Here is a 144,179-nt window from a genome sequence, read left to right on the forward strand (position 1 = left end):
TGATATATACTCACTCATATGGATTTAGACATGGAGCAAAGGATTACCAGTGTACATTCCACACCTCCATAGAAACTAGGAAACAAGGAGGACCCTAAGAGAGGCATACATGGTCCCCTGAAAAGGGGGAAAGGGACAAGATATCCTGAGCAAATTGGGAGCACAGGGGGAGGGGAGAGGGAGCTAGGATAATGAGAAGGGGAGAAGAGGAGGGGTGAGGAGGACATGAGGGAGCAGAAAGTTTGAGTAAGGGGAATAATACAGGTGACCAAGATAATACATACCATAATGGAGGGAGCCATTATAAATTTAAAGACAAATCAGGCATTAGGGAAATGCCCAGAGATCTAAAAGGATGACACCTCCCAACAATCTAAGCAACAGTGGAGAGGCTAACTTAAAGACCCTTCCCTGATAAAGAGATTGATGGCTGACTAATATGCCATCCTAGAGCCTTTACCCAGCAGCTGATGGGAGTAGAAGCAGACACCAGCTGATGGGAGTAGAAGCAGATATACACTGAAGTGAACTGGAATCCAGTTGCAGAGAGGGAGGAGTGATGAGCCAAGTGGTCAAGACCATGCTAGTGAAACCCACAGAAACTGCTGGCCGGAACAAGGGGAGCTCATGGTCCCCACACTGATAGCTGGGAATAAAACATAGGACTTATCTGCAACCGATGAATATGGGTGTCAGTGAAGAGGATTCTCAAATCTACGTGGCCTCTTGAAGTAGATCAGTACTTATCGGTAGCAAAGGAATTGACTTTCCACATAGAGGGATACTCCTTCAACCTAGATAGACAGAGAAGGGCCTAGGCCAAAGGATATGACAGATTCTTAATATCCCCAATGGACAGCCTCACCCTCCCTAGGGACCAGAAAGCCTATGGGATAGGTAGGGTGTTAGTAGCAGACAGGCAAGGAGGGGAGGGAGAACTGGGATTAAATGTAAAAACAATCTTGTTTCTAATTTAAATAAAAATGGGAAACAACAAATAAGTAGTGATTAATTAGGCATATATCAGTCACAATTTAATATATTGCTGGCCAATACTCTGTGTTCCTCTTGAGGCATTTACCATGCCAACACAGAATATGTAATGATTGTGGAGAGTAAGCTTCATTAAAGTTTTCTGCAATGAGACAACTCTACGAAATACCAGTTTAGGTTAATTTAAGAAAACCCAGATTCCTGGGTTTTGGAAATTAACAACATACCAAAGACTAGGAAGTCTTTAATTTCTTTCTTTATTTCTTCATTGACTCAGGAATGGTGCAATTGTGCATTGTTCAATTTCCATTAGTTGGTAGGTTTCCTGCAATTTGTATTGTTTTTGGAATCTAACTTTAAAACATGATGGTCTGATAAGACACAGGGGGGTTTTCCAATTTTTTGTACCTGTTGAGGTTTGCTATGTTGCTGAATATGTGTTTGATTTTAAGGAAGGTTCCATCTGATGGTGAAAAGAAGGTATATTCTTTTTTGTTTGCATGGAATGTTTTATAGATGCCAGGTAATCCCAACTGGGTCATAACTTCTGTAAGTTCCATTATCTTTGTTAACTTTCTGTCTGGTGGTCCCGTCCAGTGGTGAGAGTGGGGTCTAGTAGTCTCCCACTATAACTGTGAGGTCTACTTTGTAATTTGTGTTTTAATAATGTTTCTTCTACAAACATTGGTGCCATTGTATATCGTGGATGTTTAAAATTGAAACATCTTCCTGAACATCAAACTAAATGTAGAGAAACCAAAGGTACTCCTCTAAAATCAGGAACAAGAAAAGGCCTTCCACTTTCTCCATATCTCTTCAATATTGTCCTTGCAGTTCTAGCTAGAGCAATAACACAACAAAAGGGATCAAGGGGATACAAATTGCAATGAAGAAGTCACACTTTCACTGTTTGCTGATATATATATATATATATATATATATATATATATATATATATATATTGGTTTACATAAGTGACCCAAAAACTCTACCAGGGAAATCCTGCAACTGGTAAAAACATTCAGCAAACTGGGAGGATACAAGATTAACTAAAAAAAAAATCAGTAGCCCTACTACATATGGATGATAAATGTGCTGAGAAAGAAATCAGAGAAACATCACCCTTTACAATTGCCACAAACAACATAAAATACCTTGGGGATAATGCAAACCACAAAAGTGAAAGACGTGTTTCATAAGAATTTTGAGTCTTTAAAGAAAGAAATTAAATTAAACCAGAAAATGAAAGGTTCTCCCATGTTCTTAGATAGGTAGGATCAACATAGTAAAAATGGCAATGTTGCCAAAAGCAATGTGAAGATTCTATGCACTCCCCATCAAAATACTGGCACAATTCTTCACAGACCTTGAAAAAATAATTCTCAACTTTGTATGGAAAAACAAAATAGTCCCAGAATAGTCCAAACAACCCTATACCATAAAAAAGGCATCACCATTCCTGATTTTAAGCTCTATTATAGACCTATAGTCCTGAAAACAGCTTGGTATTGGCACAAAGATAGACAGGTAGACCCATCGTATTGAATCGACAACCCTGGTATTAACCCACACACCTACGTACATCTGATTTTTGATAAACAAACTAAAGCTATACAATGAAATAAAGAAAGCATCTTCATCAAATGGTGCTGGCATAACTGGATGCTGGCATATAGAAGACTGCAGATAGATCCATGTCTATCACCAAGTACAAAACTTAAGTCGAAATGGATCAAAGACTTCAACATAAATCTAGACACACTGAACTTATTAGAAGAGAAACAAGGAAATACCCTTGAAGGAATTTGTACAGGAGATTGCTTCCTGAACATTACACCAGTAGCATACACATTGAGATCAACAATTAGTAAATGGGACCTCCTGAAACTGAGAAGCTTCTGTAAGGCAAATGACACATTCAACAAGACAAAATGACAGCCCACAGATTGGGAAAAGATATTCACCAACCCCACATCAGACATTGAGCTGATCTCCAAAATTTACAAAGAACTCAAGAAGCTATTCTCCAAAACACCAAATAGTCCAATTAAAAAGTGGGGTACAGAACTAAATAGACAATTCTCAATAGAAGAATCTATATTGGCTGAAAGACACATAAGAAAGTGTTCAACGTCCTTAGCTACAAGGGCAATGCAAATCAAGATAACTCTGAAATACAATCTTACACCTGTCAGAATGACTAAAATCAAAAACACCAATGACAGTTTATGCTGGAGAGGATGTGGAGAAAGGGGAACACTCCCACTGCTGGTGGGAGTGCCAACTCATATAGCCACTTTGGAAATCGCTATGGGGATTCCTTAGAAAAATGGGAATCAGTCTACCACAAGATCCAACAATTCCACTCTTAGGCATATACCCAAAAGAAGCACATTAGTACAACAAGGACATCTGTTCAATGATATTCATGCAGCATTATTTTTAACAGCCAGAACATGGAAGCCACTTAGATGCCCCTCAACTGAAGAATGGATAGAGAATATGTGGTACATTTACACAATGGAGTACTCCTCAGCAGGGAAAAAAATGAAATCTTAAAATTTGCAGACAAATGGATAAAACTAGAAGAAACCATTCTGAGTGAGTTAATCTAGTCACAAAAAGCAAAACATGCCTTTATCCAGCGGCTGGTGGAAGTAGAAGAAGACATCCATAGCTAAACCTTGAACTGAACTGGAATCCAATTGTGAAGACTGAGGACTAATGAGCAAAGTGGTCCAGACAAGGCTGGTGAAGCTCACAGAAACAGATGGCCTGAGCAAGGAAGGGCCCTGGGTCCCCAGACTGATAGCTGGGAAACCAACATGGGACTGATCCAGACCCCCTGAATGTGGGTTTCATGGAGGAGACCTTGGAAGTCTATTGGGCCCCTTGTAGTGGATCATTACTTGTCCCTGCTATTGTGATGGACTTTGGGAACCCCTCCCACATGTAGGGATACTCCCTGAGCCTGGACACAGGCGGGGTGGTCCCAGACCCTGTCCTGGGGGATGTTTCAGATTCTGAGGACCCCCTACGGGGCCTCTCCCTCCATGGGTATGGGATATGTGTGGTGTTAATTGGCTGGGATGAGGGGAAGGAGAGGGACCTGGAATTGACATGTAGAATAATCTTCTTTCTAATTAATTTTAAAAAAGAAAAAATAAGAAAAAAATATACTAAAGAATTCATGACTATAGCAGAAATCTCCCAGTTTATTGAGATAAATTTTATTAACTATCACCTCCATCATATCCAGGGTTTATGAACTCTTTCAGGGGATGTATTATGTAAAGAACTAGAATTGGTTGTGTCATAGTTTAAGATTTGATATATATTTATCACTTCTCCATACATTTAAAAAATAAAGTCCTGGACTTTACCTGAAACAGTGGCAATAAAACTTAGTGGGTTAAATACATTTATAATAAACTATTTTTACCATTTTCTATGAAGAATACCAAGGTGATGTTTTGGAAAAAGAAAGGTGAAATCTCACTTTCTAATTTGTTCTTTCATTAGTTCTTAGAAAAATATGTTATTAAAGATGTGATTGACATTTTTCTAATAAATCTACTAAGATGTTTTATAGCCTGTGGTAGCTACAAAGGGACCGGGGGACAATTTCAACCTTAAGAGCTTATTTTAATTCATATAAATAAACATCAGGTATGCAGAGATGAATCCCAAATTAGTTTAATATTATTCCGCTTGTGTTCTCTTAAATCAAAATACAAAAGAGCACAGATATGCTTCTTAAATTTTAAGTGCAATGTTATATGTACAATGTGTTTTGTTTAAGGTAGTGTACAATGTGTAGCTAAAGTTCAGATTAGTGATTGGTGTATGTTCCACAGAAAAAGCAAATGCAGATTGTAGTAAAATACTTAGTTTCTGTCTAATGAGGTAAATGAGGCACTGGGGTTGAGTGCCAGTGTATTTATTTTCCCTGTGTTCTCTGTATTACTCTAGCCAGTCCCTCACCTTAATCATTCTGCTTTTGTTAAAAAGAAGAAACATGAAAATTCTTGGCATCACCTATCTACCCTCTACTGATCAATAATACACATGGAAATCCAAATGAGTGCAGTATCTGTCAGATTCTTGGCTTTAGTTACTAGTGAGCCAAAGTCCACAGGGAACAATTGTCAGATTATCCTTTGATTGGTATCCTGACCCCTCAGATGTCAACCTGGGGACAAGAGTGTCAGGGATAGGGAATGGGGACAAGAGATGCAGAAAGAAGGACCATAAGACAGGATTCTGATCAAGTGGCAAACTTTATTTTTCTCAGGCTAGCTTATATAGTCAGTAGAGCTTGATATGGGGAGGGGTAGAATGGTTTGCTTGTGCTCCAGGTATTGAACTGAGGTTCTAAGGAACTGCTATTTAAAGATTAATATATAACTATGTGGCTGGCCAAGCATGGCCTAAGATCTCATGCCAATCACTGAGACTTTTGGCTCCCAAGAATTTGGTACATATGCCAACTAAGCTGCTGGATAAATTCTTAACAAGTCAATAATAAATTGTGATAAAATAATCAACACATTTCTTAGTTGAAAATACTATTTGAAGTCTGTGTATAGAAAGGGATGCCATTCAATAAATTTTTTCATTGTTTTATTTTAAATAGAAACAAGATTGTTTTGCATGTCAATCCCAGTTCCCTCTTCCCCCTTTCTCCCCTGCTCCTCACCAACACCCTACCTATCCCATATCATTTCTGCTTTCTAGGGAGGGTGAGGCCTTCCAAGGCAGATCTTCAGAGTCTGTCATATCCTTTGGGATAGTGCCTACACTGCTCCCCATGTTTCTAGGCTGAGGGAGTACCTCTCTATGTGGAATGTGCTCCCAAAGTCCATTCCTATGCTATGGATAAGTACTGATCTACTACAATGATATTTAAAAATTCATTACAGTCTTTTAATTATTAATTTATATGTGAAACAATGGAAGTGAATTTGAGAGAACTATTAAGACTAATTTTCTGACAAACAGTAATAATGTCTTATTTTATTATTTTACAAGCCAGACTTGTGTGAGAATCTTTCACAGGCTGATCAGTTAGTTTCTTGTGTTTTTTTTTTATTTTCCAAAAAATTTGGGAATACTTAAGCCTAATGGGTTTCCTCTACATTTCTGCATTCCGTGTCTTTTCTGGTATTTTCTTAGCTTCCTAACCTCAAAAGTCAGTTCAGCATCCCTGATATCAACCTTTTGATAATCCATTTACATAAATAAATACCAAGCATATATCAGTATATCCCACACTAACATCTCTGATTATACCCTTGAAATCAAATGCATGTATCTAACTACACTTGCACACTTAATTGTTACATCAAATCAAAGGTCATAAAACACATTTCTAGTCTCTAACATAACACCCATTATGCACTCATACTATTTACCATCTCTCCTAGATGGTAACTCTATTCTTCCCACTTAAAACTTTTCAGCCAGTGCCACATTGTATATTTCCAAAATACTTCTGGTGCAATTTTATTACCTCTTTAGTTAGGCTTAAGGTTCAGTCTCATCTCTAATTATCACCATACCTTTCTGATTGCAGTAGCCACTTACAATAACCCCTGCCTTTGTTCTTGCCTCCTGCTTGTCCCATTTTCTCTTTTAAGCATGGCAGTAAGAATATTACTTTAAAATATTTTTATTCGTTTTAATTTTACTTTTTTATGTTCATTTTCCCTCCTCCTGAATGCTCCCACATTTCCCTCCACTATAATATATATGTATTTTATTTGTAGTTTTGCATTTGAGGGTTTTACCTCCATGGATGTATATGTGCTATCAACATACAGTGTCCTCAAACATCAGAAAATGGTGGTGAATGCCCTGAAGTTGTAGTTGAGGGGGATTGTGAACAGACATCTCTTATTCCACATGAATATTTCTTTTGAAGTATATCTCTGCTCTTATAACTTCTCAGGTTCCAGAAGTTTGCCATCAAATTTAGTGTCAAATGCCATAATGGCTTTTGGTTCTAAAATTCTGTTCTCTGTTATATTGACATAATTTCTTCCTGTCATAAATATGTATCAAAATATTTGCCTATCCATTCATATCAATCTGTCTACCTAATACATATATTTGTCTATCTCTAGACACAACGCTTTTTCAAGTTGTTCCTCAAACTCATCAACCATGCACTATCCAACACTTATTAGGACATAGCTAATTCCCTTTCTTACTGCGCATCTTTGTTCAAAGGTCCCCTTAGACCTACTTCCCTAAGTATTGTATTTCCATTTGTTTGCAGCTGCAGCTCCAATCCAGAACTATTTTTCCCAGAAATTTGCTTTATCTTCAATCATAGCACTTGTTATCAATTACTATAAGACTAGACATGCTTATTTATTTTATGAATTGTCTATATGCTCAATAAAAGCAAATGCTTAGCACCTATTTTTATAAACAACTACAACACTAGCAATTAGAATCAGGCCAAGCACACAGTGGTCACTCACTATCCTTATTTGACCTTCTATTTATATACCTTCTCCATGTTAAATTAGAAAGAAAAATAAATGAGTATCTTAAGACAGCATACCAGAATGTCATCTGGAGATGTCCTGTTTTGAAGCTCATCAGAGCTTGTTTTATTTTGAAATCTCTTGAGTTTCGGCCTCCACTGATTAAAGTTAATAAGAACTAAAAAGTGCTAACAGTTAATGTATGACATTATTCATTTATGCATCATCTCTTTTGCTTTTTTTTACTGCTAAAAGGGAGTAAAAACACATGAATAAAATGAACATGGTGAGATTACATTTTTTTCGCATAGTGGCCAATATCTAGGTCAAGGCCTAGTAAAGGCAATAAATGTGTCTTCTACTCTGGGATTGTACATATTTTAAATTTTTTACATGCAATGAATTAAGAAAGCCAAACAAAATTCCATTATTTCCCAGTTAAGAATAACTTTATTTTTAAAATCTCAAAGATATTGTTTTAAACAAAGTCAACACCTATCCTTCCTTCACTCATTTTTTAAAAAGCCCATTTCAAGTATAAGTAAAGTCCCCCTAAATGAGAATGTAATCATTAATTCAAGTAATTTTAAGATCATTGGGTTAATTTGGTAAATAGAGACTTTTTAAATGAGAAATATGATAGAAAAATTCTGCATCCTCTCACGTTCACACTCTAGATAACATGGAACCAGGCTCTAAGTAGCAGCTATACTCCCATGTCTGCTTTCTCTCATTTGCATCTCCTTTGAGCTTTGAGGCAATATTGTTATGCATCACTCTACATCTCAGAGAACAATGTGTCACAGCCATGATGATGATCCCATAAGATTAGCAACAGCTGAAAAATTCCTGTCAACTAATGATGTTTTAGCTGAAAATGCCTTATTGCCATTTTTGTGGTGAGCAGATATAAACAAACTTTAGCTGTTTTGTTGTATAAAAGCATAACACAATTATATATACCATATAATATTTAAAAATATTAATACTGATACCAATAACACAGTTACTTTGTCTATGCATTTGATATATTAATATTGTATGTGCATTTAATATACATATATGTATATGCATACCCACATATATATGTTATATATACTTGGTGTATACATTTACTATATATATATACATATATACATATATATGTATATAGGCATACACAAATGTACATGCAAGAGTATACTACTTCTATTTACAGAAAGTTTACTGTAAAATATTGGTATGATTAATGTGAATCCCATAGGTTTGTGAAAATACTCAGCCACAAATTTTCAAGCCATAACCCACAACCCTTATTGTTAAATGATTGGGTACTTCACATGCAATTTTCTAGGCTGACATCTCTTAACCTACAATTATCCAGCACTGATGTCTTTGTGACACAGTCAAACTTTCAAACATGTTCCCTTGCTCAAGCTTCTACAATTATTAGTGGTACCAGTATTCACCAAGTTATTTGAGCCATAAATTTTTAGTTTCTTTTCAGGCATATTTTTATCACATATTCATCCTTCAATAATATATACACACTATATATAAAATATAATGATAACATAATCCAAATAGCTTCCATAATATTCTCTCTGCTTCTGCTCTCCAAATCATGAACTAATTTCTCAACACAATATCCCCCAAATTCCTTCAGACTACATATTTTGAATTTTATTGATTAAACCAAAGACTCTCAGATTAAAGTGCAATTGTCTTCCCTGGGCTCTTCCTTAGCCTCACCTTTTCCAAGCTCTGAGGTCTCACCTCCAGCGCAGCCCCTCTTGGGCCACATTCCTGGAGCACCACTGGTATTTTCCACCTGCTGCTCCAAGTACAAGCCCATTGTTCTGAAGTGGTCTCACAGTGATACAGGTGAGAATCTGTTCTCAACACTCACTTTAATTACTGACTTCTTTGATGAAGATGGTCTAATCCCTCCATCAAATCAGTTTGAGCAAACGTCATTCCCTTCCTTATTATATGTCTGTGACCTTTCTTTTGTAGAGCATTTACTATAGAAAAATTGCCACTATGTATATTTTCCTCCACCAAGTTTTAGACTGAAATATGACAGTCTTTTTTAAATTTCAAAATCCAGGAATGTGTTTCTCAAGGGTCTGAAATTTATCACAGTTTCAATGGAAAGAGAGGAGCCTGCCATTGATAAGATGTTATTAATAAGCATACATGACCCACTCACTTGTCCACCTATACTCTCAGTCTTCTCAGAAAGTTCTAGTGGATCTCCATTCTACTAAATATTTTCAAGCTTTTTATTTAAGGAAAACTGAGTTTGGTGTCATTCCCTTCTTTTTATTGTCTTGGTCCTACAACCACAGTCAGACAATATCTTTGGCCTTTTAATTCAGTCTGGTGAAATTTTTCTTTGTAACCATCTCATGGGGTGTATGCTGGCAACCTCATGCGATTTACATATCTTTGTAGAACTAGTTACTACCCAACATGTCAGCCTGTCTTTTGGCAGTTTCTGCAACAAAGCATGAGCTCCCTGGGCACCATGATCCATCTTTGTACTTCATCACCACTTTACCATAAGCATACAGAACTACACTCTGTATATAGTAAGCTCACAATAATTGGGTGCTCCTGGGATAGAGGGAGGGATTGGACACAATTTCAAAAACAAGTTCATGTAGGATACAAAATAGTTTAAATTCAGTTATTTTCAGTTATGCTTGCTCCAAATACTCATGAAGTTCCTGAAATTGTAAGACCCTTGCCAGCATTTGGAATTTCCTTTATATATCATAATTCTATAAAGATCTCTTGCTTTCAGCAAGACGCAGTTAAATTTCCTACTCCCCGGGGGGTGCTTCATTTAAAGCATTGAGACCAAAGCCATGAGGGGACATCTTCTCTGTGTGTATAGCCCCCTCAGTACATTTGTGAGGGGATTCACACAGACATTCACTCATGCTCTTTCCCCTTGCCCCTAGCTCCCTTGATTTCCAGGTATAATAGCCAAAGTGAATCCATTTTTCAGACAACAATTTATGGCTTGATTCTAGGAGGCTGCAGAAAAGAAAATCCATCCTGTTATTCACAGAATATCACACTATAGTAACAAGAGTATAACTTAGCAAAGGGTAAAGTGAAGGTCGTTTGGCAACTTCTGTCCTACTGGTGAAAACATAGCAACAGTGAAGTAACCATGTAAAATAAGAGTTATGACAGGAATCAAAGCTGGACCATGTCCAAGGATGGATGGGATGAAAGTGATACCTGAAAGATAAGTAGTGGGAAGTCAGGAAGGCAAGAACAGGCCACAGGAAGAAATTATGGATCAGTGAGTAGAGAAAGAGGTGGGAAAATCTGAGAAGATCTAGTTCTGGCTAGAGATGGGAAAGTGGTTGGTGAAAGATATGAGTAGGGAGATAACTAGAGAAAATATACAAGATGCATTGTAAACTAATGGAAAGAAGTTTGTGGCTTTGAAGACAGAAATATCACTGAGCATTATAAATAATTCTATCTTTCAGAAGGAGATTCAGGCTGCAGTGTAAACAGCATGTTAGAAGGTATCAAAACTTAAGCTGGAAACATTTTTTTCTTATTATTTTAGATAAGGTCTCACCAAGCTTCTCAGGCTGACTTCAATTCTAAGATCCTGCCAGTTTAACTTTTCAAGAAACTGGGAGTAGAGAAAGATCATTTTCAGGACATTTATATTTTTGTAATTCAAGGAAGATATATTGATGTCATAAGTGACATCTTCTTAAACTGTGGATTGTGATCTCATATCTGGGAAACTGACTGTGTCTGTTAAAATACTGGGCTAATAACAGTTTTGGTGTACAAAACAAACAGTAATTAATTCAAAGTCAAATTGTGGTGTCAACTGCCTTTGCTATTATTATGATCTTATTAAGACTACCATATTATTTCATGAGTACACTCTCCCTGATATGCTCATTATACACTACCTAGCAGGTGTCATAGTTGTTTAATATAAATGATATTTTCACCTCTTCTTCTGGAATTTTCCCTGAATGTTGAGTATAGAAGTTGTATTGTAGATGTATGAACTGGAGCTGGGCATCCCACTATCCCTTATCAGCTGCATTGTGGTCAGTTGTGGATCTGTATAAAAGTATCAATTGGGTTGCAAAAGGAAACTTCTCTGATAAAGGGTGAGAGTCACACTTATTTGCATATGTAAGAATAACTATTTTGGAGCCGGGCATTAGTGGCACACACCTTTAATCCCAGCACTTGGGAAGCAGAGGCAGGTGAATCTCTGTGAGTTCAAGACCAGCCTGGTCTACAAGAGCTAGTTCCAGGACAGTCTCCAAAGCCAAAGAGAAACCCTGTCTCGAAAAACCAAAAAAAAAAAAAAAGATTAACTATTTTGCTACAGTCAGAAATTATATTAGATCAGGAAAATAGCATTAGCAAGTTCTCCTCTAGGATTCCAATCTCTCCAGTAGTAATTGGCTAGGTATATAGTACCAGTCATGAATTTCCTCACATTGAATGGGCCTTAATTCCAATTAGACAGAACTTGTTTATTCCCAGTATAAAGGTGCAACTATTGTACCATGGGGGCACCTTGGCAACCTGATCTTGGTTATGTTCATAGGCTTCATAGCTGGCAGAGAGGCAACACTACTTAACATACTGATGTGGATAGGAACATTCTACAAGTCCCAACTCTAGATGAAGAGCTATAAGTGTAAAATGGCTACTGAAAAAAAAGGAGATTCTTTTTTTCCATGGAGCAGCTCTCGCATAGTTTCCCCAACCCCAAGTGGTTAGTCCTGAGTATCTCAATATAGGAGTATCATATATTTCCAAGTGTAATTATCCATGTAGTCTCTCTTTGGATATTATTGTGTTAGAATGTTTGATTATAATAGTTGCTGTTTAAATTGTCATGTTGAGTTTCATTTAAAAAATCATTAAACAAGTTTTGATTGAGAGTAGGAAACATACATAAGGATGTATATGCCATTTTCACTATACATTTATACAAAGAAGCATTCTCAGCATTGATGATCAAAGTCAAAGCACTGCACAACTATAAAGAAATGCCTTATCAGATACTCAGCTTAGACTCAGTTTAGATTAAAAACAAGGACATTCTACTTAGTAGTATATGAATTTTCTCTTGTGTTTAAATAACAGTAAGCAATATATGTGTGCAAAAGAAAGTAATATATATATCTTCATGAATTAGTAGTATGATTATATATCTATTGCATAACTTATAATAAACTAGTTTTTAATGGTAAGACCTAAAGATTGGGGGGAGGTGAGAGAACATCAGATAGGGAGAAATCACAATTGGTTTTCAGGTTAACATTAGTCTCAATTCATGGAGATGAATAATATTGGGAAAAGAAGTTTTTTTTTTTTTTTTAGAATACTCAATTCACCTATTTAGTTCATGACAGTTAATCATGACCCATGTTTTCATGACCAACAACCAATAGACAAAGACTTATAAATTTCAAGGATATAAAAGCTTACAAAGTAGTCTATTGAGGCTCAGCTCAACCTGCCAATTACTTTTTATATACCACCTCTCATTCATCTATTATTGATATTGCAGAAAGAGCTGCAGTGTTGATGCTGAAAATAGTGGGCAAGATCCTCTTGTTTGTAACAAATCTCTCAGGCACACACAGTCACCCTTTGAAATTGAACCTACATAAGTGGACGCAGACCTGCTGCCTTGTCAGCCTATCAGTAGCATAGATTTCAAGATGCAACTCATGATTGCATTTCACACTTGGTATTTTTTCTTCTCCTTCACTTTCTCTGATGATATGGATCTTAAAAATACTGTGGATGGAGAAAAAGGAAATAAGCTCCCATGGAGAAAAGACTAAAAGGTGTCAGCTCTTTTCCCTCAAACAAGAGAACACAGCAGGGAATTATTCTTTTTCTATATCCTGTAGCTTGCCAGGCAACTACATTATATTTGATGGATACATTTTGGACTCATTATTTCCTCTTTGGAACACTGAACATTTTACTCATTTTGAAGGACTTACAATGGGCAAAGGTTAGAAAAGAGGGAGAGTATTAGTAGCTGAATGCTCCATTTAGAGCACAGGCAGGTCAGAGGGGCTATAGGCAGAGGGACCATCATGCTGAGTCTGCCACTAAGGGATATTTGACAAAACTCACCTATCCAACTATCAAAAGTTATCTATCAAATGAGACACATTTACACTGAAGTCATGATAATTTTTAAACAAAAATGCATATTGTTTATCTGCATAAAACAAAAAATGGCAAATGGAAACAAAAGTCACTTAACTGTGGAAAACGGAAGCCCTAAGCTGATAAAATTCAACTCTAATACCAATAATGAAAATGCATGGGGCATCAAAACACACACACACACACACACACACACACACACACACACACACACACACTGCATACATGCTGGGATTGGATTTTGGAAGTTCATTATAAAGATGTATAGAGGATAGAAAAAAACTAGTAATATATTTTTTCTCTGGAATTGAATACGTATTTCTGAGCTCTTTAAACTACATCAGTGGAAATATAGCTTGTTTTGTTCCTGATGAGTGGATGTACTGGGAATCTAAAGAAAATAGAACCATGTTAATTTCAGTGGTAAAACAGATCAAAAGTTCTGGACCAGCAGAATGATCAGTAAGTAAAGCTGCCTGAAGACAAACCTGGAAAAGTAAGTTCAATCCATAGGGCTCACAAGAGACACAGTAAGAACTGAATTCTAGAAGCTGTCCTCTGACCTCCTATGTGCACTGTGGCACACAGTGCATGTGCACACCACACACACACACACACACACACACACACACACACACACACACACACACACACCACTCCAAATAAATAGGTAAATAATAAATTAGAAGAGATAATTATCCTAATAGCATAAACTTTACTCATTCCATTTTAGTTTACAATAGTTACATTTACTGTTTGAGTTCAAGCAAAAATATGTTATCAAAAAAAAAAAAAAACCAAAACAACAACAACAAAAAAACTGCTTAGTCAAAGCTTGCCCATCTCCCCACACTGTTAGCCACTTCCAGGCCATCTGTGTGTTTTGAAGTATGCAACACCAACAGGCTCCTAGCTGCTAGCACTCAGGTCTCAGACCACTTTCAGCTTCCTGACATAAATTTTATTTGTGGTCTGAGCATTTCTCAGGTCCCTGTTTTGGCCCCCCTTATGGCCATTCTCCCCTCTCAATTGTCAATCATTTTCTTTGATAACTTTTTAACTTGCAAGAAACATAAAATACTGAATGACCATTATCACACTATGAACAATAGAGTAGACCAGTGAGTAGAAGATTGGCTGTCATCTTGTCATTCCATACATGCGTATATATGTTTACTGCATACGCATGTACAAAGCATGCTATGTAAATAATGGCAAACTTCATGGGAATGCATTATGTATAAATGCAAATGACAAATTAAGTTTTGCAGACAATCTAACATCACATGTATTTAGATATACAGCGTTATGCTTTCCTCCTTTACCCTCACCTCTACATCCTTACATTTCCTGCTTTTTAGACTCATGCCATTTAAATATGCATTTACATGCATATTTTGTTACAAAAATAGATTGTCAGGAATGGACAGATGGCTTAGCTTGTCAGAGCACTTGTTGTTGCAGAGAACCTGGGTTCAATTTCCATAAATATAGTTCCAGAGGATCTGATGCCCTCTTCTGACTTCTTGGACATCATGTGGTTCCCTTACATACATGCTAGCAAAATATTCATACACATAAGATAAAATAAATAAATCTGAGAAATTTGATTATGAAAAAACAGATCTAAAATTAAATAAAAGCATATATATTTTTAATCTTAATTTATACAATGACCTACAAGAACACCAAAAATAATGGAAAGTAGTTTAACTTGAAATGGCTCATTTCAAAAATCCTGAAAAATATATCTACTATTCATCATTGAAAGTTGTTTTTTTATGTAATTTCCAAACTCTAATTCTCATTTCACCACTCATAGTCATGTCCAACATGAGCCTGGCCTGTAGATTCACCTTAACTATTGATGATCTCTTCAGTTGTCATGCAAAATTAAAGAAATGTATTAATCAGGATTATCTATAGGAACATAATTAACAGAAAAAATATGTATTGTTAACATATATATGCAAACATATTTATTAGATTGGTTTATGTGAATGGCTATGGAAACTAGATATTTCAAAAAAAGCTAGAGAGCCAAGAAATCCATGACATATATAACTCCAGATTCTGGAAGTCTAAGAATAAGAGCTACATATTATGTGATGATAGTCTGAGGCTGAAGTTTGAATTCACATGGAGAATTTCTTGTGGCACTACAGAATACAGAATTTTGTTTCATTCATCTCCTACATACTTCTCAATTAAACCAATATGACAAATCAAAATTAACTGTCACATACATAGAATCACTGAAGACTTCAAACATTATCAATTTCTCTCCTTAAAATTTCTAATTTGTGACATACTCCATTTACACATGGGATGTGTGCACTTGACTACCCACATAAGTCATTTCCAGATTGTGGAAGAAAAAATAAAGATTTCTAAATTCTGTGTGGGTAAGGGAGTTCATATCTGTCATTCTAGAATTCAGGAAGCTTAGTAAGGGGGTATGTATAATAAATAGCCAGACCCATATGAGTCACATAGTAAGACTCTGTCTCAAAAATTCAAATAAGCAATCTTCTGGACATATTGATATCATTGTATTCATGAACTCATTATAGCTATGGTTATCTGTACTTGATTAAGCCAACAAGGTTAGTCAACATGAATGGTAGAGAGAAATATTGAGGTTCAAGCGTCAAGTTGAAGATGAGATAAGCAAAGCAACCAAGCCAGTAGATCTTACCTCTACCCAATTGAATTGGCTGACTCTGTTTCCCAAGCTCTCACCAAGCCTTAGACTCCTGGCTCTGTTCAGTGTGGCTGGAGACTAAATCTCAGAATGCCTATATATCCTCAATGTGGCTGGAGAATGAATGCCAGCTCCGAGACCCTGTTCTTGTCTTAAATAATTCTCATGAGTCCTGTGATTAAAGGCATAATCTCTGTTACTCTTTTAGACTGATTCAATCTTGTGTGGCCCTGGGTGGTCTTGAACTGAGAGAGATCCATGTGTCTTTGTCTCCTGAGTCCTGGGATTGAAGTTGTGTACCAACACCACCTAGCCCTAAGGTGGCTGGGATTAAAGGTATGTATCACCACTGCCTGATCTCTAAAACTTGTAGCTGGCTTAGCATCCTGAACCCTCAGACAAGCTTTATTAAATAATAAATAATATGTCAATAGAGAAACATGCTGGAAAGTCCTGGAGGCCATGAATGGGGAACTGAGGAAACATATGACGGGGAGACATTATTTGCATATGTGAAATGATCAAAATAAATAAAAGATATTTTGAAATCTGAATAAAGAAATATCAGTCTGAAAACTAATTCTGTCACATATGGTGTAAGATGAAGACTTTGACTTATTGAGCTTCTTAAGGATACAGTAATTCATCCAGTTTTCTAGATGAGAAACTTTAAAGTAGGTATAGAAAGATAGGTCTAAATTTTCATTCTAGCTTCTACTTCTAGGTCATCTAAGATTGTGTGTCATAACTGAAAATTCACCTTTTATGATTTCCTGAGGTACACAATGCATACAAGTTTTGCAAATATGTAATAATCTCTATTTTTAACACTATTATTTCTCTATATATTTAGAATGAATTCCCACAAATCCAGATTCCCATTTTATTGCTAAATTTTAACACATGAAACAATACATAATACTTAAAAACAGAAAATTGGAAACAATAATATGCAAGCAAAGAGCCAGTAAGACAAAAAATTTCCCAATCAAAGCAATATGAAAAAAATAGCCTACAAAATGCCATTGAGTTCACTTTATGTTCGTCATCTACTGCTTGGTATGGGCCATATTCTTCATTATTGTTAATACACCCAATAAAACTCCATTAGAGAAAAGTAATATTTTTGACATCCAAGGGGATGTCAATTGGAGCTATTTTCCTCTTTAATGGATGGTGCTCATGTGCAATTCCCTGTCAATGTTGGACACCTATCTGGCTTGAACTTATGTATGCCTGTGCATGCTGTCATAGTCTATATGAGTTCATATGTGCAATAGTCCTGCTATGTCTAGAAGACACTGTTTCCTTGGAGTTATCTTTCTGGCCCTTTTTCAACATGGTTTCTTAAGCCATGAGGGGAGTGGTTTGATGAAGACATCCTATTAGGACTGAGCATTTTAGAATCTCTCATTCTCTGCATATTTTGCAGTTTTGGAGTCCATGTAACTTCTCATCTACTGCAAGATGAATCTTCTCTGATGATGGCTGAGCAGAATGTCATTCAGAGTCATTTTATTAATATTTGATTTGTTTATTTACTTATTATTACTAAAATCTTTAGTATTTGATTTCTCCCTATGCCTATTACCTATCAAATCCCAGGTTCTTTGACTACCCAAGAAGTATTATGGGATAATCTTCTTTTATACTATGAAGAAGTGTCTCTACCCAGGAACCATCTTATTGATTTCATAAAAGAGCTAACTGGCTGGTAGCTATGCAGGAGCTTTAGGCAAGACAGCAAAACACATGGGAGGCTGAGAAGAAAATGGGGCTCAGTCTTGGAAACCAAGAACAGGAGCAGAAAGAAGCAGGATTAATCTGCTGGGTTGAAAGAGGGTACAGCTAAACAACTGTCATAGTTGTGTGGCTTAGTCTCTTTGTAAGACTCCTAACAATGAGACCAGGACCTGTTCCTGGCACTTAGCTGGCTTTTGGGAACCTGTTCCCCATGCTGGGTTACCTTGCTCAGCCTTGATGCAAGGGGAAGAGCTAGGTCCTGCCTCAACTTGATGTGGCATTCTTTGGATAAGCCCAAGGAATACCTGTCTTGTTCTGAATGGAGACAGAAGAAAAGTGGAAGGGGAAAGGGGTAAATGGGAAATGGAATGGACGTGGGAGGGATAGATGACTGTGAAGAGAGGAAGGAAGGGAAACTGGCCAATATGGATTTGATGTAGGAATCTGAGGAAACAATCCAAAATTCAGAAAGGCACACTTCTATTAATAGTTGGGTGAGGGGCTTGTAGAAATCAAGGAACTAGAACAAATAAATCCCAGTTAATACTAGCTGAAATGCCTTTCCTACTAAAGATGGGTTGGTGATGAAAGGTGGTGATTAATTTCTTATACCCATTTTTTGCCCTCAGCTTCCTGATATGATTTTATAAAAATAATTGTTGATGAATAGGTATACACCTAATGATTTAAAGTAGAAATGACTGATTGTTTTCATATATTAAAGTTTAGATATGTGATTATTTTATGATTTTTATAAGAATCCAGTTGCAGGAGGAGTGATGAGCAAAGGGGTCAAGACCAGGCTGGTGAAAAACCATAGAAAGAGCTGACCTGAATAAGTGGGTGTTCTTGGTCCCCAAATTGATCACTGGGAAACCAGCATGGAATTGATCCAGACCCCATGAATGTGGGTGTCAGTAAAGAGGCCTGGGAAATTTATAAGGCCTCTTGTAGTAAATCATTACTTATCCATAGCATAGGAATGGACTTTGGGAGCCCATTTCACATTGAGGGATACTCCCTCAGCCTAGACACATAAGGGAGGCCCTAGGCCCTATCCCAGAGATATGACAGACCCTGAAGCCCCCCCATGGAAGGCCTTAACATCCCTGGGGAGCAGAAATGGTATGGGATAGGTAGGGTGTTTGTGGGGATCAGGGTAGGAGGGAAATGAGAGGGAACTGGGATTGGCATGTAAAACAATCTCATTTCTAATTTCAATAAAAATGGAGAAAAATACTTGAATTTGTTAATAAAAATTATGACTGTTTCCTTAAATTTTCTGTCTGGGCTTCATGTAGGTAGATTTCATTTGAGAAAAATTTTATAGTACAGTGGTTGCTGGTAGATATCCTATCATGGCCATTATTGTTTTTTTTTTTTTTTCAATTTTATCTGGGCATGTGAACTTGTTCCTTTGGTTGTGCATCTGATGTGATAATGGGCCATAGCTGAATGACTTGTGATATGGCAAAGAAAGCTGGTAGTTGATCTATTTAACTGGCAATGATATCTCCTAAAACTATAGATCTGGAGTTAGCCCTGTGGGTTTGCAGATGTTGGCATATTAGGGAAAGGGAGAGGAAGAGAAAAAGTGACTAAGAAGATGTCTCACAGACAGGACTGCAGGCCTCAGGTAAAGTGTCTAATTCTTAAGGCTATGTCTTCTGTCATTCAATTTTCTGAGATTACTTCTTTCAAAATTCCTACAGTCTTCAGGAATACAATGCTAAATTTTTAGATATATTGCCCCCATCTGGTACTTTAAGCATAAACTAGATCATGCTATTTATTGCAAACTTCTGATTTCTCATAGGCAACTTTATATTTTTTATCATTTTATAAAAATGATTCATATTATTTAGAATCTTGAGTGTTTCAATATAAAATGTCACAGTATCTAGCTAGAGTCACACCCTGAAAATTTTCAATTACAACCTGTGCTGACTCTTAGAAATTGTTCTACTAATAGTTTCCTGAGTTTTCACCTTTTTTATGACTTTGGGAAATTGAAGATCTCTACAGAGAGAATGTTTGTTACTTTTCTGAGGCTCATTCTGGCTGCTTCCTGAAAATGTCATGTATCTTGCATAGGATTTGAATCTGGCTGCTTGTGAAATTCTATGACTGAAGGGAAGCTACCCAGTGTCAACCACTAGAACTAATCCATCACATACAGTTGTCATTGCACAAAGAATGTCAATTATCTCTCACAAAGTAACTTAGATGGCAAAATCGATCCATGAAGGTGCAGCAAATTATCTTCTAAATATAGCATGTAAAGCTAGAGTCAGTGGCATTCTCAAAAGTTCTTGCCCTGAAGAAAAACCAAATGACAGGTCTGTCAGACAGCACATCAGATACAAAGATTTGAGGATCTAAAGGCCAGTAGTACAGGGACAGGCAAATCCCAATGTATCTCATCCATAAGAATCCAAGTACAACACAGAGAAGAACATGTAGGTCACACACTACATAATGAAATAGTACATTGTGATGAGCAACCTAGAAATGATCATTGTCCTCATGGATCTTAAACACCACTAAAACAATAAAACCAATTATTAAACAACAATAAATATTTTCATGGAATTAATTTCCCCTTTTTATCACTGTTACTATACACTAGTTCTATTTGTTTAAGATGCCCAATAAACTATAGTTATGATAAAAGCATATGCTCTGAGGAACTATGATCACACTGGAGCATGTTGTAGTTATTTTGCAATGGCAAATATCAAAATCAAGGAGTAACACAATTGAATAAAACCTTTCTTTGAGCAAAGAGGACCAAAAGGTTTCATTAATGGTTTAGAACTAAATGCAAACTTGTGTTTAATTCTGTTAAAGGCATAATGATCTCGGCAGGAGCTTTGATAATTCAAAGTGAGATCCAAAGAGATGCATTGTGGGTTATCAAATTGTTTAAATTAGATATTCAATGAACATGTACAGTCCTAATCCTGAAAATTATATTCCAAACATATTTTATTCTTTTACTGTAACAGAATAATTCAGCTTGAATTAATTAAATTTATTTTGTAGTTTTATGTTACTAATCTTACAATGCCTTTCAAGAAATCAGCCAATTCATTCCTAAGAAGTGAATAGCATTGTTGAACAATGTGTGCACATAACCAGGCTTTAAGATTAACAAAATAAGAAATACTGAATTGTTATTAAACATGTTAACAATGTTAAATTCTTACTAACAAAACACATTTTCTTTTGTAATCTCCCTATATATCAACAAAAGAAATGAGAAATTTATTTCTGTTGAGGCAAGGAATTAGATAACTTTTGATTGGCTCCTCTATACTAATGATTCAAAAGTCACTCAAAAATCTATGACATTGTCAAACTATGTGACATACAAGGTTGTATGTTGACAGACAAGTAGTCCTTGAATGTCTCCAGAAATGACTGTCTATGTCACTTCTACAAAACAGCAAGTGAACTGCACCTGAGAAAGCAATATATCCAGATATATTTATCTTATAGGCTTAATGCTTAAGACCTAAGTTTAATGAATAAATAGAATCTTATAGTTTCCAAATGACAATTTAGGAAATCGATATGCAAACCTTTGACTCTGCTACTAAGCTCTCCTTATGAAAAATTTTAAAAGTGCCTCCATGAAATTTTCTTACCCATTATACTCTTTTAGAGAGAAGCACAGAATTACAGAAGTTACATGTTTGACCTTGGTATTTTGAACACTGCCAAGAGCAATATTCTCTTAAATTTTCTCCTCCTAATTAGTACAAGCTGTCTCTTGCTTTTTATCTCTCCACATTTAAGTGGAAATATGAGGCAAAAAAGACAAATTGTTCTTTGCTCCTTTGCTAACTGCCACCAAGACAAATGATACTCCTGTAGGTTATGGGAGCACTTCAAGGAGCTAAAAGCCCTTTATTACGTTCTACTAGTGCCATGTGTAATAAAGGAATGAAGAATGAGCAGCATAGCACATCACTTAGATAATGAGCCACCTACTGAACTTGAAACATTGTATGTTCCTTAGACAATCATTCCAGGTTCACTCCTTTATTCAGATACATTTGGAGAACAAAGAGATAAAAAATATGTGAAGGTAAGCAACTGTGGCTATTGCTGGATGTGTACTTTTATACACAGTTGATAAAGGCAGACACCTAAAAATAGATCTAAGAATGAAAAAAGATAGTGATATTCTTCAATAAATGTTTAGTACATTTAGTATTTTGTTCATACTACATAGGTATCTATTATTAAAATTGATATTTATGAATGCTCATGAATGTAAGCACACAAATATAGGCAAAATTTAATAGGTGATAAAGATTATGTAGAACACAACTGGAGGTACTGATTAAGGAATACTATTATTTTAACAATAATTTTTTCTTTTAACAAATAGTCTACATTATAATAAATTGTGGACTGTTATGTATTCTTGGAGGTAATAATATGGATGCTTCTACTTGACTATGAAAATAGTTTGTATATAGTTAAATTTTAAAAAGAAAATTCCCCACAGTTCAATTGCCCAGTGTGTGTGTGTGTGTGTGTGTGTGTGTGTGTGTGTGTGTGTGTGTGTGATTTTCATTACCAGTGTAAAAAACATTTTGACTTAAACAAGCAGTAAATAGATTTTTGATAGAAATTTTTTCTTTAGGATACTAAATTTGAGTACAACAGTATTGAATCCCACACTCATTTTTTGTGAATTTTATCATAATATTCAAACCTAAGCTAGAAAAACAAGGATGGGAAGGACAGTAATAGTAATTCAATTTTTCACTATGATAGCAACAAGAGACCATACTATGTCTAAAGGAAAACAAAGCATAACCTGCAGATGAAAGAATCTGCCAGATGAACATCATATTATAAGAGTATCAATGCATGTTAGGTACAGGAAAAGGAACCATATTTTCATCTTGGTCGTAAAGTCAGAGTTACTATGAAACACTCCATTGTCTTTAGATACATGTAGACAGTTACTTTGTTATAAGAAATTGCTTTTGTCCAATGCTTTCTCTGTTTCTCACCAGATAGAAAACAATTTCTCTGACTAACTCACAGAGAAGAGAAAAACACAGATATTTGAGAAATAAGACAATACAAAACATTATGTAGGAGAGTGAGAAACATTGTCAAAGAACTATGCAAGCTTAATAGAAACAAGTTGCAACATGGACTATACTTACATATTCAGAAACAAATGAAATATTGGTGTACAGTTTTCAGCACACATGTGTATGTGTAAAGCAAGCTGAGAGTAGAATAAGTTTGAATTGGGGGTTTCCTGACATAGAAGATTCAGTGACAGGAACCAAAGAAATTGAAAGAAAGATAAACTGCAGAATATAAACTCAAAGTGTTCTATGAAAAAAAATGTTTTTCAGGCATTACAAAATCACACACTGACTCTGACCTCATCTACAATACTTGCATAATGTCAAGCCAACCGAAATTCCAGGATGGATGAAGGAAGAGCACACAAAGTCCTACCCTAGTAGAGGAGCCATTGAAAATCAATGGCTGCTGGGGAAGGGTGAGTCTTTCTGCTTCTTATAAGGCTGGTGATAGGCAACCCATGCTCCACCAGAAAGCCCAGCATCCATGCAGATTCATGCAGCATTAAATGGACTCAGTGGATTTTAAAACTGTATATAAAAAGTTGTAAAGGAAAAGTGGTGTGGCAGTTACTGGAAGAGTTAGAGAAGTAGGGGTGATCAAAATGTATTTTATGCATGTCTGAAATTATTAAACTAAACTTTTAACACGAATCAATGTGCACAAATGAGGGTGGGAGCTTCTAAGACAGCTACACAAGCATAATAATTTACCATGAAAGCCTTATAACCAAAGTTTATTCCCTGAAACTCATGGTGGAATGAGAAAACCCCAAAGTTGTCCATTTGCTCCTTCATTCCCATATAATATACACAGAGATACTTAAAACAGGGTGAATTGATTCTATGATCCATTTATTTAATATTTAAATATGATAGAATGATCTTATGATCTACTATAAAGAAAGAATAAAAGGACATGTGTCAGGTAGAAAAGGGGAACTACAGAGATGAGCATTTAAGTGGAGATAGTAGAGGGTGATCTATGATCAGCAAGCATAAAGTAAGGTTTCTCAATAAGAAAAACAATGAAAATTCAGGTCCAAGACAAAAAAAATAAGGAATATGAATATTAAAATCTAGCTGTGGCTAAAATAGTATGTCAATAAATGAGAAAATCAGGTACTTGGTGAAAGGTTCAGGCATTATGCTGGCCTGCCCCGTTACCTGGCAGAACAGGCAATACCATGGCCAGCTCAGGGATCCATAGAACTAAGTCTGCATGCGGGTGCAGAGGACCACTTTAAAAGACAGATCTCAGCTCATTTATGCTCTCTCTACACTCTCTACTCTTCTCCTCTTCTCTGTTTGCTTCTCTTTCTCTCCTCTCTCTCTCTATGGTGACCAGGCAGGACAGTCAGCCAATTACCCCTGTTCCTCTTCTCTCTCAGTCTCTCTACTCACCCAGGCCTATAATAAACTTGTTAATATGTCTAATATGTCTCATCCTGTGTCTCATCTTGCGTCCCTTCTTTTTTTATTTCTAATTTAAACAAAAGAATAACATTGGTGCCCAACTCTGTTTGGGCTCTCTCCATAACCTCTCTCACAGCTTTTTGGCAAGATAGGCTTTTTCTGTAACCTCTCCTGCCAGAGGCATGGGAAATTTGATGGATCCAAAAACCTGAACTCATAACCCACTTCCAACTCGGTTTTTCCTGGCACTTCCTCCTGGCCTCAGCAGCCTGAGATGCTGGAACTGTGTACAATTCAACTTGCTGCTTTTCCAACTAAGCATTTTTTTTTTTTATAAAATACATCAGAATTTTATTGCTTGGAGAATACAGCATTTGAAATCACAAGAACATCAAAATGAAAAGTCACTAGGCTTCAAACACAGAATACATTACCAGATGCAGTAAAATTTCACTCCAACTAAGCATCTTTGAAACCCACTCATCTACTTGTTTGCTACAATCCAGTAAGACATCCCTTGAATTTCCCCAAGGGTCAGGTTTGGGATCCCACTCCAGGAGCAGTGCTTTTTTGCTTTTTCAGTTCAGACCACTGGGTCCTTTTCCACTTAGGGACAGTTGTGTCCCCTTCAGGGCCAGGCACCTGGTAACTTCCATGGGCCAACAGGCATCCAGAGAGGAGCTTTTTGCTAGTTTTCCCATTTGCCTCACCTATGGGAAATGCATATAGGAACCTTTCTGGTTGCAGCCAACAGGTGGGTAAACAGAAAAAAAAAATCGGCTATGGTTGCCACCATCTTGGCCATGTGACCTACCTGTAGGCACACCAACTCCAACTGCCTGTGCCAGCAAACCTGGCCACCGGACTTTTGATTTCTGTCAGATTCTTCTTTGCTTCTTATTTTTTTATCTATGCTTTCTTCTTTCACTGGCTCCGTTGCTCATGGCTTGTTTACAGAAAGCTGTGTCTTTCCAGGGCCCTCTGTTTAAGTCTTCTCTGTCCCTTTAAATCTCCTGCCTGTTTGCTACAATGTACAGATCGGAGATTACATTCTAGTTCCCCTTTTACTCTTATCCAGGCCTTCTTGTCTCTGTACATGTAATTTAAATTTAACTTTATACTTACCTAACACTATATGCAACTTAAACTGTTCTAAGTCTCATATTTCTAAATTTCTATGTATCTTTAAATGATGGTAAACATTTAAAGTCATAAAGGTCTAATTTAACTATATTTAAAATATAAGCTAAGTCTATACAACTTAAATTTAACTCATGTATCTTTAAATGATGATCAAAGTTTAAAATCATAAAGGTCTATTTCAAATTAATTAAATATTTATACCACTCAGTTTATCCTGTAAGCCATTAACAAGGGTACAGATTTTTTTCTTACAAAAGGTGATTTTTCTCTAACTAAAGGCAAATTTTTGACTGCTGAGATACTAAACAGACAGACAGCCCTCAAATGCTCAGAGATCTAGAGAATATGGCATTTAAAATGTTTTGTTAAAAAGCTTTTTATAACAGAGAGACAGGCCAGCTGCTGGCCCCACCCCATTTCCTCCAAGAAGACTGATGGTCACTGAAGAAACTTCATCTCAAGTCAGTGACAACGCTAGTGACTGAGTAACCCTGGCCTTCACCTCAACTGCTACAAAGTACTCCAGACTGTGGACAAGAGGACAATGGACTCGACTTTCCCAGCATTGCTTGGACCAATGGTAGGGAGCCTTCCTGTGGTCCATAATCCACAGGTCACATGCTATCAGCAGGATGTCCTACAGCATGCTACTATGGATGGAGGATCTTGGTGGTGGCTGTCCATGTAGCCTGCTGGCAAGTCTCTGTAATTCTTTAATCATTAATTCAGGTAATATCTTATCCTTCTCAAGAACTCTGATGCTTTTGATGACTGGTAGTCTTGCCAGCTTAAAGCAAAACAGATTTCAGGAACAGGTATTTTAGGGTTTACCTATGTGGAGACAGGAAAGTGTAAGGCATATGAAGGTCTGGGAATGTAGTTACAAAGGTCTGATGATGGAAAGGTCTAAGATGGTAGATAAATGAAAGTTATGAAGGTTTGAGAATGAAAGGTATGAAGGTCTGAAAATGGAAGTTCTGAGATGGCAATGTAAGGTTTATGAATTAAACTTATGAAGGTCTGAGGATAAAGAGGCTTAAGTGATGATAAAGTGAGTTGAGACATTAAAAAGAATGAAATATGTTCCTGATTTCTCTATTTCTCATGCTACTGTTCAGAGTAAAGTTCTACAATACCACTATATGATCCTAACTACAAGGTCAAGATTAAGATGCTTTTCATTGTCCTAAAAGATATCTGTCAATTTTAAAATGTTAATGCTTTCAGCCAGATTGCTACTAACAAAATATACTGATAATATGTCTAACACTTATATTTCCACAAACTCTAAGGATTCTTGTAAGTTCCAGGGAGCTGAATTTGACCCAAATAAACAGGTCAGATTCACTCCATTTATGCAATCTTTCCCTGGTCCCAAGACTCCCTTCCCTCATGTTGAGACTCCTCAGGAACCCCTCCCTCATTTTACAATCTTCCCTTCAAGTGTCAGGACCTAAGAAAAAATATTTTCCAAACTTAACCTTGTCTTCTGCTCTGCCAACATCTTGCCAGGTCTAATAGGCACCAGGGAGTTCCATACAGCCTGGACTGCAATGAAACAACCAGCTACCCCATGACGTGGAACACCTCAACCTTCTCAGGTCCCTCAAAGATGGTCAATGCCCCCCATGTCAGCAGAAAGCAATCTTGAGATTGCTTATTCCTTATTCTGCCATGTCCAACACCCCACCTTTTTAAAATAATAAGTAAAGGTTGGATTGAAAGATTCAGGCATTATGCTGGCCTGCCCCTGTTACCTGGTGGAACAATCTTTACCCTGGTCACCCCAGATTTCCATAGGAACTAAGTCTGCACACAGGTGCAGAGGACTCATTTAAAAGACAGATCCCTACCCATTTATACTCGCTCTATACTCTCTACCCTTCTCCTCTTCTCTGCTTGCTTCTGCTTCTCTCCTGTTTCTTTCTATGGTGACCAGCCATGGCAGTCAGCCTTTACCCCTCTTCCTCTTCTATCTTAATTTCTCTACTCTGCTGGGCCTATAATAAACTGATTAATATTTCTAATAACTCTCATCTTGGGTCTCACCCTACACCTCTTCTTCTTTATTTCTAATTTAAACAAAAGAATAACACTTGGGAGTTTAGTAGATGACTGAAATAAGCTGTAATTCAGAATAACTCATCTATAAACTTTGGAAGAATTAAAATCTTCACAGTAGTAAGTAAATTCTGGAAGAGGCATGAATTATCAGAAAAGACAGCTGTCCTAATTACAAAGTGTGAGAGACATAAAAGAGAAAGGGTTTCATTCTTTGAGAGGACATTTGGAAATTTTCTTCAAGAGAGCCATGTTTTAATTAGGAAGGCAAGATAAGAGGAATGCTCTGCATAAGGCCTAGACAATCAGAGGGCATTGTAACTTATTTCACAATAATCACCCATGTCTGCTCACATTGAATATCTAATATGGCTTATAGACATGCATAGTGGAGTTAATATTGACCATGTCTATGGTAGTAATAGTGTCTGTATTGTTTTGTGAGGAAGAAACACTGAGATTGTACAGGTAGTTCACTATGTCACCTCTGGGGTCACATTAGTGACATGTTAATGTCTCTGAAGAACATCAAGAGAATATGGAGATCTTTTAAATGTTCCACATCTGTCTTTTCATTGTGATGGTGAGAAAATGATCATTACTTATAGAAGCTCCTGTACCTCTATTAGAACTTTATGGAGATGGTTCCCCCTCTGAAAATGTAAATATCTAATAGCAGCTAATATGAACCTCTAGAGCATTCATTCTCAAAACTAGTTACTTTCATAACAACTCTTTTCCAGGATGATTGGGAGATAGCTTAGTGCATAAATTTTGGACCCCCAACACCCATCAAAATTCTGAGCATGACAGTGATCATTTTTAATATAAGCAATGGCAATGGGGGGCTTCCTGAAGTTCATTGGGCCATCAACAAAAGCTAAATCAATGAGCTTCAATGGATTCATTAAGGAATTTTGTCTAAAAAAATTAGTCCTCCTCACCCCTCCTCTTCTCCCCTTCTCATTCTCCTAGATCTCTCCCCCCTCCTCCCATGCTCCCAATTTGCTTAGGCGATCTTGTAGCCTTCATCCAGTAGCTGGTGAAGTTGAAGCAGACACCCACAATTAATCAGTGAACTGAACTGGAAAACAGTTGCAGAGATGGATATGTGATGAGCAAAGGGTCCATACCAGGCTGGTGAAACCCACAAAAATAGCTGACCTGAACAACAGGGAGCTCTTGTTCCACAGACTGATAGCTGGGATTCCAGCATGGGACTGATCCAGACCCTAGGAATGTGGGTTTCAGTGAGAAGACCTCGGAAATCTACAGGACCTCCTGTAGTAGATCAGTACTTATGCCTAGCATAGGTGTGGACTCTGGGAGCCCATTCCACATAAAGGGATACTCCCTGAGCTAAGACACATGGGGGTGGGCCTAGGTCTTATTCCAATAGACTCTGATGAACCCCTATGAAAGACTTCACCCTCCCTGGAGAGCAGAAAGGATATGTGATAGGTAGGGTATTAGTTGGGAGGGAGGGTGAAAGGGGTGGAGGGGAGAGAGAGGGAACTTGGATTGAAAGGTAAAACAATCTTGTTTCTAATTCAAATAAAAAACCTGCAAAAAAATTTAGTCAACCATAGATAAAAGACTCCCTGACATGCTATCCAAATACATATGTACGTATACAAATACACAAAAATAAGAACACATGCATAGATATAGACACTCACACTAAGATAAGCAATAAAGAAAATATTTTCCACTGATGTCTTTCCTTCTGCCACTTATTGTAAGTACAGTAACAACTCACTGAACTAAAGGAAATAGGAAACTCAGACCTTGGAAATAAGTTTAGAATCAATAAAAGAAAGAAGAGAAAAGAACCTAAGCAATATGTTAAGGCCAAAATAAAATAAATGAACCAAGAAGCTAATAGAAATGAGAAATGAGAGGAATAAGCAATGCTAAGTCAGCAGCACCTAAGATGGGTATCCCAGCTTCTTCTGGAAAGCAAGCAGAAAGTTAAAAATAAGCATTTCTAAGTGTTTTGGAACTCCTGACATAGATACTTTAAATAGTGCTCCCTGTTCCTTCTGGGATACTGAAAAGGCTACTGCTTTTTTATGATCATAGTTGCTTGATTTGAATCTTTGGGATTCAATAACCAAGCTAGAAAACTGCAAGCAGCCAAAGACTCAGGAATGCTGCTTTATGACCGCTCCATTCATAACCTCAAAAAGCAAGGCATGTGGCTTTATGATTAGCCTGCACTGGCTTTGTTTTTTTCCCTTTTGTTTAGAATGACCAGCACCCACTAAAACCACTCTTCAGCTCAAAAATTCTGACAATTATGTAACCCCAACACACACATCTAATCTGTTTCTTCTCCCATGCAGATTTTTTTTTTAATTTTTTGGTTCAAATTAGGAACAAACTTGCTTCACATGTCAATCATCCCTTCTCCCTCTCCCTCTCCTTCCCCCAACCCTCCCCTCCAGTCCCCACCTGCCCCAACCCCATCGCCCTCCACTCCCCAGGCAGGGTAGGGAACTCACTCGATGGGGCTCACCAAAGTCCAACATGTGATCCTTGGCCGAGCCTAGGCCCTCCCCTATGTTCCCAGGCTGAGAGAGCATCCTTTCACGTGGGATGGGCTCTCAGAGTCCCTTCTTGCACCAGGGAAAAATACTGATCCACTACCAGGGGCCCCATAGAGTACAGAGGCCTCCTCATTAACATCCATGTTCAGGGGTCTAGATCAGTTCCATGCTGGCCTGACAGACAGCAGTCTAGGGTCGATGTGCTCCCCCTTGTTCAGGCCGGCTGTTTCTGTGGGTTTCACCATCCTGGTACTGACCACTTTGATCTTCATTCCTCCCTCTCTGCAACTGGGTGCCAGAGTTCAGTTCAGTGTATCCCATGCAGATTCCTAGAGCCAAATGTATAAATTCTAGTTTTATCAGAAAGATAGAAGGCCCAAGTTATCTTGAAGTGGGTCTCCTAGATGTGTTGATTTCAGTAACTATGAATTTAATGTACACTAAAATTTCAATGATCAAACTTATTCTGCAAATTCAACTGAAAGCATGGAATCAAATGTCCTCATCAATCCTTCTATGATCTCATTAATTGGGTAACTTGAAGTTAACTTGATTTATTGTATGCCATAGATTATTCCAACCAGAAAATGTCAAGTGCTCACTAATCACAGATGGACAGCAAGTCTTGGACAGGACTCATGGAAAGATGGTGATTATTCCATACCTTTAACTTTGTCAGCCCTATGTAGAATGCATGCAGTACTATTCCAGGCCAAACATTCAAGTCTGTGTCAATTTTCTATTTTCTGTGGAAAAGTTCAGTTATAGCAATTTACAAAAAGATCCATTTGCAATATGATGGATCATTGTGCACTGCTATCAACATTTCAGTTTCTCTACTCTCTAGTTTACCTATCCACTAAAACATCTCAATACATTAGAAGTTTTATTGTGGTTCTCCACCCTTGCTGTTCACTTCATTTAAATATTAAACAACCAAACAAATGAAGGAAGCACTCGAAACAGTTAAAGGCATGAAAGCTGAAATAGAAACAATAAAGAAAACACAGAATGAGGTGATATTGGAAGTAGAAAGGCTGGATAAAGGATCAGGAACTAAAGATGTGAGTATAACCAATAAAATTCAACAGATGGAAGAGAGAATCTTAGTTGTTGAAGACTCTCTAGAGGATATACAGTCATCAACCAATGAAAATCTCAAGTCAAACAAATCCCTAACACAGAATATCCAGGAAACATGGGACACCATGAAAATGCCAAACCTAAGAAAAATAGGTGTAGAAGAAGGTGAAGAAATACAGCTCAAAGGTACAGAAAACATATTCAACAAAATCGTTGAAGAAAACTTCCCCAAACTACAGAAGGATATGCCTATGAAAGTACAAGAAGCTTACAGACCACCAAACAGACTGGACCACAAAAAGAAGTCCCCTCAAAACATAATAATCAAAACACCACACCTTCAGAATAAGGAGAACATATTAAGAGCAGTAAAGGAAAAATATCAAGTAACATATAAAGTCAGACCTATCAGAATCACACCTGACTTCTAAATGGAAAATTTAAAAGCCAGAAGGTCCTGGATAGATATCCTACAAACACTAAGGGAGCCTGGATGCCAACCCAGACAACTGCACTCAGAAAAACTTTCAATCACTATAGATGGAGACAGCAAGGTATTCCATGACAAAACCAGACTTAAACAACACATATCCACAAATCCAGCACTACAGAAAGCTCTAGAAGGAAAATTCCAACCCAACAAATATAACTACATTCACAAAAACATAGGCAATAGATAATCCAACTTTACCAAACATGAAAAGAAACAGGAGGGTGAAATATACACACAATGACACCACCAACAATAAATCCACAACAAACAAGAACAAAACAATCAATGGACATTAATATCCCTCAATGTCAATGGTCTTAACCTGCCCATAAAAAGATACAGGCAAACAGAATGGATACGAAGACAGAATCCATCCTTCTGCTGCATACAAGAAACACACCTGAACTTCAAAGACAAGCACTACCTCAGAATAAAGGGTTGGGAAAAGATTTTCCAATCAAATGGGCCCAAGAAACAAGGTGGTATAGCAATCCTAATATCTAACAAATTAGACTTCAAACTAAAATTAATCAAAAGAGATGAAGAAGGGCATTTCATGCTCATCACAGGAAAAGTCCATCAAGATGTAGTGTCAATCCTGAAGATCTATGCCCCAAATACGAAGGCACCCACATTCATAAAAGAAACATTACTAAAGCTCAAACCAACACACATAAAACCACACACACTTATAGTAGGAGACTTCAACACCCTGATTTCACCGGTAGACAGGACCACCAGACAGTTTAGCAAACATCTATAGCACATTCCATCCGAACTCAAAAGAATATACCTTCTTCTCAGTGCCACATGGAACCTTCTCTAAAATTGACCACATAGTTGGCAACAAAGCAAACCTTCACAGATACAAAAGAATTGAAATAACCTCCTGTATCTTATCAGATCACCATGCTTTAAAGCTAGAATTCCACAGCAATACAAATTGCAGAAAACCTAAAAAACTCTTGGAAATTGAATAATGAGGAATTGCACCATTCCTAGTGTAAGGAAGAAATAAAAAAAAAATGAAAGACTTCCTAGAATTCAATGAGAATGAAGACTCAACATACCCAAACCTATGGGACACTTTGAACACAATGCTAAGAGGAAAGTTCATAGCACTAAGTGCAGACATGAAGAAACTTTAGAATAGCCACACTAGAGAATTAGCAGAACATCTAAAAGCTCTAGAACAAAAAGAAGAAAATTCCCCCAGGAGGAGTAAACACCAGGAAATAATCAAATTGAGACCTGAAATCAATAATATAAATGAGAGAAAACAATGCAAAGAATCAATGAAACAAAGAGTCGCTTCTTTTTGAGAGTCAACAAGATAGACAAACCTTTACCCAAACTAACCAAAAGGCAGAGAGAGACAGAGAGAGAGAGAAAGAGAGAGAGAGAGAGAGAGAGAGAGAGAGCATGCTAGTTAACATAATCAGAAATGAAAAGGGGGACATAACAAACGACATTGAGGAAATCCAGAGAATCACCAGATCATACTTTGAAAATCTCTACTCCACAAAATTCAAAAATCTAAAGAAAATGGACAATTTTCTGGATAAATATCACTTTCCAAAATTAAATCAAGAACAGATAATCAATTTAAACAGACCTATAACCCTTAATGGAATAGAAGCAGTCATCAAAAGTCTCCCAATCAAAAAAAAAAGGGCAGGGCCAGATGGTTTCAATGCAGAATTCTACCATAAATTGAAAGAACAGCTATTAACAGTACTCCTCAAATTGTTGCACACAATAGCAGCAGAAGGGACATTGAAAAGCTCTTTCTATGAGGCTACAATTACCTTGGTACCCAAGCCACACAAACACACAATGGAAAAAAAGAATTACAAGCCAATATCCCTCATGAACATGGATGCAAAAATATTCAACAAAATACTGGCAAATTGAATCAAAAAACACATCAGAAAAATCATCCACCATGATCAAGTGGCTTTATCCCAGGAATGCAGGGATGATTCAACATTCGAAAATCCATCAATGTAATCCACCATATTAAAAAAAAATGAAAAAGAAAAACCACATGATCATCGCGCTAGATGCTAAAAAAGCCTTTGACAAAATCTAACGTCCCTTCATGATAAAGGTATTGGAGAGATCAGGAATATCAGGAACATACCTAAACATGGTAAAAGCAATATATAGCAAACTAACAACCAACATCAAACTAAATGGAGAGAAAGTCAAGGCGATTCCTCTAAAATCAGGAAAAAGACAAGGCTGTCCATTCTCTCCATATCTCTTCAATATTGTACTTGAAGTGCTATCTAGAGCAATAAGACAAGAAAAGGAGATCCAGAGGATACAAATTGTAAAGGAAGAAGTCAAACTTTCACTATTTGCAGATAATATGATAGTTTACATACATGATCCAAAATACTCTACCAGGGAACTACTACAGCTGATAAACACCTTCAGCAAAGTGGCAGGATACAAGATTAACTCAAAAATTCAGTAGCCCTACTATATACAAATGTCCAAGGCCCTGAGAAAGAAGTGAGAGAAACATCACCCTATACAATAGCAACTAATAACATAAAATTTCTTGGGTTGACACTAACCAAAAACAAGAAAGACCTGTATAGTAAGAACTTTGAGTCTTTAAAGAAAGAAATTAAAGAAGATACCAGAAAATGGAAAGATCTCCCATGCTCTTGGATAGGTAGGATCAACATAGTAAAAATGGCAATCTTGCCAAAAGCAATCTACAGATTCAATGCGATTCCCATCAAAATCACAACACAATTCTTCACAGACATTGAAAGGACAATACTCAACTTCATATGGAAAAACAAAAAACCTAGAATACCCAAAAAATGCTGTACAATAAACGAACTTCAAGAGGCAGCATCATCCCTGACTTCAAGCTCTATTATAGAGTTGTAGTCTCTAAAACAGTTTAGAATTAGCAAAAAATAGACAGGTTGACCAATGGAATCAAATTGAAAACCCTCATAGTAAGCCACACCTATGAACACCTAATTTTTGATAAAGAAGCTAAAGTTATACAATGAAAAAAATAAAGCATCTTCAACAAATGGTGTTGGCATAATTGGATTTGGACATGTAGAAGATTGCAGATATATCCATATCTATCACGATGCACAAAACTTAAATCCCAATGGATCAAAGACCTCAACATAAATTCAAACACACTGAACCTCCAAGAAGAGAAGGTAGGTGGTACTGTTGAACAAATTGGTACAGGAGACCGCTTTCTGAACATAAAACCAATAGCACAAATATTGAGATTGACAATTAATAAATGGGACCTCCTGAAATTGTGAAGTTTCTGTAAGGGAAAGAACACACTCACAAGACAAAAACCCCACTTGAGAAAGTGCTCAACATCCATAGTCATCAGGGAAATGCAACTCAAAACCACTCTGAGATACCATGTTAATCCTGTCAGAATGGCTAAAATCAATAACACCAATGACAGTCTATGCAGAAAAGGATGTGGAGAAAGAGGAACACTCCTCCATTGCTGGTGGGAGTGCAAACTTGTACAACCACTTTGGAAATCAGTATGGCAGTTTCTCTGGAAAATGGGAATCAGTCTACCTCAAGATCCAGCAATTCCTCTCTTGGGCATATACCCAAAGAATGCACATTCATACAATAAGGACAGATGTTCATGTATGTTCATAGCAGCATTATTTGTAATAGCCAGAACCTGGAAGCAACCTAGATGCCCCTCAACTGAAGAATGGATAGAGAAAATGTGGTACATTTATACAATGGAGCACTACTCAGCAGAAAAAAAAATAATGGAATCTTGAAATTTGCAGGCAAATGGAAGGATCTAGAAGAAACCATCCTCAGTGAGGTAACCCAGTCACAAAAAAATACATACTCACTCATATATGATTTTTAATCATAGAGCAAAGGATTACCAGTCTACAATCCAAAATGCCAGAGGAGCTAGGAAACAAGGAGGACCCAAAGAGAAGATTGGTTAGTCCCTCGAAGAAGGGGAGAGGGACAAGTACCTCTGAACAAATTGGAAGCCCCTGGGGGTGGAGAGGAAATATGTGGGAAAGGAAGAAGGGGAGGGGGAGAAAAAAAGATGACTGAGAGGGGAGGAATAGAGGAGGGCAAGAAAGGAAATGCCTTGATAGAGGAGACAGTACAGTTATGGAGAGAGGTCTGGAACAGGGAAAATATTAGGGAATCCAGAGGGATGATCCCAAGGAAGAATCCAAGCAGTGGTGGAGAAAATGCCATTGATGCCCTCCCCCTATAATGAGATTGGTGTCTACCTTGGTTACCATTCCTAGAGTCTTCATCCAGCAGTTGTTCAAAGCAGAAACAGGTACCCACAGCTAAGCCATAAACCTTACCCCTGGAAACCAATTGTGGAGAGGGATGAGCATAGAAGCCAAGATGGTACTGCTGAAACCCACAGAAACATTTGAGCTATCCTAGTGAGAACATGGAGACCCTAGTCATAAAGCTGCAGAAACAGCATTTGACTAAACCAAGCCCTCTGAATGTGGGTGACAGCTAGGAGGCCAAGACAATCTATAGGATCACTAACAGTGGAGCCAGTCTTTAAGCCTAGATCACAAATGGACTTTGGGAGCCCACTCCCTATGAGGCAGTCCAGATACAGCAAGAATGGCCATGCCCTCCCCCAAATGATATGACAGACTTTGAAGGTCCCTGTTGGAGGGCCTCACTATCCCTGGGGAGGAGTTGGGGGATGGATTGAGGAGTTAGTAGGGAACATGGGAGGATGGGAGGGGAAGAGAATGGGTTGATGGATATGTAATTATGATTAGTAATTAAAGAATTTAAATAAAAGAAATAACTTTTAGAAAGAAAGAAAAAAGATCTCCCATGCTCTTGACAGGTAGGATCAATGTAGTACAAAATGGCAAGCTACCCAAAAGAAATCTAGAGATTCAATGCAATTCCCATCAAAATCACAGCACTATACTTCAAGACTTGAAAGAACAATATTCAACATCATACCCCAAAACAAAAGACATAGGATTGTCAAAACAACCCTGTATAATAAAGGAAAATCTGGAGGCATCACCAACCCTGACTTCAAGCTCTATTATAGAGTTATACTCCTGAAAATGGCTTGGTATTGGCACAAAAATAGACAGGTAGACCAATGAATTTGAACTGAAAACTTTCATATGTACCCCACAACAACGAACACTTGATTTTTGACAACAAAAAGCTAAATTATACTATGGAAAAAATAAAGTTTGGGGTAGACACACACTGACAAGGAGGAGCACCCTGAATCTGGAAACACCCCACTCTTCCATCTCTTTCCACCAAACAATCCACAAGGAGTGAGGAGACTACCAGGAGAGGCAAGACCATCCAGAGTTGTGGACATTGAATTCCTGGTGCCCACACACCACTGGGTCACAAGAGGAGATAGAGAGACCCCCACCTGCACCAACTAGAAGAAGATTTGGGAAAAAGACAGAATAAGATTTCATTCAACAACAGAAAGACCAATATGATACCACCAGAATCTAGAGAATCCACTCCAGCAAGATCAGAAAAGACCAACACAGAGCATGAAGATGAGATGGACCTCAAAAATTATCTCAGCAAGATGATAGAGACCTTCAAAGAGGAAACAAGAAAATCCCTTAAAGAAATAGAAGAAAAAGCAAACAAAAAATACACGAAATGGAGGAAAAGACAAACCAAAAAATTCAAGAAATAAATCTCATAAAGAATCTAAAGAAACCCAAGAAAAAACATCCAAACAAGTGAAGGAAGTTCTTGAAACAGTTTAAAGCATGAAAGCTGAAATAGACACAATGAAGAAAACACAGAATGAGGTGATGCTGGAAATGGAAAGGCTGGATAAATGACCAGGAACTAAAGATGTGAGTATAACCAATAGAATTCAAGAGATGGAAGAGAGAATCTCAGCTATTGAAGACTCGCTAGAGAATATACATTCATCAACAAAAGAAAACATCAAGTCCAACAAATCCCTAACACAAAATGTCCAGGAATTATGGAACACCTTAAAACACCAAACCTAAGAATAATAGGTGTAGAAGAAGGTGAAGAAACACTGCTCAAAGGTACAGAAAACATATTCAACAAAATCATAGAAGAAAACTTCCCCAACCTACGGAAGGATATGACTATGAAAGTACAAGAAGATTACAGGACACCAGACTAGACCACAAAAAGAAGTCCCCCCAACACATAATAATGAAAACACCAAACCTATAGAATAAAGAGAAAATATTAAGAGCAGCAAAGGGAAAAGGCCAAGTAACATATAAAGGCAAACCAATCAGAATGACACCCGACTTCTCAATGGAAACTCTGAAAGTCAGAAGGTCTTGGATAGATACCCTACAAGCACTAAGGGAGCATGGATGTCAACCCAGACTACTGTACCCAGCAAAACTTTCAATCACTCTAGATGGAGAAAACAAGATATTCCATGACAAAAACAGATTTAAACAATACATATCCACAAATCCAGCACTATAGAAGGTTCTGGAAGGAAAACAACAACCCCATGAACATAACTACACTCACAAAAACACTGGCAATAGATAATCTAATTTTACCAAACACAAAAAGAAACAGGAGGGCAAAATCCACATGCAATGATACCACCAACAATAAATCCAAAACAAAGAGGAACCAATGAACAATGGACATTAATATCCCTAAATGTCAATGGTCTTAACTTACCCATAAAAAGGTATAGGCTAACAGAATGGATACGAAGACAGAATGCATCCTTCTGCTGTTTACAAGAAACACACCTCAACTTCAAAGACAGGCATTATCTCAGAGTAAAAGGATGGGAAAAAATTTTCCAATCAAATGGAAACAAGAAACAAGCTGGTGTAGCAATCCTAATATCTAACAAATTAGACTTTAAACTAAAAGCAATCAAAAGAGATGAAGAAGGGCATTTCATACTCATCACAGGATAAGTCCATCAAGATGAAATCTCAATCCTGAACATCTATGCCCCAAATATGAACACACACACATTTGTAAAAGAAACATTACTAAAGCTCAAACCACACATAAAACCACACACACGTATAGTAGGAGACTTCAACACCCACCTTACACCACTACACAGGACCACCAGACAGAAAGTTAACAAAGAACAAAGGGCCTGAAAGAAGTTATGACCCAACTGGGTTTAACAGATATCTATAGAACATTCCATCCAAACACAAAAGAATATACCTTCTTCTCAGCACCACATGGAACCTTCTCAAAATTGACCAAATAGTTGACTGCAAAGCAAACCTCCACAGTCACAAAAGAATTCAAATAACCCCCTGTATCTTATCAGATCACCATGCATTAAAGCTAGAATTCAATAGCAATACGAATGGCATAAAACCTACATACTCTTGGAAAATGAATAACACCCAATTGCACCATTCCTGGGTTGAGGAAGAAATAAAAAATGAAATTAAAGACTTCCTAGAATTTAATGAGAATGTAGACACAACATACCCAAACTTATAGGACACTCTGAAAGCAGTGCTAAGAGGGAAGTTCATAGCACTAAGTGCCCACATGAAGAAACTAGAGAAAAGTCACATTAGAGAATTGATAGAACAACTGAAAGCTTTAGAGCAAAAAGAAGCAAACACACCAAGGAGGAGTAGATGCCAGGAAATAATCAACTTGAGAGCCGAAATCAACAAAGTAGAAACTAGGAAAACATTACAAAGAATCAATGAAACAAAGAGTTGGTTCTTTGAGAAGATCAATAAGACAGACAAACCTCTAGCCAAACTAACCAAAAGACAGAGAGAGAACATGCTAATTAACAAAATCAGAAATGAAAAGGGGGATATAACAACGGACACTGAGGAAATCCAGAGAATCTTCAGGTCATACTTTGAAAACCTGTACTCCACAAAATTGGAAAATCTAAAGGAAATGGACAGCTTTCTGCATAAATATCACTTACCAAAATTAAATCAAGATCAGATAAACAGTTTAAATCGACCTATAACCCCTAATGAAATAGAGCAGTCATCAAAAGCCTCCCAACCAAGAAAAGCCCAAGGCCAGATGGCTTCACTGCAGAATTCTACCAGAAATTCAAACAAGAGCTAATACCACTACTCCTCAAACTGTTCCGCACAATAGAAGCAGATGGGATATTGCCAAACTCTTTCTACAAGGCTACAATCACTTTGATACCCAAGCCACACAAAGATATGACTAAGAAAGAGAACTACAGACCGATATCCCTCATGAACATCAATGCTAAAATACTCAATAAAATGTTGGCAAACGGAATCCAAGAACATATCAGAAAAATCATCCACCAGGATTAAGTAGGCTTCATCCCAGGGATGCAAGGATGATTCAACATATGAAAATCCATCAATGTAATCTACCATATAAACAAACTGAAAAAAGCAAAACCACATGATCATCTCACTAGATGCTGAAAAAGCCTTTGACAAAATCCAACATCCCTTCATGATAAAGATCTTGGAGAGAACAGAAATAACAGGAAAATATCTAAACATGATAAATGCAATATACACCAATAGCCAACATCAAACTAAATGGAGAGAAACTTAAAGCATTTCCTCTAAAATTAGGAACAAGACAAGGCTGTCCACTCTCTCCATACCTCTTCAATATTGTACTTGAAGTTCTGGCTATAACAATTAAACAAGAAAAGGGGATCAATGGGCTACAATTGGAAAGGATGAAATCAAACTTTCACTATTTGCAGACGACATGATAGTCTACATTAGTGACCCGAAAAACTCTACTAGGGAACTCCTACAGCTGATAAACACTTTCAGCAAGGTAGTAGGATACAAAATTAACTAAAAAAAATCAGTAGCCCTACTATATACAGATGATAAATCCAATGAGAAAGATATCAGGGAAACATCACCTTTCAAAATATCCACAAGCAACATAAAATATCTGGGGGTAACACTAACCAAAAAAGTGAATGACCTGTACAATAAGAACTTTGAGACTTTAAGAAAGAAATTAAAGAAGATACCAGAAAGTGGAAAGATGTCCCATGCTCTTGGATAGGTCGAATTAACATAGTAAAATTGGCAATCCTGCCAAAAGCAATCTACAGATTCAATGCAATCCCCATGAAAATCCCAAAACAGTTTTTCACAGACATTGAAAGAACAATACTCAACTTTATATGGAAAAATAAAAAACCCAGGATAGCCAAAACAATTCTTTACAATAAAGGATCTTCTGGAGGCATCACCATCCCAGACTTCAAGCTCTACTATAGAGCCATAATTCTGAAAACAGCTTGGTATTGGCACAAAAATAGACAGATAGACCAATGAAATCGAGTTGAAAACCCTGATATTGACCCACATACCTACGAATACCTTATTTTTGACAAAGGTGCTAAATCTATTCAATGGAAAAAAGATAGCATCTTCAACAAACAGAGCTGGCACAATTGGATTCAGACATGCAGAGAATTGCAGATAGATCCATACCTGTCACCATGCACAAATCTTAAGTGTAAATGGATCAAAGATCTCACCATAAATCCAGCCACACTGAATCTTGTAGAAGATGAAGTGTGAATAACCCTTGAACAAATTGGCACAAGAGACCACTTCCTGAACATTACGCCATTAGCATAGACATTGAGGTTTGCAATTAATGAAAGGGATCTCCTGAAACTGAGAAACTTCTGCAAGGCAAAGGAAACAGTAAGTAGGACAAAACGACAACCCACAGAATGGGAACAGATCACCGATTCCACATCTGACAGAGGACTGATTTCCAAAATATATAAGGAGCTCAAGAAGCTAGCCACCAAAACAACAAACAATGAAATTAAAAAGTGGGGTGCAGAACTAAATAGAGAATTCTCAACAGAGGAATCTGAAATGGTTGAAAGACACTTAAGAAAGTGCTGAAAATCATTGGCCATCAGAGAAATGCAACTCAAAACAACTCTGAGATACCACTTCACACCTGTCAGAATGATTAAAATCAAAAATACCAATGACAATCTATGCTCTAGAGGATGTGGAGAAAAAGGAACATTCCTCCATTGTTGGTGGGGGTGCAAACTTGTAATACCACTCTGGAAATCAGTATGGCAGTTGCTCAGAAAAATGGGAATCAGTCTACCTCAAGATCCAGCCATTTCTCTCTTGCGTATATACCCAAATAGTGCATGTTTATACAACAAGGACATACGTTCAACCATGTTCATAAAAGCATTGTTTGTAATAGCAAGAACCTGGAAGCAACCTAGATGCCCCTCAACTGAAGAATGGATTGAGAAAATGTGGTACATTTATACAATGGAGTACTACTCAGCAGAAAAAAGCAATGGAATCTTGAAATTTGCAGGCAAATGGATGGAACTAGAAGAAGCCATCCTGAGTGAGGTAACCCGGTCACAAAAAGACAAACATGGTATGTACTCACTCATACATGAATTTTAGAAATAGAGAAAAGGATTATCAGCCTATGATCCTCTTCACCAAAGAAACTAGGAAACATGAAGGACTCTAAAGGATAAATGGTTCCCAGGAATGGAAGTGGCATGAACTGCTGAACTAATTGGGAGCATGAAGGTAGGGGGGGAGGGAGCTGTTACAATAAGAGCATGAGAAGAGGAGTAGAGGAAATGGAGGGGAGAAATATTGAGTAGGGTGAAGAATAGAGGAGAGAGATCAGGATGAAAGATACAATATTAGAGGGAGCCACTATAGGTCTGAGAAGAGATTTGAAACCAGGGAGATCTCCAGAGACCTACAAGGATGTCACGATCTGACAATCCAGGCAATGGTAGAGAGGATAACCTAAAATCCATTCCCCTAAAATGAGATTGATGACTTCTCTTTATGCCATCCTAGTGCCCTCATCTAGTGGCTGATGGAATCAGAGACAGACATCCACAGATACACACTGAGCTGAAATCTGGAATTTAGTTGAAGAGAGGGAGGAATGAAGAGTGAAGGGGTCTGTACCAGGTTGGAGAAACCCACAGGAACAGTTGGCCTGAACAAGGGGAGCACATTGACCCCAGATGCTGTCTGGGAGGCCAATACAAGACTGATCTAGTTCCCTGAAAATGGATGTCAATAAGGAGGCCTCTGCACTCCAGGGAGCCTCTGGTGGTGGATTAGTATTTTTCCCTGGTGCAAGAAGGGACTTTGAGAGCCCATCCCACATGAAGGGTTACACTCTGGCCCTGGACACATGGGGAAGGGCACAGGACCAGCACAGGAAGATTTGGTTGACTTTGCAGAGCCCCCGTTGAGGGCCCTACCCTGCCTGAGGAGTGGTGGGTGGACGGAGTGTGGGATAGGCTGGGGGTGGGGGAGGAGGGATGGGGGTGAGGGGAGGGAGAGGGAGAAGGGACTTACATGTGAAACAAGCTTGTTCCCTAACTAGAACTAATAAATAATTTTAAAAATAAAAGAACTTCATGAATACACAGTCACTTAGCAAAAAAAAGAAAAAGAAAAAGAAAAAGAAAAAGAAAAAGAAAAGAAAAGAAAGAAAAGCATTGCTAATGATATCAAGATTTTAACCTTGCAGTTCACTCCTATTCTCATCACCAGTATCACCAACAGCAGTAACCAACTTTGTCATCCCAATGGCAACATCTATATATCAGCCTTGATTTATTTTTTCTGGTGGACAGCACAGTTGATTATTGTTAACATAAATATCATTTTCTGAAATCTATTAAAAATGCCACTTAGTTGAAAATCCATACAATAAAAGAAAAAGCAGCTGGAGTGTAAACAGTAAAGTCAGCACAGGATTCCCCCACTTTACAAGTTTTCCCTGAGTTCAGTAAGTTTCATTCTCTGTGCATAGTTGCCCACCTTAGAAGCTTAGGAGATAGTCAAGATTTAACCCTGCTATGTAGCTTCATCCCCCATGCGTCTATGGTAACTCTATGAACAAGCATCATTCTCAGGACTCTTCTCCAAATCTCCCCCATTAAAAGTACTTTTACTAAACTCTCACTATCTAAGCTGCATGAAACTTCCTGATTAACACTTTTCTAATCCTGCACAGAGAACCAAGGGCTGTACAAGTCCTGATGGCAGATGATACATGTACAGCAAGAATGTACTAACTAATATTGTGATCACAAGTATTCAACCCAATGTAATTTCTCCTTTTATATTCACATTAGCTTTCCTCTTTGTCTCCATTTCATAAGGTCATGAGAAATATGTGCCCCTCTTTCCACACTAGTTTACTCATTCTTAAAAGAGAGCTAATGTAGATTGGCACAACTGCTCCCTAACAGAACCAATTATGTTTCCTCTACCATAGCAGAATTCCTGGCACCTTGGAAAGGAAGTGAGCACAAAGTGGAAGAGAGCTGTATCATCCTTGAGCCCATTAGGGAACCAGTTTTCTTTCCATCCTGCTGCTAGATCAGCTAATGGCTAATACCTCTCTCAATCACAGGACAGAGGCAGAAAGGAAAGGCATGCTCCAGTGGCAAGTGATTGCAGCAGGCATTTCTACAGTGTACAGTCATACACCCAGTATGACAGGGCTTGGCTTTTTTGTCAGAGAATATTCAGTAAGTTTAAAGAGTTGATGAAGGCTATGGTCTGTAAGTCTCATAACTGGAATACATTGTGATGTATTCCAGGGAATCAGCTGCTAAAATATGTAAAGTAAAATATGGAAAGATAAGCAAAATTGGATTTTAAATGAAAGGTAATGAAAATGGGGTATACATATATTGGTTCCTATCTATCTAAGAATAGTACAGTGTTTTTATAAAGATAATTAAATATCAATTATATTACTGTCTATATAGGGAGCTGTAGTGGTTAATTTTATCAGTCAACTGAAGTGGTTTTAGGATGATATAAAAATAAGTAGACCTAGAATAAAGCACATTTTCTTGCATGATGTCAGTGGACTACATCAATTAGTTGAATATTTGAGAGCAAGGAAAGAGATATCTTGATAGAGGGAGTCATTATGGGAAGCCTGACACTAGGGAAATTCCCAGGGATCCACAAAAATGACCCAAGCCAAGACTCTAAGCAATAGTGGAGAGGGCCCGAACTGGCCTTCCCCTGTAATCAGATTGATGGCTACCTGAATTGTCATCATAGAACCTTCATCCAGTAACTGAAGGAAGTAGATGCAGAAATCCACAGCTAAGCACTGGGCCAAGCTCCCAGAGTCCAGTTGAAGAGAGCAAGGAAAGATAATATGAGCAAAGGGGTCAAAATCTTGATGGAGAGTCCCACAGAAACAGCTGTCCGAAGCTAATAGGAGCTCAATGACTCTTGACTGACAGCTTGGGAACCTGCATAGGACTTAACTAGGCCCTCTGAATGTAGGTAATAGTTGTAAGCCTTGGGCAATTTATGGTACCACTGGCAGTGGGAACAGGATTTATTCCTAGTGCATGAACTGGATTTTGGAGCCCTTTCCCTATGAAGGGATACCTTGCTCAGCATAGATGCAGCAGGGAGGGCCTCAGTCCTGGATCAATGTGATGGGATAGATTTTGTTGACTCCACATGAGAGCTCTCATGCTCTCTGAGGAGTGGATGGTGGTTGGGTGAGGGAAAGGTGGAAAGAGCAGAAGGAGAAGAGGGGGAACTGGGATTGGTATGTAAAATAAAAAATATTGTTTTTAAAAATAAAAAGGTTTGAATATAACAAACTCTTAGTAAACCATCTTTTGGTTTCATCTGAGCATTGGCCCACCATGATCTACAGCCTTCTCACTCACCATGATAAATATTCCTCTTTCCAGACTATTTGAATGTGCCAATCACTTGTGACAAAAAATTCCTTGATACCTATGTGTAAATTGGTTCTATGTCAGCTGCTAACTCTAATAGAGCATGTATATATGTAATATACCACACACTTCTGATTAAGTTTAATAAAATGCATATAATGTGTGTGTACATTTACACATCATAAGAAAACTTTTCTGCATGCACCATGTTGTTGAACATTGTTATCCATGTGGACTTTTCCCCATGTGGCCACTCTCCTTGTGAGCCCCTTATAAGCATGCAAGAAATACTCTTGAAAGACAATGCTTCCTTCCTGAGTAGAGTCTGCTAGAGATGCATCTATGCTTCTATTCTTGTCAGTATGCACTGCACTTCTGCTCTTGTCTTAATGCTTATTATCTACCTTTAGAAATGTCTCAATTTAGGTCAAGATTGCATCCTAGATGTAAACACAGACATAATACAGACACTTGGATTTTTCTTATATATCTGGATTTTTAAACTACTTGTAGGTTTTCAATATTGATATATTCTAGAATTTTTAAATTTTTAGTACAGTTCTATGACACTTGCTGTCATCAAATCAGTGTGGCTGTCACCATCCCAATATTCTCTGACGTTGAATATGCTTCCTTGGGATAGTTATAAATTATAGTGTGTTCTTTAGAAGCATTCACTTTCAAGGAAACAGAAAGGAGAACCAATGTTTGCTGTCAACATCCACTGAACAATGCACTTTAGTATTTTTAATAGTCAGTCTGGGCTCATAACAAAGAGGAGGTGGCTTAGACAATATGAACCTATTTTATCACATTTCGGGAAAGTACTAGCTGAAGACCAAGGAGTCATTTTCTTTGGGCACTTCTGGGGCATGCTTCTTTATCTAATAGATGACCATTGTACTGTAGGGCATGAACCTGAGTGGAGTTGCTGACTATGAAGCATGTTCACTGTGTACCAATTACCAATTTGTAACTTCAAGCACTTAAGCAAGTCAGGTGAGGTTGACCTCCCACAGAAAATGTTAAGGGTAGCCACTTTATCACTCAGATAGGCATCAAGAGATGAAATGCCTGGAATGCATGGCAAGCTCATCTCTCAATGCTCAGGAAAGCTGACTGTGGCAAGGGAATCCTAGTCAGCACATATTCTTTCCAGTGCAGCCAAGGGACAGCAGCATGGACTAATCAGGTCTTTTATATACCTGGTATCATATGATGACCCAGAAACACTGAAAGCCAGCCTTTCTAGGAGGGCTGAAAATAAACCTAGGTTATTCCAGATAGCTCCTGCTTGTCAGAAGATGAGGCACTTCAGGTACTCTCCCAAGTTAATACTGAGATATATGAGCATGAAAAACAAGAGTGATCTGAATCAGTCAGACCTACCCTATGCTAGCTCTAGGGAGCTATACCATCTGCTTACACAGCACTTACACAGTGTTTCTACAGAATGTCCTAGAGGGAAGTTTTAGTCCCACCATCACTGAATAGGAGGGTTGACTTTTTCACTTTTTCACATTCTGTTTTTGGTGATTTGAATGAAAGTAGCCACAATAGGCTGATAGGGGATGGCACTATAAGGAGCTATGTTGGAGAAAGTATGTCACTGAGGGTGGGCTCTGAGGTTTCAGAAGTTCAATCCAGGCCCAGTGGTTCTCTATCTTCAAATTGCCTGTGAATGTAGATGTGTGAGTGTGAGCTATCTCCCCAGCCCCATGTTGGTCTGCATGCCACCATGCTTCCCACCATGATGATAATGGACTAAACTGCTGAACTTAAGCCAGCCCCAAATAAATGTTTTATTTTATAAGAGTTGTAGTGGCCATGGTGTCTCTTCACAGTGATAGACTACTATCTAGGACACTATCCTTCTTAAACTACCAATTTCTTATTTCCAGACAATTCAGCAAATTCCCTAAAGTGGGCTCTAACTATTATTAAAGTGGAGTTATTTTGAACCAGCTATGAAATATTTTATGAGTAAAATATTTCCTCTAAAGCAGCAATTGTCATTCTGTGGATCACAACTCATTTGGTGTCAAATGACCCTTTTACAGGAGTCACCTAAGACCACTGGAAAACATATATTTACATAATGTCTTGTAACACTAACAAAATTACAGTTATGAAGCAGTAATGAAAAGAATTTTGTGGTCACAACAACATGAGGAACTATATTAAAGGGTCATAGCTTTAGGAAGGCTGAAAACTATTGCTTTAAAGTATGTTAATATAAGTGGGAATCAGTCAGTATCTACAGGAAAAACATTTGAAACCAATAACCCAACTGTACTTCTTATGATGCAAATTAATAAGATTTTATTCAGTGACAATCCACAATGTTTTACTTGATCATTAATGAGATTCCTCACCCTCTTTTCTACATCTTCCAAGAGATTGTTTGAACTTTCTGTTATTAAAGACTTCTATCCTTTAATTTAATTTTCTATTTCATTCCCAAGGGGCCACTGTATTTCTCACTTATATATGTGTTACTGAATATATTACTTTGCCTGAAACTTTTTAATTAGTATAATTATGTATTAGTAGCACATTTGCATTGTTGCCTGTTTAAGTGGACACTTTAATTATCAATGCACAGGAGTTGTACTTTTCATGCAACACAACCTGGTTATGAAGGCCAGTACATGACCACTACTGAGGTATAGTAGGACAGGTTGAGATACTCTGCTAGACACAAATGCTGTCCAGCTGAATTTCACAGCAGCCTTCAGAGATAAATATTATAGTAATCTGAGAAAGTTTTCTTTGCCTTGGTTTCATTAGCATTTTAAATCAGTCTTTCCTTTGCTAAACTTATGACAGAACCAAAATTTTGAATTCTATTTATCCTGAGGTTAGTGATTAAACCAAAAGAACTATCAAGATTAGTCATGATATCATTAACACAAAGTCAGGGCTCCTCCCCTTCCAAGAAGTTTGACTGCTCACTTCTTTCCCATCTGTCTCATCCAGCATAAGACAAAGTCCCTTGCTCCTATCTGAGACTCATCATCATGGAAAGTAGTGCTTTTACACACTGGAACACTTGGCTCCAATCTTAGACTTTTTTTTAATTAAGGGAAAGAGAATGAAAATGGGAGGGTAGGTGATGGGGTAGACCAGACTCTGGGGACAGGGAGAGCAGAAAAGAGGGGTTTGAGGAGACAGAGAGACAGGCAGAGAAGTGAAGAAAGACAGAAAGGAACAGAAAGATAGACAGACAGGTAGACAGACAGAGAGAAAGAAAGAAGGAAAGAAGATGAAAGGTGGACAGGGCCCTTTTAAAAAGGAACATAGTAAATATGCACAGGCGGTGCTCTTAGTGGCTGCAGCTGAGGACTTACAGTGTCAGAACTCCAAGGGAAGGCTAGTAGAGATGCCTGACTACTAAGAGCTGTTTTCTGTAATCATCTGGTGTAAGGGAAAGATTTAGAACATATGGATTATGCTGGTTTAGTAAGTGGTGGCTATGGATTCTCCAAGATCCATAACTTCACTATCCCTAGACAATAGTCTAGGTTTACAGTAAAAGGCATACTGTCTAGCCTGTTAAATGGTCCTTAAGTCCAACTGGAGAGTTGTTGGTTACTGCTAAGGTACCTGTGTCACTATTGTACCCTTAGAGATACTGTGTCATGCTGGCCCCCAAAAGCCCAAGATAGCCAAAACAATTCTTAGAAAAAGAAAGAAAGAAAGAAAGAAAGAAAGAAAGAAAGAAAGAAAGAAAGAAAGAAGGAAAGAAAGAAGAATTCTGGAGAGATTATCATTTCTGACTTCAAAATAAATTACATAGTCATAGTGATTTCAAAAAATATGGCACTGGCACACAAAGAAAATGATATGTAGACCACTGGAATAAATTTGAAGAGCAAAACATGAGTATGAACACCTACAAGCATCTAATATTCAACAAAGATGTCAAAAAAATACTACAAAAAGACAGTACCTGTAAGAAATGGTACTAGGAATTCTAGGTATTCATATGCTGTAAAATAAAATATACATATATATACATGTATATATACATATATACATATATATATTAGGATGTGTGATGTGTGATTTAAATATAAATATAATGATGATATTTTGCTAAAGCTTCAATTTGTTGTTGTATATATGCCCATAAAGATATTCTTTGTATTTATTTAAATAATAGAATCATAATTTACTTAAAATGTGTTCCTCAAAATGTTAGTATTTTTCTTTTTGGTTTTTCGAGACAGGGTTTCTCTGTGTAGCTTTGGAGCCTATCCTGGCACTCTCTCTGGAGACCAGGCTGGCCTCAAACTCACAGAGATCCACCTGCCTCTGCCTCCTGAGTGCTGGGATTAAAGGCATGTGCCACAAACTCCCAGCCAAAATGTTAGTATTTTATTTGAAGAAAATTTCAAATAAGTGAAATATGCTTTCTTTTTCTGGTTTTTTGTTTAACACAACATCTAAAGGCTTCTAAGAGGCTATTGGGTCTAGTGGATTTTCAAGGTTAAGACATGAAGGAACTGATGAAGTTGGTGTCCAGACTAACACACAGTAGAAGACACTTAAAAAAAAAAACTGACTTTGCTCTTACTCATCTGTTTATAGTACTTGAATAGATATTTCTGTGACCTTAATCCTTTTGTAAATTATGACAAGAACAAAGCAAAACTAAATTGTCCCTCTCCTTCCTGAATCAAGAATGCTTTCCTACAAATAGCCTTGAGTCTATGTTTAAGTATCTAACTACTCCAACCCACATTATCTTCCACCACTTTCCCTAGTCTCTGGTTATGAATCTTTTCACATTTCACTGATATTTCCTTTCCCCAGTCTACAAGATTCATCAAGTTTTACTTGAATACTGTTTGGCCTTTTAATGGCCTGACTATGGCTAAAATCTTTATTGTTTTATAATTCCAACTTGTCATAATATGTAGGTTTCCAAACTTATTTAAAGTTATTCTTGTCTAAGCCATAAATCTAGAAGAAAAAAGCATATTAAATCAAATTTAACATGAAAATGTACCAAGAACATAAAATAATTCAGAGATTTCAAGACAAAGCCTGTGGAAAACTTAGGGATGCCTGGAATGTACTTTTGTTTGGGGCTGTTTGTCTGGTATAGAGATTCCAGGAAATAGGAAAACAGCTCTTTCTAGGAAGCAGAAACATTAGTAGGGTATTAACAATACATGAGGATAGATACTAGAAGGCAAGCCACTGTAGCAATATTGAGAGAAAATTTCTTCATAGTTGAGCTTGAGAAGATGGTTCTTCAAAGTTACTTAAAATCTCAGTAAAGAGGCCCTGTGTGTGTGTGTGTGTGTGTGTGTGTGTGTGTGTGTGTGTGTTCAAACACATGAGTGTGCACCTGTGTGTGTCTTTATGTGTGCACATGTGTTTGTGCTTCTATGTGTATGTACATATATGTGTATGCATACATGTATATGTGTGTATGTGTATCTATGTGTATGTGTATGTCTGGCTCTGACCTGGTGCTGCAGTTTATTATTAACTGAGACCCAATGTCCCACATGTCCACTGAATTCTCTGTGTGCTCACACACTTGACAGACCTAGCCATTGTTGTGACGCCAGAGTAATCAATGTCTGCTTTGCTAGGGCTGTGATGTTTGAGTAGATGTTCCTCAGGGGAACACTTCCAAGAAAATTCACACGAACTTAGAATACCTGTGCCCAGTGTGGTCTAGTAGCAGAACAAGCACATAAACAGAACACATATGCTATTCCAAAACTAATGAATGAAGAATGCTAGTCATGGCAAAAATAATGTATTTCTGAGAAACATTTTAAAATGTGGGTTGAAATCCAATAAAATATGATTAGTGAGTCATTTTGAATACTATTAAAATTTTGAATAAATATTAAAATATCATAATTAAATTCAGCTATCAAATTTTCACAAATACTTTGCCAATATATTTCTTGATGAATATGCTTTTAAATCAATAAATAGCAACCTTGAGTTGATGAACCCCACACTGATATGATCAACTGTATCAGGCCTTCTCAGTTGAAGACTACTGATTTATAGTGGAAACTATAAATGTTCTGTGCAGCATTTTCTGTAGTCTTTGCTGTTAGGAGCTCTCTATTTCACATCCTTAGGGCCTTGTATAGATAACACTTGACAGTTTCTTTGCAATAAGCTTTTATTGAATAATTTACAAAACTATCTGGGTCAAATATTATAAACCTAAAAACTTAGAGTGCTGTCATGCCACTTAAAATATAATGACAAAAATGGGATTTCATTTAATATATTTTCAATTCTAAAAGTAATCCAGATTACAGAGATTTAATTTTTACATAATTATCTTAATATTTATGAAACCATTAAATGCAATAAGTTCAGATTAAAATGTGTTAAAATATATTTCTATTGTATAATTTAAAACTAACATGAGTTTTCTGGGATCACTATATATATATATATATATATATATATATATATATATATATCCATTCTTTTATCATCTACAGATACGGTTTTACTGGGAACCCAAAGATACTACCTCAAAAATATTCTTCAACTCTGTCTACCTCTGTTCTTATTCACAGCTCCACCTCCACCCAAAGCCCAAACCATTGTAATCTGTAGCTTGGGTTAAGACTGGCTTCCAAAAGGGTTCAGAGAATCCATGTTTGACTCTGCAACTCATTTATCATCAATCAGGAACAATATATATTTACTAACTTTTGATCATTGTCACAGTTCAATCCAGTCTCCCCAACTCCTGCTTGAAGAGACCTGGACTGATACAGTAATCTTCCCTCCTGGCTCTAAACTGCCCCTGATCACTCTTTCCCTGTATTTCTTGGCATCACAAGTTTAGCTACTTTTAGTTGATAGCTCAGAGCAAAATAGATAAAGTCCTTCTTAGGACTTTTAATTCTTGATTCCTTTTCACCCAACCTTCTTGTCACTGTTGTGTTCTCATGGTCCTAAAGTCCCAGTTTATATGTCACTGAATTGATGAGACTACCCATGCTCAGTTGAAAACAGGACCTCTCTCATTTTTCTTTCAGACCTATTTTCATTATAACACCTTCATAATTGAATATATAGTCATGTGTTCACTGGTTTGAATTTAAGCTCCATATCTGCATCAACAGAGACTATGGCAGTTTTCTTTAAACTTCTGTAACTAGCATTTCCCAAAATACATATCTAATTGACAGCCATTTATTGCAGAAATTAACAATTTTTATCCTATTGCTATGAATGGATAATACATACATCCTTATGTCCTGGTGTAACATATTCATTATTGAGCATGTATTTCCCACAAGAGATACTAATGAATTGTTATTTAGTTACATATTTAAAATAACTTCAATTTAGATGATGCTAACCTGAAATAGTGATGATGCCCTGCCTGACTCTAAATACACATATGAAAAATATAGGGAGAAACATCTGAGGCAAGAGACCTGCGTGCTGGACCCAGTTCAGCAGCAGTAGTGGGTTCCAAACAACGATCACCCAGAGGCAGCCTGGCCTCCATCCGCTGGCCAAGGTAGGCCAGGAATTGTTTCCAGTTCTGGTACGTCATCATTGCTCAGAGTCATCTGAGGTAAGGGACCAACGTGCCAATGAAAATATAAGAAGCCTACAGAACACCAAATAGACTGGACCAAAAAAGAAGGTCACCTTGTCACATAGTAATCAAAACACCAAGCATACACAACAAGAAGAAAATATTAAGAGCAGCAAAGGAAAAAGATCAAGTAACCTATAAAGGCAAACCTATCAGAATCACACCTGACTTTTCCTTGGAAACTCTGAAAGCCAGAAGGTCCTGGATCAATATTCTACTTACACTAAGAGACCATGGATGCCAGCCCAGACTACTATACCCAGAAAAACTATCAATCATCATAGATAAAGAAAACAAGATATTCCATGATAAAACCAGATTCAAACAATACAGATCCACCAATCCAGCCCTACAGAAAGTAATGGAAGAGAAACTGCAACCCAGGGAAGTTAACTACAACCAGAAAAACATAGGCAATAGATAATCCCAACTTACCAACAGTCAAAAGAAAAAAGGGATAGAATCCCACACATAATCTTGCCACCATCACCAAGTCAAAAACAAATAAGAATGAACAATAATCAATGGTCATTAATATCCATCAACATTAATGGTCTGAACTCCCCTATAAAAATACACAGATTAGCAGAATGGATAAGAAGACAGAATCCTTCCTTCTGCTCCATACAAGAAACTCAACTCAACCTCAAAGACAGATGGTACCTAAGAATTAAAGGTTGGCGAAAGATCTTCCAATCAAATGGACCCAAGAAACAAGCGGGGGTAGCAATCCTAATATCCAACAAATTGGATTTTAAACTAAAATCAGTCAAAAGAGATGAAGAAGGTCATTTCCTACTCATCAAAGGAGATGTATCCAAAGGATGAAGTCTCAATTCTGAACATTTATGCCCCAAATACAAAGGTATCCACTTTGGAAAAGAAACTTTACTAAAACTCAAATCACACATAAAACTGCACACACTTATAGTGGGAGATTTCAACATCCCACTCTCACCACTGGACAGGAACACCAGACAGAAAATTAACAAAGAAACAAAAGAACTAATAGAAGTTATGGCACAATTGGACTTAACAGATATCTATAGAGCATTCCACCCAAATACAAAACAATCAATCTTCTTCTCTGTGCCACATGGAACCTTCTCTAAAATCGACCACATACTTGGCAACATAGCAAACCTCAACAAGTACAAAAAAATTGACAGCTGATAAACACCTTCAGCAAAGTGGCAGGACACAAGATTAACTCAAAAAAATCTGTAGTCCTACTATATATGGATGATATATTGGTGGAGAAAGAAATCAGAGAAGCATCACCCTTTACAATTGCCACAAACAACATAAAATACCTTGGAGTAACACTAACCAAAAAGTGAAAGACCTGTACCATAAGAATTTTGAGTCTCTAAAGAAAGAAATTGACGAAGATACCAGAAAATGGAAAGATCTCCCATGCTCTTGGATAGGCAGGATCAACATACTAAAAATGGCAATCTTGCCAAAAGTAATGTACAGATTCAATGCAATCACCATCAAAATCCCAACACATTTCTTCACTGACCTTGAAAGAACAATTCTCAACTTTATATGGAGAAACAAAAGAACCAGGATAGCCAAAACAATTCTGTACAATAGAGGAACTTCTGGAGGCATCACCATCCCTAACTTTAAGCTCTATTACAGAGCTATAGTCCTGAAAACAGCTTGGTATTGGCACAAAAATAGACAGGTAGACCAATGGAGTAGAGTTGAAAACCCTGAAATTAAACCACACACCTACGAACACCTGATTTTTGACAAATAATCCAAATATATACGCTGGAACAAAGAGAACATCTTCAACAAATGCTGCTGACATAACTGGATGCAAACATGTAGAAGACTACAGATAGACCCAAGCCTTTCGACCTGCACAAAACTTAATTCAAAATGGATCAAAGACCTCAACATAAACCCAGCCACACTGAACCTACTAGAAGATAAAGTGGGAAATACCCTTGAATTAATTGGTACAGGAGACCGAATCCTGAACATAACACCAGTAGCACAAACACTGAGATCAACAATTAATAAATGGGACCTCCAGAAACTGAGAATCTTCTGTAAGGCAAAGGACATAGTCAGCAAGACAAAATGACAGCCCACAGACTGGGAAAAGATATTCACCAACCCCACATCTGACAGAGGGCTGATCTCCAAAATATACAAAGAACTCAGGAAACTATTCTTAAAAACACCAAACAATCCAATTAAAAAATGGGGTACAGAACTAAATAGACAATTCTTAATAGAGGAATCTAAAATGGCTGAAAGACACATAAGAAACTGTTCAACATCCTTAGCCATTAGGGAACTGCAAATCAAAACAACTCTGAGATACCATCTTACTCCTGTTAGAATGCCTAAAATCAAAAGTACCAATGACAGTTTATGCTGGAGAGGATGTGGGGAAAGGGGAACACTTCCCCACTGCTGGTGGGAGTGCCAATTTGTACAGCCACTTTGGAAATCAATATGGCGACTCCTCAAGAAAATGGGAATGAGTCTACCCCAAGATCCAGCAATTCCACTCCTAGGTGTATACCCAAAAGAAGCACATTCATATAACTAGGACATCTGTTCAATGATGTTCATAGCAGCATTATTTGTAATAGCCAGAAACTGGAAGCAGCCTAGATGCCCCTCATCTGAAGAATGGATACAGAAAATGTGGTACGTTTACACAATGGAGTACTACTCAGTAGAAAAAAAAAAAAACAATGGAATCTTGAAATTTGCAGGAAAATGGATGTAACTCGAAGAAACCATTCTGAGCGAGGTAACCCAATCACAAAAAGACAAACATGATATGTACTCACTCATATGTGGACCTGCTTTATGATACATAGTAGTGACCTTGCTTTACCAGAGCTGTTTTTAATGATGTTGTTCAGAATGGTTTTCTTCCAGATGATGATTGAGAAGCTAATTTTTTAAAAAATGGTGCCAGGTACAACAAGAGTAACAGAACTGTCCTGTTTTTCTGGGATTTTGTTGTTTACTTTTTTTTTTTTTAATGGAGAGTGCTGCATGTCTTAACAATTTTGTTTAAATGATTGCAGAACCTGGAAAAGCTGTTGCTGCTATTGATGCATAAAATACTGCCATTATTCCGAGAGAGAGAGAGAGAGAGAGAGAGAGAGAGAGAGAGAGAGAGAGAGAGAGAGAGAGATTGAATTTTTGGAAACTTTAGGTGTGCTGTCAATTTTGGAAAAAAGTATGCCAGTTTACTGCGTTCAGTTGGCATTGTAAAAAAATTAACAGCCATAATGTTCTAGAAATGTAGAACCTAATTTTTTCCATTTGTACAGGGGTAACGCACTGTATTAAATATGTTAGGTTTTAAAAAAGAAGGGATTTTGAGAGCCCATCCCATATGAAGGGATGCTCTCTTGACCTGGACACATGGGGAAGGGCCTAGGACTGGCCCAGGATGATGTGGTAGACTTTGGGGAGCCCCTTGTGAGGGCCTTACCCTGCCTGGGGAGTGTAGGGGGGATGCCTAGGGGCAGAGGGGAGGGGAGAGGGAGAAGGGATTGACATCTGAAGCAAGCTTGTTCCTAATTTGAACAAATAAAATAAAAAATAATAACAAAATAATAACAAAAAAGAAAAATATAGGATAATTATGATACAGCAAATCTCAGTCTTTGTCTTTCTCCTGTGTAGTTTCCTGAGAAGTAGAAAGACAGAGGGGGTGGTGAAAGTGGTCATCCTAAAGTAAGTGTTATGATGTCTAATCTTGGCCCTATATCTGTAAAAGTCAGGGACTTTGAAAAAGGATTAAAAAATCTCCCTATGTCAGTTTTCTTTCTAAAATGTTAAAACTCTGAGTAGCCTTATGAACTTTTCAGCTTACCAACAATAAGCATAATGAATGTCAAGTGGCTAATGCCAGGCTTCATTTGTGTGAGATGCATAATATAACCAGCATTGACACAATACCCTTTAAAATTATATTGCCAGTAATACTTTCAGAAGTATGAAGTGATCACACAAAAATCAGATGACCTGTAAAAGTTCTTTCAACTATAAGCCATGGTCCATCAGGAAGCTTCAGCACAGAAATCATCTTAATAACTGAACTACACAGACTTTTGGAATTCCTAACTTTCCTATTTTGTTTTCCTTTTTAATTTAAATTAGAAACAAGCTTGTTTTACATGTCAATCTCAGTTCTCTCTCCCTCCCCTCTTCCCATGCACCCCACAAACCCCCTATCCCATCCCATTTCTGTTCCCCATGGAGGGTGAGGCCTTCCATGAAGGATCTTCAAAGTATGTCATATCACTTGGAGCAGGGCCTATGCCCTCCCCCGTGTGTCTAGGCTGAGAGAGTATTCCTCTATGTGAAATGGGCTCCCAAAGTCCATTTGTATGCTAGGGAGACATACTGATCTACTACCAGAGGCCCCATAGACTTTCCAAGTGTCCTAATTGATACCAAATTTTAAGAGGACTGGGTTGGTCCTGGGCTGGTTTCCCAGCTATCAATCTGGGATCCACGAGCTTCCACTTGTTCAGGTCAGCTGTTTAGGTGGCTTTCTCCAGCCTGGTCTTGACCCCTTTGCTCGTAACTCCGCCTTCTCTGCAACTGGATTCCGAAGTTTGGCTCAGTGGTTAGCTATGGGTGTCTGCTTCTGCTTCTGCTTCCATAAGCTACTGCATGAAGGCTCTAGGATGGCATACATTTCAGGTAGCCCTTCCATTATTGCTTAGATTCTTAGTTGTAGTCATCCTTGTAGATCTCTGGATGTTTCCCTATGGCTAGATTTCTCTTTAAACCTATAATGGCTTCCTTTTTTATGGTATCTCTTCCTTGCTCTCCTCTATTCTTTGCCTGACTCAATCTTCCTGATCCTTATGTCCTCCTCGCCCCCTCCTCTTCTCCCTTTCCTTTCTCAAAACTCCTGCTTTACTTCCCCCCATGCTTCCAACTAGTTCAGGAGAACTTGTCACTTTCCCTTTCTCTGGGGGACCATGTTGTGTCTCTTGGGGTCCTCTTTGTTTCCTAATATCTCTGGCAGTGTGTATTGTAGGCTGGTAATCTTTGCTCTATGTCTAATAACACACGAGGGAGTAAATACCATGTTTGTCTTTTTGTGACTTGGTTACCTCATTCAGGATGTTTTTCTCTAGTTCCATCCATTTGCCTGAGAATTTCCAGTTTCCATTGTTCCCTGACCTGCCAGGCTGAGTAGTACTCAATTGTGTAAATGTACCACAATTTCTCTATCCATACTTCAGTTGAGGTGTATCTAGGTTGCTTCCAGGTTTTGACTATTATAAATAAATGCTGATATGAACATATTTTAACAGATATCTTTGTATAAATGTGAATCTTTTGGGTATATGCCTAAGAGTGGAATTGCTGCATCTTGTGGTAGACTGATTCCCATTTTCCTGAGGATCTGCCATACTGATTTCCAAAGTAGCTGTACGAGTTTGCACTCCCACCAGCAGTGGAGGGGTGTTCCCCTTTCCCTACATCCTCTCCAGCATAAACTGTCATTGGTGGTTTCCCTGATGGCTAAGGATGTTAAGTACTTTCTCAAGTGTCTTTCAGCCATTTTAGATTCCTCTACTTAGAATTCTCTATGTTGTTTTGTACACCACTTTTTAATTGGATTATTTGGTGTTTGGGTGACCAGCTTCTTAAGTTGTTTGTTTATTTTGGAAATCAGCCCTCTGTCAGATGTGGGGTTGGTGAATATCTTTTCCCATTCTGTAGGCTGCCATTTTGTCTTGTTGACTGTGTCCTTTACCCTAAAGAAGCTTCGCAATTTCAGGAGGTCCCATTTATTAATCATTGATCTCAGCATCTATGTTACCAGTGTTATGTTCAGGGAGCAGTATCCTGTACCAGTTTGTTTAAGGGTACTTCCCACTTTCTTTTCTAAGAGGTTCAGTGTGGCTGGATTTATGTTAATGTCTTTGATCTATTTTGATTTAAGTTTTGTACATGGCTGAAAGATATGGAACTATCTGCAGTGTTCTACATGTCAGCATCCAGTTATGCCAGCACCATTTGATGAGGATGCTTTCTTTTTTCCATTGTATAATTTTAGCTTCTTTGACAAACATCAGGTGTTCGTAGGTGTGTGAGTTAACATCAGAGTTTTCAGTTGGATTCCATTGGTCTACCTGTCTATTTTTGTGCCATTTGTGCAGGGATTTTGATGGAGGTTGCATTGAATCTGTAGATTGCTTTTGGTAAGATTGTCATTTTTACTATCTTGATCCTACCTATCCAAGAGCATGGGAGATCTCTCCATTTTCTATTTGCTCTATGCCAAGGTTGCATACTGGGATACCCCAAATCAACCTGCATTCTTACTGATGACTAGCACTCTCTGAAGCATCAATTAGATGTGTGCTCATCTTGTTGTGTCTGTAGAGCGTCAATAAAGAGAGTCTAATACCACTTACCTTTCTCTTGTTTTGTTTCTTCAGGAGAAGTTGGTTTGTGGAAAGACTATATTGTTTCTGTCTCATGTCTCACATGCCTGCCCAGAAGTTCTAGTTGATGCTTGCCATTTCTCAATGTATTGATTTTTGAATTGCTTTTGGCTTGTTTTCAGTGCATCACTTTAGTGTCTTATTTGATGGCCCTCTGACCTATTCACTATTGAACTGTTGTCCAGGAATGTACTTGCTTGCTCTGCCTGAACAATAGGTCTGAATATCTGTCTACAGCACTGATCAGATTGACACATTAAATTAATAACCATATAATTGTGATGAAATTTTCTATACACATTATTAAATAATACTTACCAAAACATGGTATAAAATAATGAGTTAGGCATAGCATTCATAGTTTATCATTTTGCAGTATTTATATTAATTAAAAAACGTTGTTCAATTAATAGGTAATATTGAGTATTTATCATTGGACTAGCATACTATTGGAAACATAATTTCTCTCTTTGTCTCTCTCTCGCACACATATACACAACTAAAATAATGTGTAAACTTATGAGAAAATGTTTTATTTTTAATTTTATGTTGATTATTAGGATAACATAAAAACAAAGGCTTGAGTGAATATTTTATGTGAATGAAGTATGTGGTTATGGATAGGTGTTGATGGTGAAGACTCCAAGGAATATGCAAAGATATTTCTGTGATAGTTCGAGATAGATATTAATGTAATGTGCAAGCATAGTCACTGTCTAGATTCAATTTTTTTCCCTAGTAACTAAGTGAATATTTTTGGACAAGTTGTTGGTTTCAAACTCAAATACATTTATAATCTAAGAATAGTAACATTATTAACCTGACAGAGCTGTGTTTGGGGTTAAGGTAGATGAAACATGTGAAAGCAATTTAGTGGCAAGATATAGAGCATACTGAGTAACAGTATTAGTTCATACTAGTTAGAACAGTTGCCTTCTGCATGAGAAATGAACTAGAAGATTATTTGAGGGAGTAAATAATGTCCACAAGAGAAGTAAGGAGGTAGAAGTTAGCATAGTGCATGACCAGGTGAGAGAATGAAGCTCCCTTGATATAATCTAGAACAATCTAATGTTCCTCTAGGCATTTCAACATTTGAGTTTGGGCTGGGTGTTGGTGGTGCACGCCTTTAATCCCAGCACTCCAGGTGAATCTTTGTGAGTTCGAGGCCAGCCTGGTCTCCAGAGTGAGTGCCACGATAGGGTACAAAGCTACACAGAGAAACCCTGTCTTGAAAAAAAAAACTGTAAAAAAATTGAGTTTGGACAAATAACAAAATAAATGCAAAAATGCAATTAGGTTTTAGAACTAGCATTTTACCATGCCTCTAGATGATTCAAACCATCTCACTGTGAAGAGTTAACTTTCACCTGTTGGGTTCATTGCTCCCAATACTCTCTCTGGTAGTCTTCCAAGAGATGCTTACACTTTCTTAATGTGGGATGCTATCTCTTTGTCAAGTGATGTCTCAATGTAGGAATCATTTCCAAGTTACACCAAAACAGATTCAGTATTTGACTTTGGACCAGTGACAGGCCAACAACCACTGACTTGTCAACATTATAGTTAATTTTTGATGTGAAGTACATGGATATGTGGAATCAACAGTCAGATTTTAGTTGCCAGATATTCAACGATTTACTGCTCTATGCCATCAAAACACCTTTTCAACTCACACTTGAGAAATTGCCAAAGAATCAAAAGTGTGCTATAGACTGTGGTGTTTGTATATTCATGGGTTTATGACAAAGAGGCAGCAAGAGATGGCTTCTGTGCATATAGTCTGGTGATTTTTGGAGAAAAGATCTAAATGGTACAGGCAGCATTGTACCTCTTTTGTCTAATAATCAAATTCTTAAGCTTTTGGCATATTACAAAATTGTCTATCTGTTGTCAAGCCATTCAAAGGAAAAAAATCATATCATCTAAAACTGTGGGCTTTAGAATCTATGTTGACATAGAACTCTAAGTTTAGATTGAAATATTTTCTTTCCTTTGGGATGTATTGGCATTGAAAGTAAGCCACTGATGAATGAAGAAAATAAAGGGGCACCTCCTTTAGTTACTGACTGGCATTTGTCTGCCTGACAAACTGTCAGACTTAAAAAGGTCTCCAGAAGATAGTGCCTGGGCATGCTGGGGGCCATTCTGCCTCTCACACACTAGAAGTTCTCAGTCAATAGAGATGATCCAGAAGACACAGGAGTATCACAAACCAGGATATGTCAAGACACTGACACAGAGGCAAAGGAGTAGCCTACCATAGTACCACATATATGGTCATCAGAAACCCATATAATAAACCCCACTATTAAGAAACCCATATAGACTTTTGATGAGTTCTCTTCTTTCCTTTCAAATAAAGTATTTTTCCCCCAAGCCACTCATATAGCCTACTTAAAATAATACAAAGAGATGCCTGCCTACATGAACCTTTGAAGACCTATGAATATTGTGTCTGCTCCTGTCCTTATCAAAATCCAATCTCTGCTGAGCCTCAAACTTTAAAACTCCACAAACAAGAAGCCTGGAAAATGTATAAATCATGATGTTGCTCCTGGCTACTTTGCTACAGTGATGAAGTACTTAGTATCTTCTACCACCTGCATCCTAATGGGCCATAAGCTATTCTGTTTTCTCTGAGGCTTTGATAAAAGAAAAGCCAATGAGCAGTATGCTCCATCCTTAGTATTCAGGACTGAAAAGAACTATTCTTTAAGCCATCTCACAAGCCTTGCTGCTAGCACACGTTTGACTAGGGATGCAGCAGGATTGGATACTTTAGAATGCACACTATGTGATCATGAAGTAACAAGTCACAGACTGGTTAATGCCTGTGGTGCTCTTGTCAGAGGTTTTTCTCAGAGTTTCTCACAGTCAGGAATACCAATGTGATTACAACTATGGCAGTTGTGAATCACACACAGAGGAAGTGGGGAATCATGCGTGCTTTGTATAGTCAACAGATCATTTTCATTCTGTTTTCCATCATGCCTCAAGATGGCCTACCAATAGTGGAACATCTCCCCCCCCCCTCCTGTGTTTTGGCTCTTACAAGACAATAGGTTGACAACTTCTAGTATAAACCGTGTAGGATTTAGAAAATCAACAGATGCCATGTAAGAAAGCTACTTTGTGTTTGAGACTGAATATTGTTACCAAAATGAAAATTCTGGAAACCAAACCTTAACATACTTTTAATAATCCAGTTGACATTATAAAGCATCTCTCATAGTTTCCATAAGAATGACTAGAGCCATGTTCTCCTGGTGTCCTCCAAACCCTCTGATGCCTACAACTTTTCTCGCCCTCTTCAGTGGGGTCCCCTGTTCTCCAAGATGAGGGACTGGATGGACACCCAAATTTGTACTCTCTCCCCACATAATGCCCAGCTGTGGATTTCTGTAGCTATACCCATTTTCTGCCAGAGGATGCCTCTCTTATGACAACTGGACAAGGCACCAATCTATGAGTATAGCAGAGTATCATTTGGAATCATTTCATTGATATGTTTTCCAATTTTGTTGCTTCCACCCTAGATCTCAGAGCTATCCAGTCTCTGGTTTCTGGCCATCCAGTAGGATAAGACATGTGCTCACAGAGGCAGAAACAGCAAGTACAGGACATGTATGGGGCTGTACCAGGTCCTCTGTGCATATGTTTTGGCTATTACCTTGGTGTCCTTGTGACACTTCTAACAGTGGGAATGGTATATCTCTGAATCTTTTTCCTGCTCTTGAGACTCTTTTCCTCCTGTTGAGTTGTCTTGTCCAGCCTGCATATGGGAACATTCACCTTATCTTATTGTATCTTGTTTTGTCCTGTTTGGTTGTTGTTCCTTGAAGACCTACTCTTTTCTGAAGAGGAAACAGGGGAAGTAGATCTCAGGGAGAGGTGAGGGAGGGAACTAGGAGAAGTGGAGGGAGGGGAAACTGTGCTTGGGATAATTTGTGTTCGTGAAAAATCTATTTTAAATTTTAAAAAGAATGACTAGGACGTTAATGCTACAAATGACATTGAAACATTTATCAGACATTGAATTAAGATAATAATGCATTGGAGAAAAACTTGGAGTTTGTTCTAAAATTAATCTCTCTGAAATTAATATGGGAGTTTCTATCTTTTAAAATGACTGGAGGAATGGTTAGCTTAGAATACAAAAATAACATTGTTTCTTAATAACTAATATGACATTGCATTGTCTCCAGAAATGCTTAACTTCGTGATATCTCTGGGGCTAATATCATTTGTCTCACATATTCATTTGGACATGAACAAGCTTGCATGGCTCTGGAAAGCCACTTCTCTTTCATCTCCCTGGTTAGTTCATGTATCACCCAGAGTATAATTAACACTAAACACATTGGCTCATGGTGCTGAGAACTCTTAATCTTTAGAGAAAGCAGAGAAACCAGGCCCTACAAAAATTCGTTACTTTCTTCCTATGATGTTAGCTGTGTCTTGAACCATGTCACTGGAGACCTATATTGTGAAAGAATTAACTGAATATGGATATTTGTTATCTAATCTAAACTTCTTTCCTTTCACCAAAGGTTTCTTGAAAGCCTATTCTCTGCTATCTATTGTTTCTGGTGCTTTCATTAAAAATATAAATGAAATAGACAAAAATCCTAAACCTCACAGAATATTTATTCGATAAAGGTACACTTATAATAAACAAGAATAAGTAAACTATACCTCATGATAAATAAGGATAAGTACCAAAGGATAAAAAAACCAACACATATTGAGATAGGAAGGAATGTTTAAATTTTAGATCAAATAGTGAAAAAAATTGAGAAAAAGTTAATGAATTACCATAGGAAAGGAAAAAAAGAACCATGAATTTGTCTGAATACAATGTTTTAGTGAGAGAAAAACACAGATTTCAAAATTCTTGTTGGACTGGAAAAACATGCTTATGGTGTAGGATAGGCAGCAGTGTGCCCATAACTGAACAAATGAGATCAGTTAAGGAGAGGAAAACCCTCAGAACTTTGGCTGTGACTGAACAAAATAAGGGAAATATAAGGGTTTTTGCAAAGTGTTGCTGTGAGTTTGTATTTTCATAGTCGTCTGGAGACAGACTTCATGAGGCTTGAGGATGGGGGTAGGTAAGAGCTAGACACAGTAGTCCAGTCAAGAAATTGTGATTTTTCTACCAGAGTGTTGAGAGCATGTAATTTTGAGAGAAAGTACAATTTGGATCCACATATGCAGCTTCTGTGGTCTAACTTAGTACCTTGTCATCTAACAGTTGTTAGAAAGCCATTTTAGATACTCACAGGGTCCTCAGAGCACACACTGAACTCATCCAATACCTGCAGTAAAGCATCTCTGTACATACACATATATTACTTACTCTCATTTACATTCCTAGAGTAGAGAATGTAAATGATATTTAAAAAATCTTATGCTTTTCCTAAGGAATAAAAAATCTAAGTTATTGTATTTGTTCAGTTCAAGTATACTTTAGTGTAGTTATTAAGTGGAAACTCACCATAAACATCTAATGTAATCAAAATGACATTTCTCTGCTATACTTTATGGAAATCTCTACAAGTGTCTAGTCCTTCATGACATGCCTATTTCTAGGTATCAAGTTTTTTAAAATTTTTTTCAAGATTACAGTTAAATTTTTAAACATTTTTATAATCTTAAATTGTACATTTTTCATTATCTTAAACTTTTTGAGTACCCTAGCTATATTTTTTGCCAACTTGACACAGATGTATTCATTTGTAAAAGACAATATTCTCAGTGCTTTGTTGAGAAGTTACTCTTCCAGAATGAATTGCATCATCTTAGACTCCATTTGAGCCTTATAGGTAACCTATGGAACCTATAAAGACAATCATTTTCTTAGAGTCACATCTCCAAAGGGCTGCATGAGTGAGCTCCAGAGCTTCCACAGACCTTGCTATGGCCTCTGTAGTAGGTGTCTATCTATCCTGCATCTCTCACTCCTTCACAGTGTTGTTTCTAAAAGCATTCACTAATAAACCTTCTGCACACAAATCTCTACCTCGGCTTTTTCCAGGGATCCATCTAAGACATTGCAGTCTCATTTATACCACCATAACCTAATACTAATGGAAATGAAACCACAAATACAGCTCAATAATTTGCTACCTAAAAAAATAACGAGGTGCATTCACTAAAAAAAGATAAATGTTAGCTAATACTCTTGACACTTTTAATTCCAATCTAATTATTATTTATCTTAAAGAGGCTTTTAAAATGACCTACAAATCTTTAATATAAATGCTTTGCCATTGTACAAAACATATTTTCTATTTTGCACATCACTACCAACATAAATTGAGATTAAAAATATACCTGCCCTTAGAAGTTATGTTTATATACCATAATTACCTAACCATGTATAAGTCTTGGAAGTAAATCAAGACAATTTTATTTGAAATTGTCTTCTAAGTCACTCAGGCATTAATGAAACCAGCAGTAACAAATTCATACTGGCATATAGAGATGTATAAGCTCATATCTGTTGTGTATCTGTTCGTAGGTGAATATTCTTACATGTGTTTCCTTGACTGGGAATTCTTTCAAAAAGAATTTTAAACACAAAAAGACACTCTGACTGCCATTGAAGATATCTGTATGCCCCTCAATTCACCTCTAGAAACCTCAGAAAAGATGAATATAATATAATTAATATAATATACTGTATTCCAGTAATTGCAGTAACTGATTATTTATATATGACATTGATATAGCTGTATTAAGTGAAAAGCATTTTAATATGCATTGATAAATTGCAGTAAGTTATTAATGTTGTGAATTTGAAATATTTATTTCTCATTTGATGAGCTAAAAGCATATGAAGATCAAAGATAAGCCCAAACTTTCTGTCTCTCACTCTCTGTTTCCTTTTGGTTTCAAAATACTTTCTGTTCTTCCTAGCAGTTTTAAGAAGTTTAGGTAAACATAGATTTTCCCATGTTTGAAAAATTATATGGAAAAATCATCTCTGTGTTGAGAGATATTTAATATTTTGAGATATTTAATATTTAACAATGGTAAGGGAACCATTAAATGTTGCTTCAAGATCTTATCTGTCAAGTTTGAAAAATTCACTTCATTTTGTAATATTAAGGCTGGAAATCACTTTCAAAATCATTTAAGTATAGTTACTAGTTGTTTTGATGAAAAAATTCAGGCCCACTGTCTTACTTAGGTTTTATAATTGATGTAAAAAGACACCATGACTACAGCAACTCTTATAAGAAAATATTTAATTGGGGTGTCTTGTTTATACTTTCAGAGGTTCAGGCCATTATCATCATGACAGGGAGCATGTCAGCTTGCAAGCTGACATGTACTGGAGTTAAGAGTGCTGCATGTTGCAGGCAACAGGAAGTCAACTACCTGTCACACTGAGTGAAACTTTAGAAAAAGACTTCAAAGCCCTCCCCCACAGTGACACACTTCCTCCAACAAGATCACACCTACTCCAGTGAGGCCATACCTCCTAATAGATGTATTTATGGTAGAACGGAATCTGGAAATTTAGACTCCTTTCTATCAATACAATGGTCTAAGGACCAGTTTTACTTTGTCCTCTCCCAATGCATGACAGAGTTAAAATATATATCATGTTTATAATTATGTGATAACTCTAATAGGCAGAACAAAAACATCAAGGCATTCCCCAGAGACATAGCAGGTGTCTCTTTTTTTCAATATGAGTTTTCCATGGCAATGGTCTAAGGACCAGTTTTACTTTGTCCTCTCCCAATGCATGACAGAGTTAAAATATATATCTTGTTTATAATTGTTTATAATTATGTGATAACTCTGATAGGCAGAACAAAAACATCAAGGCATTCCCCAGAGATATAGCAGGTGTCTCTTTTTTTCAATATGAGTTTTCCATGGCAAGTAGTCTTATCTCAGCTGCACCATGCAGTGAGCCAGCCAGACCTTTCTGCTTAGAAGCTTTGGAGTAGTTGGAAGTTTTGCTTTTGCTGTTTTATTTTGTTTCCTGTTACTGCATTTGTTTTAGCTTATTTGTTTGCTTTATTACCCCTGAGTAAATCACAGGAGAGTTGGACACATTCTGCTTGTTACTTCTCAATGAATCAGGTGTGAGGTTAATAAAGTATCTCAAAAAATTCACATGTTAAAGGTTTGCTCCTGGCACTGAGTGCTATTGAGCAGTCATTGGATGTTTAGGCTAATAACCTCACTGTAATAGTTAATTATGATTGTCAACTTTATAACTCAGTTCATAATGAGGGCATCCTCAGTGTCTGTAACAGTTTTTAGAGAAATAATTAAATGAGTGGGATATGCTTTCCCTAAACTTGGGTCACAGCATCCCATGGGCTGTTTTCTTAGGCTGAATAAAAAGTGAAAAAGAAAAAAAGCAAATTGAGTGCCAGCATTTGTTTCTCTGCTGCCTGATCCACCGAGATGTGAGCAAAGAGTCCCACACTGCTACTGTCATAGAGTTACCACCATGGTGGACTTTGCAAACCATGAACCACAATAACTCTCCTTCACTTGCTATTTTTGTCAGGATTTATTAATGGAAATTAGAAAGGGAACTAAAACTTACTCATTAATTAATTAATCCATCCATGAGTTCATACTGAAAGGGTTTGTAGAAAGCAGCACCTACTAGGAAATGGTTGGTCACTGTGACAATGTGTTGAATTGCATATATTGTCCCTGCACCTTATTGTCTTGCCCATCTCTCCCTGTCTGCATGAGGTAACTCACTAACTCCATTATGCGCTTCCTACCTCAATGTTCTGCTCCACCACTCATGAATCCCAAGGCCCCAGAACCAAGTAACAATGTGATGAAACCTCTGAAACTATGAAACAAAATATGTCTTACTTCCTGACTTTACTTTCTTCATTATTTTTGTCCGAGTAATGAAGGGGCAGACTATAGTCAGGTTTCATAAGATTATACAGGGTATCATCTGGGACTCTACTCTCTCCTGCCTGGGTACAGAATTATGACTCATAACCACATCACATGTGACATCCTGAACTTCTTACTTGTTTTCTTTTTTTTTTTTTGGAGACTTAATGATAATTAAGGTTCCTACTTTAGAAGCTACAGTTATTTGTTATTTTACTATCAATTTCTATAAATATCAAATTTAAATAATACATAGAATGAGAATATTTTGAAGAAATGCCAGCGGGATTCGGATTGAAACCTTGGCAAAGAATAACACCTTCTGAGATGGTTGTGGAAGATTGGTGAAGCACAAGGCTAAGATGTCACAGGAAACCTCTGAGAACCTTGAACTTGAGAATCAATGACAACCAAGAAGAGAAGTAAACAAACAAACTGGGAAAGACACTTAGAATCAGCTAATTATGTACCAAAGGACTCAGAGTCCACCTCCTCCATTTCTCTATATAATAAACAGCTGACTGTGCTCTTTGTCTGCAGGATGAAGACAAAGCAACACTATTGAAAGTAACTATTGATTTAATTGACCTGAAGTACACAGACACATACATTTGTTTTATCCTGGCAATCCTGGAGATTGGCCTTGTGCACAGTAGGCTAGTGCTCTACCATCGATCTACATATTCATCTTGTAAAAATGCACATATTTGAACTGGTCTTTGAATGACTGTGTGCTAGGGACTGTTTTCTGAAATGTGGTCAGTGGTCAAACAGCGTCACCATTGATGAACTTGGCAAAAGTACAAGGTATTTGGTCCTGTGCTAAAGTACTTAAATCAGAATCTCTAAGCACAAGACATGACATTCTACTTCACAAAAATATCAAATAAAATATAGCAAAGTTCCATTTAATTAAAAACAGCTCCTGAATTTCAGTAGCTGGATATTATAGCAGACTCTTGATAGTGCCTAGCAGAAGCTTTGGTACATGACTCAAAAGGAACATATGCAGCATGATACTAGACGAATATAGAAAATTAAGGCAAACTGAGTCCAAAAACACTAAAAACACAAAAGCCTGAGAACAAAACTTGAGATGAGACATGAGAATATCCAAGTGAGTCTGAGAATAATAAATGAAGTGCTCATGTAATACCAGAGAAGGGAAAAAACAGCTTTAAGACATTGGAATGCCAAGCTACAATTATTGATAAAGAAACAAAGGCAAGAAATTAATCTGAGAATGTAATGGTGTTTACTGCCATCTTGACATATCTAAAGCCAGTTATCATGGGAAATTTCAACTGCCAAATTGTCTCAATCAGATTGACCTGGGGTTATGGTTGTGAGGAATTGTATTGATTTATGACTGATGTGGGAGGGCTTAGCTCACTATGAGAGTAACCAAACCTAGGCAGATGTTCCTGGGTTCTAAAAGAAGACTGGAAAAATCCAGAGTGAGCCAGTAATGATCACTTCTCTGTAGTTCCTGCCTCCAGGCTCCTTCCTGAGCCCCTGTCCTTATTTCCTTCAGTGATGGACTGTAACCTGGAAATAAACTATTTTTCCACCAGTTGCTCTTAATGCTCTATTACAGCACCCAAACACAAACTAAAACAGAACTCATTTCAAAAATACACAGGTAGTAGTAGAAAATTGCCTTCAAAAATAGGTTCACATCTAGATAAAACTGAAATGAAATTACTGATGACAAGCTTAAAATATTTTATAAGAAAATAATACACAGAAGATACATAAATCCTGATTTCTATGCAATGAAGAAATCTAAATAAGACATATGAAGTGGAATTTGACACAATTATAGAAATGACTTAGAAAGTCAACTTCAAAGTATAGAAAGTGAGGAGTATAAAGTGAGGACATGAACACTTCAAGGTTTTGTTCAAGGGAAGAATTTTATTGTCAATATGAGAGTACAGCCAGAAGAACCTGAAAAAAATCAACAGCAGAGAGAAAAAGTAGCTGAATGAACATGGCTGGCAGAGTAGACTGGAGAATGAGAAGAGATGGAGTGTAGGACCAAGAGAAGAAGACAAAAGAGACAGATGAAAGAGAGAGTGGCCAAAATGACAGGGTTATATGTGAATGAGGAGCTGGGAGAGGAAAGCCCATAAGGAGTAGTTTGAGAAGAGCTGAGACGAGCCATAGGTAGTTGTAATATTGAGAAAGTCTTTAAGGCAGAATGTGCTTTGGCATGGTACTAGGCATGACAGATACCCATTTGTCCTGAGTTTCCTTTGGAACACACACACACACACACACACACACACACACACACACACACACACACACACACACACACACACTTTAAGTTAACTTTTAGGAGCTAATATATTTTAAAAGAGAATAAACTGATAGGTTGAGCATATATAAAACTAGTGTGGCTTTAAATGATTTGGAATATAAATATATTCCAAAAGCCAGTAATTCAGTAGCCTATATAGAATCTCAATAAATCACCTCCAAACACCTCATGGACTGATAATACCTTCTAATAGCAAAGCAATCAAACACAGAATAACATCAGAAATATTTTTAAAACTATTAAAATTCACGCGACTAATTAATACATACTTAGCAAAAACATTTGGATAATTGACTTTCTACATAAAAAAATCAGAATCTGTGATGATTATTCTTGGTTGTCCCCTTAACTATATCTGGAATGAAATACAATACAGAAATGATGGGCATACTAGTGACCCTGATCTTAAGGCAAGAATGCAATAATTTTTTGATATGGATCTTGAGATTGAAAGGCATACACATTTAATCTGGGCCACAGCTTCTGCTGGAAGCCTATATAAGAAAAATGGAAGTAGGAAGGGACTGCTCATTCTTCGCCTGCTTGCCCTCACCTTGCTAGCACACCCATGTCTTCACTGGCTTCGGAGCCTAATTCTTCAAGTATTCCAGCATATACAGAAGACCAGCTGAGAAACCCATCCTTTTGGGACTGAGCAACTACTAGATTCTTGGACTTTCCATTCAGAGATAGCCATTGTGTACTACAGCCTATAAGTCTCATATATATATATATATATATATATATTATATATATATATATATAATTAGAGCAGAGAAAGAGAGAGATTTATTCTGTAAATTCAGTGACTCTAGAAAACCTTGACTAATATAGACCCTTAATTCAAACAGCACTTTAAGGTAAGACCCAGGTGCATTAAATACCTAAATAAAAATAAAATAGAAAATTAACCAAAAAATTGAAAATCCTAGAAGAAAATACAGAAGACTCTCTAATAACCTAAAATAGTAAGGCATTTCATAAATAAGATATAACACAATCAGTGAATATATAGATTGATAAATATGACACCAAAATTTTAAAAATTCTCCATAACAAGAAATTCCATTAAGTGAGGGCAGGCAATGAAAGACAAGACACGGTGACACGGTGTCGCTCTGTGTGTGTGTGTGTGTGTGTGTGTGTGTGTGAGAGAGAGAGAGAGAGAGAGAGAGAGAGAGAGAGAGAGAGAGAGATTCAAAGTATTTTTCATTCAGAATGTCAATGAACTACAAATCAATAAGTGAAGGACTAACAGTAGAGGAAAATATGACTCCACTGTTAGGTCTTTTTGCCGTGAATGCAAATCCAGTTCCTAGCACCTGGTGACAATATCCTGGAACCAAAGCTCCAAAATATTTGGACTCCTTTTTTGCACTCTGCTAGCAGCTGCACTAATGTACATAAACACACATGTACACATGTAATTCAAAAATAATAAAAATAAATCTTTAAAAATAAATATAATATACTATGCCTTATTACCAACTAAGGAATTCAGCTATAATAACAAGAAATCATTGTAAAAAAATCAGGATTCCTGACTGGACTCAATACTGATTAAGAAAACTGTACTGAAAGAAACTAAAAATCTCTATAGTAAAAGTGTCAAATAGGACTTCCATTTTGGATAGCAATCTAACAGCTGAAGTGGATGCAGGCACTCTGTGAAGGGACACTCTATAAATGTAAATCAGTCCCATGCATTACTAGTCTTATCTAACATGACTCATGGTCACAGAGATGCTCAATAAATCTCTCATGTGTGAATAGCCATACCAAGCTGTCACATAGGTGGAACAGGCCTCCTCTGTATCATTTTCTCATTAAATCTGGTTCTGAATGGCTCATCTATTTCTAATTCTCCATTCCTGAATTTGACTAGTATTTACAAAACGAGGTGATTTTGTCAACTGTAATAGAACAAGACAAATATTTGGCATGTTATTGTAATTTTCAACTCAAAGTTCACAATGTGTTGCATACATTGGAGTCTACACCATTTCACAAGATCATTTTTATGTTTGGTTGTGTTTTTAGAAAATTTTCATAGATATTTTACTTTTTAGAATTTCATTAAAACAATTAATCAGTTAATGAAAGCTTAGACTTCATTATTATTTTGATAAAGCAAAAAGATTTAAAGCATATGTATGTGTGTTTACATATACATATAGAGAGAAGTATATATTCTTTGACATTTGAAAATTACCACCTACAATCTCAAAGCTGGTTTTGTTTTATTGCATGTCACTTGTCCAAATAAAGTATAACAATCTGGAAAAAATAGCCTATTAACATTATTCTTCAGACTATAGCAGAGATCTACTTATTCCACTACATCATCTCTAAAGTGAACGGAACTAGTTTAGGTGCTATTAGGTAAGATCTTCTGAAGAGTCTAAGAGCCAAGGAACTTTCTTCTTTGGGAGAAAACGGAATTTGGAAATTTATCTAATAAACCAATATATGTGTGTTATATAGAAATGATCAACTTCAGTTCTATTTTCTTAAATAACAACAACAATACCTGTAATAAATCATAGTAGATATAAATAAAAAATCTCCATTTTAAGGGCATTTAGCTCTTTCCTTCTCTACCTCAAGGCAGCTCCCCTGCTAATATAATGAAAATACAGTATTTTAAAAAATCCAATACTATGAATATCTATAAATATTCTAAAAGGCATACCTTTCTACAATGTTTGTTTATATTCTTGTATTCCTTTCAAATCTATTCTCTACTTTTACATAAACTTCCATTGTTTGAATGAACCATCATTCACACAGTGTGCTGTTTATAAATGTTTGGCTTATGTCCAGATTTTCAAACTAAAAATATTTCAGTTTTTAAAACTACTGCAAATATGTTTAAGCATGTCTCCAAGTAAGCTTAGGGCATGAGGATTCAGAAAGTGAGAGACTGAATAACTTAATTCTGATTTCTGAGTATTTTTCACTTGGATATTGACCAAAGGGCTCTATGAGAGAAAAATAATTCATATCAGGTATAGTATGAAGTAAAAATCAGGAGTCCTTGTGATTATTTGAAAAAGCTTACTTAAACCTTTAAGAGAGCTGATTTCAAGAAGCTCGTCACCAAAACACCAAAGAATCCAATTAAAAAGTGGAGTATAGAACTAAATAGAAAATTCTCAATAGAGGAATCTAAAATGGCTGAAAGTCACTCAAGAAAGTGTTCAACATCCTTAGCCATCAGGGAAATGCAAATCAAAACAACTCTGAGATATCATCTTACTCCTGTCAGGATAGCTGAAATCAAAAACATACAAGGCAGTTTATGCTGGAGATGATGTGGAAAAAGGGGAACTCTCCTTCACTGCTGGTGGGAGCTCAAACTCATACAGCCACTTTGGAAATCAGTATGGCAGTTTCTCAGGAAAATGGGAATCAGTCTACCTCAAGATCCAGCAATTCCACTTTTGAGCATATACCCAAAAGAAGCACATTCATACAAGAACTTCTGTCCACCTTTGTTTATAGCAGCATTATTTGTAATAGTCAGATCCTGGAAGCAACCTAGACACCCCTCAACTGAAGAATGGATAAAGAAAATGTGGTACATTTACACAATGGAGTCAGCAGGAAAAATATCAATGGAATCTTGAAATTTGCAGGCAAATGGATGGAACTAGAAGAAACCATACTGAGTGAGGAAATCCAGTCAAAAAGTGACAAACATAGTATGTACTCACTCATATATAGACATTAGACATAGAGCAAAAGATTTCCAGCCTACTATCTTCACCACCAGAGAAGCTAAGAAGCAAGGAAGACACTAAGAGAGACATACATGGCCCCCAAGAGAAGGGGAAAGGGACAAGATCTCCTGAGAAAATTGGGAGCATGGAGGGAGGGGAGAGGTAGTTAGGAGAAAGAGAAGAGGAGAAGAGGAGGGGAGAGGAGGACATGAGACATCAGGAAGATTGTGCCAGAAGAATAGAGGAGAGCAAGCAAAGAGATACCATAATAGAGGGAGTTGTTATAGTTTTAAAGAGTTATGTGACACTAGAGAAATATCAAGAGATCTACTAGAATGACCCCAACTAACAATCTAAGCAATAGTGGAGAGGCTACCTGAAATGCCCTTCCCCTATAATGAGTTTGATGACTACCTTATATGCCATCCTAGAGCCTTCACCCAGCACCTGATGGGTGAAGATACCCACAGCTAAATACTGATCTGAAATCCTGGTATAGAGTTGCAGAGACGGAAGAGTGATGAGCAAAGGGGTCAAGACCAGGCTGGTGAAACCCACAGAAAGAGCTGACCTGAACAAGCTGAAGCTCATGGACCCAAGACTGATAGCTTAGAAACCAGTATAGGACAAACCCAGATCCCCTGAACTTAGGAGTCAGTTAGGAGGTCTGAGCCGTCTATGGAGCTACTGGTAGTGGATCAGTATTTCTCCCTAGCATACGATTGGACTTTGGGAGCCCATTCCACATGGAGTGATACTCTCTTAGCCTAGACACATGGGGGATGGCCCAGGTCCTGCTCCAAATGATGAAGATCCCCAGTGGAAGGCCTTACCCTCCCTGGGGTGCAGAAAGGGGATGTGATAGGTGTTGGTGGCAGGCAGGGCAGGAGGGGAGGGAGAGTGACCTGGGATTGACATGTAAAACAAGATTGTTTCTAATTTAAATGAAAAATCAAATCAAATAAAAAGAATGTAAAGAATTCTTTTTAAAGAATGCATGCAATCTTTGACTATAAATTCTATCTACAATTCATTGTATTCATGTAGCTTCTTCTGTGTATATTAACATACTTTCAGAACATTGCAAAATGTAGCATTTTGAAATCACAATCAGCCTATTGAATTTGATGTTCTTTCTACACATTTTATAATGAATGCAGTAAATTATGAGAGGTTCAATCCTGTGGTAGTTTGAATGTAATTGCTCCCTATAAGATCATGAGGAGTGGCATTATTAGGACATGTGATTTTATTGGGATAGGTATGATGTTATTGGAGGAAGTGTGGCACTGTGGAGGCAGGTTTTGAGGTATCACATATGCACAATTCATGCCCAGTGTCTCAGATGAATACCTGCTTCTTGGTGATCAAGATATTGGACTCTTAGCCCCAGCACCATGTCTGTCTGCATGCTAATATGTCCCACCATGATGATAATGGACTAAACTTCTGAAAATTTAAGCTACTCCATTAAATGTTTTCCTTTATAAGAGTTGCTGTTGTCATGGTGTGTCTTGACAGAAATAGAAACTGTAGCTAAAATAAATCCCAATCCTGCTACACAGATGCATACTCTGAGCTGTTGAAACACTGGATTTCACATCTTTTTGTTATGTATTTTTAGCTATTGACCTGGTGTTTTCTGTCACCCTTAATCTATGTTTTCTTATTCAAAATGATATCTAGTATCTAGCATCTATGTCCTCCTCACCACAAAGAGGATGGCAATGTGATTTTCAGTATGTGTAGTGACTTTATGTATCATTATTTCCCAGTGAGGTCTCTCTTGCAGCCCTGCTAATAAAACTCAGTTTTGTCATGTCTTATTTGGATCAAGGGTGACATTGATCTTACATCAATTCTCTCAGACCTGAACTAACCTCCTATTCTGTTTTTACTTCTCCTTTCATTGTCCTTTTGTACCACAGCTCATAGAATTTATTCCAACCTATAGAAGGCTCCATAAGATCCCACTGTCTCTCAACACAAATGTTTTCACCAATTATTAGGGGTTATGGGACACATGGATCTTAAACCTGCCTTTTAAACCTGTGAACTCATAAGAAAGATTAAGTATGACCTTTCCTCTGTCTTACTACATTTCCCAGCTTGATTAATTTTGATGTGTTCTTGCCCCTGGCTGTTGCTAGGGATCATTTGAAACAATCTTCTTCAAACATGTATTAAGATAAAATATGTCAGTATTTCTGACATTTAAAACTTCTCTGACACTCTAGGTCAAAGTTAAGAGTAAGGAACTCAGTGTCTTCATGCTGTTTCCATTTCTGTTTTTCTCACATTCTCCATGTCATAATCTGGGAGTCCAGATGGAGCATATTTTCTCTTATTGTCTCAGTTCTATGTCATTTTCTCACAGGAACTCTATAATCTGCATATTACCAAGTTGACTTTCCATACAATGAATTAAGATTAATCTTTTTAGTACTTAGCTCTCAAACTAGGCACATATCCAAAAATATGCTCAAGAATCAAGAAACATAAAATATATCTTATAGGATTCTTGCTGTAGCAATTTGCTCTATCCCTATTCCCTCTCCACACACATAACACCAAACGGAGGGCAGAAGGATACCTTAAAATGCCCAGAGAAAATAACATTATAAAAAGGACAATTAAGAAAAGCATATTAACATAAACACACACACACACACACACACACACACACACACACACACACACACAGACACAGACACAGACAGACACACACACACACACACACACACACACACACACACACAATGATGGAACCCAAAAACACTGGAAGAATAAGGAAGATGAGTGAAGCAATGGATGGACAGGGAAGAGTCAGTACTGGGAATTCAGGACCTACAGGAAAATGAGAGGAGACTTTCACTGAGACTTCATATCCCTGGGTCTGATGCAGAGGTAGACATTTCTCCAGTACAAATATTAAGATGTATGGATTTTAAAAATCAAAGACTGAGCAGACCATATACCTGTACCTCTGTGTGATTGAGAAGAAGAGCTAAAGCCTCCTCTGTCTCTGTGTTATCCATTTAATCATGACTAGAAATGGAAATAAATAAATAGCATATAAAAGTTGAGCTCTCTACCTCAGAGGGCATCTGTCTACTTTAATTTTTCTTTTGCATTTTGCTACTTGTTTTAATAATTGTAAGTGAGAAAAATGTGTGGAATCTATGCAGCTTTCTATTAAGGGAGTCAGAGACATAATGTGCTCGATGAGCAACAAGAGAAGAAAGGAAAAAGTCTTCACATTCATACTGTCAGGAGTTTGCATTGCTTAATTAAATGCCAAGTGTACTTAGAACTTAGGTTAGAAGACAATGTAAACATGTGATATCTATTGCCAGTAAAACTGTGATCATTTTTATTTTATTTGTAAATTTATAAATATTTCAGAAAGCCCAAAATAACATTTAAAAGGCACAACTAAACTTCACTAATTTAAAATGTTCAAGTGTGAAAAAGTGCTATGAGAGTTTCCAGAATGATTTGCAGGTGTATGAATTATGACTTACTCTTTCATTAAATTCTCCATGTAAGAAGCACCAGTAATTACAGTTGTCATTGTGCATTTTGAAATTAATATTTTCTGAATGCCGAAAGAAAGTGAAAATTCATAGAAATGATTAGGACTCCAAGTATTAAAAACACAAAAATAGAAAAAGTTGTATATTTGAGCCTTCTGAAATGGCTTAGCTTGAAGGTAATCTTCCTTAAGGGGAAACAGGGATTCTGGGCTTCCAAGGCTATCGACACAGTTACACTTCCTTCTTTCTCTGTTGCTGAGCCTCTGCCATTGGCACAATCACATTTCTTTCTTTCTCTGTCACTGAGTCTGGTATCTCTATTTCTATCTTCAAAGGTTTCTTAGTCTTGAGCAGGCTGGCTGCCTGTGAATAAATGACCCCATGCCATCCACAAGGCAGCAAGAACCTGCTAGATTCCCTTTAAAAAAGATGGTCATTAGTGCAATGATTTCATGGATCCAGATCATCCTCTCAGATCAAAGAACATTTCTGTTTTCATAACCAAAGGGCCTCTCCTTGATAGTCTCACTACTGTCATTCAGAAAATGTTCCCAGAGTCCAAACAAAATCTTGGCAATATGAACTCTTCAAAGGTTGTTTCTTTAATTATTATTTTAGAAGTGTAATTATTTTCCAGAGTACTCTGTATCTAGATGAATTTTTCTTTCTCAAGAATATTAATTTTTAATTCATCAGCTACATTACTTATAATAGATCTTATTACTACTATTCTGAGCAAATAAGATAGGGAGGAAAACTAGATTGATAACAATATTAGTAGGTCTATTTTAAGCTCAAAAATCCTTTAGGCGTAGGTATCAAAAGCATGGGTCCAAATTAACATGGGATTCCCTCTCCTTCATTTGATGTCAATATGTTCTCTCTGATACTATGATTGCATATATAATTGCAAATTCACAAGTCACAGAACAGTACCAGATTCTTTTTCAGTGATATAGCACATGATGGACTATTACAAAGAAAATTCTGACATTATTTTTAGAGCAATAAAGAAAAAAATTACAAGTTTATTAGCACTGGTATTTTCTTTATTGGAAAAACTTGTTGGGTTAATTTTTTTTGTTCACTACATGAATTTTCAAATTTATTTTAAAGGATTTGTAATTTTAAGGCACTTTCCGAGTCAAGAGGATCAAAGCCCATTTTGTTGCTGTGGTTTTTGTTAGTTTAATTTGGATTACCTTTACCTCAGTGCACAATGAGGAACTGGACAGACATTCATATACAGTCAGTCCTTTGCCACTTACTAAATGATCTTTGAGGTCCACCTACTGAAAACAATTACACAGACCTTAAAAATAAATGACCTATGTGTTCCTCACACTAAGTTGAACTTCAAGCCAGGGCAGCAAGTGCAGTATTGACCCCTTAGCATTGGAGGACAAAATCCTAGACTCTTATCTCATCAGAAGTGGTCTCTGAAGTGTTATGTATTAAAATTTCAGCCCTGGAGTCCCAAAAGAGGTAGTAGTCTGTGTGCCCTCGGCTCCTCCCTGCCATTTACATCCCGAAGCTCCTGTTCCAAGTTCTTTTATCTGTGCTTTAAACAAGAAGGAACAGTAAAGATCAGTGCTGTGTAGGGATCATGTCCCTGGTGCCCATGAGCATATCCCCTCCAGCCAACTTTAATTATAAACCCGAAGAGCTAATAAAACTAGAGCCGCTGTGTTTCTCTGATAAGATACAATTGTTTATTTCCTTCGGGTTTTATGATCTTCAAGGATGGAGAAGACTGACAACAAGAATCATCAACTCCAAATACCGACTTTTCAAAAGGGTGCTGACTCCAAAGGCTGACTATTCAGAAGGCTCTAGACAGAGGAGTTCTTTGAAATGAACCTGCAATGACAAAGAGCATATGTCTATGGCAACTGATATGGAAGCTGGAGAAGGCAGAAAAGGTTCAGAATGGGCCAGCCTGCCTTAAGACTGAATCGAGGAGAAATACATTAATGTTTTGTCACTGTGTGGATGTTGCTAGACAGGCAGTTGTTTAACTCTTGTCCAAAGCTGGCAGCTAGCCTGCTATCTGCTGCAGCTGCCATGCTGCTACTGTAGCTGCCAACATTTACTCTGTTCCCCTTAATTCATAACAGTGGCTACTTTCCATCGAGTATCCAATGAGTGCATTATGGGAAGACTCACTAGTGTAAGTAATATCATGCCACACTTTGCCCTTTGAAATACAGAAAAGGAAGACAAGCAAATCAGCAAACCTGCCTTTCATCGAAAATTTGCTGCTGTTGAGTGGGCCAATATATCTAACATGTCACTTTTTGGAGGCCATCTTTTTATCTTTGTTCCACATATGAAAGAGAATAAGACATATGTCTTTTATCTCACCAGACATTATTTATTCTATTTTGTTCATTTTGCTATAAAATATCAGGATCTCTTTTTCCATGGCTGAATACTGTTATGTACTGTATTTTTTATTCAGTCACCTATTAGGTGACGATAAGCCAGATTCCACACTTTAGGTATATGAATAGAGTCACAACAAATGGATGCACATATATTTCTTTTCTACAGTGACTGCATTTCTTGAAGGATATCACAAAATGGGATGGCCCAGTTACAGATTAGGTTCTATCTTTAATGTTTGGAAAAATCACCACACTGCATTCTATCCTGGCTGTATTATCTTACATCCCACTAATTATATAAGTGCTCCTTTTCTCCAAGCCCTCTCTAACATTGCTTTGGTAGTATGCATTGTAACTTGGAGGTGGGATGAAATCTCACTGTGGTTTTCATTTACATTACACTGATTACTAAGTAAATATTTATTCATAAACATATTGTCCATTTGCATTTCCTAAGTAAATATTTATTCATAAACATATTGTCCATTTGCATTTCCTTCATATGTGATTATTGGAATTTTTACAATCTTATAATGCCTCATTTTATCAAGGATATTAATCCTGTGAGACCAATAGATGGCAAAAAACCATATTCATTCTCCACTCTTTTATTTGCTTTACGATGTGGGAATTTTAAAATCTGAAGAAATTCTAACCACTCAATCCCCATTTTTTTTTCTACTTTTCTTTTTTTTCATATACTTTGGATTCCTCTCCAGAAAATGTTGGCCTGTGCTAATGTCCTAAGCTGTTTCCCTTATGCTTGTCTCTGCTATCCTTAAGTGACCTATAAGTCTTATATAAAGTCTCCTGCTCACATTGACTATTTTGTGCAGAGTAAGAGAAGGCCTGTTTCCAGTCTCCTGCATGGAGATAACCAGTTTTCCCAGCAGAAGTTATGGAACAGACTATAATTCTTAATGTTTTGAACACTACCACTCCAAAGAGTTGACAGAGGAGATATGGCTTTATTTCCAGTTTCACTGTGCTTCACTGGCCTACATGTCTGCTGTTATGCCAGTAACACATTTCTATGTCTTACAGTCAGGTCTTATGCGTTCAATATTTCCTTTCACATGGGTTTCCTTGGTTACTTGAGGATCTTTGTGCTCTAACATTAATTTTAAGATTTTTTTATAATTCTGTAGCATTGTTATCAGTTTAAAAGTGAGACAATGTTACAATGGGGCCTTCATCTCCCTTTACCTTTTATAGTGTTTGTCTTTATAAAATTAAGTGTTCTGACACTTGGCACATATAAATTTATTATTATATTTTTCAGAGAAAATATTCTTTTATTCAAATTCTAAAGTATTCTTAATCTTTTATTGAAAGTATAGTCATGGCATGTGTGATGGAAACAATTATTGCATTTTTGTGAGGCTGAGAAAGGTTGCTTAACTGCTTTAGCTAGTTAAATGGCAAATATATCAAAGTCTAGTGTTTCCCTACTGTACTCTCTTCTACACTACTCTCTTGTTAATCATTTTAGTTGGACTTGTCCCACTGCCATTGTGTAGTTACTTGGTCATGCAAAAATTCTGTGCATGTCACCATTCCACAGGATGCCACAAAGGATCATGGGTGAAAGTGTGCCTGCAAAATGATGAAGCCATCTGTGTTTAACTTGATACTATTCATGGTTATTAACGTGATATTCCCTCAGAACACACGATAACATATTTTCTTGACAAATTGTTACTATGATCAGTGTAGGTATAATTTTTGTGTAATATAGTTTTCTTTAAGTCTGTGCAGTCGATCTACACTTGCTTGCTTTTGTAACCCATATACTTTAAACACAATTTCCCATCCTTCCACTCTAATTATGCAACTCAAGATGCAATGACTTCATTGCAGGTATCATTTGAGTCCTAGTTTTTCAAACTGGTCAATCTGAGTTTTAGTATGAGAGTGAAGACTGTTTGAATTCAGTCACTAGTGAAGGTAATGTGCTTAGTACTGCTATGTTGCTGACTTTCTTCTGATAGTTTTGGGTATATTTTGATGGTTTACTATCCTGGTACTACTTTATTCTTTACAATTTTTCATTTGCATTTATATTTTTCTAATGGGATCTGGTCACATATTCTAATGATGGCACTTATCAAATTTATTCTCTTCTGGGTACAAAATTCCCTTAAGCATCTTTTGTAACTCTGGCTTAGTGGTCATATGAAATCATTAAATTTATCCTGCTTTATGTAAACTCTGTACTTTTCCTTAGCTGTGAAGCTGATTATGATACTCTTGGTTGCTAGTAAATTGATTTTCAGAACTGTTATACATCATTTTATGCCCTGTTGACATTTGGAGTTTCTTCTGAAAAAATAAAATGCTGTCAGTCTAATAAATTTATCTCTAAATGATACTTTGCATTTCCCTCTTGCGCATTGTAATAATCTGTGTTTGTCCTAGACTTTTGACAACTTAACTATAATATGATATGGAGAAATATTATGGGTTGGTCATGTGTATTTGAGTTTTAAAATCTTCTTGAGCTCAGAAGTCCATGTCTTTCCAAAAATTTGGGAAATTTTCTACTATTATTTTGTTGAATAGGCTTTTTGTTATTACTTGAATAATATTTTATCACTTGAAAGTTTTGTACAGTCAAACAATGTCACACTCCACCACTACTTCTTGCAGCTTGTTTTCTATGCCCTAGACCTATAATTTGTTACTCACCTGAAGTACACCAGTAAGTTTAATATTTGATCTTTTAGGGTGTCCCAAAGCACTCCCTTTGTTCTTTTTTCTCAGTTTTCTTCATTTCTCTCTGACACTAACATTTCAGATACCATATTTTCTCATTGCTTTATTTTTTCTCCATCCAGATCTAGTCTGCTACTGAGACTGTCAACTGAATTTTCTATTATATTTTGAGCTTGAGTTTCATATTTTTGGGGATTTAGTTTGTTTTTCTCAAGTCTGTATCCCTCCACGATAGATGTAGTAAGCTGTCCCATTCAGATACTGCAGTGCCTTCTGTAATTCACCATCTTATTAATTCATCCTCTCCTTTAATACCTGTAAGAATATTTGAATATGCTCATCTAATGGACTTCTTGAAGCCACACTTTGATTCTTTACTCCATAATCATCAATTGTGGTGCCCTTAGAGTGACTTCCTAGAGTATAATAAATTCTAGAAGATAAAAGCAGTATTCCTTGTTTTTCACTTGTGTGACCCTTATTCTACAAAGCTAAAATTATGAAGATGCATACTGCATATTCACATGCTTGCAGCCATGTGGGGCAAGGGTACACACTGGGCCAATCTGAGCAGACCCTTATTACTTAAAATGTGTCTTGATAGCAGCACTGTTCATGATTAGTTTAAGTATACAGTCATTAAAGATTTGCAAATACATGAAGCATAAATTCTTTTCAGCAATATCTTAGTAATGAAGAACTGCCAAGCTTTAACCCAACCTACCCTCCAAAAGCAGGAGCCCAACTTTAGAAATGTTGTCTTCCAAATGTTAGTAGAGACTTTGAATTTACAACCCCAGATACAGTCCACACAAAGACATAAAACTGAAAAAACAAAAGCAAAATGAAAAATATTGTGCAAAAACCCTAAGAGAGTAAGTCAATGAATGGATTTTATTCCTTTTAGGGAGTAGGTAATGGCATTTGCTGGCAGTGTGTTTATGTGAATTATTTTTCAAAGCTTATGATTTTGTATTGTAACCTATTTTTTAGAAAATGAGTTTTAGATTAGTAAACTTACATTAGTTAGCCAACATTTTCAGTATTCTATATTTAAGTTTCCTCTTTAATTTCAGTGAGGAAACAAGGCAACATATTTTATCTTTCCTTTAAATATTTGTCTTCTAAGGTTTCATTATTATTATTATTATTATTATTATTATTATTATTATTATTGTTCTCTTATATTATATTCTGACCACAGCTTCCTCTCCCTCTTCAATTCCCAGTCCCTCTAGTCCAGCTCCTATCTCCCCAAGGTAGACTCTTTCCTTGTTTCCCTTCAGAAAAGAGCAGGCTTCTCAGGGATATCAACCAAACATGGCATAAGAAGTTAAAAAAAACCTAGGCATACAACTTTTATATCAAAGCTTGATGAGGCATCCTAGTAGGACATAAAGGGTCCGCAGAGCTGGTCTTTTGGATAAGATCAAGTGTTGTCTTCTAGTTTTAAACATGGATCTGGCCTCGTTTTTCTATCCAGACTGCTGATCAGCTCTGACCTGTCAGCTACTGCCCAAATAGCCACACAAAGGCATAATACCAACAGCTTAGCCTTGCTTTTGGATAGCTCTTATAATCTAAATTAACCCCTTTCTATTAATATATGCCCTGATCCAGGACTTGCTTACTTCATCATGTATGTACTTACCATCCTGCTCACTCTGTGTCTCATGCCCTCTCTCCTGACTCCTCCCTTCTTTTCCCCAGCATTTCCAGGATGGCAAAGATACACAGAGAAATGCTGTCTTGAAAATCCCCCAAATAAAAAAGTTTAAAATTTATTAATCAAAATAATATTAGAACTAAAAAGTAATTTTAGTTTTATTATTTCTACCATTGACACAAAGGAGCAACAAAGATCATTAGGATGCAGAAAACTAGTAAAAAACTCCAAATGACAAATCTATTTCAAATTGTAAATATTTTAATCTATCATGAATGAAATGTAGCTGCTACTGCATTTATGGTTTGCTAAAAGGAACTAAATAAGAAGGAACAAGAAAAAAACATTCTAGAATAATATTATGGGTGTGCATTTTGCTTAAGTTAAAATAAAGAATATTTCATGCCCCCAAAACTCCCCAACTATATAATGAATATGTTTGTTCTTTATTTTAGGTAATTTTACCTTTAAATGAGTATAGACAGACAGTGAGTTCTAGTTAAAATGCAAAAAGTCCTTTAAAAGAGGTGAATTTTTATACATAATTTCCTTTGAAATGCATAAAAAGAAGAAAGATTTGGAATGAAGACAGGGAGGAATATGATAGATTTATGACAAAACATATCTTTGTGATGATTAAGAAAAATACTCATCTAACCATGAAGTAAAGAAAACAAAACGTTATCAGCCAAGAAATGAAAGTCAGGAGCATGTGATTTTTTTTTGTCTATTTAATCTTCTTTCACTCAGTTGTTATACATCCTTTGTCAGTCATTCAACAGGAATTTGACATGCCCAAGCAATTTGGTTAGATTAATAAAACACTTTTGCTAATTTTGTGAAACTTGAAGGCATATGGGGGCAGGTCTGTCTCTCTTGGGATACACAAAACTTTAGTTGTCAAGCAAAATTAGTCAGATTTATTATCAACAAAATGTTAAGAAAATACATTAGAGAGAATGCAGATCCCATCTCAGTGGGATGCAGACTACTCAGAGTCTGCCAGCCAGCACCATAGTCCCTTTCTCTGTCCATGGAACAAGGACAAGGAAGACGAGAGCCATCAGAATACTGGACCTGCTTACACCCACAAGAAGGCAACCTTGGGCGCCTACCCACCAGGAGAGGAAGAAACTCCTTCTGCACCCACTGGAAGAAGGGATGGGAAGAAGACAATATAAAAACACATTCAACAACAGAAAAACCAACATGACACAACTGGAGACTAGGGACTCTATACCAGCAAGAACTGAATATGTCAATGCAGATGAAGCAGAAAAGAATGACCTTAAGAACACTTTATGAAAATGATAGAGGACCTCAAAGAGGATATGAGAAAATCCCTTAAAGAAATGGAAGAAAAAACAAACAAAAATACAACAAATCTCTTAAGGAAAGCCCAGAAAAAAAACAGTTTCAACAGTCCAAGACCAGAAAACTGAAATAGAGACAATAAAGAAAACAAACTGAGGGAATTCTGTAATTAGAAAAGCTGCATAAACCATCAGGAACTAAAGATGCAAGCATAATCATCAGAATACAAAAGAGGGATGAGAGAATCTCAGGAATTGAAGATACACTAGGAGAAATAGATTCATCAACCAAATAAAATCTTAAGTCCAACAAATCTCTAACATAAAATATCCAGGAATTATGGGGCACGGTGAAAAGACCAAACCTAAAAATAATAGGTATAGAATAATGTGAAGAAACCCACCTCAAAGCTGTAGAAAACATTTTCAACAAAATTAAAGAAGAAAAATTTCACAACCTAATGAAAGACATGACAATGAAAGTACAAGAAGCCTACAGAACACCAAATAGAGTGGAACACAAAAAAGTGTCCTCAACACATAATAATAAAAACCCCAAACATATAGAATAAAGAAAGGATATTAAGAGTAGCTAAGGGAAAAGGTCAAAAGGCAAACCTATCAGAAGTACAACTGACTTCTCCACAGAAACCCTAAAAGCCACAAGGTCCTAGATAGATATTCTACCAACACTAAGAGACCATAGATGCCAGCCCAGACTACTATACACAGCAAAGCTTTCAATCAATCACTATAGATGGAGAAAACAAGGATTCAATGACAAAACCAGATTTAAACAATACATATCCAATAATCCAGCCCTACAGAAAGTCCTGGAAGGAAAACTGCAACCCAAGGAAGTTAACTATAACCAGACTAATATAGGCAATAGATAATCCCACCTTACCAACAGCCAAAAAAAACGGGGGTAGAAATCCACACACAATTCCAACAACAACAAATACAAAACAAACAACAATGAACATTCAATGGTCATTAACATCCCTCAATAACAATTATCTTAACTTGCCTATAAAAAGACATAGTCTAACAGAATGGATTCAAAACCAGAAGCCATCCTTCTGCTGCATACAAGAAACATACTTCAACTTCAAACACAGATGGTACCTCAGAGTTAAGTCTTGGGAAAAGACTTTTCCAATCAAATGGACCCAAGAAATAATCAGGGGTCACAATCTTAATATCTAACAGATTAGACTTCAAACTAAAATCAATAAAAAGAAATAAAGGAGGTCATTTCATATCCATCACATGAGAAATCCATCACTATGAAGACTCAATTCTGAACATCTCTGCTCCAAATGCATCCACATTCATAAAAGAAACGTTACTAAAACTCAAATCGCAAATAAAACCTCACACACTTATAATGGGAGACTTCAACGCTCAACTCTAACCACTAGACAGGACCACCACACAGAAAACTAACAAAGAAACAAAGGAACTAATAGACCCAATTGGGTTTAACATACATCTATAGAACATATTCCATCCAAACACAAAAGAATATAGGTTCTTATCAGGGGCACTTGGAACCTTCTTTAAAATTGACCACATACTTGGCAAAATAAAAAATCTCAACAGGTACAAAAAATGGAATACCCCACTGTATTTTATCAGACCATTATGCTTTAAAGTTAGAATTCAACAACAAGACAGATTGCAGAAGAACTACAAACTCATGGAAACTAAATAATCTGCAACTGCACCATTCCTTGGTCAAGGAAGAAATTAAAGCCAGCTAAACACTGAACTGAACTCTGGAATCCAGTTGTGGAGAGGGAGGAATGATGAATGAAAAAAAACCAAAGAAACAGCTGACCCCGGTCTGATAGATGGGAAACCAGCATAGCACTGTTCCAGACCTCCTGAATGAGGATGACAGTTTGGAAGTGTGGGCAATCTATGGGGCTTCTGGTAGTGGATCAGTGGACTTTGGGATCCCACTCAAAATAGAGGGATACTCTCGATGCCTAGACACACAGGAGAGGGTCTAGGCCCTGCTCTAAATGATATGACAGACATTTGAAGATTCCCCATGGAAGTCCTCACCCTCCTTGGGGAGCAAAAAGGGGTTGGGATAGGGGTGAGGAGGACAGGGGAGGAGGGAAGGGAGGTGGAACTGGGATTGACATGTAAAAGAAGATTGTTTCTAATTTAAAATTGGTCTAATTACCATTATAAAAACAAAAAAGAAAATACATGAGAGAAATCAGTAAACCTCCAAATAGTTGACATTCACAAAGTTTCTTAATATTCTTATGTAGCATGTTCACATTTTTAACCTTGAATTTTGTTACTATTTGGAGAATGACCACAAAAAACAATTGTAAAAAGCAAGAAATAAATGATGGTAGATAGATAGATAGATAGATAGATAGATAGATAGATAGATGATAGTAGATAGATAGATAGATAGATAGATGATAGATAGATAGATAGATAGATAGATAGATAGATAGATAGATAGATAGATAGATAGATAGATGGAAAGAAAGAAACAAAGGAAGGAGGAAGGAAGGAAGGAAGATAGATAGATAGATAGATAGATAGATAGATAGATAGATAGATAGATATTACTTTTGCTGGGATTTATTAGGAAGCCAACATGTAAGTCATTTGCTTAACTGGTTTTGATAACACGGTTTATACATTAAAGGATCTAAATGAAAGCATCATGGTAAACACCTAACAAACACAGGTTCTAAAATAGTTCCAGCTAAGCTCACAGCTTTACCTATTATCTATGAAACTCAACTGCATAATTTTGGCCCAAAACTCATTTCTGAATTTTAAAAATTTAAATGTGCACTAGACAACTTTTACTTCAAGTCTTTCATCTCCAGGATATTCAAAAGTAAACTCAAACCAGTGTGTATATGGCCAAGGAGTAGAAGTGGTAGATGGTGAAGGTGACAGGAAGATGAATATAAACAAGACATGTTAGTATTTTAAGAGCTCATAAGGAAACATTAGTTTATGCCCTAACTAAAAATGCCAATTTTAGAAATCAGCAAAAGTAAACTACTTTTTCTTTTCTCCTAAATCCCCCATTAAAAGAACTAACCTTCCCTTAATAATGCCATTCTCTATTGCTAAACATTTTATTGGATTCTAAAAGTATTTAGAAGACTGCACTTTTTTAAATAAAAATAACATCTTTCAAACAAAATTTAGGAAAGATGGGAAATCAAGAAGAAGTGCACAGGCTCTCCTCATCTCATGGTGGAGCACAGTGCTTCAGGTTGTTGCAACTCTTTGCTTATTAATTTACATAGTTAAAGTATTAAGGATGGTTTTATCCTCATTTTAGTAGAAAACATATTTGTTAGGAAAATCATCAGTGATAATGTAGATGCTAATATGACTTGACCTGAACAAGAAGTATATTGAGCTCCAAAATAGAGTAAATGAATTCATACAAAATAAACATGCTCAAGAATGAACTTAAATAATATTTTCTATGATAAAAACTATCAGAAATGTTAAAAAGTTATAATATGCATCATTCAATAAAAAATTATCCCACTAAAAATATACCCAAGAAACTATTTTCCACATTGAAAAAAATAACAAATCACATCATGCAAACATATATGTGGTGGTTTGAATGAGGATGGTCACTGTAGGCTCAAATCTTTGTAAAGATATTCCCCAGCTGGTGGAACTATGTGAGAATGATTAGGAGGTAAAACACCATTCAGGAGGTGATATGTCAATGGGGTTAGGGAATAATGTTTTAAAAGTGGCTGTGATGCTGTAAAAGATTCTAGCCACTTCCTCTCTCTCTCTCTCTCTCTCTCTCTCTCTCTCTCTCTCTCTCTCTCTCTCTCTCTCATCTCTCAAAAAAGCAAGCACATTATTACAAATAAGACTGCACAAATATTGAAAGATTTTTAAAATGGAAATTAAAACAAATAGCAAACAAAAATCAGTACCTTAGAAGATATGAGCAAATTTTTGGAAGAAATCAGCCCTAAATGATGACTTAAGAAGAATAAAATTACATGAGCATACTGGTAGATATCGATAAAATTGACTTCTCAGTTGAAATGCTTTATATGAAGTGGTGATCTATATGGCATCATTGGCAATAAACAAGCAGAATATCAATAAAAATAATCACAAATATGTATTAACAGGATCAAATAAAATATTTCCCATATATTTTAATTAGAAATATTATCTATTATGAAAGCTGGGCAAAGATAATTTTAAAAATCTATAAACAAAATTCTCTGAGAAACAATTATTCTGGGGATGGAAAATGGTTTGGCATTTCAGATCATGTGCTGTTCTTGCAGGAAACCCAGGTTTTTTTTTTTTGTTTTTTTTTAAAGCATGCACATTAGGAAGTTCAAGACACACAAATGCCTTTAACTCAAATTTTAAGAATTTGATGCCCTCTTATGGCCTGCACAAAGAACAAGGTAACACACACACACACACACACACACACACACACATTCAAATTTAAAGTAAGAAAATGAAATACAGTTGTAAAATTGAATACTTTAGCAAATCAAATTTAAGAATAGCTAAAAATTTAAATATATATTAATGTACATGGATTAATTTTCAAAGTAGTAGATGAGTTCAGAATTTGAAAATGAATGTATTTCATTACATCAAAACAAAATGAAGAAAAACTAATACTCAAGAAACATAAAGAAATAATTTGAAAAGTATATATCCAGCCTCCATATAAAATTCCACTAACTAGGGCCTACCCAGATGGCTTAGTCACTGAGAGCATCAGCTGTTCTTGCATGGAACCTGAGATTGATTCTCAGCAGTTACATGGAAGTCCACAACTTTATGTAACTCCAGTTCCAGTGGATTAAGTACTATCTTCTGGATTCTTAGGACACTATACACACATGATACACAAACATACATGTAGGCAAAACACTCAAACAAGTAAAATAACAAAATAAAATTTAAAATAAAATAAAATTCTAGCAGCTAACAAAAGGGAAACTATCTAACATATGAAATAAATTTATACAAAATAGATTGTGCATCTGTAGATTAAACCATAAAATCAAAGAAATCTCAAAAAACATGACGGCAAAGACTTCTCAGGAACAATAACAAAATCACAATTCAAAAAGAAAATTACTTAAACTTGATCTCAAAATTTTAAAATGTGTCTCTGCAAAAGATATTAATAATAAAAAATAAGTCACTGGCTCAAAATATTTATGAATTTCATATTTAGTAAAACTTAGACACAACATATATAAAGAACATTCTGGTGTAAATAAGAAAGAGAACAACAAATGAACAAAAGATCTTATCAGAATGTTCGACAAAGGTGATAGCCATGTAAGGACAAATAAGAGTATGGGATGATGTCCAACATAATTAGTCACTATAAAAATAAAAATACTAGCAATCTGCTCGCCACACCGAATTCAGTGGCAGGATCCAACACACCAAGGCCCGGTTTCAGTACTGTTTCCATCCACTGGCCCAGTGGGACCCAACACACCCAAACACTGCAGAGGCCCTGGTAACAGTTACAATTCCATCCACGAGAAGATGACAGACATCTGAGTATTGGATCTGTTTGCATCTGCCAGAAGAGAACCTTAGTCCCATAATCACCAGGAGAGCAAGAAACTCCTTCTACACCCACCAGAAGAAAGGATGAAAAAACAACAAGATAAAATCACATTGAACAACAGAAAACTCAATATGAAACCACCAGAGATGAGGAACAATACACCAACAAGACCTGAACATCACAATGCAGATGAACCAGAAGAAAATGAACTTAAAAACATCTTCAGAAATCAATATAACAAAAAGTTGGTTCTTCAAGAAAATCAAAAAGATAGACAAACCTTTATCCAGACTTATCAAACAACAAAGAGTGAACATGCAAATTAGTAAAATCAGGAATGAAAAGGGGGACAAAACAACAGACACAGAAGAAATCCAGATAATCATCAGGTCATACTTCAAAAACCTATATTCCACAAATTTCAAAAATCTAAAGGAAATGGACAATTTTCTGGACATATTTCACTTACCAAATTAAATCAAGAACAGATAAGCAACTTAAATAGACCTATAACCCCTAATGATATAGAAGCAGTCATCAGAAGTCTCACAACCAATAAAAGCCCAGGACCTGATCGCTTGAGTGCAGAATTCTACCAGAAATTCAAAGTACAGCTAATACCAATTCTCCTCAAAGTATTCCATATAATAGAAGCAGAAGGGTCATTACCAAACTCTTTTTATGAGGCTTCAATAACCTGGATACCCAAGCCACAGAAAGACACAACTAAGAAAGAGAACTACAGACCAATATCCCTCATGAACATTGATGCAAAAATTCTCAATAAAATACTGGCAAATCAAATCCAAGAACACATCAGAGAAATCATCCATCACGATCAAGTAGACTTCATCCCAGGGATACAAAGACGGCTCAATATATGAAAATCCATCAATGCAATCCACCAAATAAAAAGACTGAGAAAAAAATCGCGTGATCATCTCACTAGATGCTGAAAAAGCCTTTGACGAATTCCAACACCCCTTCATGATAAAGGTCTTGGAGAAATCAGAGGTAACAGGAACATACCTCAACATAATAAAAGCAATATACAGCAAGCCAACAGCCAACATCAAAATAAATGGAGAGAAACTCAATGGCAATTCCTCTAAAATCAGGGACAAGGCTGTCCACTCTCTCCATATCTCTTCAATATTGTACTTGAAGTTGTAGCTAGAGGAATAATACAACAAAAGGAGATCAAGGGAATACAAATCAGAAAGGAAGAAGTCAAGCTCTCACTATTTGCAGATGCTATGATAGTCTATATAAGTGACCCGAAAAACTCTACCAGGGAACTTTTACAGCTGATAAACACCTTCAGCAAAGTGGCAGGATACAAGATTAACGGAAAAATAAAATAAAATCTGTAGTCCTACTATATACGGATGACACATTGGTGAAGAAAGAAATCAGAGAAACATCACCCTTTACAATTGCCACAAACAACCTAATATACCTTGGGGTAACAGTAACCAAAAAAGTGAAAGACCTGTACCATAAGAATTTTGAGTCTCTAAAGAAAGAAATTAAAGATACCAGAAAATGGAAAGATCTCCCATGATCTTGGATAGGCAGGATCAACATACTAAAAATGGCAATCTTGCCAAAAGCAATCTACAGATTCAGTGCAATCCCCATCAAAATCCCAACACAATTCTTCACAGACCTTGAAAGAACAATTCTCAACTTTATATGGAGAAACAAAAGACCCAGGATCGCCAAAACAACCCTGTACAATAGAGGAACTTCTGGAGGCATCATCATCCCTGACTTCAAGCTCTATTACAGAGCTATAGTCCTGAAAACAGCTTGGTATTGGCACAAAAAAATAGACAGGTAAACCAATGGAATAGAGTTGAAAACCCTGATATTAACCAACACACCTACAAACACTGGATTTTTGACAAACAATCCAAATATATACACTCAAACAAAGAGAAAAATCTTCAACAAATTGTGTTGGCATAACTGAATGCAAGCATGTAGAAGACTACAGATAGACTCAAGCCTTTTGGCCTGCACAGAACTTAAGTCAAAATGGATCAAAGACCTTAACATATACCCAGCCACACTGAACCTATTAGAATATAAAGTGGGAAATACCCTTGAATTAATTGGTACAGGAGCTGCTTCCTGAATATACCACCAGTAGCACAGACACTGAGATTAACAATTAATAAATGGGACCTCATGAAACTGAGCAGCTTCTGTAAGGCAAAGGACACAGTCAGCAAGACAAAATGGCAGCCCATAGACTGGGAAAAGATATTCACAACCCCACATCGGACAGAGGGCTGATCTCCAAAATATACAAAGAACAAAAGAAGCTAGTCTCCAAAACACCAAACAATCCAATTAAAAAGTGGAGTGCAGAACTTAATAGACAATTCTCAATAGAGGAATCTACAATGGCTGAAAGACACATAAAAATGTGTTCAACACCCTTAGCCATCAGGGAAATGCAAATTAAAACAACTCTGAGTTACCATCTTACTGCTGTCAGAATGGCTAAAATAAAAAACACCAATAAGTTTGTGCTGGAGAGGATGTGCTGAAGGGGGAACACTTCTCCACTTCTGGTAGGAGTGCAAACTTGTACAGCCACTTTGGAAATCAGTATGGTGACTTCTCAAGAAAATGGGAATCAGTCTACCACAATATCCAGCAATTCCACTCCTAGACATATGCCCAAAAGAAGCACATTCATACAACAGAGACATCTTTTCATCGATGTTCATAGCAGCACTATTTGTAATAGCCAGAAACTGCAAGCAGCCTAGATGCCCCTCAACTGAAGTATGGATAGAGAAAATGTGGTACTATGTACAATGGAGTACTACTCAACAGAAAAAAAAAACAATGGAATTTTGACATTTGCAGGAAAATGGATGGAATTCCAAGAAACCATTCTGAGTGAGGTAACCCAATCACAAAAAGACAAACATGATATATACTCAGTCATATGTGGATTTTAGACATAGAGTAAATGATTACCAGCCTACAGTCCACACTGCCAGAGAAACTAGTAAACAAGGAGGACCCTAAAAGAGACAAAATTTGTCCCCTGAAAAAAGGGAAAGGGTCATGATCCCCTGAGCAAATTGAGAGCATGGGAAGAGGGGCGAGGGAGCTACAAGAATGAGAAGGGGAGAAGAGGAAAAATGCAGAGGTCATGGGGGAGCAGAAAGTTTGAGTCAGGTGTAGATTAGAAGGAAGAATATGCAATAGGTAGGGTTTTAGTTGGTGGGGTGCTAGTGGAGGAAGGGAGGGAGAAGGGAACTGGGACTGTCATAAAATTCAGTCTTGTTTGTAATTCAAATTAAAAAAAATAAAATAAAATACATCATATGCACAGTCATTCAAACAGCTAAAGTTTAAAAATCTGACTATACTCCAAGTATTGACAAATATATCCAGGAACTGGAATCCTCATTTTCTCATAGAAGAATATGGCAAATGGAAAACAGATGACATTTTCCTAAAATAGAAAGATCCACTGACCATATTGCATATTGTCTTAGAGTTTTATTGCTGTAAAGAGACACGATGACACAACAACCCTGTAAAGAAAAACACTTAATTGAGGCTGGTTTACAGTTTCAGAGGTTGTCATCAAAAGCAGGAAGATTGATGGTGTGAAAGCAGACATGAGGTTAAAGAAAGACCTGAGAATTGTACACCTGAACCATCAGGTATTGGGAAATAAACTAAGATACACTTCCTTCCACAAGGTCATTCCTACACAAAGAAGGTCACATCTACTAATGTTGAAACTCCCTATGTGCCTATGGGGGACATTTACATTCAAATCATCACATATTTCTACTTTCTTCTTAAGTATTGACCCACAGGAAATGAAATTGTATTTATGAACAAATATTTGTGTATGAACTTTCAAGAGCAACAAGTTACTTTTCTTCCAGCCTATCTTAGTAACACACCTGAAAGCTTTAGAAAAATAGGAATGATGATCAGAAAAAGTAGATAACAAGAAACAATAAAAGTTGCCACTGAAATCAATGAAATAGTAAGGTGTGTGTGTGTGTGAGTGTGTGTGTGTGTGTGTGTGTGTGTGTGTGTGTGTGTGTGTGTGTGTGTGTGTGTAGTGCATGTGTGTAAAGAACAATAATAAAGGATCTATTAACTTAAGAGTGGTTAATTTTGAGAAAATCAACATTGACAATCTCTTAGTCACATAACAGGTTAAGAAATAAGATCCAAACTATGTATTTCATCAAACTGAAAATATAAATCAGTAAATTTCTTATTAAATATGATCTAACAACATTAAATAAAGATGAAATAATCAATTAAGATAGATCCATAATCCCTTCTGAAATAGTGATTAAAATTCTAAATACCAAAAAATCTAAAGGTCAGCTGTAATCACAGCAGAATTCTACTAGGTACTCAAAGAAGTATTAACACTAATACTACTCAAATTATTTTTTCAAAATGGAAACTGGAGGAATATTCTTTAATGCCACAAAACCATGATATATACATCACACAAATACACAACAAAAAATAGACAAATTATCGAGCAAAAACCTTTATGAACACAGATGAAAAAGCTATCAATAAAATACTTTAAACTGTACCTAAGAACACATCAAAAAGGTTATCCACTATTTTGTAAATTAATTTTTATTTAAATTTAAACAAATCTTATTTTACACACAGAACACCGTTCCCTCTTCCTCCCATCCTCCCACAGTCCCCACTAGTCCTGCATCAAAAACCCATCCACTCCTCAGAGAGAGTGAGGCCTCCCATGGGGAAATCACAAAAAACTATGTCACAACATTCAGAGCAGGACCTAGTCATTTCCCCCATGATTCCAGGCTAAGAAAGTATCCCTCCATAAGGAATGGGCTCCCAAAGTCCATTTGTGGACTAGGGATGAATGCTGGTTCCCCTTCCAGAAGCCCCACAGACTGCCCAGGTCCCCAAATGACACAGACTTTCATGGGGCCTGGTTTGGTCTTATGCTGGTTCCCAAGATGTCAGACTTGGGTCCATGAACTTCCAGTTGATCAGGTCAGCAGTTTCTGTGGGTTTCCCCAGCATGGACTTCATCCTTTTGTTCATCATTCCTCCCTCTCTTCAACAGGATTACAGGAATTTGGTTCAATGCTTAGCTCTGAATCTCTGTGTCTCCTTCCATCACCTCCTGGATGAAGGGTCTATGATGGTATTTAAGGTATAGTGGTATAATCAATTTCATTATAGTGGTATAATGAAATTTATCAATTTCATTATAGTGGAAGGGCATTTAAGGGACCCTTGCCATAATTGCTTAGATTGTTAGTTGGGGTCATCCTTGTTGATTTCTGGACATTTCCCTAGTACCAGATTTCTCTTTAAACCTATAATGGCTCCTTCTATTAAGTTATCTCTTTTCTTGCTGTCCTCTATTCTTCACCAACTCAATCTTCCTGCCCCCTCATATCCTCCTCTCCCCTCACTTTCTACCCTCATCTTTCTGCTAAATTCTGCCCACTTCCTCACAATTTACTCAGGAGATCTTGTCCCATTCTTCTTCTCAAGGGGACAATGTATGTCTCTCTTAGGGTCCTCCTTGTTTCCTAGCTTCTCTGGGATTTTGGTCTGTAGGCTATTTATCTATCTGCAGTCCTATACATGTCAGAATCCAGCTATGCCAGCACCATTTGTTGGAGAGGCTTTCTTTTTCCCATTGTATAATTTTACCTTCTTTGTCAAAATCAGGTATTTGTATGTGTGTGGGTTAATATTTGAGTTTTCAATTTGATTCCATTAGTCTATCTGTCTGTTTTCAGTCTAATACCAAGCTGATTTCATTACTATAGCTCTATACTAGAGCTGGAAGTTGGGGATAGTGATGCCTCCAGACGTTCCTTTATAGTACAGGGTTGTTTTGGCTATCCTAGGTTTTTGTTTTTCCATATAAATTTAAGTATTGCTCTTTCAAGGTCTATGAAGAATTGTGCTGGGATTTTGATGGGGATTGCATTCAATCTGTAGATTTCTCTTGGTAAGATTGCCATTTCTACTATGTTGATCCTACCTATCCAAGTGCATGGGAAACTATCCATTTTCTGATGTCCTCCTTAATTTCTTTCTCTAAAGACCTAAAGTTCTTATCATGAATGTTTTTCATTTACTTGGTTGGAGTTACCCCAAGATATTTTATAGTGTTTTTGGTTATTATTAAGTATGATGTTTTTCTGATTTCTTTCTCTGACCATTTACCATCTATATATAGAAGGGCTACTGATTTTTTAAAAATTAATCTTGTGTCCCGTCACATTGCTGAAGTTGTTTGTCACCTGTAAGAGTTCCCTGGTAGAATTTTTCTGGTCACTTATGTAAACTATCCTATCATCTGCAAACAATGAAAGTTTGACTTTGTTGTTTCCAATTTGTATCCCCTTGATCTCCTTTAGTTGTCTTATTGCTCTAACTAGAATTTCAAGTACAATATTGAACAGCTATGGAGAGATTGGACAGCATTGTCTTGTTCATATTTTCTTCATTTGCATATTCTCTCTGCCTTTCGTAAATTTGGATAAAGGTTTGTCTATCTTGTTGATTTTCTCAAAGAACCAACTCTGTTTCATTGATTCTTTATATTGTTTTCTATGTTTCTATTTTATTTATCTCAGCCCTCAATTTGATTATTGCCTGGTCTCCATACCTCCTGGGTGAGTTTGTTTTTGTTTGTTCTAGAGCATTCAGGTATGCTGTTAAGCTTCTTGTCTGACTATTCTGCAATTTCTTCATATGGGAGCTTAGTGCTCTGAACTTTTCTCTTAGCACTACTTCCAATGTATCCCATACATTTGGGTATGTTGCCCCCTCATTTTGATTGAATTCTAGGAAGTCTTTAATATCTTTCTTCCTTGACCCAGTAGTGCTGCAATTGAGCATTGTTCAATTTCCATCAGTTGTTTGGCATTCTGTAATTTGTGTTGTTGTTGAATTCTCATTTTAAACCATGTTGATCTGATAATATATGGGGATTACTCCAATTAATTTGCATCTGTTGAAACTTGCTTTGTTGCCAAATATTTGTTTGATTTTATCAAAGGTGCCATGTGGTGCTGAGAAGAACGTATATTCTTTTGAGTTTGGATGGAATGTTCTATAGATGTCTGTTAACCCCAATTGAGTCATAACAGCTGATAGTTCCTTTATTTCCTTTTTAAGTTTCTGTCTGGTGGTCCTCTCCCTTGGTGAGAATAGGATGTTGAAGTCTCCCACTATAAGTGGATGGGGTTTCATGTGTGATTGGAGTTTAATAATGTTTCTGTATAGTGGGTTCCTTTGTATTTGGGGCATAGATGTTCAGAATTAAGACTTCATCTTGTTGGATACTTCCTGTGATGAATTTGAAATGACATTTTCATCTCTTCTGATTAATTTTAGTTTGATGTCTAATTTGATAGATACTAGGTTAGCTATACCGGCTTGTTTCTTAGGTCAGTTTGATTGGAAAATATTTTCCCAATTCTTTACTCTGAGGTAAAGTATCTGAGGTCTTTGAAGTTGAGTTATTTTTCTTATATGAAGCAGAAGGAAGGATTCTGTCTTCATATCCATTCTATAAGCATGTGTCTTTTTATAGGTGAATTAAGACCATTCATAATAAGGGATATTGATAACCACCGATTATTGATTCTTGCTAGTCATGGATTTGGTGGTGGTGGTGGAATTGTGTGTGAGTGTTTCTATTTTTTTCCTTTGGTAATGTGGAATTATCTAATGCCTATTTTTGTGGGTGTAGCTAACTTCCTTGGATAGGAGTTCTCCTTCTAGTATTTCTGTAGGGCTGGATTTGTGGATATGTATTATTTGAATGTGATTTTTGTCATGGAATATCTTGTCTTCTCCATCTATATTGATTGAAAGCTTTGCTAGTTATAGTTTTCTGAGTTGGTATCATGGTCTCTTAGTGTTTAAAGAACATCTACCTAGAACCTTCTTGCTTTCAGTGTTTCCATGGAGAAGTCTGGTGTAAATCTGATACATCTATCTTTATATATTAATAGGCCTTTTTCCTTTGAAGCTCTTAAAATTCTTTATTTATTCTCTAAATTTGGTGTTTTGATTATTAATCGGTGAGGGGACTTTTTGTGGTCCAATCTATTTGGTGTTCTACAAGTTTCTTGTAGTTTCATAGGCATCTCTTCTCTAGGTTGGGAAAGTTTTCTTCTATAAGTTTGTTGAATATGTTTCATGTGCCTTTGAGCTGGATTTCTTCACCTTCTTCTTTACCTATTATTCTTAGGTTTGGCCTTTTCATAGAGAAAGAGAAGGTTAAATAAAAAATCAGAAATGAAAAGGGGGACATAACAACAGATCCTGAGGTAATCCACAGATTCTTTGGGTCACACTTTGAAAACCCATATTCCACAAAATTCGATACTGGAAAATTTTCTGGATACATATTACTTACCAAAATTAAATCAAGAGCATATGAGCAATTTAAATTGACCTATAACACCTAATGAAATAGAAGCAGTCATCAAAAGGCTACCCCCTAAAAAAATCCCAGTGCCACATGTTTCAGTGCAGAATACTACCAGAAATTCTAAGAAGAACTAATGCCAGTACTTCTCAAATTGTCCCGCACAATAGAATCAGAAGGGACATTGCCAAACTCTTTTTAAGAGGCTTTAATCACCTTGGTACCCAAGCCATACAAAGACACAACTAAGACAGAGAACTACAGACCAATATCCCTCATGAATATTGATGCAAAAATACTCAGTAAATACTGTCAAATCAAATCCAAGAACACATCAGAAATATCATCCACAATAATCAAGTAGGCTTCATCCCAGGGATACAGGGATGGTTGAGCATCCAAAAATCCATCAGTGTAATCCACCATATAAACAAACTGAAAAAGAAAAATTATATGATCATCCCACTAGATGCTGAAAAAGTCTTTGACAGAATTCAAAACCCCTTCATGATAAAGGTCTTGGAGAGATTTGGGATAACAGGAACATACTAAATCATAATAAACACTATATACAGCAAACCAACAGCCAACATCAAACTAAACGGAGAGAAACTGAACATGATTCCTCTAGAATTAGGACCAAGACAAGCTTGTCTACTCTTTCCATATTTCTTCAATATTGTAATTGAAGTTCTTGCTAGAGCAATAAGACAACAAAAGGAGATCAAGTGGATACAAATTGGAAAGGAAATATTCAAACTGTCACTCTTTGCAGATGATACAATGGTTACATAAGTGACCAGAAGAATTCTTCCATGGAACACCTACAGCTGATAAACACCTTCAGCAAAGTAGCAGGATACAAGATTAACTCAAAAATATCAATAGCCCTACTATATACAGAGGAAAAAGGGGTTGAGATAGAAATCAAAGGAACATCACCCTTTATAATTGCCACAAAAACATAAAATATCTTGGGGTAATGCTAACAGACATGTGAAAAACATGTGGAGTCATACCTGTGTGTTGTATGCACATTCATACAACAAGGACATATGCTCCACTATGTTGCAACGTTGTTTGTAATAGTCTGAACATGGAAGCAACCTAGATGCCCCTCAACTACAGAATGAATGGAGAAAATGTGTTGAATTTATACAATGGAATATTGCAGAAAAAAATGAAATCTTGAAATTCACTGGCAAATGGATGGAACTGGAAGAAAATATCCTGAGTGAGGTAACCCACTCACAGGAAGACACGTAGGATATGTATTTACTCATATATGGATATGGATATAATTTTAGATAGAGGTCTGGTACAGGGGAAATGTTAAGGGATCTACAATGATGATCCCACTAAGAATCTAGGCAGTGGTAGAGAGGCTGCCTTTGATGCATTTCCCCTATAATGAGATTGATGACTACCTTGATTGCTATTCCTTGAGCTTTCATCCAGCAGCTGATGTAAGAAACAGGTACCCACGGTTAAACAATGAGCCACATTCCTGGAATCCAGTTGCAGATAGGGAGGAAGGATAAGCAAAGGAGACAAGACTGTGCTGGGGAAACATGATGAAAGAGTTGACCTAACCTAGAGAGTGCACAGAGAGCCTAGTTGTAAAGTTGGGGAACCAAGCATTGGACCGAACCAAGCCCTCTGAATGTGGGTGCCAGCTAGAAGGTCAGGGGTCTATGGGCCTCTAACAGTTGAGCCAGTGTTTATATCTAGAGCGCAAATGGACTTTGGGAGCCCATTCCCTATGGAGGGGTAATATTGCAGCCCAGATACAAGAAAGAGGACCTAGGCCCACACCCAAATGATGTGACAGACTTTGATGGTCCCCTGTGAAGGGTTTCGCTATCCTTGGGGAGTCGGTGGGAGTTGGTTTGGGGAGGCTGGTGAGGAGCACGGGAGGATGGGAGGGCAAGGGAATGGGAGGATTGATGTGTAAATAAGAGTGCTTCTAAAATCAAATTTTTTAAAAAAGAGATTTGTGGATTTCTTGCAATTTTTGTTTTGTCATTTCCTCCATTTCTTACATTTTTGTTTGTCTTATCTTCCATTTCTTTAAGGGATTTTCTCATTAAAGGCCTCTATCATCTTCATAAAGTCGTTTTTCAGGTCATTTCCTTCTGCTTCATCTGTGGTGGGTTGTCCAGGTCTTGCTGGTGCAGAACCTCCAGATTTTTTGGTGTCATATTATTCTTTATAATGTTGAATGTGTTCTTATGCTGTTGACTTTCCACCTCTTTTTCTAGTAGGAGCAGTTGGGGCCTCTCTCAATGGCAGTAGATGCTGGTTTGTTTGAGCTGCATCCAGGTCTCTTGTGATTTGGTAAGTGGGATGAGGCTATGAGCCATGGTCAAGGGCCTCTAACAAGGGGGGTATGGGGGACAGTAGAAAGCCCAGACAGTAGCTCACCTTTTCTAATGGGTGCATGGTCAAGGCTCTAATGGCAACAGATCTATCCCTCATGTTCTAATTGACTTCATCCCACAGATACAAGCATGGTTCAACTTACAAAAAAAAACAATAAACCTTGTTCATCATATAAAGAGACTAAAAAAGACAAATACCACATGATCATCTCATTAGATGGAGAAAAATTTCCTAGAAAACTAGTACCCCTTCATAATAAAATTTTTAGAGGGACCAAAGATACAAGAGACATACCACAACAAAATAATTTTCAGTAAGGCCCGTATCAGCCTAAGTGAAAACTCAAAACATTAACTCTAAGAACAGGAACAAGATAAGGATTCCAACTCTGCATGTTTATTCAATGCAGTACTTGAAGACATAGCTACAGAAATCATATAACTGAATGAGCTCATGGGGAAGTAAGTAGGAAAGAAAGACATCAGAGTATCTTTATTAGCAGATGATACAATTTTATCCATAAAAACTAAATAACTTCACCGCAAAACTTCTACATGTGATAAATATTTTCAACAAGAAATCTCGATACAAAATTAACACACAAAAATCAATATTTTTCCTGTATAAAATTTGCAAACATACTGAGAAATGAATCAAAGAAACATTAACTTTTATAATAGTTTTCCCTCCCTCCAAAAATATTGTGGTAACTCTAACCAAACTAGTAAAAAAAAAAAAAACTCATATAATAGAAACTTAAAGATGATAAAGAAAGAAGTTGAAGAATCTATCAGAAGATACAAATAGCTCCCATGCTTGAGAATTGGTATGATTAATATTGTGAAATAGTCATCCAATTAAAATAATCTCTATAATCTATACACAACCACCAGCAAAATACCAATAATTTTTTTACAAAAATTGGAGGGATAAATGTTAGCTTCACATGGAAAACAAAAGGAGGGGATAGCTAAAACAATACTGAATAATAAAAGAACTGTGAGAGGTATCACTTTCTCCAATTTCAATTTGTACTACAGAGCTGTAGTAATAAAAACAGCAGGATATTGGCGTGAAAATAGACATTTTTGTGAATGGAATCAAATTAAAGATAAAGACATAATTCACACACCTATGGATACATGATTTTTTAAAGAAAGAAGCCAAAAATACATACTGGAGAAAAGATAGCATTTTCAAAAAATGGTGCTGATGAAATTTGATAGCTTCACAAAGAGAAATGAAAATACATCCATATTTATCACTCTTCACAAGACTTAATCTTAAATCTATTAAGGATCCCAACTTAAGACCAAATACCCTGAAACTGATAGAAGAGATAGTTGAGAATAGGCTTGAATTCATTGGTAGAAGAAACAGCTTCTGAACGGAATACCAATAACATAGACACTAAGATCAGGCTATAAACCATCTCTTTGACAAAAAAAAAATCATTGTTCAGCTTAAATGTCAGCCTACAGAATAGAAAAGGGTTTTATAGTTTATGTCTGATGTAAAAGATTTACATCAAGAAATTATATAACCCTATTTAAAATGGTATACAGAACCAGGGTGAGAGTACTCAAAAAAAAAAAAAAAAACACAAATGGATGAGTAACATGTAAGGAAATGTTCAATGCCTTTACCCATCAGAAAAAATGAAAATTAGACTTTGTTAAGATATCATCATTCCCTAATTAGAATGGCCAAGATCAAGAAGTCAAACAACAGCACATGGTTGAAATGGGGAAAGACTTTTGTTCATTCATATACAACAACTATTCAATTCTATGTGAAGATTCCTGGGGATGCTAGAAATTAATCTAACATAAATCCAGCTAGGCCATTCTGGAGATTATCCATAATTGAGTCTACATCCTCTACAGAAACACATGCTCTCCTTTATTCATTGTTGTCTCTATTCTTAGTGGTCAGACATTGAGAATTGCCTCAATCTCCTGATGACTAGATAATGAAAATGTGGTAAATTTAAACAATGTAATATTATTCAGCTATTAAGGAAAATTAAAACTTGAAATTTTCAGACAAATGGCGGGACCTAGAAGAAAATAATCCTGAATGAAGTAACCTTCACCAAAAATGTCAAATACCATAAGTGTTTTCTTATAAGTGAATCTTAGCTTTTAAGCTTTCAGCATGTTTCACAATCTGAACCACCACATGGGATAAATATCTAGTAATAGACTAGTGGGGCAGGGATATCCTGAGGAAAGGTAAATAGAATTTAGTTTTCTAGGATAATAAAGGGGAAACTAGAAGAGGAAGATTAAATAGGGAGGGGTATGGAAGGAAGGAGTAAAGTAAAGGAGGAACAACTAACACTAAAGTCCATTTGAAAATCTACATGCAAATCTACTACTGTAGGAGCTTCTTAAAATATATACATATATGAGAGAAATTTAAACAGAGTCACCAAATAATAGAGGAGAGAATGACTCTACTAAACATTTTCTGACAATAAGTAAAGCCTCTAGTGCCAAGAATGGGCTACATCTTGTTGAGCCATTGGCCACAGAAGATACCAAACACACCACAGGCTATTGCCAAAGTTTTTGGTTGTTTTCTATAAGCTGATGGTAAAGTCTTATTGCTGAAGGCAGCACTTACTTATGTCATCAAACAAAATAAAGTTGAGCTGGTACCCACCTTAAAATTTGACCCCTACTGTCTGGCATTAATGATGCAGGAAAGATACTCTACATGCTATTGGTAGAAGAAGGTAATCATCCATAGAATTCCCCTATGAATTATGTGACCTACAATAGCAACCTGCCTGCACAATATGTTAGTGCAATGGTGGTATAAATGTTATGGGAGTAACCAATCACTTCTAGGTTGGGTTTTAAGACTTACTCCATGAAATGGAACTCATACTCCATGAAATGGAACATTTATAAAGCAACTAAGATCTTAAGACTAGATAGGCATTGGATGTAGACCTGTACCAATAGTCTTCTAAAGGAACATAGAAATTAAATAACTCCTAATGACATATCATTTTACATGCAGATAAGTGCCTTATTCAAACCTCATCTGAGAATTTTCTTATAGTAGGCAGTAGGCACAAAGACCCACAAGTGGACAATGTGTAAAGAGTGAAAGACTTGGGAGCATTCAGTTCTAAATGAGATACCTTCATCAAACCATTTCCCTCAAGAAAAAGAGGAAGCAGAAAGATTTTAAGAGCACAAGATGACAGATAATTCCAATGAAACAGTGACTTCCAGATACCAGTTTGATGCACATATGAAGTGATGTAGACTGTTGCAGCACTCACAAGACCTGAACATATTCAAGCCAGTTTGATGCCCAACACTAAGAGAGGGAAGAGGATATGGGGTCTTATCCTAGCCTGGAAGCTATTTCCAATTGGTCCCAATTAAAGAAATAAAATAATCAGTATTCTCCAATGAAATAACACTGGTTAGATCACCCATATCCAGGGTAGGCCATATAATCAGAAGCAGTACCACAAAAGGAAACAAGCTCCATGTTTGTTTGTTTAGTTGGTTGGTTGGTTGGTATTGAGTTGTTCGATTATTTGTTTATTTTATGGGGATTTTGCTCAATTTGTTTTATTTTGGCAATTTATTGTCTTATTGGTGTTTTGCTTGTTTGTTCTAATATTCACTTGTAGGGGAGTTTGGGAGTTGATAGTCTGCTTTCTTAAAAGTGAGAAAACACAATGTTGCATGAGAAGGGAGGTAGAAAGGTTCTGGAAGAATTTTATTGAAGGAAAAACATGATCAAAACATATTGTATGAAAAAATTACTAAATGAAAACATAAAATAAAAAGGGCAATAAGTTGAAAATAACCCAAAAGTCCATTGATATATATATATATATATATATATATATATATACATACATATATATACATATATATACACACATATATATAAATATATATATATATATATTAATTATGGTGTATTAATATATCAGTATATATTCTGGATATATACAAAATATGGTATATTGATCCAATAGAATATTATACAAGGTAGATGTATATAAAAATGACTATGATAGTAAACAAACAAGATAATAACCAAATGGTATGGCTCACACGTGCAATCTCAGTATTCAGAAGGCAAAGCAAATGTTACAAGTTACAAATGTTGGACTACAATGTAAGAATCTGTCATAAGATCCCATTGGAAAACTACAGGCAACTAAGGAATGCTGAAAATGATGGAAATCATTTTCCCCAGTGCTATCCAATATGAAATAATACTGAAAACATACACACACAAGTAAGATTAAATGGACTGAGCAACTTGTATTTATGTATTTAGAAAAAGTATACACACACACACACACACACACACACGTGTGTGTGTGTGTGTGTGTGTGTGTGTGTGTGTGTGTGTGTATGTGAACAATTAATTAAAATGAGGCCATGACGTAGCAGCCTACATTCCACAATGCCAGAGAAGCTAAGAAAGAATGAGGACCCTAAGAAAGACACACATGGTCCCCAGGAGAACCCCAGGGATAAGATCTCCTAAGCTAATGGGGTTCAAGTGGGAGGGGAGTGGAGGGGAAGAGAGGAGGGAGCAGGAAGATCTAGTCAGGGGAGGAATGGAGAAGAGCAAGAAAAGAGATACCATCATAGAGGGAGCCATTATGGTTTTAAAGAGAATTCTGGCACTAGGGAAATGTCCAGAGATCTACAAGGTCGACCCCAACTAACAATCTAAGCAATAGTGGAGACGGTACCTTAAAAGTCCTTCTCTGATAATGAGATTGATGACTACCTTATATGTCATCCTAGTGCCATCATCCAGTAGCTGATGGAAGCAGATACAGACACTCACAGCTAAACACTGAGCTGAACTCTGGAAGCCAGTTGCAGAGAGGAAGGAGTAATGAGCAAAGGTGTCGAGACCAGGCAGGAGAAACCCAAAGAATCAGCTGACCTGAACCAGGATGGAGGCTCATGGGCCCCAGACTAATAGCTGGGAAACCAGCATAGAACTGTTCTAGACCCCCTGAAGGAGGAAGTCAGTTTGGAGTTCTGGACAATCTATGGGGCCACTTGTAGTGGATCAGTATTTACCCCTACTACACAAATGAACTTTGGAAACCCTACCCTCATAGAGGGATACTCTTTCAGCCTAGACAAATGAGAAGGACCTAAGCACTGCTCTACATGATATGACAGACTTTGAAGATCTCCCAAGGAAGGTGTCACTCTCCCTGGGGAGCAGAAGAGGGGTGGGATGGGGATCCAGTAGGGGGAAGGGGAGGAGGGCAGGGAGAGGGAACTGAAATTGATATGTTAAAGATGCTTGCCTCTAATTTAAATAAATAAAAAGGAAGGAGGGAAGGAAGGAAGGAAGGAAGGAAGGAAGGAGGGAGGGAGGGAGGGAGGGAGGGAGGGAGGGGAAGGAAGGAAGGAAGGAAGGAAGGAAGGAAGGAAGGAAGGAAGGAAGGAAGAAAATGAGTCCATGAATTTGAAAGATTCAGGAGCAGCATAAGGGGAAGATTTGGCAGGAGGGAAGGGAAGGGGAAGTTATGCAACCATATTGAAGTCTCAATGAAACAAAGCCAGATCTTAAAGCTGCCTATTTCACCATTTGTGTTTTTTTTAAATATTCTAGAAAACAGAAACTCATCTACAGGGGAAAGATGGGTTACAAACAGGTAAGAGGACTTTGTGGTAATAGAATAAATATTTATTCCTCTGATTGTTTTGGTGGCTTTATGGCATGTAGATCTGTTTAAAATCTATCAATTATGCCTTTTAAACGCACTTTTTATCATACCAAATAAATTTTAGAACAAAAGAGAAGGAAGAGAGAATAGAAAGAAGGGAAGGTAGCAGGAGATGGGAGAAAGCTTCAAAAGAAAAAGTCCACCCTCTAAAGATGACTGGGAGTAGTTCCTTAAAGTCTTGGAGTTACTCAAACGATACCTCCCTCTTCAATCTCGTCACTCACAACTCTCTCCTATGGCTTTTCATTTTCTTTTTAACACATACCAAATATTTACATCACATTAACTGAAAACAAGTTGTCTGGAATTATTTCTGACTTGTACATTTCTCTTTCAAAGATGAGAGTTCATTTCTTTCCTCATACTCCATGGTGCCTTTTTTGACTAGATATCCTGATTGGCTTTGCCTTGGTTTTGCACTTTTGAGCAGCTCAGCTCTAATAGCAATGAATTGTTGGAGTACACTGAGATGCACTCACTGGCAACTGCTTTGCCTTTAATACAGAGTACTTATTGATGTACTCTTGAAATCTACAGCTTAGTTAGCCTCATAATTTTGCCTTGGGAACTTGTCTGAATATCAAGACATGAACTAATCTAGCTCTCTGAACTATTTTTACTGAGATTGATAGAAGAATGAGGTGGCTTCACTATGGAATGAACAGATGTTTTCATCACATCTGTTTTTATTTCTCTCTTCAGGAGTGTTTAGAACTATTCACAAAACACACATTTACTGCAAACAGGATATTTTGTCACCTAGTCAGGCTTAGAAGCTGTATATCCTGGAATGGTGTAGAATGAGCCCAGTTTGTTCTATCTACAGCATTCAAAAGCTGAAGATAAATATGCAAAGACTTTTGTAATGTCCTTGGAAAGGATGCTCAATGTGAAATGAACCCAAGTGCAGACACTTAAGATATCACTCTGTGTCATTTAGGTCAAACAACAAAAAAAGAAAGAAATGTAATAATTTAAGCTAGATTTTAAAGTGTAACAAGGAACAATGAGGTAAGAATTGTGAGTTTCTGTCCACTCTAAAAAGAAGGTGAAAAATAAAATCTAGCTTGTTATTCCCTTCGGAGCATGTTGTTTACTTCTCTTGAAAATTGCAAAGAAGTCTTATACGAAATAAGGCAAATTATTTTAAAGCTGCTGCTAGTGGTAGCTTCATTTATTTTTCCCCTGAGCAAGCATCATTGGATTCAAATGAGAAGCTAGGGGCATGTTTGGTATATGATAATGAATGATGGTGAATCTAGCTAGGAAAGTTACAGAACAAAATCAAAATGGTAAGTTTGATTTTACAAACATTTATTTAATATGGACAAGCACAGAAACCTGACAACAAATGGTTGATGGTAAACAATTATGGCGTACCTAGGGGCATGTTTCAATATCACTTTCACACTGATGGGAACTAATGAAAAAGAAACAGCAAATGAAATCATCACCATTCAATCACAGGGAACAGGGAAAGTGGCAGCAAAAAAGGATCCTTCACCCTTTCCAGGGTGAAGGGGAGGCCCTACTGCAGAACCACATTTTCAATCATGGTCACACATTTAGAAAGAAAGAATAAAGGAAACAACAACAAAAGTAAAGTTCTGGTCTGAAATACAGCCTACATTATATGCCTGTAACCTGTAGCAGAACATATGTAGCATACTACAGTCAAATTTCATTAAGCAATAATATACTTGTATTTGCCATATCAATGTCTGTTTATTGTACATAACCTTTGCTCTTCAATTTATGAGTCTCTTAACTTGTAAAGGAAAATATTGCAGAAATGACTTCTGTCATCAGGATCTTTTTTTTCCAACCATCCAAGTTTAGAGAAGTGTAAGATTTTTAGATGCTAATAATCTTTCTGTTGTGTTGCTCAAAGCCTGTACCTTTTGGAAGCAATTATTTTTGTTCTAAAAGAAATAGAATGATAATTCTGAAGTAATAGCATATTAAAGATACATTTTTAGAAGGTACCATCTCCTTTCTATTGGCATAATGCCTACAAAGAAGTCTCACTCCCAAGGTATGGAGTTGCCGCAGGAAGGGAATAAAATGATAGAAAACTCTTCAACAACTGCCTTATTTTCTGGGAATCATACTAATTGATTTATGTATCAGCTTGATGTGTTGTGAACATCTTGCATTAAGATAATCATTTTACCAATGAATGTACTGAGGTTACTCCTCTAGCCTAATTTTTCTCATTTGGTAAGCAATGGGATGAGACTGAGCACAGCATATTCCAAAGCATTGATAGTTAACATGAGCTATGATTAGCTGGACCACTTGTCTACTTATGTTTCTAATATGATTCCACTTCAGAACAATCATCAGATCAAAGCTTCCCAGAAGTCCTTTTTCATGACTACAGTTACCAGGATCTCCACGGTGTCTTAGGACAATGCCATTCCAAACACTGAAATGCATTAGATTTCAATAGAAAATTGGCTCTCTTTAGAATATGAGGCCTGGGATATAGGACTCATAGCCATTTTTACACCGTAAACAATCTTTTCAGTGGTACTCAGCAAAAAATTTGGTCACCTGTAACAGAACTCAAAAAGATTTTAATGCAGTCCTCCTGGGAATACTGGGAATCCTTCAGAGTCACTGGGTATCAGTAGGTGAATGAATAATGGAGACAGGGGTGATATGCAATTCTCAGTAATACCAGCACTCCAAGCACCTCAATTGAGAAGCTGGCCATTTGCAAGCTCTAATTGAACAAAGGAGAATATGTCTAAAATGTGTCACATTATTAAAGTGCATATTCATGATTTAATTTTAAATGTATTATCATTGTTTTCTACTATCCTCTAAAAAAAGTCTATAGCTGTAAAAGAAATTAGCAAACATAATGGCAAGTACATAGGGAACTGTGGTAATTGTGTCAATGAGTGTTATGTATTGGTGTTGTGTGTTCCAGAATCTCATGAAAGGAATTCAACTGGATAAACTTACACAGATCCTTTGGGAAAAATTCCTCATCCCATCCATATTCAGGCAGGTTAAGAGGACATCATGATTGAGAGGAGACATGGCCTACTTCAAGTTGGGAATCCAAATCATTTGGAATGTTCCTACCCATACAATAAGCTGTATTGGAAATTTTTCTCTGAAAATGTAGTTCTACAACTCTCTTGATGCTATAAATGTTTGAAATAATTTGTAAATGAATGATATGCAGAAGCAGAAGAAAGGAGGAAAGTAACAGTGTGTGAATAAGGAAATGTTTTGTCTGAAATTAATGCTGATAATTAAAGTGTAAGAATGACCAATTCCCACAGTGTAGTAGGTGTTCAGCTGAGACGTCAGAATGACAATATTCAGGGCTCATTCTAAGACACACAGGCAGTGGGAGCTTCACTCACAAAATCTTATGCTGTAGCATTATGAAGCAAGGGCATGAGGCAAATGAAAGGAACAGAAATGGAGGTAAATTCAGGGTAGCCTGTGGCAAGTAGGCTTTCTTTTGGCCTACAACCAGATCCCAAATAAAAACATGGAGGACTTGTTATCAGTTATGAATGCTCAGCCTTAGCTTAGGCTTGTCCCACTATCTCTTATATTGTAAATTAACCAGTTTCTCTTCATCTATATTTTGCCTTGGTGCTTTTTACCTTTATGTTTTTTTCATTGTGTATGTCCTACTTTCTGTCTGGATGGCTGGCTGCAGGCTGGCTGGCTGCAGGGTCCTGGCATCTCCCTCTCTTTCTCTCTTATTCGTTCATTCTACATTCCTCCTCCTATTTATTCTCTCTAGACACCAGACTCTCTTATCCCTCCTCTGCCTCACTGTTGGCTGCTCATCTTTTTATGAGACCAAACAGGTCTCTACACAGGCAAGGTTAAACAGCAACACATCTTTACATTATTAAACAAATGCAGCATAAACAAATGTAATATACCTTTAATAGTTAAGTAATATTCTGCAAGATAAACAAATGTAACACACTTTTACATAGTTAAAGTAATATTGCACAATAGTGGCCTGCATCTACCCAACCAAATAAGATTTCAGGAGAGATGTATGTGGGACACTATCAGAAGTGTAACACACAAAAAATAAAAAGTCATTACAGGTTAATATCTGGGTCAAGATTCTCAGATATACTTTCCAGCCCTGGAGCACAAGTTAGTTAACCCACTAGATCAGATCAGAGCAATTCAAGTAATAATAATATACAACTAAGACATATATATATATATAATATATATATATATATAATATATATATAATTGCTATTTTGGAACCATGTGTAATATGTCCTGAACTTAGAACCTAGGCCATGAAATGTTCATTGCACTCACAATTACTTGAGATGAGGAAACTTGGGTAAGAATGTCCCCAAATATATGCCATCATCATTGACATTTTCAACAGACTGATCATACAGATATTCTTTGACCTCTTCAGTTCCCACCTAAATTAAATGAGAAACTTGGATTTGGATATTTGGTATTCACCAAAAGGACTAACACCACACCCCTGAAGACTCTTGATCAGTATATTATGCTATCATGTTGCCTCCCTCTTGAGAAAGTATTGCATTTGATCATGCTTCAAAAAGCATAAGAATCCACCAATCCATAAAGGATACCAACCTTCAAAGAACAGACAGATTTATGAAAATTAATACACTGAAAAAATTACACTAGAAGAGTCTTACATATAATAGTGCTTGAGAACATCAGTTTAAGACATTTTTAGACCCAGACTAAGGTGAATTCTTCCATTTTGTCTCTCAATTATAAGAATTAGTGGGATAAATTCTCGGAATAGTTCCAAATACATAATGAAAGCATTGAAAACACCAGTTCTGACAATTCTACTGCTAGTATATTTTTTGTAAACATTATTCAATTTTGCATGTATTTTTGTTTTTATCAAAAACAAGTTTTTCTACATAATTCTTTTTATTACCCCATAAAATGCAATAGAGAACTTAAATATACTACCATGTCCTTGTCTTCTCTCTTCTTAAACTTTTACATCAACTGTACTCACCATTAGACTTACACATTATGCGTGTTTTACTACCATTCCTCAAGACTGGCTTTTTACTCTATTTTAGCTTCTCTCTAGTCCATAGCCTCTACAATATATTCACATGAAAATTTCTAACCATAATCTTCTATAAGACACTAGTGAATTACTAAATTAATATCACATATGCTTGCATACATTAGAAGTACATTATGGAGGAAATTTTCATTACAAATGCTAATTTTCCTATGAGTTATAATAATGCAACCATATAGGAAAATCTCAAGATGTTAAGAGACACAATTTGCAAGGCCAAAGTTGAAGTGTGGATATGCAGGAACCACCCTGTGTTTCTCAATTCTCAATGGAATTCGTGTTTCTACATCTTTGATGGGGAGTGTCCTTCTGCATATAGGTTTCTCTTATTGGTTGATGAATAAAATACTGATTGCTCAATAGTCAGGCAGGAAGATGGGCATGGCAACCAGATCATGAAAATGCTTGGGAGAGGAAAGAGAGATGGCAAAGGGACACCATACTGCCCAAGGAGTAACATGCTGGATTACAGGTAACCTACAGCCTTGTGGCAATACATAGATCAATAGAAATAGGTTAATAATTAAGACAGAGCTAGCTGATAAGAAGCATAAGCCATTGGCCAAGCAGTATATAAGTTAATATAAGTCTTTGTGTGTTTATTTGGGGATAATTAGCTGTATGACCCAGCAGAACAGAAATTTCTGTCTTCACATCTTTGTATCATAGACACTAAAAGCTGTTTTGCATAGGGGTGCTGGAATACTAACTACTCTTGAAAGACAGAGACAGTGTCTTTCCTGGAACAAAAGTTGAGCAAAAGTGTTTGCAGTCCTTAAATAAAGGTGTGAATTTCTGCACTTGTAACATGAACATCCATTAGGACATGCCTTGGGCTGGAAAAGGAGTACAGACAATGTGACCATGAACTCCATACTGCTTCCTATGCTGTGAGTAACTTCAGTCTGGCTTATGACTGAGGTATTTCATGTCTTTGGGTAAGATCCTGAAGACTCATACAAACTAGTTTGTTAGTTTGAAATAGAATAAAATCTCAGCTCTTTCATAGTTCTGGGAAAAACAGTCTTTCAAGTGTTTGAGCCAAATGCATTTATATGTGTGTTATATAGTGGGCATATTCAGGAGCTCTGATTGCTTCTGTAGTTACTATTCTACAATGGGATAATACAGAGACTACACCAGGCACCCTGAGCTCATAGACCAATGATATAACTTCTGAACTTTGTAACTCAACTCTGCCATAAACTAGATCACTTGAACATTACAAATAATTCAGGGAAAGAATATAGCTTATATTAAAAATTATAAACTACAAAGTAACTCAGGATGTTTAAATCCCAGTTCAGTAATAAAAAAGAACATGAAAAATCAATGCAACATAACTCCTCCAAAAATTACTAGTTCACAGTAATGCCTTCCAGTTAGAGTGAAATAGATGAAATCTCAGAAAGGGAACTCAAAAGAATGATTAATTGTATGTTCACAGAAATAATGGAAGAAATAAAATCCTTAATGAACCCCAAGAGAACACAAACAATCTTCTGGAAGAAAGAAGGAAGTTCATAAATTATATGAAAGAGGAATTCTATAAAGACTAAAACCAAAGTGAACTACTGAAAATGAAAAAAAAAGTCAAATAAGACTCCATGGAAAGTTTGATCAACAAAGTGGATCAAGAGATGATAGAATGCCTGAACATGAAAGAATGTGGATGAAGTAAAAGGAATACTGCAATGAGGATAATGACAAATTAAAGAGAAGGTAAGTGTGGTACATGCAAGACACATAGAGTACTGTGAGAAGTCCAACTTTAAGAACCATGGGAGAGGGGGAGATAAGAAGGAGGAGAATGAAGTGGAGGAGGAGATGGATTTGATTTTAGCAGAGAAAACATTTTCATCAACATCATAGAAATTTTCACAAAATTAGAGAAACATATGCCAATCTAGATACAGACATTTACAATAACAAACAGACAATGCCAGAAAATAACTTTCCTCATCATATTATAAATGAGTCACTCAATGTACAGACCAAAGAAAGAATATTGAAAGCAGCAAGAGAAAAGCACAAGTCACACATAAAACCAGGACCATGAGAAAAATAGCAGGAATGTAAAAGTCAGCAAAATTGGTTCAGGGTAAAAGGAGTTTATGACCACTAAGTCAGTTCTAGAAAAGATACTAGATGGATTCCTTCAGACTGAAGAGAAAGACACATCCATGCTTTAAGCCAGAAGGAAAACCAAACCACACTTTAACCATAGTTAAGCAATAGAAGAACAGAAAAACACTAAACTACAAAACCAACAAAATGACAATGAATACCAATGGCATAAATTCTTCCAGTTCAGTGACTCAGATTATCAGAATTAATTAAAACACCACATCCCCTGAGAAATGTACCTCATTATAAATGACATAGGGATAAAATGTGGGGCAAAATATTCCAGTAAATGGGACTAATAAACAAGTAAGTATCATTTCTATTATATGTGAAAACTATAGATCCTGAAAAAGATTAGGTAGAAGACATAGAAATCAATTCAAACTGATTAATGGAACACTCTATCAAGTGGATATTAAAATTTCAAATACATATAAAATGAGGCTAGGTGCAATTGATTCATAAAACAAATGCTACTAGATATAAATTCAGAGACTAATGCCACTACAAGATTACTGAGTGAATTCCTTTCCTCAGTCTCAAAAATTGACAAGCAATACTGACAAAAAATCAATAAATAAAAGCACATAAATTAAATGATACTCAATTAAGTGGATTTAACAGGCAGCTACAAAACATTCCATCTAACCATTGAAAAATACACAGCAGGCCATGGATTTTTCTTTAAAATAGACCAGGTAATATAAAAATTAAATATAAAATTTAAATAATCACTTGTAATTACTGATTATGAAAAAACTACAAACAAAAAATAGAAAATGCACAAATGTGTGGGCAGTAAACAACACATTACTGAATGATAAATGAGTTACTGGGGAAAGCAAAATGAAAATAAAAATTCAAATAATTGAAGAAAACAAAAAAATAATATACCAAATCCTAGAAACAATCATAAGAAGGAGGTTTCAAGATCCAATTACATACATCAATAAATCAGAGAAAGTCATATGAACTGTTTAAATGTGCATCTTACTGTATTCAAAACATAGAACCACAAAAACTCAAGCTAGTAGACATAAATAATTATGGTTCCATCATAAGTTAATGAAATGTAAATGAAACATACAAAAAACTTAATGAAGTAGAGAGCTGATTCTTTGAAAAGACAAGATAAGCATGCTTGATAACCACATTAGCCAAAATAGCTATGAGAGAGAAAAGGAACAATTCAATAAAATTAGAGATCTAAAGGGAGCCATTATGACATGTGCCAATGAAATTCAAACCTCATTCAAACTATAAAACATATATTCGTGGGGCTGGGAAGATGGTTCTGTGGTTAAAGTGTTTGCTAAAATAGCACAGGAACTGCATTAATTTCCAGCACCAATGTGAAACCTAGGTATGGTTACACCAGTGCTGGGAGGCAGAAAAATATGGATCCAGGGCATTGGTAGCCAATTAGTGTAACCAAAATAGCAAGCACAAGCTTAAGTGAAATAGCCTGTCTCAAAAATAAGGAGTAGAACTGATTGAGGAATACAACCCAGCATCAAATTCTGGCCCCACAATAACTCATAAGGGCAATTGCACCAAGTACACCAATATACTCACACAATACACATTCTTTTATCCCCCTCTATTACTCTCTCTCTCTCTCTTCAATGCACACAAACATACATATCAATACATTGGAAAATCTATCAGAAGTATATGAATTTCTAGATATGTATAACTTACCAAAGTTAAAACCACATAAGTAATTTAAATTACTTTAAATTCTCCCAACTACAAAAGGTCCAATTCCAATTGGACTCTCTTATAACTTCTATCAGATCTTCAAAGAAGAACAAATGTCAAGTCCTCCACACTGTCCCATAAAATAAGAAATGAGGGAACAATACAAATGACCTTTTCTCCATGTCATTATTATCTAGATACTAAAACCAAATAAAGGTACAACAAAAAATAGAGCAATGTAGATCAATTTGATTAACACAGATGCAAAAACTCTTAAAAAATATTTTCAAACCAATTCAACAACACATCATTAGGTTTTTTCCAGATTCAAATATTGTTTAACATATACATGTTACAATGTATAATACATCACATAAATTGACTGAAAGTAAGAAACTACATGTTCAGGATTGAGCACTGCAGATCCCATCCCAGTGGGGTCCACCAGAGCCAGAGACTGCCCGCCAGTGCATTAGTCCATTTCTCTGCCTACTGGACATAAGGTTGGGCCTGTTTCCAGTACACTACTTGGGGACACCTGAGGAATGGGGAGTAAGTACTGCAGATCCCATCCCAGAGAGGTCCAGACAACTCAGAGGATGCCAGCTAGTGTCCTAGTCCCTTTCTTAGCCCACAAGACTAGGAAGATGAGAGCCATAAGATTATTGGACCTGTGTTCACCCACTGGAAGAAGAAGAGACTCCTTCTGCAACCCCTGGAAGAAGGGATGGGAAAAAGACAGTGTAAAAACACATTCAAAAACATATAAACCAAGAGAACACCACCAGAGTCTAGGGACTCTAAACCAGCAAGACTTGAACAACCCAACACAGATGAAGTAGAAGAGAAAGACATTAAAAACTTCATGAAAATGATAGAAGCCCTCAAAGAGGATATAAGAAAATCCCTTAAAGAAAGGAAAGAAAAAATGAACCAAAACAATACAAGAAATCAATATTTCTCTTAAAGAAACCCAAGAAAAAGCAATGAAACTGATGAAGGAAACAGTTCTAGACTGAAAACTGAAACAGAGACAATAAAGAAAACACAAACTGAGGGAATACTGTGAAGTTAAAAAAAAAGAAAAAACAGATGCAAGCATAACCAACAGAATACTAGAGATGGAAGACAGAATCTCAGTCACTGAAGATACACTATGAGAAACAAATTCTTCAAACAAAGAAAATCTTAAGTCCAACAAAAAATATCCAGGAAATATGGGACACCATGAAAAGACCAAAACAAAGAATGATGGGTAAAGAAACCCACCTCAAAGGTGCAGAAAACATATTAAACAAAATCATAGAAGAAAACTTTCCCAACCTAAAAAGACATTCCAAAGAAAGTACAAAAAACTTACAAAACACCAAATAGAATTGACCACAAAAAGTACCCTTGCCACCTAATAATCAAAACCCCAAACATACAGAATAAAGAAAGAATATTAAGATCAGATAAGGAAAAACTTCAAGTAACATATAAAGGAAAACCTATCAGAAATACACATGACTTCTCCATGGAAACCCTGAAAGCCAGAAAGGCCAGGATAGATACCCTACCAACACTAAGATACCACAGATGCCAGTGCAGACTAGTATACCCAGCAAAGACTTCAATCACTGTAGATGGAAAAAAAACAAGATATTCCATGAAAAAAACAGATTTAAAAAGTCCATATGCAATAACCCAGCACTACAGAAAGTACTGGAAGGAAAACTTCAATACAAGGAAGGTAACTGCAACTAAAACATAGGCAATAGATAATACCAATTTTACAATAGCCAAAAGAAAAAGGGGAGGAAACCCACACACAATTATACCACCAACGCAAATCCAAAACAAACAAGAATGAACAATCAATGAGCATTAATATCCTGCAATATTAATGGTCTTAATGCACCCATAAAAAGACACAGACTAACAGAATGGATATGAAGACGGGAGCCATCCCTCTGTTGCATACAAGAAACACACCTCAACTTCAAAGACAGATGGTACCTCAGAGTTAAGGGTTGGGAAAAGATTTTCCAACCAAATGGACCCAAGAAACAAGCAGGGATAGCAATCCTAATATCTACTTAGACTTTAAATTAAATCAATCACAAGAGATGAAGGAGGTCATTTCATGTTCATCAGAGGAGAAATCTAGCTAGGAAGTCTCAATTCTGAACATCTATGCCCAAATAAAAAGGCATCCACATTATTATAAGAAACATTACTAAAACTCAAATCACATATAAAACTTCACACACTTATAGTTAGAGACTTCCACACCCCACTCTCACTACTAGACGGAAACACCAGACAGAAACCTAACAAAGAAAGAAAGGAAATAATAGAAGTTGTGACCCAGTTGAGTTTAACAGACATCTATAGCACCTTACATCCAAACACATAAGAATAAACCTTTTCACTTCCACATGGAATCTTCTCTAAAATCAACCACTTACTTGGCAACATAGCAAACCTCAACAGGTACAAAAATTGGAATAACCTTTCTATCCTATCCTACCACCATGCCTTAAAGTTAGAATTCAACAACTACACAAATTGGAGAAGACCTACAAACACATGGAAATTGAATAATGCACAACTACACCATTCCTGGACCAAGGAAGAAATAGAAAAGAAATGAAAGGCTTCCTAGATTTAATGAGAATGAAGACCCAACATAACCAAACTTATGAGACACTTTGAAAGCAGTGATACGAGAAAAGTTAATGTCAAAAAGTGTCCACACAAAGAAACTGGAGAATAGTCACACTAGAGAATTGATAGCACAACAGAAAGCTCTAGAACAAAAAGAGCAAAACTTACCTACAGGAAAACACACCAGGAAATTATCAAATTGAGGGCTGAAAACAATAAAGTAGAAACTAGGAAATAATACAAAGAATCTAGGTAACCAAGAGTTGCTTCTTTGAGAAAATCAACAAGACAGACAAACATTCATTCAAATTTACCAAACATCTGAGAATGAATGTTTAAATTAACAAAATCATAAATGAAAAGGGGGATAACAACAGACACTGAGGAAATCCAGAGAATCAGCAAGTCATATTTGAAAACCTGTACTCGACAAAATTAGAAAATCTAAAGGAAATGGACAGTTTTCTGTATAGATATCACTTACCAAAATTAAATCAAGAGCAGATAAGCAAGGTAAAAGACCTATAGCCCCCATGGAAATAGAAGCAGTCATCAAAAGTCTCCCAACCAAAAGCAGCCCAGGGCCAGAAGTCTTCAGTGCAGAAGTCACCCAGAAATTCAAAGACCAGCTAATACCAATTCTCCTCAAAGTGTTCTACACAATAGAAGCAGAAGGGTCATTGCAAAACTCCATTTAAAAGGCTTCAATAACCTTGATATCCAAGACAAACAAAGACACAACTAAGAAAGAGAACTACAGACCAATATCACTCATGAACATCGATGCAAAAATACTCAATAAAATATTGGCAAATTGAATCCCAGGGATGCAGGGAGGATTGAACATGAAAAAAAATGCATCATTGTAATCCACCATATAAAGAAACTGAGAAAGAAAAAACCACATGATCATCTCACTAGATATGATCCTCTTCAATATTGTACTTGAAGTTCTAACTAGAGCAATTAGACAAGAAAAGTAGATCAAGGAGATACAAATAGGAAAAGAAGAATTCAAACTTTCACTATTTGCAGATGATATAGTAGTTTACATAAGTGACAAAAACTCTCTACCAGGAAACACCTACACTTTCATCAAATTGGCAGGACACAAAATTAACTAAAAAAATCAGTAGCCCTACTATATACAGATGACAAATGTGTTGAGAAAGAAATCAGAGACACATCACCCTTTACAATTTCCACAAACACCATAAAATACCTTGGGGGTAATGCTAGCCAAAGGAGTGAAAGATCTGTATTGAAAGAACTATGTATCTTTAAAGGAAGAAATTAAAGAAGATACAATAAAATGGAAAGATATCCCATGCTCTTAGATAGGTAGGATCAATGTACTAAAAATGGCAATGTTGCCAAAAGCAATCTACAGATTCAATGCAATCACCATCAAAATCCCAGTACAATTCTACACAGACCGTGAAAGAACAATTTTCCTTTTTTTCAACTTTTTTTATGAATTATAAACAGGATTGATTTACATGACAATCCCAGTTCCCTTCTCCCACGCATCCTCCCCTACCACCACCACCCCAACTAAAATCCTATCTATCACATATCCTTTCTGCTCCCCCTGGATGATGGGGCCTTCCATAGATGACATAACATACAGTGTCATCTCTGTCTACTGTATCCTTTGGGATAGGGCATAGGCCCAGCCCCATGTCTCTTGGCTCAGGGAGTATTCCTCTACATGGAATGGGCTCCCAAATCCCACACCTATGCTATGGATAAATACGGAACTTCTACAGGAAGTCCCATAGGTTTCCGAGGTTTCCTGACAGAAACCCATGTTCCTGGCGTCTGGATCAGTCCCATGCTGGTATTCCAGTTAACAGTCTGGGGAGCAAGAGTTCCCCGATGTTCAGGTCAGCTGTTTCTGTGGGTTTCACCAGCCTGGTCTGGACCCCTTTGCTCTTCACTCATCCTTCTCTGAATCTGGGTTTCAGTTTAGTTTGGTGATTAGTTGTGGGTGTCTGCTTCTACTTCCACCAGATTCTGGATGAAGGCTATAGGATGGAATAAAATTTAGTGATCAATCTCATTATCAGGGTAGGGCATTTAAGGTAGCCTTTCCTCTCTTGCTTAGATTGTTAGCTGGTGTCATCTTTGTAGATCTCCAGACATTTCCCTAGTGCCTGATTTCTCTGTAAATCAAAACTGTCTCCCTCTATTATGATATCTCCATTCTTGTTATCATCCATTCATCCCCTGACTCAACCTTTCTGCTCCCTCATGTCCTCTGCATCCCTCCTCTTCTCTCCTTCTCATTCTCCTAGATCCCTGCCCCCTCTTCCCGTGCTTCCAATTTGCTCAGCATATCTTGACCCTTTCCTCTTCTCCAGGGGATGATGTATGTCTCTCTTAGGTTCCTCCTTGTTTATTAGCTTCTTTGGCAGTGTGGATTGAAGACTGGTAATCCTTTACTCTATGTCTAAAGTCGGCATATGAGTGAGTCTTTTGTGATTGAGTTAACTTGCTCAGAATGGTTTCTTCTAGTTCCACCCATTTTCTGGCAAATTTCAATATTCTATTTTTTTCCACTGAGTAGTACTCCATTGTGTAAATGTACCACATTTTCCCTATCCATTCTTCGGTTGAGGGTCATTTAGGCTGATTCCAGATCCTGACTATTACAAATAGTGCTGCTATGAACATCGTTGAACAGATGTCCTTGTTGTATGAATGTGCTTCTTTTGGGTATATGCCTAAGAGCAGAATTGCTGGATCTTGTGGCAGACTGATTGCCATTTTCTTGAGAAATCACATGCTGATTTCCAAAGTGGCTGTACAAATTTGCACTCCCACAAGCAGTGGAGAAGTGTTCCCTTTTCCCCACATCCTCTCCAGCATGAACTGTCATTGGTGCTTTTGATTTTGGCCATTCTGACAGGAGTAAGATGGTATCTCAGAGTTGTTTTGATTTGCATTTCCCTGATGGCTAAGGATGTTGAACACTTTCTTTTGTGTCTTTCAGCCATTTTAGGTTCCTCTATTGAGAACTGACTATTTCGTTCTGTACCCCATTTTTTAATTGGAATGCTTGGTGTTTTGTAGACTAGCTTCTTGAGTTCTTTGTATATTTTGTAGATCAGCCCTCTATCAGATATGGGGTTGGTGAATATCTTTTCCCAGTTTGTGAGGTGCCGTTTTGTCTTGCTGTCTCCTTTGCCTTACAGAAGCTTCTCATTTTCAGGAGGTCCCATTTATTAATTGTTGACCTCAGTGTCTGTGCTACTGGTGTAATGTTCAGGAAGCAGTCTCCTGTACTGATTAATTCAAGGGTATTTCCCACTTTGTCTTCTAATAGTCTCAGTGTGGCTGGGTTTATGTTGAGGTCTGATCCATTTTGACTTAAGTTTTGTGCAAGGCATTAGGCTTGGGTCTAGCTGCAGTCTTCTACATGTCTGCAACCACTTATGCCAGCACCATTTGTTGAAGATGTTCTATTTGTTCCATCATATAAATTTGGATTGTTTATCAAAAAATCAGGTGGTCATAGGTGTGTGGGTTAATATCAAGGTTTTCAACTCTATTCCATTGGTCTACCTGTCTATTTTTGTGCCAGTACCAAGCTGTTTATGGACTATAGCTCTGTAATAGAGCTTGAAGTCAGGGATGGTGACACCTCCAGAAGTTACTCTATTGGACAGGGTTGTTTTGGCTATCCTGGGTCTTTTTTTTCTCCATATAAAGTTGAGAACTGTTCTTTCAAGTTCTGTGAAGAATTGTGTTGGGGTTTTGATGGGGATTGCATTGAATCTATAGATTGCTTTTGGCAAGATTGCCATTTTTATTATGTTGATCCTACCTGTCCAAGAGCATTGCAGATCTTTCCATTTTCTGCTATCTTCTTTAATTTCTTTCTTTAGAGACTCAAAATTCTTATGGTACAGGCCTTTCACATTTTTGGTTATGTTATTTGTGGCAATTGTAAAGGGCAATGTTTCTCTGATTTCTTTCTCCACCAATATGTCATTGGTATATAGTAGGGCTATAGATTTTTTTTTTGAGTTAATCGTGTATCCTGCCATGTTGCTGAAGGTGTTTATCAGCTGTAGGAGTCCCCTGGTAGAGTTTTTTGTGTCACTAATGTAGACTATCATATTGTCTGCAAATAGTGACAGTTTGAATATTTCCTTCTCAATTTGTATCCACTTGATCTCCTTTTGTTGTCTTATTGCTCCAGCTAGAACTTCAAGGACAATATTGAAGAGGTATGGACAGAGTGGACAGTTTGTTTTGTTCCTGATTTTAGAGGAATTGGATGGAGTTTCTCTCCATTTATTTGATGTTGGCTGTTGGCTTGCTGTATATTGCTTTTATTATGTTGAGGTATGTTCTTGCTATCCCGAATTTCTCCAAGACCTTTATCATGAAGGGGTGTTGAATTTTGTCAAAGGCTTTTTAGGCATCTAGTAAGATGATCATGTGTTTTTTTTTCCCTCAGTCTGTTTATATGGTGGATTACATTGATGGATTTTTGTATGTTGAACCAACCTTGCATCGTTGGGATGAAGTGTACTTGATCATGGTGGATGATTTCTCTGATGTGTTCTTGGATTCTATTTGCCTGTATTTTATTGAGAATTTTTGCATCAATGTTCATGAGGGATATTGGTCTGTAGTTCTCTTTCTTAGTTGTGCCTTTGTGTGGCTTAGGTATCAAGGTTATTGTAGCCTCGTAAAAAGTTTGGCAATGTCCCTTCTGTTTCTATTGTGTTTAACAATTTGAGGAGTATTGGTATTAGTTCTTCTTTGAATTTCTGGTAGAATTATGCAGTTAATCTATCTTGCCCCGGGCTTTTTTTGTTAGGGAGACTTTTGATGATTGCTTCTCTTTCCTTAGAGGTTATTCGTCTATTTATGTTGCTTATCTGTTCTTGATTCAATTTTGATAAGTGATAACTATCCAGAAAAATGACCATTTCCTTTAAATTTTCAAATTTTGTGGAGTAAAGTTTTCCAAAGTATGACCTGAAGATTCTCTGGATTTCCTCAGTGTCCATTGTTATGTCCCCCTTTTCATTTCTTATTTTGTTAATTTGCATGTTCTCTCTCTGCCTTTTGGTTAGTTTGGATAATGATTTGTCTATCTTGTTGATCATCTCAAACCACCTCTTTGCTTTTGTTTTGACTTTATTGGTCTCTGCCCTCAGTTTGATTATTTCCTGTCGTCTGCTCCTCCAGGGTGAATTTGCTTCCATTTTTTCTAGAGCCTTCAGCTGTGATGTCAACTCTCTGGTATGGCTATTCTGTAGTTTCTTCCAGAAACTGGAAGCAACCTAGATGCCCCTCAACTGCAGAATGGATGTAGAAAATGTGGTACATTTATACAGTGGAGTACTACTCAGCAGAAAAAAAACAATGGAATCTTGAAATTCACCAGCAAGTGGAAGGAACTAGAAGAAACCATTCTGACTGAGGTAACCAGGTCACAAAAACACAAAAATGGTATTACTCACTCATATATGGATTTAAGACATTGAGCAAAGTAGTAGCAACCTACAATCCACACTGCCAGAGACACTAAGAAACAAGGAGAACCCTAAGAGAGACGCACATTGTCCCCCAGACAAAGGGAAAGGGACAAGATTACCTTAGCTAATTGGGAGTATGGGGGGAGAAGAGCAGGAGCTAGAAGAACAAGAAGGGGAGAAGAGGAGGGGAGAGGAGGACATGAGAGAGCAGGAAGCTTTAGTCAGGGGAAGAATAAAGAGAGCAAGAAAACAGATACCACCATAGAGGGAACTATTATAGGGTTAAAGATAATTCTGGCACTAGGGAAATATCCAGAGATCTACAAGTTTGACCCCACTTAACAATATAAGCAATAGTTGAGAGGCTACCTTAAATGCCCTTCTCCATTAATGGGATTGATTACTACCTTATATGCCATCCTAGAGCATTCATCCAGTAGCTGATGGAAGCAGAAGCAGACATGCACAGCTAAACACTTAGCTAAACTCCTGGAATCCAGTTGCAGAGAGGGAGGAATGATGAGCAAAGGGGTCAAGACCAGGCTGGAGAAACCCACCTAACCAGCTGGCCTAAACAAGGTGTTGCTCATGGACCCTAAATGATAGCTGGGAAACCAGCATAGGACTGTTCCAGACTCCCTGAACATGAATGTCAGTTTGGAGATCTGGGCAATCTATGGGGCCTCTGGTAGTGGATTAGTATTTCTCACTAGCATACAGATGGAATTTGGGAGCCCATTACACATAGAGGAATACTCTCTCAGCCTGAACACATCGGGGAGGGTCTGGCCCTGCTCCAAATGATAACATACTCTGAAGATCCCCCATGGAAGGCCTTACCCTACCTGGGGAGCAGAAAGGGGTTATAGGGTGGGAAGGCAAGTGAGAGGGGAGGGAGAGGGAACTGGTATTGACATGTGAAAGAAGCTTTTTTATAATTTAAAATTAGTCTAATTACAATTATAAAAATTAAAAAAGAAACTATATACTCATCTTTTAAAAATAATCTAATTTTTTAAATAAAATTCTAACATCTTTTCAGGACAGTGCTACTGAAAGAATTTGGAATACAAAAAGCATATGTCACCACTTTAAAGGCTATTTACCATAAGCCTATAATCAGAATTTACACTAAATTTTGGAATAACAAAGTATTCTCTCTCATATCTGACACAAAACAAAGGTTTCCACTTCCTCTACTTTCATTCAATATAGTACTGGAAATCTTAGCTGAGAAATAATGCAAAAGAAGCACTGACAGGTTATCACAAGGGAGAAAGGAAGTCAAATTCTCTTTATTTGATGGTGATATAATTATATACTTAGCAGAACAGTAAGCCTCCACTAGAAAACTCCATTGATAAACATTTTAGCAAAATATCAAAACATAAATGTAACACAGAAAAATTAGTAGCTTTCCTATATTTCAATTACTAGATGCTTAGTTAGAAATAAGGAATACAATCCCACTCACATTCTCTCACATTGGAGAGAAACTGAAAATATTTTTAGATTGAAATTGTGCTATGTTCAGGAATTGGAAGAATCAGAATTGGAAAAGTTGCCATTTTACCAAAATCCATCAGCCGAGTCATTGAAATCTTCATCAAAATCTGAATACTATTCTTCATAGGAATAGAAAATTAACCTTATATTTAATTTTGAAGCACAAAGGACTTATAATAGAAATGGCAATCCTGAGTAGTAATATAATAATAATTAATAATAATGAAGATGATGATGATGAAGGTACTTGCTTTCAAGTCCTATGTCAATGCAACAGTAACAAAACAGCACACAGTACTGTCAGAAGTACCATGTAGGCCAATAAAACAAAATAAAAGATCAAGATATAAACCCACAGAACAACAACCCAAATTTTGACAGAATCCTAAAATATTCAACAAAAATCAATCCCTTCAAAAATGGTGATGAAAAACTAGATATTTACATATAAAATTTGAACCAGATTTTTATCTTTAATCCTGCAAAAAGACACTAGCTCTAAATATTTTAATTCTGTAATTTCTAATATGAAACCCAAAGGCTAAATAGGGAAAATACCTCTTCTTTAATATATATGGACTTTCTGAATTAGGATTCCAGCCTTTCTGGAAATAAAGCCAACAGATGGCCACTTATATCTTGTGAAACTAGAAAATGTCAGTACTACAAAAGACAAAGAAACAACTGTTTGAGTGAGGGTACAGCCTTCAGAATAGAAGAAAATCTTCACCAGGTGTGTATCTGACAGAGGATTAATATCGAGAAAATGGGAAAAGTAAAGAAGTCAACAAACACAACCCAATAAAATATGAGCTAAATAATTGAATGAAATTATTTCCAAACAAGAAACAAAAGACATCAATAAATATTTTTGGAATTGTTCAACATTCAGAAGCATCATAGAAATGGATAATGAAATAACTTGTGCTTCCATTTCATGCCAGTCAGCATGGCTCTAATTAACAAAACAAATGGCATCAATCATTTATGAAATGATTTCAAGTCGATCCCAGTCTAGAGTTATTCACAGGTGATTTAAGATTGTGAAACTTGTAGCTTGATTTTTGGGCATTTAAAAACTTTGGGAGCTATAAAGCAAACCATAATTTCTTTTTAATTTTAAAAATATTTCCATTTATTTATTTAGTGTTTGTGATGTGTATGAATGCATTTCCATGGCATACATGTACAGACAACAGCATGAGTTGAAGGTTAGTGGACAACTTGTAGGGAATCTGCTCCCTCTTTCTACCATGGGTGTCAGAGACAAAACTCAATCTCAGAATTCTGTGATGTTGTGTCATTTTTAGAACAGATCAAATAAAATGTCCAAGATGTATTTCAGTAAGGAGGCCAAAACCATCTTTACCGTATTCTGTCATTGCACTTACTTAAAACATTGAGGGGGAAAGGCAGTGTGGTAGTACATGACCAGGCAAGAGGGAAGGGTGAGTGGCAACTAGATTATTGCTTGAATGACCTGGTTTAAGAATTAGAAGAAGAGTGCACATAATAGAGGTTGATCCTTGCCTGAAATCTCTTCATTAAAAATTTGGCCACTTCATGTCTGAGTATTTTCTTTATTTTCTAGTAATATGAACTGAAAGGAGAACTCTCAACTATTTCTTAACCCATAATTTCTTTTAATAGGCATAAAAATTTATGCAGTCTAATATTCAAATGTATTTCTTAGAGAATAGGGATCACTTATTCAGATGAAAATATCCTTCTTTTCTATTTTTCTCCCAATCAGTCAAGAACAGTAGTATCTAATTTTATTGTCTGTGACTTGCTTTATGAAAATAACGGATGGTATTCCTTTCCAAAGTGTGATATAATTTGGATTATTGTTTTGTAAACATGTTAAACCTCCCCACACAACTGTGTTGATAATGTATTATGTAGTAGTTTGGAGAGAATTACTTTTAATATGTACATTTCACCATATTAATATTTATATAATTAGCACAGTATGTATTTGGTTGTTAACAATGGAGTTACTTCAGAAAGGAATAAACCTTTAAAGAGACTTGATGATGTTATCACATCATTGTATGAGCATCTTTTGAGTACCTGGGGGTGTTGTGATAACAGAAGCAAAGCACTAATATGAGGAATCCCATGTTTAATTGATCATTTTGTCATCAGAAAAATGAATATTGTATTCTTGATAGTTAGTGGTTGACACAGATATCCAAAAGATCCTACACTATGTAACAGACTCAAGTCATAATTGTTGTATTGGGGAAAACTAAGGGTCCTTTGACTTTTGTGCTAAAGTGGTAAATTTTCTATTTAACAACTAGTGGAAAAGTACATTTATATCTGAATAACAACGATAGTGCTAGACAAACACTCCACATGGTTCTTAAAGAAACAAACAAATGTAATAAAAGATGCCTCAGCTGCTTGCAATGCAAACTTTGTTATACATGTAAGTCTAATAAAATAGGTAGTAAATGCACAATATAGTCATCTTTTCAGTACCAAAACTCAGTATTAAATCATTGTTCTAGATTCATTTTACTTCTTGGGTCATTCTATATTTTCAGAAAGGCACTTCTTCACATGACAAGACTTGGGATTATAAGTAAAAATATCATATAAAAATTACTCATACTCCCCCACTTTTCTAATTTTTGATAATTTAATATACAAATATTTGTATTATTTCTTCTTTCTCTCTCCACAGTGCAATGACTCCCATATCACCTTCCCATTTGATCATGAATTCAAATTTTTGAAGTTCTGTTTTCATTTTGGAAATCAGGTGACAATAGATATGACCTAATCATTTCATAGAAGATTCCACTTCCAACGTCACCACTTCCAACCTTAGCATTTCAACAATTGAGTTCCATGAAAACATGAACACTCATTTAATAGCAATGACAACTTCCATTTAGAGGGTGATATCTTACAGAAAGTGTTGCATCAATGTGAAATTCAGCTAAGAGCTTCCTGCTGTGTCTATGCAGAGCATAGCAAAGTGGTCAGGTTCTTATCCTGCCTACTTAAGCACTTAGCTCTTCTAGGAGCTGTTCTCTTACCTCCAGTGCCCTGTGGAGAGGTAGCCCACATATTTAAAAAAACAGCTCTGGATTTTAGTGAGGACCTCAATGTCCTGTCAAATTCTAGAATTTTTGTTTTGTTTTGTTTTGTTTTGTTTTTTGAGACAGGGTTTCTCAGTGGAGCTTTGGAGCCTATCCTGGAACTCACTCTGGAGACAAGGCTGGCCTCAAACTCACAGAGATCTGCCTGCCTCTGCCTCCCGAGTGCTGGGATTAAAGGCGTGCGCCACCAACGCCCTGACAAATTCTAGAATTCTGTGTGACCTGATGCACTTTGAAATTAGAAAATTATCTCATTTAACATTTCAGCTAACTTGTGAATCCTTCTTAAGATGACTTACGTAGTTTAGCAGAGATGCCTCGTGATCATATTGCACTACTTCACACAGCAGCTTGAAGAAAGAACTCAAGAATTTCTTGCTTGTTTGGGGGTTATTTTAACTTTATTGCATAACTCTGACATTTAAAACGTGTGCATATTTAACTTGTACCATCTAGAATATTGATAGATGTAGACCTTATAAAATATATACTATGATCAAGGTAGTTAATATATCTGTCATTTCACCTAGTAACCTCCCTCTCAGTTTTGAAGCAAAACGTTATATGTGATCATAACAAATGTCTTTGACTTATTTTCAGGTTCTTCCAATTTACAGATTATATTATGATGTGTGACTTCCATGCTATAATGACAACACAAAAGAAAATATACAAAGTCATATTGGTGGTCATTATGCTGTATAAACAACAGACACTTTCTTAGATACAGATAAAAATCTGCTGCTTCTTAGATGTAGTAATTTCCCAAATCTGCCATAGCAAATTACTAAAAAATGAGGTGGCTAAAAATAACAAAAATTTGTCTTTTTCACAGTTTGGCAACCTGTTTGTCATATGCCATGCTGTCTAAGAAGGTTCCATGAAGAAGGAACCTTCCTACAAACCTCCTGCCCTCTGGTGGCCATGAACATAAATCTATCACTTTAGAGTTCCTGTATGCTCTGTTGTGACATACTGTTACCTATATATCTAGCTGTGTTCAGAATTATGTCCTCATAGATGGACACGATGTGTATTCCTCTAATCTGCAACTACTCAACATGATTAAATCCCATTTTCTAGTTAATATTATACTGCAGATTCCATATAGACATGATATTGGAGAGGACACAATTAAATTCAGTACATTACAGTTGTAAGGACAATCAAGCAAGGTATTATAAATCCTCTTTCTTGAATTTAAAAACAATGCATCAGCTATACATGCCATCTATCCCTATCTTTCCCTCTCTCTTGTAATATGTACAACTCAAACATTCAGGACAGGATGATTTCTTCAACAGTTAAAAAGAGTTACCTATACCATAGGAAAACGGGAGATAATTTCTCCACTCAAATAATAAAGTTATAAAAGAAGGGCTGGAGAGATGGCTCGGAGGTTAAGAGCACCGACTGCTCTTCCAGAGGTCCTAAGTTCAATTCCCAGCAACAACATGGTGGCTCACAACCATCCATTATAAGTGGTGCCCTCTTCTTGTGTGCAGATATACATGGAAGCAGAATGTTGTATACATAATAAATAAATAAAATCTAAAAAAAGAATATGTGAACTTATTCATGTCTACTGTGGCATTTTACATAAAAATAGATTATTTTAAAAAACTTTATGATATATGTGGCAGCTTGTAAACAATGAATTTATTTTAAATTAGTTTCTGTTACTAATTAAATTATGTTGATGAGAGTTATTGTGACTTTGAGCTAAAGGGTAAAGGACTGCTTGCAGACATTTTTTAGATAGACGCTTTTCTGGAATGGTGATTCTATTACATCACAATAGCAGCAGTAGGTTTAGCTCAATCATCATACACATACAGATATTTATCTGAAAAGCTTGTGACATAAGTCATCTCTTCTAATCCTTAAATTGAGTTGCAGAATGACATCTTAAGATGTTTCACGTGCTCTAAAATCATGAACATTTAAGTATCAGAACATTTCATTAGCACCAGCACAATTGAAATGGGTAAAGTATTTTCTTCATAGCTACCTGTAGCAAGTCAATCAATGTCACTTGAATTGCTGTAGTTGGACTCCCATCCAGAAGCCCATGATTTTCACTGTGTGTCTCTGTGTAAAATGCAGCTCAAATACAATGATCAGTTAGTTCTAGCAGGGAACAAAACAACTAGACTTCTGCACAGGCAAAATGTGATCACGAGACGATCTCATGGATCTGCACAGAAATTAAGAAATCTACATAAATAGAAGTCCTACATTCTTCTCCTGAGCTGATACATTAATGTTTTGAATACCTGGAGACATATTGGGGTTGTGTTTCCAACAGAAATAGCCCATAAGAGCATGAGGATATTTAAATGATCTAAAAGGAGAGCAAAGAAGACATCTGAAACAGTTAATCTCTTTCCATTTTTATCCTTTTGGATGAAAATTATAACCTTTCCAAGTTTCACAAATGCCCTTCTAAAATTGGATTGTAGACTTGTAAAGCTACACTGGTTCCAGCTGAAGCACATCGTATCTCTCAGTGTCCTAGTCCCCAGGCTAGCTTCTCATACTGTCAGCTCAAGCTACTACATGCATGTCCTCATTTTTCTTGGTGGGAAAATGTTCATTCCCTTTAAAAAGTTGTTGATATTTGGATATCATTTTGGCCATGTAGAAGGTAGAACCTCAGGAGCTAATAGTTCAGGAAAGGTCTTTACTTCTGGGAAGTGGAGTGACCATGAAAAATAAATGCATTTTTAGAGGAAGGAGGCAGAGCTTTGGGCAACTATTGCCTAAGCTTTTACCATCTAATGTGACAGTCAGACAACAATACTTTGATGATCGACAAGGACTGTGAGGAAGTATCTCCTTCTTACAAATCATCTAGTCTCCAGGATTTAGTTGTTACACTACCAATAGATACAAGATTGCAATAGCCTCCTCTTGTCCTTCAGCTCAGTTCTGTCTTTCTAAGACATCATCTTACAGCATGCTTGATTTTTGCCATGCCTTTGAGGAGAAATCTGCTTGCTTCATCACTGCATACAAATCAACCTACTTCAAACACCTCTGAAATCTGAGCAGAATCTCCACTTTTCTTTACCACTTGATCCTCTCAAAACTCTATACAACATAGTGTAAATATTCTTCTCTATTCTCTGTGCTTAATAGTTTCCCTGCCTCTGCTCAAATAATTCTAATTGAACTAATCTTTCCCAATCCAAACCTTTCATGGCCTATCCATATGCCTTTCCTTCAGAAATTTGCTCAGATTAACCCATCCATTCCTCCCAGGAATTAGGAGTACTTTTGATGTCCACACATTCTGGTTTATCTTCAATTTACTGTTTGTTTGTCTCCCTTACTTGTTTAGCTACTGGAAGGAATCTGTGTTTTCACCACCTCTGAATCATCCCCAGCAACTACCACCACACTTTGTAGATTAAATGGAAACAGTTTTTTTTTTCATATGAATTTGTGTCTCAATATGGCAGAGGTGATCATTTTATAAAAGAAACCAAACACCCCTTCGCAGATCACTAGATGAGGACACTGAAGAGCCAAGGAAGAAGAATGGTGACCTGCTGCAGATTTTTCTGTTCTTGGAAGATGGATTAAGAGAGTTATAGAGTATAATTTCTTAACTGTAGGAGTTCTAACATAAGACATTCTGTTTTCTTTCTGAGTAGCCCCAGTCATGTTTTCCTATCTTTCCTGTTTCCAGAGTTTTCTTGGAAAGATGTTGCTATAACTTTAAGTACAAAACACAGAGTTAAAATTTAGGGGTATTTATCTTATTAATTTGCTATCAATATGGATGTTCAGCTTCCCCAAGTCCTCATAAAAATAGAAACTAAGATGGAAAAGACTGTAGTGCAGACATGAATTCCATAAAATGACATGAAAGACATGAGAATTAGTAATCATTTTCCCATTTATTAACAAGGCAGAGAAGAACCTAACTATAACTGTGATTATTGAAATAACAATTTCAATAACAATTTCCTTCAATAAGGAAGGTCTGAACACAGTGTCTATAAAACAGAATTTGCATTACTTTTTACCTGGTCTCCACTCAAACACTTATAATTCTGTTGAGCATGCCTATTCAGTGAGCCACTTGATGGTAGAAAATACAACTTCACACCCAGGTAATGGAATTATGTGGAGTACTGGCTTGATTTTCTCCTATGAGAAATTAATGCTTCCTGTGCATTGTTAAGCATTTCATTTCATATTAAGATAAAACTTTAATTTCGCAAGGTCTTTGCTACACTTTAAAAAACCCAAGTAGTGTAAATCAGCTCTTGTGCATATTCATTTGAGTAAAGTGAAGAAAGGGGTATTAATGAAATCCTTCCTTCTATTAAAACAGAGACCAACAACAGTATATTACTTCTCCACAAGGAGTAGGACTGAATTTAAAGGAGCAGTGAGCTGTCTGGCAGATATGAGACTCTGGAGAATAATTAAATTCCTATAAACTTTCCTCAAAATAAAATTCTCCCCATATTGTAAGAAATGTAGAATGAAATGCTTTCATAGATTTAGACTAATTATATTATGTCTTTGTGTTTGCCACTATTACTCTTAAAAATGGTTATTCTGAAGAAAGGACTGGTTACTGTCTTTACACTGCAACTCACTGTCTATTGGTGTGACATTAAAATTTTGTTTGTTCTGTTTTCCATATTTAGGTTAATTAAGCTTCTCCATTAAATACTAATGTCTATTTTAATTACTATTTTTTATGCTTAGTAACAATGAAATACATTTGCAATATAACACAGTCTACCCATCTTCCTCTGCTAAAACGAAAATATAGAAACACTTTTATACTGAGAATTTATTTATTCTTAGTCTTGTGTAGAATATTCTCATATTTGATGATGTTTTTATCTGCAGATGCTCCTTGAAAAATGATTTGGTTATATGCCAATAGGTTGAAAATGTGTTAAAAATTCATATAATGGCTGGGTATAATATTGTACCTGTTTAGTCCCAGCATCAGGAGACAGAGGCATGTGAATCTCTGTGAGTTTAGGTCAGCCTGTTCTTCATAGTGAATTCTAGGACTGCTAGGCATCAAAGGCAACACAGAGAAAGCTTATCTCAATAACATCAAATAATTAATAATAATAGTAATTGAATGCAAAAGTGTGAAAAGACAGTACAGTATGCAAAATGGAATATTTTTTTTTTCGAGACAGGGTTTCTCTGTGTAGCTTTGGAGCCTATCCTGGCACTTGCTCTGGAGACCAGGCTGGCCTCGAACTCACAGAGATCCTCCTACCTCTGCCTCCCAAGTGCTGGGATTAAAGGTGTGCACCACCAATACCCAGCAGAATAGGATCTTTATATTCATTTGGTATTAGGAAGTGCTGTTAACTGCTGCTTGTCAGTAATTTCAGAGTATAATCCAACATACTGCTGGATTTGGAAAAAAAATCACAATTCAGAATTCATGTATTGTGTGTGTCAGAAGCAGATTGCATTTGCCACATCATAAATTCTCAACTCATAAATTGAGCCACCATGAAACTGAGGGATTTCCATACAGAAATAGGAATAAGACTCAAAACACTGCCCATGATTCTATTGATATCATAATTCAAAGTAAACAGAGCTTAATTAGACTGACAGTCTAAGTAGAATATTTTTGAAGTTTCTATGCTTTGTCTTTCCCTACCAGGTCTTAAGTTATACCCCCATTTGTATGGTTTATCATATGGAGCCTTTAAAGATGCAGTACTATTTTATTGGTGGTTGTTGATTCTTTGTGTGTACTCATATACACGAAGGTATGTGTCATCTGTATGAAAGTATGTATGTATGCTTAGGTGCAAGTGTACAGGCCAGAGATAGATTTCCAGTAACTTCTTCAATTGCTTCTACACCATACTTTCTGAATCTGAAGCTCACTAATTCAGTTAGGCTGTCTGTCCATTAAGCTCAAGGGATCTCCCTGCCTCTGCCTTCTGAGCACTGGGATTACAAGTGTGCACAGCCACATCCAGCTTCTTATATTGAGTATACAAACTGAGGCCTTCATGCGTACACAGAAAGCACAGTGTTGGCTGGGCCACCTTCTTAGTCCCTTCTTGTTTGAACTATATATCCTTGCTTTGAAAAATCTTATTACAAGCAAACAGTGCATTGAAATATTTAACATAGTTACTTTCTACAAAGAAGTAGTTTATTTCACTTACAGTTTTAGAGGGTCACAGGGCAAATGGCACATCTCAAGCTGGGAGATGGCTGCTCCTCTACTCTATTACCTCCAGGCAAAGAGGGAGAGTCAGAGTAAAACACTTTCCAACCAGAGCAGAGACAGGAAGGACTGGATCAGGTCTCACAGCTCCCCTTGAGGCTAAACCCTTAGTACTAACTGAAGATCTCTCCTTAGACTCTACCTCTTAAGGATCCACTGTACTTTTAGCACAGGGGCTCGTGGAGGACAACACGTGCATTCAAAGCACAGCATTAATAGGAATAACAGGCACTTCTGGCAACATTTTTTATGTGTATAATTTTTTTATTCTTAAATTATTACTCACATTTACATATCCATCCCTCCCATTCCCTTGCCTCCCCATCCTCCCATGTTCCCCATCAATCCCCTCAACCAACTCCCCAACTCCTCCCCAGAGATAGTGAGGCCCTCCACCAGGGAACTTCAAAGACTGTCATTTCATTTGGTGGAGGGCCTAGGCCTTCCTTGCTGTATCTGGGCGGCAATAGTATCCCTCCATAGGGAATGGGTTCCCAAAGGCCATTTGTGCTCTAGAGATAAAGACTGGCTTCTCTGTTAGAGGTCCCATAGACTGCCTTGGCCTCCTAGCTGGCACCCAAATTCAGAGTGCTTGGTTTGGTCCAATGCTGTTTCCCCAACTTTATGACTAGTGTCTCCATGCTATCAGTAGGTGAGGTCCACTGTTTCTGCAGGTTTCTCCAGCACAGTCTTGGCCCCTTTGCTCATCCCTCCTCCCTTTCCACAACTGAATTCCAGGAATATGATTCAGTGCTTAGCTGTGGAAGTGCTTCTGCTTTGAAAAGCTACTGGATGAAGGCTCTAGCAATGGTAACCAAGGTAGGCATCAATCTCATTATAGAGGAAAGGTATCAATGGCATCCTCTCCACCATTGCTTGGCTTCTTAGTTGGGGTCATGAATCCCCTAACATTTCCCCAGTGCCAGACCTCTCTCCAAACCTGTACTGTCTCCCTCTATCAAGGCATCTCCTTTCTTGCCCTCCTCTATTCCCCCCTGTCTCAGTCCTATTGTTATCCTCCCCCTTCCCTGTCTTCCCTTCCCAGCTCCTTCCTCCCCCTTACCCAGGTTCCCACTTTTGTCAGGAGTTCTTGTTCCCCTCCCCTTCTTTGAGGCACTATGCAATTTTCTCTTGTTTCCCAGCTCCTCTGGCAGTGTGGATTGTAGACTGGTAATCTTTTTCTCTATGTCTAAAACTCAAAAATGAGTGAGTACATACCATGTTTATCGTTTTGTGATTGGTTTAACTCACTCAGGGTGGTTTCTTCTAGTTCCATCCATTTGCCTGTGAATTTCAAGATTCCATTGTTTGTCTCTGCTGAGTAGTACTCCATTATGTAAATGTATCACATTTTCTCTATCCATTCTTCAGTTGACTGGCATCTAGGTTGCTTCTAGGTTCTGGCTATTAGAAATAATGCTGCTATGAACATAGTTGAACATATGTCCTTATTATATGAGGGTGGATTCTTTGGCTATATGCCTAAGAGAGGAATTGCTGGATCTTGAGGTAGACTGATTTCCATTTTCCTGAGAATCCACCTTACTGATTTCCAAAGTGGTCGTACAAGTTTGCACTTCCACCAGCAATGGAGGAGAGTTCCTCTTTCTCCACATCCTCTCCAGCATAGATTGTCATTGGTGTTATTGATTTTAGCCATTCTGACAGGAACAAGATGGTATGTCAGAGTGGTTTTGAGTTGCATTTCCCTGATGGCTAAGGATGTTGAGCACTTTCTCAAGAGTGTTTCAGCCATTTTTGATTCCTCTGTTGAGAATTCTCTATTTAGTTCTGCACTCCAACTTTTAATTGCATTGTTTGATGTTTTGGTGGCTAGCTTCTTGAATTCATTGTATATTTTGGTGATCAGCCCTCTGTTAGATTTGGGGTTTGTTAATATCTTTTTGCATTCTGTGGGTTGACGTTTTGTCTTGCTGAGTGTGTCCTTTGCCTTACAGAAGCTTCTCAGTTTCAGAAGGTCCCATTTATTAACTGTCGATCTCAATGTTTGTGCTACTGGTGTTATGTTCAGAAGGAGGTCTCCTGTATCAATTTGTTCCAGTGTACCACCTACCTTCTTTTCTAGGAGGTTCAGTGTGGCTGAATTTATGTTGAGGTCTTTGATCCATTTGGACTTAAGTTTTGTGCATGGTGATAGTTATGGATCCAACTGCAATCTTCTACATGTCCAAATCCAGTTATGCCAACATTTGTTGAAGATGGTTTCTTTTTTTTCCATTGTATAACTTTAGCTTCCTTGTCAAAAATCAGGTGTTCTTATGTGTCTTGGTTAATATCAGGATTTTCCATTCGATTCCATTGGTCTATCTGTCTATTTTTGTACCAATACCAAGCTGTTTTCAGGACTATGGCTCTATTTTAGAGCTTGAATTCAGGGATGGTGATGCCTCTGTAAGTACATTTTTATAATTATTTTGTGTTGCTCCTGAGGCTTATTTTACAGAATAGATTCTAGTGTCAATCCAGAAGACTCACACTTTGATGTGTAGAAGTCTTTCCATTTTGCTGAAGCCATGATGATCTCTTGGGAAGGAAAATGTGATTGCAATACATTCCCTTCTTGGCCCATAGTTCAGTTTCCTCCAAGGAAATGCTTTCCTTTAGGGCATCACTACTCTACTCACCTTCCAATCATTCTGAAACTATGATGCCACCCCACATCTCTTGAGATGCACAACTCCAAACATGTCCTTTCCCAGAATGTTTTATACTAGTTATTTCACTTTGATAGTGTGAGTAAATACCCCCAAAGCGTGAAGGAGACACGAAAGAGCTCCTGTCTTTATCTACTACAATATCACACACATAGCAAGTAATTGATTAATATTCTTTCAGCAAATGAATGAATTCACTCATCATATCACTGATAATCCAAGTTTGCAAAAACAATAAAAGGGACGCAAATTTTAAAGGAGAGATGAAGAAGAACCTTTTCCATCCTCCTGAGAAGATTTTTGACTTCTAAAGGAGTCAGAATTTCTTACAGAGTTGAAGCAGAAATAGCTTTTTGAACTTGATCATTTTTAAAGTAGTAGTCTAGGCTGTGAGTCAAAAGAGAAGCTGTATGTGCATCAAGGGGTCTAGGGCACCATCCAGGAAACTGGGAAGAAAAGTCTGCCACTAAGGCATACAAATCCAGGTAGAAAGGAACTTTCAGTTGGAGTCTACTTGCTAGGAACTTGAAGTTTTAGAGTCCTTCATCTTGCCTAAATCAGGTTACTTTGTAACTCAGTTGTTTCTTAAGGTCAAAAGAATTTGATCTTCCTTTTTTGTTTTATTTTTTAGTGTGGTTCAAGTATTATATGGACTAAAATATAAGAATAAAGATTTAATTGAATTAAGATAGGAACAGCCAAGTCTGCTTGCTGCGAAGTGTATCGCCCTTAACTTAAATATTTTAAAAGCACACACAATTAATTTGATAGCCAGAGGGTACTTGCTTGAAAAGGATAATGGGTTGAAACTTTAAATGATGTAAAGTTCTTAAGCCGAACTCTCTCTGCTCTATTGGTTTATGTTAACACCTTAGTGATTAATCTGGCCATGATTGAAGCTGTTTCTATCCAGGGATATTGAATTGACTTCATGAACCAATGCAATTTTGGGTCATTTAAATTCTTACTCATCACAAACTTGATTGAACTGACTGTAACATAACTGACTTTTTAAAACTACAGAAAACACTATATTGGTCACTGCTTGATCCATTGGATGTTGTAGATAAGACTTGTCTCTATGTTATTTTTCTGCTTTTCACAAGTAGGTACAGAAAGTATACACAGACAACTACAAAGGCTATTGTTCAAGTTACCTGCATGTGCAACTATACCATATGGATTATAGCTGGGTAGCTGCTCCAGGCCTACAATCCCAGCATGTAGAAGACTAAGGCAGAAGCCAAAAGAGCTCAAAGGCAACCTGAGCTAGAGAGTGAGACTCCATTTCTAAAAAGGAAATTAAAAAGGGTTTTCATTTATAAACTATAGAACATCATCATGAGTGCAATCGTGATGTCATCTTTAAAAGGTATAATTTTCAGGAAATACTAACATAAGTTAAGGGGAAAAGTCAGTGACAAAACTATATAAAAATCCAGTCATTTTGAAGTGAAGACATACAACTGTCAGTGTAGCCACTCAGTCAAGGTCTTGGCTTTTTACCTTGACTCAGCTAGTTGGTAGACCTAGTTGGTATGGAAGAATTCTGTCTCATAAATATCATAAACACTATCTGTGAACATGGTAGCTACAAAGGAGGGCATTTCTCCTTTGCTTTCATGTGTGCTTCATTCTTTCATCAAACTTTACTTACAAATCTCAAGTTTGAAGATGCAACCATGAGTAATTTCAAGACCGTAACAGCATAGCAATGAATCAAATACCAACCACAGTCCCTCCGTGGATCTAGGGGTTGCGTATCTCTGACACAGTCCTAACATACTTCTTTGCATTTTTGAACCAAGTACTTTCCTGACTCATACTTATCTTATGATCAGAATTAAAGTTTATCAGGCCGGAGGCAGAGAAGAACCTGTATACATGAATTGTGTATAAAAGGGAGATTAGAATAAATCCATTTAATAAGGGAGTTAACTTCAATCTGATTCACATGATAATGCACAACTGATTAAGACACTGTTTTACAATTTATGAAAAAAGCTGGCAGTGAAAGATAGTCAGTCAGGCATCAGGAAAAAGAGAAGCCTGCCTTCTGGTCATTTCAGATGCAGTTCTCAAGATTGACTAGGACACTAATGGAGAGTCATTAAGGGAGAAGAGAGAGTGTTACACATATCAATGGTCTGTGTTCTTTGGGGTTGACAAAAATGAACAATTCCAGGAATTGTGATGAACACTATCGTCTGATAATTAAGGAAGGGCTCAGTGGTGCAAAGGAAAAAAACAGGAAAATTAAATTTAGAAAGAACTGATGAAGAGCCAGGCATCAGCTGACACAAAATCATCCATTTAAGATGTTCTAAAAGACAAGCTGAAAATGTTCCTCATAAACAAGGTTAGCAGGATCCAGAGAAGCCTTTTCTGTAAAACAGTACCAGGGCTCTCAGAACAATGTGTTTCTCAACCAAGCAACTAATGCTGATTTTGTTTACTCCCTTGCTCAAAAGCAAGTGAGGGCAGCCTCCAAATACAATCAAATAAGGGCACTTTAATTGAGCTACTTAGGTACAATCTGTGTCGATCCATATACTAAAAGTGACTTTCATGTCAGCGTGGCAGGAAAGTCAGGTTAACCAGAGATCTTTGTATTTATTTTCATTGTTTTTTTAAACACTGATTTAACCTCAATTTTATGCCAATTTGGCTTGATTGCAAGTGCCTCAATCCTACCCTAGAAGAGCAACCCTGTCAAAGTAACAATTTATGTTTTTGTCCTAACAAACTATCTTCTCCTGAGCTTGAGTCAGATACTCTTGACTTTCAATGCAGGTCAGTCTAGGCCAAATGCCACTTGCCACTGTAAATGTTGTCTTCAGATATGCAAATTGAACAGTTACTCATATTTGTCATTATATTTCCACTGACAGAATCACCAGACTAGTTCTGGATTAAGTTGGGCCAACTCTTAAATCATTCCTGATGTTATGCCCTAGACTACCTGCTCTCACTAATAAAATCATTCACTGTGTGTATCAAATCACATGTTTACCTCAGGCCTTACAGGCACTGACAAATACTACCTGTGTCTAGTGCTGGCTCTTCCTCTCACTAATGCCATCAAGTCATTGGAAGTTCAAGATGTCCATAATCCCAGTTGTTCCGACATCCCAAATTATCCTTGAGGTAATAGGACTAATCATCTGTCACTTGTCCTGGGCTCTAGACAAAATCCTTGATCTCATATGAGAAACACTTTCCTAACAAAGGCATTTTTGTGGTCAACTCTGGTGTCTACTATAAATAAATGGAAAAGGAGGTATCTACACATTAGGAATTCAGAAGGATGAAGGCAGTTCTTTACTTCACAATTGCCCCAGTCTGCATGCTAAATGATTGTGGTTTCATCCTTGCATTTCAAAACGGTTCAACATAAATCCTTTGAACATTATCAAAAGGAGATACAGTGAGTACTTCTACCTCTAGGAAATATAAATAAAGTGTAGCCCTTGAGGAGTTCATAGTCCAGTTTAAAAAGAAATATCACACAATGCACTGTGTTTTGGTTTCTTTTATTTTTGAGACCATAATACAAAAAATCACAAAGTACTCAAGGATACAGACTGAAGATCATTTTCTTGGAGTTAATCGTTGCTGGCTTCCAGATTTGATTTCATTCAAATTATTCCAAGAGACAATACATCAGTTATTCCAACTCTCAGGATCTTGCCTTTCCTCTGAGCTGTATGGTAGAAGGTGATAATTGTGTTTGGAAATTTTAGAGCAAGATAAGGGCAAGTGGAAAAATATTCATTAATGCATTCATTCATGCATTTAACATTTATAAATCACCAAATGTCTGACAAGTACTATGCAAAACACTATGCAGAATGAGTAGAGTTTAAGCAGCAGCTAATGACTCCAACAAACTCATAATGGTGGGGTACCAAGGTGGAGGTTATATAATTTAAAGTTTAGTGGTTGAACTTTTACCCCTTCAGCTTTAATTCAATTGTGTATGTACAGGTGTATCTTATACCTCAATCCACTGCATTGGCTGCATTTCTGATGTTCCTTTTGGGCTTGCTCAGCTTCATTTTTCAGATACATTTAAAAAAAAAAGAAAGTGAAAAAATGAACTGCTGGGAGCTCTGTTTCAGAGTGGAGACTTCACTTCCTGAATCAGAAGGATCTGTTGTGCTCTCATAAAAATACAGTAAATCTGATGACTACTTTTTATGCCATCCTAGAGCCCTCACCCAGTGGCTGATGGAAGCAGAGACAGACACCTACAGCTATACACTGAACTGAACTCTGGAACTTAGTTGCAGAGAGGGAGGAATGAAGATCAAAGGGGTCAGTACCAGGCTGTTGAAACCCACAGAATCAGCTGGCCTGAACAAGGGGGAGCACATGGGTCCCAGACTGTTGTCTGGGAGGCCAGCACAGGACTGAATCAGACCCCTGAACTTGGATGTCAATGAGGAGGCCTTTGTACTCTAGGGGTCCCCTAGTAGTGGATTAGTATTTTTCCCTGGTGTAAGAAGGAACTTTGAGAGCCCATCCCACGTGAAGGGATGCACTCTTGGCCAGGACACATGGGGCAGGGCCTAGGCCCGGCCCAGGATGATGTGGTGGACTTTGGGGAGCCTGATTGAGGGCCCTAAACTGCCTGGGGAGTGGAGGGTGGATGGGGTAGGAGGCAGGTGGGGGGTTGGGGGAGGGTTGGGGGTGAGGGGAGGGAGAAAGAATTGACATGTGAAGCAAGTTTGTTCCTTATTTGAACTAAAAAATAATTACAAAAAAATGAAAAATAAAATTTAAAAAATGAAGTAAATCTGATCCTGAATCTTTGAGTCTGGGCACCATTTTAATAATCACACTGAGAAACTGAGATCTAACACATAGCATGTTTGCCTTTGCTTCATAGATATATAGACAGACAGACAGACAGACAGACAGACAGATCTTTCACTTTAAAATAACAAAGAAACATGATCTGCTTTCTGGACTCATTTCCATTCAGAATATAAGTGAACAACTTCTAGGGATAGGAGACCACA

The sequence above is a fragment of the Cricetulus griseus genome, chromosome 5, assembly GCF_003668045.3.
Source record: "Cricetulus griseus strain 17A/GY chromosome 5, alternate assembly CriGri-PICRH-1.0, whole genome shotgun sequence".
NCBI classification, from domain to species: Eukaryota; Metazoa; Chordata; class Mammalia; order Rodentia; family Cricetidae; genus Cricetulus; species Cricetulus griseus.